We start from the raw sequence: 144,179 nt of genomic DNA on the forward strand, positions 1-144,179 counted from the left end.
GGAGGACTGTATAGCTCCATTTTCCAGACAGTCCTTGTTCACTCATATTGATTGTCCTGCATTCATCCAGTGAATCATCCCATTTAATCTCAATCATATCTAGATTGATCTACTTTCAGGTATATCAATTATCAGGGTAATAAACTTTATGGACAACTTACTTTCAAAAAAGAGGTCAGGAAAAAGAGACAGGATAATGCAGCATCTCCTCTTGCCCTCTGGAGTTTCTGGAGTCCTGATGAATTGTTGGGATTCGTGCTAGTTGAATTGGGACATTAATGGAAACTTCAGTGAAAGTGGGAGCCCCTTCTTCCCACTGATCCAAACCCTTCTGACTGCTGTGCCCTCCCTCTGGCCTTCCCTTAAAACCATACAAGTGTCTTGGCGTCCATTAGTTCCTCTTCAGGCTTCCCACTTCCTCTCCATCTCCTAGCTGCTACAACGATTGTTCCAGACTGCTTTTAAATTACGTTTGGGACTCTTCACTCAACAATTTCAATATATATTACAGTTGTCCTATAGGAAATTATTTGTCTTAATGATATGCTCTCCTGGTTACTTCTTCATTTCCTCTATTATTGTTTTATTTCTTCTGTCCTATCTCTTTCCCTTTCTTGGATTACATTTTTATTTTTGAGTAATATTTTCATATTTATTTTTGAGAAATTATGTGGGCAGCAAAATTTCCAGATTGTTTGCGTGTTCAAAATTATCTTCATTTTGCCCTCATACTTGAATGCTAATTTGGTTGGAAAAAGTTTCCAGATCTTTTTTCCTCGGAATATTTTGGCTATTCTTTTATGATGTCCTAGCTTCTCCACTTGCTAGGGAGAAGTCTGGTGCCAGGTTCATACACACATTTCTAAATTGTAACTTTATTTGGAGTGGGAGATTTTCCTTACATGATGGTTATTAAAACCTCTAGACAAACTATTTAGAAAATAACCTTTTATTTCAGAAGGGTGTTGCTTACATGGTTTTCTGTCCTCTTATCTTCTCACTATTAATATTTTCTTTATAAATATATTATCCCCTGTAATCAAATCAGATGACTAAATACTACGTGTACTAAGATATCCGAGATAAGAAGACTTGGTTCAAAGGTCATTTTTTTTTAATCGTCAGTACACTTATTTTAGTTACAACAAAGAAAATACAGATAGAATTGATGAAGCATTTTTAAATCAACAAAATCGTAGAATATACATCATAATACAGATTCATTGCTCTGAACTTAAAGAAATGTTTGTATGCAGGTCTTTTTTCCCCCCATCCTCCATTTCACCCATCCCCCGACTCATGTCCCCTCTGTAGCCATCAGTTTGTTCACCATAGTTAAGAGTCTGTTTCTTGGTTTGTCTCTTACCCTTTGCTTGTTTGTTTCTCAAATTGCATATATGAGTAAAATCAGATGGTATTTGTCTTTCTCCCACTTATTTCACTTAGCATAATACTCTCTAGCTATACCCATGTTACTGCAAATGGCAAGATTTCATTCTTTTTTATGGCTGAATAACATTCCATTGTATATAAACACCACCTCTTCTTTATCCATTCATCAGTTGATGGGCATTTGGGATGTTTCCGTAGTTTGGCAATTGTAGATAATGCTGCCATAAACATAGGAGTGCATGTGGCCTTTTTGAAGTAGTGTTTTTGTATTCTTTGGGTAAATACCCAGTAGTGTGAATCCTGAACTGTAGGGTAGTTCTATTTTTGTGTTTCTGAGGAATCTCCATACTGTTGTCCAGAGTGGCTGCCCCAGTTTTCTTCCCCACCAACAGTACAAGAGGGTTCCTTTTCTCTGCATCCTCATCAACACTTGTTGTTTCTTGTGTTTTTATCTTAGCCATTCTGACAGGTATGAAATGATATCTCATTGTGGTTTTGATTTGAATTTCTCTGATGGATGGTGTTGAACATCTTTTGATATGTCTGGTGCCCATCTGTTGTCCCCTTCTCTGGGGACATGGCTATTCATGTCTTCTGCCAATTTTTTACTTGGATCATCATTTTTTTAGGTATTGAAATGATTCAGTTCATTATATATTTTGGATACCAACTCTTTATCAGATATATCATTTGCAAATACCTTCTCCCACTCAATAGGTTGCCTTTTAGTTTTGTTGTTTCCTTTGCTCTGCAGAAGCTTTCTATTTTGATGTAGTCCCAATAGTTTATTTTTGCTTTTGTTTTGCCTCAGACATATCTAGAAAAATGTTGCTATAGCATATGTCAGACAGATTATTGCCTGTGCTCTCTTCAAGGATTTTTATGGTTTCAGGTCTCACATTTAGGTCTTTAATACATTTTAAGCTTATTTTTGTGTATAGTGTAGGAAAGTGTCCAGTTTCATTCTTTTACATGTGGCTTTCCGGTTTTCCCAACACCATTTATTGAAGAGACTGTCTTTGTTCCATTGTATATTCATTCCTCCTTTGTCAAAGATTAGTTGACCACATAATTGTGGGTTTATTTCTGCATTTTCTGTTCTAGTCCATTGACCTATGTGGTTTTATTTTTATGCCAGTCCCACACTGTTTTAATTACTACCACTTTGTAATAAACTTGAAATCTGGGATTGTGACACATCCAGTTTTGTTTTTCTCTTTCAAGTTTGCTTTGTCTATTTAAGGTCTTTTGTGGTTACCTACAAATTTTAGGATTGTCTGTTATAGTTCTGTATTGGTATCTTGATAGGGATTGCACTAAATCTATAGATTGCTTTGGGTAATATGGATATTTTAACAATATTTTTTCTTCCATGAGCATGGAATGTCTTTCCATTTCTTTCTGTTGTCTTCAATTTCTTTCATAAATGTCATAGTTTTCAAAAACAGGTCTTTCACTTTTTTGGTTAAATGTATTCCTAGATATTTTATTGTTTTGGATGCATTTGTAAATGGGATAATTTTCTTAACTTCACTTTTTTCTGCTTCATTATTAGAGTATAGAAATGCAACAGATTTCTGTAGCTTCATTTTGTATCCTGTGACCTTACTGAATTCATTGATAAGTTCTAGTCGTTTTTTGTTGGTCTTTTTGGGTCTTCTCTACATAGTATCATGTCATCTGAAAATACAGAGTTTTACTACTTCCTTGTCAATTTGGTTGCCTTTTATTTCTTTATTTTTGTTGATTTGCTCTACCTAGGACTTCCAGTATGATGTTGAATTAAAATGGTGAGAGTGGACAATCTTTTCTTGTTCCTGACCTTAGGGGAAAGGCTCTTAAGTTTTTCTCCATTGAGTAGGATGTTGGCTGTTGGTTTTTCATGTAAAGGCCTTACATGCTGAGGTATGTTCACTCTAGACCTACTTTGCAGAGGATTTTAATCATGAATGGATGTTGTACTTTGTCACATGCTTTTTCTGCATCTATTGAAATGATCATATGATTTTTGTCCTTTCTCATGGTGATGTGGTTTATTATGTTGATGTTTTTGCAAATATTGAACCATCCTTGCATCCTGGGAATAAATCCTACTTGATCATATGCCCAATTTATAATGAATTGTTAGATTTGGTTTGCTAATATTTTGTTGAAGAGTTTTGCATCTATGTTTTTCAGAGGGATTGGCCTGTAGTTCTCCTTTATTGTAATGTCTTTATCTGGTTTTGGTATTAAGGTGATACTGGCTTCATAGACTGAATTTGGAAGTTTTCCTTCCTCTTGTATTTTTTGGAATAGTTTGAGAAGAATAAGTGTTAACTCTTTAAGTGTTTGGCAGACTCTCCTGTGAAGCCATCTGGTCCTGAACTTTTGGTTTCTGGTAGGTTTATTTTTTTATTATTATTTTTATCGCTGATTTAATTTCATTGCTGATAATTAATCTGTTAAAATTTTCTATTCCTGTCTCAGTTTTGGTAGGTTATGTTTAAATCATTTTAAACTCACATTAGCACAATGTGTATAAGAAACTGTTAATACAGATTAATAGAAAAATAATTATAATAGGAAAAAATGGGTAAAGGATATAAACAAGCAAATTTGCAATGATGGAACAGTGGTTATAAACACATTTCTAAAAATTAATAAAATTCATGTTAATTAAAATGAAATTCTATATTTTCTCCATCATGAAGACATTTATCAAAATGACAATATTAAGAAGTTATCAAATTATAAGGAGATGAGTAATGTCTATTCAACTAGTGGGAGAATAAATTGATACAGTTGTTTTGGAGAACTTGACTATTTTTATAAAAGTTGTATGTGCTATTTGGCCCACCTAGAAAAACACCTGCTTATGTATATAGGTAGATATGAATTATGTTCTGCAGGATTTTTGTAATAATGAAAAAATTACAAACAACAAATGACAGTGACTTGAGAAATAGTTAAAATGTGCTCTATTAAACAATGGAGTTGTCATAGTGAAGGCAATAAACTCAATCTACATGAATCAACAAAAATTTCAAAAAATATGCTGATAAAAAGTTATAGAAATAAAGATAGCATATAAACTTATGTTTAAAAATGGTAAAAAACAATTTCATATTTTTATCTATGACAAAGTCTACTGGCAAATTCTTAATACCAACCCCCATTTAAAGAGTGTGAAAGTAGAAGCTTCCAGGCCCCTTGAAGAACTGGCATAGGATCCTTTCAACTACATGCTCTTGGTTAGAGCAAGTCTGAAGACCAGCCCAGGTTCAAGGGCACTTCATCTCTTAATGGGACAAGTGGCAAGCGTATGGGCAGAGCTGGTGGTTGTGGGATTGATGGCCACCATCTTTGTAAACCGAATACCATTTTCTTTCTCTTATTTCAGGCTATTAACATCCTCTAGCTTTTGGCTCCTTCACCAGCTCCTATATCAAAGCTTGCTTTTAAGGGAAGATTTTATAGAATTCTTTACTTTAATTGAGAATTTAAAACAGATACACCATTCTAACAGGACATTTATATTTTATATCTCTCTCTGATCGAGGCAAGAAATAATTTATCTCTTAGGGCAAGTTCAGGCATTAATAAGTGGGAGAAGTGTTTTTCAGAGTCTTGCTTTTGAGTCACACTTCATAGTTTTCTAAGTGCTTCAACTCTTCCACCCTTCTAAAAGCTGGCTGGGGATAAAAGCGTAATGTCACCCTGGAGGGACTTAGCTCTCAATTCACAGATGCTGCCCAGAGCTTGTCTTGGAGCCTCTGAAGAGGTGTTCATTGCCTGGAACAGAGGTGTCTTTAACCATATTTTTTCTGGGCCACAGTTAGTTATTGGCCATGTCAGATATCAAATGGAAGGAGGGGGACAAGAAGAAGCTATCCACTGAAAAATACCTGGTGAGGACATTGTAGCTGGATATGATGCAGGGCATGAATGTACCAGTAGTGAGCAAGATGGGCTGAGAATGCCCTTACAGAGCCTCTAGTCTGGTGGGTTGTATAGACAAAGAACCAACAAGTATAGTATGTGTTAAGTATGATAGAGGGAAGGTGCTACAGGAAGACTGCAGAAGGATCTAAAAAGTGGGGTGCTGCTACATTTTCAACAACTAGGTTTACCAATGAAACAAAACTAAACTGTAAGGAAACCCCCTGATTTGCAGTATTTGACAATTTTCCTGGTGTAGATTCCCTATTAATTTCATGCTACCGAAATGATCTCACCAAATGGAGTTATAAAGAGATGCATCCTGTGCAAGCCAGCCCAGGCCAACCATGGCATCACCACTGGTTCGAAGCAAGTCGCCAAAATACTGTCATAAAGCTCTGCTAAACAGTACTTCATTTCATAACAGGATTTAAATAGAAAATGAACCATGTGATGAACATACTTCACAGGTAAATTACTTGATGAAACAGCCCATTTTTTTTCAGTTTCCTGAACAGCAAGATTATTGCCCTCTTAGCAGTAGCAAGACCCTGTTAGTAATAGCTGGCCCTCAGTGGCTGGCCAAGATGTACACCTTTAGGTAAAGAGCTAAATGTAAAAATGGCAACTGGTTTTAGTTCTCCTTAAATTGCTGTGTTTGCGTAAGTTGAAAGAAATGCTGATTACCCATCTGGGAACAGAAGTTTGGGCTGCAGATCAGGCCAGGTTTAGATAATGTCTTACCTAGTAAAACTTGGTGCTTTTCCAAAATTTTAAGTTCCAAAGCTGGCAGTGATAAAACAAATATGTCCATCACTTTCTGGAGAACAGACAAATTTTCCTTTCAGAAGAGAATACCAAGGACTGGACCATAAAGAAATCATTCTTGAGTAGCTTGTTCACAAATGACCCTGATAAAATGCTCTATGACCCAGTGTCAACGGAGCCTGAGCCATGAACAGGGAAGAATTGGGTTTCTGTCCTGTTCCTGGAACCTCCCAGGGCTGGTGGAAAAACTTGAGCTTAGGAACTCTTAAACTGAATGTCAAACTAAGTGTAAAGATTGCTTTGTAGGAGCCTTATTGCTGGCGCTACACATTGCCTGAGTCAGGCTGGGGACTTAGAGACCAGGAAGGACAAGTGCAATGTGGAGGCCATTTTACTATCACCCTGTCATTCCTGGAGCCTCAATTTCCCTTTGGCAAAACAGATAGATACATTTTCTTATGAGTCTTGAAGCTAAGCAATTTGACTAAAATTAACACTGATTTGGAATAATTCAGTTTGCAGTGAGTTCATGTTTTCTTTGGTCATCTTTTGTAACCCCGCCTTTGGTCTGGCCTGGCCCATCTAAACCACATGCATGCATGCATATGCACACACAAATTCTAGAATTCAAGTGTCACACAGTGATGGAAACTATAACATTTTGTACTATTATAAACAGAAACTCTTAAGGAAAAAAAAAAAAAGGAACCCATATGCTATACACCAAAGTATGTGAATAAGGTTATTTTATTTGTTTTTTACAAAAAATATATTTTATTAAATTTAAGAGTGCCTACATTTTTAAGATGCACCATTGTATCATGTATGACTAGAAGAGGAAAACTGCCAATTGAGACCCAATGTTTTTTTAAATTTTCATCAGTCTTGCCAAAAGTTTCACAATTTGGAGTTTTCCAAGGAACTAGCTTTTTGTTTCCCTGATTTTTCTCTATTGTTTTCCTGTTTCCGGCTTCACTGATACATGCTCTTACCTTTACTAACTTCTTTCTGCTCCCTTTTGCTTTATTTTGCCTTTTTCTACTTTTTTACTGTAGGAACTTAAATTATTGATTTGAGACCTTTCTTCATTTTCTTTTTTTTTTTAATTTATTTTCAGCGTAACAGTATTCATTGTTTTTGCACCACACCCAGTGCTCTATGCAATCTGTGCCCTCTCCAATACCCACCACCTGGTTCCCCCAACCTCCCACCCCCGCCCCTTCAAAACTAATGTAATTTTCGAGGGCTACAAATTTCTCTCAGCACCACTTTAGACACACATTATATTCTGATGTGTTATTTTTTCATGTTTATTCAGTTCTACACACTCAATTTTCCTTTAATACTTTTGCTTTGACCCACAGATTGTGTAGAAGTGTATTCTTCAATTTCCATACCTTTCTGCTATTGGTTTCTAGTTGATTCCATTATGGTCAACAAACATCTTCCCTATGATTTCAATTATCTCTAACTGAGGATCATGCCACCCAAGACATGATCTATTTTGGTAAGTGTTCCCTGCATGCTTGAAAAACAAAACAAAACAAAACAAAACAAAACAAAACAAAACAAAACAAAACAAAACAAAACAAAAACTCTACTGTGTTCTTCCAGGTGGAACATTCTATATATTTCAGTTAGAACCTTTTGGTTGAGTGTATTGCTCAGATGTTCTGTATCTTTGCTGATTTTCTAATAGTTCTATCAGGTTCTGAGAGATGGGTGTAGAAGTCTACAACTGTAATTATTGATTCATCTTTCTCCGCTTGATTTTTCCTTCAAAAGATAAAAGGCATGGAGAAGGTAATGTCTTTTGAGGCTCTGCTATTCTGTGTGTGTGCAAATTTAGAATTAGTATGTTTTCCTGCTGGATCACCCCTGTCAGGTACCTAATAAAAGGATCAAAGAACACCTTAATGTCTCCAATATTTTCTTTTCTCTGAAGTCTACTTTATCCAATGCGAATATAGCTATGCCCACTTTTCAATTTTTTTTTTTGCATGTATATCTTTTATACCCTTTTACTTCTAACCTACCTGTGTCAATGAATTTGAAGTGAGTTTCTTATTCAGGATACAGTTAGGTCATGATTTTTATTTATTCTTTTAATTTTTTTATTGGTATACTTATACCATTTACATTTGATGTAATTATTGATGTTATTGCTTAAGTTTGCCATTTTATGATTGCTTCTTTGTTTTTTCTTGTTCTCATTCCTCTGTTTCTCTTGACTTCCAGTGGGTTAAAATTTTTCGAGAAATTCACCTTTAGTTATGGTGTTTCTCAGTGTATCTCTTTGTATAGTTTTTGTAGCAGTTGCTCTGGGTACTGTAAGATACAAATATGACTTACATAGTCTACTGGTATCAACATTTTACCACCCAGAGAAAACTGGGAAAACCTCAGTTCTAGAAGTCCCTTTTACCTTCTTCACTTAAAAAAAAATCATTGCCTTGAATATTAGGTGATGATAATTTCTGTTTCAATCAGAAAATGTTATTTATGAAGTTCAGGAAGAAAAAGGTTGTCTATTGTGTGTACCCATATTTCTGGACTTTCCTTTGTTCTCTCCTGATTTTCTAACAGTTGAATCTTTTTGTTTTTTGGTTTTTTTTCTTTATCATTTTCTGTCTGAAGAATGTTCTTTAGAGCATCTTTACAGGTAGGCCTGCAACCATTCACTTAGTTTTCCTTTCTCTGAGAATGTTATTTCCCCTTTATTCCTGAAAGATAGTTTTGCCGGATATAGAGTTTACTGTTGGAACTTTTCTTCCAGCACTTGAAAAATGTTGTGCTGGTTCTTTGTGATCTCCATGTGTTTTGGTAAGCAAAGCTTAGACATCCAAATGAGTGTTCCGTATAGGTAATGTGTTTCTCACAGGATGCTTTCAAGATTTTTTATCTTGTTCTCAGAAATTTTGAAGATTATTTGTGCGGATTTCTTTAGGTTTTGTTTTTGAGAACTCACTGAGTTTTTTAAATGTGTAGCTTGGTATCTCTCACCAAATTTTGAAGTTCTCTGCCATTATTTCTTTAAATTGTCTTTTAGCTTTAATCCATCTCTTTTCCTTCTGAGACTCTCATAATACAAATGTTGACTTTGTTTTTGTCACACAGGTGCATAGCCCAGTTCTGTTCTATTCTTTTCTTTTTTTGTCCCCCCCCTAATTTCTTTCCTTTTTTTTTTTTTTTGGTTCAAATTAGATGAATTCTATTGATACTTACTCAGGGATGCTGATTCTAATTCTCCATCTCCATTCTCCTGAGCACATCCAATGAGTTTTTCTTTAAATTTCTGTTATTATATTTTTCAGTTTATAATTTCCAGTTGGTTCTCTTCTTATAAACTTCTGTTTCTTTGCTGGGATGTTCTATTTTTTTCATATGGTTCAACAGAATTTATAATATATAATCAATAATTGATTATTGAAGCATTTTTAGGATGGCTCCTTTAAAATTCTTGCTAGGTAATCTGAACATCTGATTCATCCCAGTGTTCATATCAGGTGATTATCTTATTCAAATGGTCATTTTCTTTGTTTTTGGTATGGTGGATGTGTTTCAAGTGCATATCAGACATTCCATTAAAATATCTCATTGTAGCAAGCAGTCACTCTGTTTAGATTTGGCACACAGATCTTGGACTACTTTGGGGTTATAGTACTCATCAGCTTAATTTTAAGGATCTTTGTTGTTTTCCTTGGTTTTTATGATTTTTCTGGGGCTTGCACTGATCCCTGCTCAAGCTGCCTGTAAGATTTATTTATTCTTTTAAGTTTTATTCTTTATTTATTTTTCTTTATAATAATTTATTCTTTAAAGTTACTAAGTGTGTGGTAATTTGTTATAGCAGCAAAAGGAATCTAATACAGAGTAAGTGGGAGGTGTATGCATGTATGTGTCTGTATGTGTGGAGTGGGAAGTCATGGGAGAAATTGTGTTTTGTGTGTGCTGCTCTCTTTCTCTGTCTTTTTGTCTTACAACTTCAGTGTGTCCTTTGGGATTCAACTTAATGGGCATCTGCTGCCAGAAATCTGACTACTCTCTTTCCCCAAACTTGATTTGGGCATTCATTCTCCTTAGAGGTTCCATAGAATCCTGGGTATATGGCAGGCCATTTACCATTTTATATTATAAATATTTGTATACATGTGCCCCCTCTCTATACTGTAAGCTCCTTAAAGACAAGGACTACTCTGTATTCTCATGCCTAGGATGGTATTTGATGCATGGTTTTCACTGCATGCTTGTCCTTTAAATTATTCAGCCTGAGTGGCAGGGAGGAGTATTCCCCAGAAGCAATTGACCTAATCTAACTCACTTCTAAGACCAAGCTGCAGAAATCATTGCTGCAAGGTATGCTTCTTCTTTTTTTTCAAAAGTTGTTTATATTTATTTAATGCTAAGAACACAGATATCCGAAAAAAGAGACAGACAATAAGAAAATTTCTTCTCAACAGGATTTTGATCATTAAAAACTAGTTGTTAAAATCTCTAAAACTGAAGATGACACATATCTCGAAAAACACAAAATGTATTTTTCTCTCTTACCTGAATTAGCCTGACACCCCCTAAATGCTCTCTGTAAGAGATACCAATACTCAAGTCGTGCAAAGAAACTGCACCCGCAGTGTTTCAACCATAAAAGCAATACCTGGTTTATATATGATGAAAATAAGATAAAGGCATGTAGAATAATGAGATCTCTGATGATCCCTGACTTATGACTATCAAGCATTTGTACTAGAGTTACAACTATGCTATAAGGGCTTTCTGAATTCCAATGATTTCAAGCTAAATCATCTTAGGAATTGTATCACACAGAAATTATACCAAGAGAAATGAAGAAAAAGACCTGAAGCTCAGTAAAATTAAGTGGCTTGCTCAAACCATGTATCTGACATCCTGGTCTATTGGCTATGCTACACCATTCTTTTTTAAGTCCTTTGCATGCCCCATCTCTGGAGATGTGCTGCCCCATCCTTTCAATGTCTGCTCTAGTCATTAATGACTGTTTCCTAATTGTGAATTGTACTCTCATCCAATTCTGCCTTTAGACTCAGCTGAAAATCTAAAAATGGGTAGAAATTGGCAGCATATCTTAGTTTTTCCAGAAAATATAAATTGAGAGAAAAAGGTCTACTCTTTTTATAGTTAAAAAAGGAATATATAATCTCTGTAGAAAATTTAGAAAATAACAGAAATATTGGAGGATGAAGATTGACATCACAATCTTACTACCTATGACATTTATTTTTATCATTATGTTTATTTCCTTTTTTCCTGTTTCTATTTTTCTATTCCATGCATTTTTAATATGTAAAACTGGTATAATAAAGCATTTATTCTTTTTTTTCCACTTTAATATTATGCCATAATTTTTCATTTTATTGGTGATTGTTCAAAAACTTTTTTTTAAAGATTTTTATTTATTTGTCAGAGAGAGCACAAAAGCAGGGGAAGCAGCAGGCAGAGGGAGAAGCAGTCTCCCCGCTGAGCTGGGAGCCTGACAGGGGCCTCAATCCCAGGACCCCAGGATCATGACCTGAGCTGAAGGCAGACGCACAACACACTGAGCCACACAGACATTCCCCATTCAAAAACATTTTTAATGACTAGGCCTATTTCAGCCTATGAAGGTCCTAGAATTTATTCAATCATTCCAGTTTTGGACTTTTGGAATGCTTCAAAAATGTACCTCATTATATGGTGATAGAATACTTTAGTAGACAGAAGTGAATTCACTTATCTGATTTCTTCCTAAGAACAGATTCTTAGAAAAGTTAGTGGATCAAAAGCCATGAACATTGTATTTCCTACTTTCCTGTTGCTACAACAAATTGTTATCAATTTAGCAGCTTAAAACAGCACTCCCTTATGACTCCACAGATCTGGAGGTCAGAAGTCTGGAGTCAGAGGTCTAAGTACTCTCCTTAAGGTGTCTCAAGCTTTAGATCGAAATGTTGGTGCCCTGGGCTCCTAGCTGGAGGCCCAGGAAGAGAACCATTTTCTTGGCTCATTAAAGTTGTTGGCAAAACTCCTTTCCTTCTGTTTCCACGTGGTCTCTTCTGTCTTTAAGCCAGCATTGGCAGTTTGAGTCCCTCTAATGCTTTGACTCCTTCTGACTTCAGGTGAAGAAAATTCTCTGATTTTAAGGGCTCATTTGATTAGATCTTGCGGGGGGGGGGGGCAGTTCCACCTAATACAAACATCCTTCGGGATCTTTAAGTGTTGCCAGCATGCTTTCCGGGGAAGCTGAGCCAAGATTTCTGCCACCAGTGCTGAATAAGTGTTCAGCTCCACACACTCACCAGCACAACGGATTAACTTTTCTTCTTTTAGTAATACATCAGACAAAACAATTGTACTTGTGTTTCTACTTGCATCTTTGACACCTAGTGAGATCAAACAATTTATTTATTTTTCTTCAGTGATTTCCTATCCATTGACCATCTTCTATTAGATTCTTAGTAGTTGCCTTATTGGTTTTTACCTCTTCATACATTAAGGATATCTTGGTCTGTATTTTATAGGAGGTGATGTTTTGTTAATTGCTCTTTAATGCACTGCTATATAATCCCATCGTTGGCCTTCTTATTTCCTTTACTGTGTCTTACTTCCTCAGGCAGCTGTCATGTCATTCTTCCTAAAATGCTGTTGCTTATGTATTGCCTTTCTTATTGCATTTCTCCACTTGGCTGTGTGGTATGAAGAAAAGCTCTAAACTGACTTTTTTTTTTTTCCCCAGTTTCTTCAATACGGTTTATTGAATAATTAGTACCCAATATTTTCTTGGGAAAAGATGGTCACAAGAGTACATGCAAATCTGCTTCACACATGGATGAAAACAGAGTCAAAAGCAAATGATACAACTTCCAAGCTGGTGAATTAGAGCCACATGAAGAGATTTCTTCCGTGTCATCTGTGTGTGCCTGTAACAAGAGCTGAGGAAACTAATGATGTTGATTACAAGTGGCCACAAAGGATTTTTGAGGTCCTGGGCCTATCTAAGTGGTAGTGGGTCTCCTAACCAAGAGACAGAGTGACTTAGCAAAAGTTATTTTTAGACAATTACCTGTAACATATAAAATAAGAACTCTATTTGCATATATTCAATAAAGCTCACTACCAGGCAAGGAAACCTACTACCTACTCCCCACCCCAAGAAAGAGAAAAAGAAGACTTATTCTCTGCATTTGAAAATCTAAACATTAATAATAACACGATCCTAATTAATTTTATCTCAGTAAGACAGAAATTGCAGAGCTGCAGGCTACAAAGACACAGCCCCAGAAAGACAGAATTAAGACACCTTTTGGCAAATGAATAGGCATGTCATAGACTGAGAAAATATATTTGCCATCTCACAAAGGATGTGTGTCCAGAATATATAAAGAACTGACACATCCACAATAAAAAGACAAACAACCTCTTAATTCTTAAAATGGGTGAAAGATTGGAACAGACTCTTCACAAAAGGAAACCTGAATGGCCATGAAACACATGGAAAATTTCCAGCACTAGTCACCAGGGAAACAGAAATGAAAATCACAAAAAAGGAACCATTTCCCACCCACTGTAAAGGCTATGAAGTACAATGCCTGGTGTTGGCAAAGCTGTGAAACACCTGGAGCCCGTATATCTTCTTGGTGAAAATGAAAATGGTAGAAAGGCTTTGGAGAACTATTTGGAACTTTCTTAGAAAGTCAAGCACACAACTTAGCACACAGGTCCTGTGAGTCCCACCACCTGTTGGTTTCGACCCAATCCCCTCATGTTGCTTTCCTTCTTCCATGTCTTCCATGTCTTTATTTGACTACTTTCATATTTCTTCTATTCTTTTTCCATCACAAATGAATTCTCTCTAATTAACCATAAAGAGCCACATTTTCCCACATCCATGCTATAGGTAGGTATGTGATGACCTAAATGAAAGTGATTGAGGATTAGTTGTGTATTTTGCCAGAAGAAGATGGTGACTATTTTTCTTCGACAGCTATAAAGGTTAGTTACATGTCAAGAGTACAATGAAAATGGAACATATGCCAGTTGACAAAAGACCATATGTCTTAAGTCTTTTTAAAGACTTAAAATGATTTTCATATACAAATAATTTAAAGCCTTCAACAACAGAAAATCAAATCATGGTCATTTGAAAAGTTCATTTATTATACCAATATACACTTTCTGTAATAAAAAAAAAAGCCTCCCAATACATTGAACCATCTTATAAATGAAATAAGAAAATAAAATTTTCATCTGTTCATAAATGGGGTTAAATTATCCAGTACAATATAGCATATGTAAGTCTGCCCTGCAGTCTGTGTAAGTTCTAATCTTGAAAATGGCCATGAGAAGAAAAATGGTACTTCATTATTTGGCACTCTAGTATTGCTCTTGAATATCTGTGTAATTGCAGAGGTTGATATTTTCAAGTTAGTCATATAAAAGGTGTAAAGCATTCAAAATATATATAGATTTTATACTTTCCCAATTTTTTTGAATTAATCTTTGATATTTACATTTAAATACAATCAGATTAAAACTTCTTTTTTTTAACACTCAGAAGGTATCTTTTCCCACTTTCCATTTTGATACACTCTTTAGGTGAACATAAATGGAAACCAATCTTAAAGATTCTATTTGGCAAGTATTCTCCAATAATAATGACATAAAAATTATGATAGTTTTTAGTAATGTTCAATTTCCATAACAAAGTGCACCTTTTGACAGTATTATGCCTCTAGAAATGATACATAAAACAAATGTGTATTTTCTTAAGGCACATTCCAAAGCAACTATTGAAATATGATTTAATATTATACTGCTATGATACTTGTATTTCATACTTGGCTTTACTAAAATACAAAAATATACAATAAATGTTCTTGCTACTGACTTGGGGGGAAAAAAGGGTGGCAAACTCCAGAAATTCTAGGCAGTGAGTGTTAGTTTTTAAATCCATTTCATGTAAGTGTGTTGCAGAAGTGAGCAAGAATAATAGTTTGCATTTCTCTGTAGTGTTAGCACTCCTATTTTTATGGAGAGCCATTTAACATTGTGTTAAATGACAAATGAATGTCAGCAGACTCCTGTGCAAGCCAAAATGAACTAAATCCTATTTTAGACATGCTCAGTTAAAAGAACAACCTTAGCACTGATAATTACTTGCAAACAAGGAACTTATTTTCTTGTGAATGATTGTGTTATTATTGTAAACATTGGCGAGCATTCCTGAACTATGTATAACTTAGGTTTCAAATTTAAAATCCCCAATAGACAGATACGTACAAATGGATTTTTTGAGCCCATCAACTTAATTCCCTGCCCTCACCCTCAATAGTATAAACATTTTGACTGTGAAGAGAGAAAACTACACATGTAAAAAATAAAAATCAAATGTACCATACATTAAAATTCTGATGACTACAGAATAAGATTATATACATAAACATATAGCAATCACAGTTTCCTGCACTGAATGTTTATCAAATAAAAATGTATCAAACAATACTGGGTAATGTAGGGCCACATGAATCGTGGTCTATCTAAAACTTCTGGATGACAATGGAAGACGAGAGGGAGAGCATTGTTCAATGACAAGCATGACAAGAGGACTAGGAATAGTATTGAAAAACAAATGCTTCCAGATCAGGCAGTTTAGCAATAAGAATTATTTTTGTTGTTGCTCTATCATTTAAATAAAGCCCCTCTCTCTGTTTAATTAGATGTTTTAACGTTTATAAAAAAAAAATATCAAACGAAGAAGGCACTCATTCAATGTCACAAACAGAATGGGCAAAACATTCCTTTACTGTTGACAATAAGGTGTTCTAGCCTGGTGTCTCATCATTCATGTATGTACCTTACTGGGACAGGTCCTAAGACATGCAGGCATATCTCGGACATTGCAGGTTTGGTTCCAGACCACTGCAAATATTACAAGAAAGCAAGTCAAATGGATTTTTTTTTTTTTTTTGGTTTCCCAGTACCTACAAAAGTTATGTTTACATTATAGTCTATGAAGTGTGCAAACCTATTCTGTCTAAAAAAAAGCACATACCTTAATTAAAATATTTTATTGCTAAAAAATGCTAACCATATCTGAGCTTTCAGCAAGTCTTAATCACTGATCACAGATCACCATCACAAACATAATAATGAAAAAGTTTGAAATACTGTGAGAATTACCAAAATGTGACACAGAGACACACAGGGAGCAGATGCCGTTGGGAAAATGATGCTCCATGCAAGGTTGCTGCAAACCAATTTGTTAAAAAAAAAAAAAAAAAGAACAACAATCCTCCCCAAAAAACAAACAACCCCCCCCCAAAACCCTCAGTATCTGAACACAATAAAGTCAAGCAGAATAAAACAAGGTATGTCTGTGTTTAGTAAGAGGTTTTAACATTTACCAAAAATCTATTGGATGAAGAAGTTACGAATTCAATGTCACGAACAAAATGGGCAAGATATTCCTTACTGTTGAGAGTAACGTGTTGTAGCCTGCTGTCTGATCATTCATGTACTTTACAGGGACAGTTATAAGACCTGCCTTCTGCCTCTGTTATTCAGTAAACCCAGAATATTGGGTGTTGGATTGCAGAAAGGCATTAAACAGTTAGATAGCTTTGCCTCCTGGGCATTTCTGTTTGATGTTCCAAAAATACAAGTATTTGGTAATTTGGGGGGGGAGGGGAAGGGTATTATCTGAGGACCATTACCTGCAGCTACCCTTACTCTGCTTGCATAACAGCAAAAATACATCCTCTTACACTGCTCTAGGAGAACATGGGTAGCAACATGCACCACAGGTTTTAAACACATAAACAGCCATTCTTGACAAAAATGATGTTTTTTCTCTTCCTCAGGTGCCTGGTGATGTTACTCTAGACATCTTTGGAATCTTCCTGTTATTTCCTGTGAATAACATTCCAATCAACAGAACTCAATGTCTTTTGCAGCATAATTTGCAGCCATTTCCAATAGAAAAAGTATTTTTTTCCTTGGGTTAGTGATGCTTGGAATTTGGGGGATTGTAAATCCAGTCAATTATAATGAGTGCCATGCTTCCAATCATGAAGATGATTCCAAGCACAAGGAAAATTAAAGCCTGTCAATCAGAGAGAACTGGTTAGGACACACAGAAACCATCTTTAGCACAGCTTGCTCTTTGTACGTTGTTTATAACTAAGGCAGCAATCTGATTGCATATTGACTTGTCTCATCCTTATAGCTCAGTTGGCTGTGCCTAGCGGCTCAGTGAGTTTAGAACCTGAGTTGGGGAAAGAGGGTGAGCTTTAACCCAAATCCTCAAAACAGAGAAATGGTTGGTTTCCCAGTTCCAACTTGTTCCACTTGGTACATCGAAATGATAGAATAGCCTGTAATCATTAAAAATCAAGTGACAGAAAAAGATTTAATGACATTGGGGGTGCTCACAATACTTTAGGTGAAAAAGGGCAGGTCCTAGATGGGTGTATCATAGTATATAGGATAGGATTAAGTTTTATAAAACAAACAAATAAGAACAAAACCCTAAAACCCTAAAAAAATTTGAAAACAAATTTCATATTCCTTTAAAAAAAAAAACGCAAAGTATGTGTGGGCACACACATACACACACACACACGCTTGAAGAGGTCTTCTATATTACCATTTAAATCAATGTCTTCATTTTATATATAAGGAAGCAACAGTTAAAAATTTTTTTTCACTAGAAAGGATGTAGGAGACTCTTTCACTCGTTCTTACATCTGGTTAAACTCAGAATGGGTCACAAACAGGACAAGTAATCTGCCAAGTTCACACTGCCCTAAAAGTCCAAGGAAGATGGACTAAAGAGGGTAGGAATTCAGGGGTGAGCTGATGAGAGGAGTTTTTGATGCCAGACTGTCGTGAAGTCCCTGAACAGTCCTGAGGGTTGAATGACTCTTGGGCAAAATTCAGCGTAACTCACTAAGGGGCATTGGTTTTAAGCCTTACGTGAAAGACTTCATTAAATAGTCATTGATAATATTTAATTACTGGAAAAACAATTCTTTCTGGCATATGTTTCTATACCATCATTTTAGGAAAGAAATATGCTCTAGTTTAAAAAAATTATATCTTCTATCTTAAGAGGTTAACTGGAAAAGGAATGATTCTGTTCTGGATCTCTGTCTACACCAAGGTACTATGGAGGGGGAAACAAAGCAACATCTTTTCTTTTGGCCTCACAAACCTAACAGATATGACTGAAATGTTTAAATTATTTTCTAACACCGCCAGGGAGCCCATTTTCTTCCCACATAATTTCCCATAGATAGTGCTGCAGTCTTGGTGGTGGAATTGGTACACATGCATGTCTGTGGGAAAACCCCATGAGTGTTCAACAGGTAGGAAGGACTCAGCACAAGATACTTAATATGAAGGGAAAAGATCTGGAAGCATCTCAGTACCAGAAATTCACCCCCCCTCCCCCGTTCTCTCCACTAGTGTTCCAGCCCATCTGATTTTTGGTTCTCCTTCATCCGTTTTTTGGAATTATGTCTTTTCTGCTTTAAGTAGTGGAAGAGCAACTTAAAAATGGGGGAAATTGAAAGCCTTACTTACCCCAACCTTTTGCGGTGACCTAAGGGGTTCTTTCTTGACAAGTTTAAGATAAAACACTGCTGGAAGGATGAAGATCAGCATAGTGGCAGAAGAAGCCCCTGGGGATAGAGGCACAGGACAGGTCAATGTCTTAATCGCCAAGGCAGAGACCCAAGGTCATGCACTTCAAAGAAACCAGCTCTACCCCCACCCTAATCTTAGCATTAAAGGTACCATCAACTTGTCTTGGTTGCTTATTCAAAGATCTGTTTATCAAGAAAATTTTAAATATACCTCACCTCACAGTTGCATCCTAAGTGCACATAATATACAATTAACAATAAAAGGCTGCCTGTTAAAATTCAAAGGAAATTGATAATGCAAACACATACTAAGAAAGCTAAGCTCATCACATACCCTTCCTATCTACTTCTAACTCTTCAAGTTGTTTACACCTAATTTTTAAAAAATCTTATATTGTCTTTAAAATTTGAATCATCCCTCGAATCAGGAGATGAAAACTAAATTAATAGGCTACCCAGTTAAGAGAATATGCTTTGAAAGGCCAGCTTCCTCTACTTCCGGAGACCGCTGGCAAAGCTTCCTTACTGTCTGATGCAGCTTTAAGACCTACATCCAAAGCCTGGATCTACTGCAAGTCACAGGTATTCCCCAATTTTGAAAGTTCACGTTACGCCCCTTTGGTTTTAAGGAAGACCTACATTAGTACCCATTTTTGCTAATGGAAAGAAACCTGAAGAGGATTTTTGGCTTTCTGAAAAAAAGGCAAAAAATGAAAATAGCATTCAGACTTTGTTGTGCAGCGAGCATAAAGAGAGGCACTGTACCCTGAGCAGTGAGAGTGGCATCGCCAGGTTCCTTCCCTGGGAGCTACCCTCCATCTCGACATTAAGCTGCCTTAGCTTTTGAACTATGTCTGAATATCTGTGTTTTCTCTCAATTTATTTTCTGCATTTGTTACCAATAGGTCTCCTCCGGTATCAGAAAAGCCCAAGAAGGTGATTTTGGGGGTGGAAGGGTGGTCTGGGATGCTCAAAAAATTTTCCATATAAACGAATAGTAATTGCTTCTTTGCTTTACACCTTTTAGGCTCACAAAAGGCTTCCTAGGAACATTCAACTTTTGGATGGGGGGGAGGGTAGAGAAGCTTTATATGACTTGACTTTTATGGGGCTCCATTTCCTCCTCTCTCAGATAAGGCAGCTGGATTAGATGGCCTCTAAAGTTTTTTTCTCATCCTATGAATAACTTCGAGTCACCTGAGAGGAAGGGAAGGTGACCAGCTGGAGACTGGCTGGGCTAATAGGCATCCCATAAGCCTAAGATGGGACCAGAGATCCTTGACTCCCATCCACCAGCTCCCTGTCTGCTCTTTAAGGAGTTATCAACTTGAGTTGATGAAATAAAAGCTTTTCTCAAACTTACCTATGAATCCAAAGATGTATTTTATTGTTGGTACAAGGATCACCAAAACATTATTCAGTGCAAGAAGCATGGCTGCAATCAAGAAATGTCTTATCCAACTGAAGGGTCTTTTGGGAAATAAGAGTGTGGTCACTGATGTACGAATCTGCAAAAAGAAAGTCCAAAGTTGATTTTCATCTACAATTTCAAATATGTTTGTCCCTCTAAAGCATCTTCTGTGTTTTTTCTTTTTCTCCCTAAAATGATCCCGATGCTGATTTATCTTTCAAAATTTCATTATTGTGGTAAAATATACATATTTACCATCTTACCCATTTTTAAGTGTACAGGTCGGTTATTAAGTCCATTGATACTATTGTGCAACTTTGATGCTGACATTTGTTTGAGAGAGTGTTTTCCTTGTGCTCACTTCCTCAGCTTTCAGACTTTTTTCTTAAAAATCTCAGAAAGATGGGGCACCTGGGTGGCTCAGTTGTTTAAGCAGCTGCTTTCATCTCAGGTCATGATCTTGGAGTCCTGGGATCAAGTCCTACATCAGATGCCCTGCTCAACAGGGAATCTGCTTCTCCCTCTGACCTCTCCCCTCTCATGCTCTCTCTCTCTCAAATAAATAAATAAAATCTTTTTAAAAAATCTCGAGAAAGAGATAAAATAACAAGTAAGGCATAGAATTTAGGGACACGGTAAAAACCTTTTCGATTTCTAAATGCATCTGTTAGACTGGATTAAGTATTAAGCACAGGCACTGAATTGATTTATATACTGCTCGTCAATAGAATTTTTACAAATCTTTTTAATTTGGCATTGTATTTAACACTTTTGCCACACAATGTTTTTAAAAATATGATACTCTTTGTATTTGCTCCTCTCTCATTTTTCCCTTCTGCCTCCCGCCTTCCCAATTATAGATTATAAATGCAAGGCAAAGAATAGGGCCTAATAATTTTAACATTCTTCAAAGTTTATAGTTTGGTGTCTTGCACACAGCAGGCACTCAATACACGTTGAATTAAACTGAATGGAACAAATCCCTTCTCTCCCTTCAGGAGCCTTGACTGACTTCAGCCCTATTTCGGAGGCTACAGTAAGTAGGTGAGGGGTCAAGAGAGACTCCATTTGCAGCAGCCTTTCAAGTTACTGTGCTGTAACCCCGGATAAAAAGATCCTTTTGGCTAGAGGGAATGCCCTGCATGTTTGAACAGCTCAACAAAGTAGAAAATACTCATCGCTGGAATCTTTTAGAGGACACTTTTTACTTAGGGGAATTACTCTATTGGCTTTTCAATAAGTGAGCACGTCAGTGAAGCTAGGACTTCACATTTTTAGAAATGCTGGGGTTGATTTTTCACTTAAAATGTTACTTCTGAAGTCTCTTGCTGGTGGAGAGATGGGATCTCATTTGAGAGAGAAAATGTAAAATGCATTTAGAAACACATGCATGCACGACAAAAACTTCCAGCCGAATGGCTTGTAGTGTCTAATGGGACATTCCTTTCATACCACTGCACCAAAAATTAAAGCCATCTGTTTAGGTTTCAAAAGCAATTTCATTTCCAGAATGGCAGACCAGATAGTCTCTGGAAACGGTTTAAGAGTGACTTTGTAAAAGATTTTAAAAATTGGATTAGTGAAAATTATGAAACTTGCTCTGAAAAGTAGGCTGAAGAAAGCAAATGGTTTGAGAACATTTTCCCCAGCTGCCCATAAATTCTACATTATGATCCACAATTTGTGCTTATTCAGTCTTGTCCAAACTGGTTTCATTAGGCTTAAAAATGAGCTTTCTATGGTATAGCCACATGGCTTCAGGACTTATTTGTCTCAGAATGCTAAACATACAGAATGAACAAGTAGCATGCAGGTTATTTTCAGGCAGAGGTCATACATATGTGCTTTTTTTGTCTTTTGTTAAAATAATACTATTTACTTAAGAGGCTGAGTTAGAGGTAAACCTATAGGTTACAGGTAAACCTATAGGTACAGGGTCCCTGACTGTAAATTCGGTTTCCTACTGTCTCTTGGCTCCCGGGAAGACTAGGGTGGGGACTGGTAATGTAAGAGTACAGAAGTCTTACAGGAATCATGGTTGGAACAAGGGGAAAGCTGGCTTCTCACGGCAAAGAAAGAAGAAAATCCCCAACAGAACTGAAGGTATTTGGAGCTGCCAGTGCATTCCTAGAAGGATAAGAGGGCACACTGGGTGGTCGCAGGTTGCATCTGGTGGGGGGGGTGAGGTGGGGTGGAAAAGAATAGAAGGAAACTTGCTGGTCCTTCTATGTTAAAATGCAGCCTTGAGAGGTGAGCCTGGATCAATGCGTCCTCCACAGTCTGTTTACCTACGGTCAGGAGCCTCAGGAGCAAGGGGGGCTGGCCTCTTACCCACAGTGCAATGCCTGTTGTTCCACTTATCTAAGCGTCTTTTCTCTACTGACACAAACTGATAAGAACCTGGAAATGTGGGTCAGGTGCCAGGGTGGAGGGAGGAGGGAAGTCCCTAGCAACGGCCATGGCCTCTGACCCAGAATGATTCTAGAAAGGTCCTTGGAAGCTCTAGGAAAAAAAAAAAAAATCTGTTATTTCCAGAGAGCATATTTGGAATAGGGAGTGTGTGAGGGGGTGCCATATTCCAATCTGGGGACCCACTGAGAGGCAGAGTAGAAAGTGGAAACCTGTATTAGGTCTGAACTCTCAAAAAAAAAATCAAGACTATTGTTTAGAAGTGAATCACAGTTTCACTTTTAAGACTGCTTGGGATAAGGGTGTTGGAAATATCTGTGGATCATGACTCTATTCCAGTTCACAGCAATAGTCGCCATATTTCTATGCCTATCTCTAACAGGGGTTCTGAAGGCAGCAACTGTGAAAAGAAAGATTTTACTATCATAAAATAGAATAGAAGTAGCTAGAGAATCTGAAATATGATCTTTTTTTTTTTAAGGTGTGGCAAATGGAATGTGAGTCTGTGTTCCTGATAAACTCATTAGGATTATCTGGTTTTCTGTTTTTCATGGTGATGTGTGAACTTGAGAACATAAAGGGAAGTATAAGCTGAATATGATGTTCATAGTCTTTGTGAAGGAGGTGCAGCCCCATAATGGACAGCCCTGCCCATAACACCACCACCCCAACATGAGAAGCAGAAAGGTTGGGACACTAGTGAAAAAGCAATTCACTTCATTTATTCATTTGTTTGATAATCATTTTTGCACTCAATATGTGTCTTCGATTAAGAAGGAAAAAACTGACCTAACTGGAGAAAACTAAGATAATAAATGGAATAATCTAAGGAAAATCCATCCAAACACCCAAGTACATAAACACCCCGTTGTCTCTTCTTGGGCTCCGAAGAAAAAGAGCCCACTTGTCATTTGTTGAAAGAAGTAAAATATAAAATTGTTCCTAAAATTGAGAGATTTTAATCCTAATAGACTAGGTTTTGTTTGTTTTTATGATTTGTATGTGGGTATATCAAAGCAAAGTAAATAAATTTCTTATTGGTCAAGAGTTTCATAATTTGAAGAAACCCTCAGGAGAACACTGCCACACATAACTACATTTGACATGTTGAAAGTCGTGGCTGTAAATCACAAGGAACAAATACACCACCAACTTCTTGCACTTTAGGGGGAAAGTGTCTGAGAGTAGCCTTGTGGGTTTAACTGGGACAAGGAGGCTGGCTTTCTTTCTTTCTTTCTTTTTTTTTTTTTTGCCCTCCATGTTCACTTTTATGCCCTCCATCATATCCATGGAGGCTTAGATCATTTAGCCCATATCCTCACCCAAATGAAGTTTATGGCAAATGTCAACAAGTGGAACAGCCTCTGCTTTTGCCGGAAAAGGAAGTTTATATGAAAAGGCAAGATTCCTTTGGAGACCATTTTTCTTGGCAACCACTGCTGAGCTCCTGAGCCAGTCACTGTGCACATCCCTAACCTCCAGGACTTGTAACCCAGGGGAGAAGGTGGGCACTTACACAGATGATCTCAGTGTAACATTGGAAGGTCAAAGACAGAATTATGAGGGCACCTGGGTGGCTCAGTGGGTTAAGCCTCTGCCTTCTGCTCAGGTCATGATCTCAGGGTCCTGGGATCGAGTCCCGCATTGGGCTCTCTGCTAGGCGGGGGCCTGCTTCCTCCTCTCTCTCTCTCTCTCTCTGCCTGCCTCTCTGCCTACTTGTGATCATTCTCTGTCAAATAAATAAAATCTTAAAAAAAAAAGACAGAATTATGTGCAAAGCATTTCATAAATGTTTATGTTGGGTTAAAATTCTTACTTAAGGATAACAGTTATTTTTTGAAAAATTGGTTCTCATAGTCCGTTTTGATCCTAAGGGCCATCTCATGGGAGATGTTTCCCACCTACTACTGTACCTGATAGTCAGACTTATACCAGTGCCTTATCTGTCATGAGAGAAAGAACTTTTATGGAGAGATCTAGATTTCAAATGTTGAGGTGAAATGACCATCAGTATATGAAAGGCTGATTTCCACTTCCCATTATCTCGACTCTAGCCATCAGTGTCCTGATGGGAGCACTGCATTGGTCAACTGTGACTGACTAGCTTCATGAGCATGGCCAAGTCCATTAATCTCCTGAGACCACAACATGAAAGTGCTATATTTAGGGCACTTACAGAAGCACATAACAGATTTCTTTTATACATTACTTTGATTCAATAATGATGGGAGTGCCTACTGAGTGCCAAAACTTAGTCAGTGATATCTTTACACACAAAAAGAAGGTCTTTCAACATTATTTCCTCAGTCACTGTTTGCTTAGAAATTTTACCCTATGGTATACTTTCTGTCTACAGCTGTCTTCTGCTTTGTTCTCCTGATGGAGCTGATTTTAGGCTAAAGCTGTATGCATGTCATTGGAAATACTTTCAGACACATGAGAGGCGAGATATTATTTAAGAGTAAAATATTAGCCCTCCTGGCAATAAGGATCCGATTTCATGCACTCATGAAAAAGGAATGTGTCAAAAAATATTTCAGCACACAGGCTGCATTTAAAGTGACCACAGTGTCATTAGAGGAGTAGTTCTCATATGCTGGGCCCTACATGGAACATTCTGTACAGGATGGCGATGGTTACTAGGTCGCTTATTTTTCCCCCTAAAATGAATGAGTAAATTCAGTGTTTATGAAAGGAGAAGAGTTGGCAGGAGAATGCAGACCCATGTTTATCCATAGGTGGTGGTTTTAACTCATGCAGCCCAAATCTCTTCAACCAGCCCTGCCCTGTGATCTCACAACAAGTGACGCCAAAGGCAAATGCCAAGAAGAGGTAATTCCAGCAGGAGTCTCACAGAGGACGCGGATCAGTTTGGGGGGTTGTAGAAAAGATGTATGATCGGTAATATAATTATTTTTCAAGAAATTTATTTCTAGCATGTAATTTACTTAAGAGGATTCCCCTTCTCATTGGTCTTCAAGAATCAAATGAAGGAGACTTTTGAATGTTACTGCAGCAGAACCCACTGGGGGAGGCGGGGAATTAAATACCATCAGAACTGGTGAAAATGCAATGAATTGAAAAGTAATGTGGTTTTGGCTTTCAACTTTCATAAGTTCTACAAACTCCTACTCATTTCTACTAACCCATAAGATCGAAACTCAGATCTGTTTTTTGAATTTGAAACTAACAATAAATTTTGACCTCAACAAAGCTGGAAAATAAATAAAGAAATACACTTGGTGATCCCCTCCCAGTATTTTATAAGTGCTTAACGTCTAAATATTTGTTGTATTTACATATTAAATTGTCCATTTTAAATGGTTCCAAAGTGCTGTATAAAAATGACGTCTTCAGGCATTGCAATTGATGAAATCCACATCAAATCAGAACATATGTACTAATCTAGGAGGTTCAGCAGGATTCTTCCACCAAAGTTTCATGTACTTACTGGGAACAGAACAATAGGCACCGTTAGTGTCACCGCCACAAGGACTGCCAGGCGTACCATGAGGAGAGGGGTGTCGAATGTGTATACTTTGCTATAAGCGTGTAGTAATTCGTCTTCAACTTCTCCTACAAAGAGGAAGAAGAGAATGGGTTTGCTTGGTGCTGTCAATACCAACAGTAACATTTTGCAAAGGGAACACAGTATAATGTATAAAAACAAAAACCAAACCCAGGTACGGGAATCTAGACCCCTCTGTTTTAATCATATCTCTGAGCTTATTAGTTGTGTGACCTTTCTTCAATGAACAAGGGAACCCTGAAGTTTATAAAACAGAAGCTAGAATCCAGTTATGAAGGGTGCCTCTCTAGCTCATTTGCTTCATAATAAGTCTATCTCTACTGCATAGAAACCTCGCAAAAGAGGTGACAAGCTGAGGTGCTCCGTTGAAGGGGATGAAAGAGCCAAGCCCCACCAGCCTGTCCCTCACATCCTGCCACCGCCTCCACTCCTACCTGCCCATTAGCTTTGATGCAGCTTCTCTGAACCTAGTATGGAAACCTTATGACAAATGAACTCTAACTTTTTTTTTAAGTTTAACAGTTATGACACGGATACACTGACTTCTGGGGATGTTTCAAGCTTTTGCTTGTCTTATGAAACTCTAGAGTCAGTATAAGGAACATGCAAGGATGAATTAGCATGATTTTTACTGGGTCTTCTAATTAATATTGATCTAAGATTAAGATGTCACCCACCAAGAAAATGTATTCTTTCAGAATTCCAGATACAAATGACGTGGAGATGTTTATAGAATCATATGTATTTTGATTTTTTTTTTTCTCCTTACTCCCGTCCAAAGCAGACAGAGGGGGGTAAAAATAGATTCCCTGGTATTAATCTGATTTTTTTAATTCACAATCTAACAAAGAGCTCATGTCCAATCCAAAGTGAGTGCTTGGTTAATAGTGGAATATTAGTCAAATGGAATTAAAAAAAAACAAGTAAATGGTACCCCCTCCCCAGTCTTTTCCTCCACAATTTGTCTTGCAATCAATTTGATTTACTGAATCAGAAAAAAGAAAACTAAACTAAAAAGTTAAAGAGATTTATGTAAAAAATAGGTTTATGTTGCTAACACTGATTCATGACAATAGGCCAATGTTAGAATCCCTGAAATATGTCTATAGGGCTTTTGTGTCCATTAAGATGCCATAGAGAAATAGTTTTTAGACATAATCTAAAGTGTCCATAGTTGCTTTTCTTTGTTTCTGGTAGTACATTTCCAGATTGCTGGGAATTGTCATGTCTTCTTTTCTTGGGAAACCGTTCACTATAACAGAAGAGAATGAGATGAGCCAGAAAACTTGCCAAACGCTCCAAGCCTCCAGATTCCACTTGCCTGGTAAACAAAAAGCAGATTCCAACTCCAGGACTTTGTACTTTTCCTACCACTTGTTGGGTAGTTAGTTATTCTACCAAGAGAGTTTTCCAATATACAATTGGACTCACCATCATTGTTTCTAGCTTGAGATGGCCTAGGGAGTCAAGTCAAAGAAATACAATCTATCCCTTAGGGAAAATAATTTAAATATGAAGGCTGGTTTTCATAAAATATGCATGAATTCACAAGTGGTTGTATCCTGTTAACTAGGCTGGTTCAGGTCCCATTTTCTTAGGTCAAATGACAAGACTCACATAGCCGGTTAAATGATTATGTGTACTAGAGATCATGCCGCTTAGAGAAGGCGGTTAAAAGAATTACACCTACCCAGGTTAAAGATCAGCCCAACTAGGATTTGCACAAAGAGAATGACTTTGACAGGGTGACCTACCATAGAAGGTTAGGTAACCAAAGAGGGCAGCAAGCAGGTACATGACAAGCATCCCCGTGATGGAAATATTTGACACTGTTTGCATCTTCCTCCGGGACCGACTGAAAAGGAAACACCAAGCTTTGTGGGTTTTGTTTTGTTTTTTAACTTGTGAAAGTATCTCTTTTCATAATTAAAACTTTTAAAAAATAGTGAAAGACTGTATGCTTGTGTTGCTTTTATAAAACCACATTTCTAGTGCAAGAAACCTAGCTTGTTTGGATTTGTCTTTGAGAGCTGAGGATTTGTCTCCATTTTACTCATTGTTTGTTTGTTTGTTTCTTTCTTTCTATCTTTCAGGTATTTATTTGGGAGAGAGAGAGAGAAAGAGAAAACACGAGCAGGGCGGGCGGAGAAAGAGAGGGAGGGAAAGAATCTCCAGCCGACACCCCGCCGAGGGTAGAGCCCGATGCAGGGCTCCATCTCACGACCCTGAGATCATGACCTTGAGGACCTTATAAAAAACCTTTGAACATATGAGCACATTTTCAAAAAAAATTAGCATGCTAACATGAGGGCTGCCTTACTCTTTAAGTTCGCTGTAGATGGGCAGGACCTCGGGGTGGCACACAAAAGCAAATGCTAGAATAGGAATCGCGTAGGCTGTCTGAAAAATAAAGATAACAATGCCGGTGTAGCCTTCCAACACAGAGGATGATCCCAAACCATCTCCCCTCATGAAACAGAGATTCGGCTGTAATATTAGGCTCATCACTCACCCGGGAGTTGAATACAAAGTATTTGGGTTGGCACTTGTCATCACTGTGTGCTTCATACTCTACTCCACTGCCATGAAGAGAACCCTTGGCCTGGTTCTCATCTAGCCCTGCAGGATTCTGGTGGGTATAATCCATCATGAAGTTCACCCCACTACTCTCGGAGTTGTTAGGCAGCATTACCACGTGCACTGGAAGTGTATTGTTGAATGTCAGGTTTCCAACATTGTGATCCAGAACAGGCAGAGGGCAGGGTATTTGAAATTTCTTGTAAATCACCTAGGCCCAGGCATTAAAAGAAAAAAAAAAATCAGACTTTTGAGGAAAATAATGAAACAAAATCCATATATGTGGCTTATGGGGTAGAGGTGAGGGGTCTCTGCTGAGGACTCCTTTTAGACTAATGGACAATGGAGACTCCCTCCAGCCTCTGCGCTAAGGAAAGAGTTGGAACAATGGTTGCTCCTGAGAGTCAACAGGACCGTATTTTGCATGAATCCATCCTAAGCGTCATTAATATTCTTCTGTGAGGAAGGTGATCATTGCCTTACTACATTTCTTCTCTCTTAGTTCTTCAAACTAATATAAAAATGAGTTATCAAAAATTCTCCTCTCCTCCTTTGTTTTCTTAGGGAAATGCTGTATACAACTTGGCATCCATGATATTATAAAAAGAAAAAAAAATCTCCCTTTTGGTGCAGAGTGGGGGCACTGGGGAGAAGGATTTCTTCTTTAATTCCACTGAGCTTGCCCTCTTTTCATGGGTGGAATGTGCAGCAGAAAATGGCAGGTTGATGTAGATGTGGATAATTCTATAGCCTACTCATTTCTCTTAAGGGACTCTTCACTTCTTCCTTCACCTTTCTAAATGGTCAGTTGTCACATTACTGCTTGAAGGATTCCTTTTGTCCAAATATACATCCTGTGTGCTTTGAACATACTACCAGCCATGGCCTTGGCATTCTGACTCAACTATTTTTAAACTCATGACTGTCCCTTTCCTAATTCCAATTTAGAATACAAGAAAATGGCTTGTGATGCAAGAAGCATTTCATGCTAGTGAAGTGCTTGAGAAAAATGAGGACACTAATTTAGGTACTAGGTGTCTCATGCTCACTGACCTACAGGGATCATGTCAATAAATCACTTACCACACTGACAAAAAACACCATGCAGGTAAGAGAAAATCCACTGGTATAACCAAGGTAACCTAAAAGTTAGCAGAGAAATTCTGGAAGGTGAATATGGTATCTACAATTGGATTACCTATTAGAATATGAAATGAAAATAAAAACTGAAAATGACTTTACCTAAATTTTTAAGAAGAGAAAGTGGAAGAATGATTCCAAGAGACACAAATATGACGAGGTAGTTGCCATTGAGGTACCATTCTCTGAAAGAGAAAGAGCGGCAAGGATATTAGGATGCACCTGGGTGGCTCAATTTGTTAAACGTGCAACACTTGACTCATGATCTCCACATTGTGAGATCGAACCCCGCTTCAGGCTCCATGCTGACCGTGAGCCTGCTTAAGATTCTCTCTCCCTCATCTCTCCCCATCTCTCTAAAAGAAAAAAAAAAAAGAAAAAGAAAAAAGGAAAGAAGGAAGAATCAGGATCAGAATAGACCAAGTAGAATGAGTCAACAGATGTTACAGAGAGAACATAAGACATAAGACATACCCAGTATTTTCTTCAAGTCCCATGAATGCTCTGATTACTTCAGGTAGTTCATATTTAATGATAAAGAGGTAGCTTGACATCGCTAAAATGGAAAACGTGACAGCTTAGTGGTGTACATAGCACTAAAGTCATAGGCAAGTTGTGAGAAGTCCCGGCATTTGGGACATTCAGTCTTCTGGTAAGATGAGCACCTAATCCCCCAGACAGAAAGAAAAGCCACCCAGTGTGTTTTGTACAGCTTCCAAGTTCTTTTCCAAAATAGATATTTGGCCCTCTGACTCTTGCACATGGACCTTTGCTAACAGTATCAATGGTGATTCTGTTTTTAATCCAGCTCTGAGGTTTTCAGTGACATTGCTCTTTCAAAGTTTCCCCCTAATTAGCTGTAAGTCATCATGGCCTATACGGAGTGCTTGTTTTAGTGTCCATCACTTGGGCAGGGGTCTGGGCCAGAGTAAAGAGGGAAGTTCCCAAGGGAGTGCTAGTCTAGTCCTCTGTAACCTCCCTGAGGGGCACCCACTCTTCAGAGCACAGATCATCTCAACTGGAGGCTGACTGGATTGACAAAGAATGTAAAAGATGATAGGTTCTCCCACCTTGGTCAACGGATTTGCTTTCTCTATATCTCAGTCTCCCTTTCCCTAATAAGAAATTAGAGTATGGCAAAAGTTCTTGAGCATCTACATAAGTGATAGGATATGTGATAAATGTGATGAATGATGTGTTATCAGGTACTCTTCTGAAAATCTGTCGGTATAATCTATAAACCCTCTCCCTGGAAAAATGCATATGTATACATACTCATAACATATAATGTTGCCTAAAGTTGTAGGGCTTGAGGCAATATCTCTTTCCCAAGTCCATCCATGCCATGAAATATAATGCTAATTTGACACAGAGTCCAGGAAGTAAAAATAAAATTCATTTTATTAATTTAAATTAAAAATAAGATCGATGAGTTTTGCATTGCAATGTCTAAGTGTATCATACACCTTTCTGGTGAATTTTTGCTCACAGACATGTGAAAGCAGATTTCTAAGTTGCAAATTGTACTATTAATAGTTTCAAAGGATTTCTTTAACCCCCAACAAAAGTAATAATGGTGATATTGATTTCCTACATTGGTCAGTCCTGCAGATTACTCCATTTGAGCAGCTGAAAAGCCATGTAAGACAACAAGGTGTAGGCTATTTTCATTCCACAGGTGAGGATATAAAGGTTTGAAAGCTTCCTTGACATGTCCAAGATCTCACAGATTGAGAACAACAGACCACAAGCAAAATATAAGATCCTGACTTCAGGCCAGTGTTTCTTCTCTATTGTGAAATGAAATGATTTTTACAATACCTGATGTGTCTTCTGTAAATACTATTTGGTTAATCTTTACAAAGACCTTGGCTAAAGCTAAATCTTACAGAGCGCAAACAGAGGAGATATTTCTGATTAACTGGCTCAGTGAGGTACCCTTCAATTTTAGAGCTGTTAATTGCTGACTTTCAGTGATGTCACCACTGTTAATGTGTTTGGTCTTTGAAAATTTAGAATGATCCAGACCTGTCTGGGTAATGTCAACATTATTCTGCTAATGTTGAAACATCTGTGGTAAATGTTAATTTTTCAGGGGATTGAGAAAATTAAACATTCTAAATGTGGAGTTGCTAAATACAGAAATACAAGTGATTTCCCTTAGGCTAATATAACTACTAATCACATAGAATAACCAAAGTGAGAGCATTTTCAGGAATGGTAGATGAAATTTTGTTTTATTCCCTTAAAGCCACACTTCCTCCATGGGTGTGCATCTTGACTGAGAGACCATTTTATCGTTTATGTCATTATTTAGAAGCATAATGGTAGCTACACTGTGAGCAAAAGACAGTGTTGTTGCCCCTTAGCTCACTGGGTTTAGGGCTAAATATGTGCTTGCCCAGTTATTTCAGTTATTCAAACAAGTAAACCAGATCAACTATGAGGTGATCTTATGAAATGCCTGACGTTTTAAGTCTTGAAAAGTCTGAAAATCTGAACCAAATGTAAAGCAATCTATTTGGTGGGGGATGGCTTGTGGCCCCAAAACAATCCAGGGAATTGCTGTCAAAATAGTCTCAATATACACAGATATGAAAAGAAATAAATACAAATCATTAAGAAATGCCTGGACTTTATTTAGCTGCTTACCAACCATACATTAGTAGGAGCAGGTTTAGTTGGATAAAACTTATTAAGAGAATTGCCTTATTCCAGAAATCTTAGATAACTCCAATGATTTTATTTAAGAAGGGTCACTTCCTTGCAAGATCTCTGTGCAAATTTATTTATTGCAGCAATTATTTGTCATAGTGAAAAATTGGAAACAATCCAACATCAATAAGGGATTCAGTAAGCCCATTATGGTACATTTGCGCAATGGAAAATTCAAAAGCCATTTAAAAGAATAATATGCAAATACATTCAAGGCAAATTGTCAAGTAAAAAAATGAAGCTTCAAATCAGTATTATAAGATGATTTAATTTTATCAGTAACAATATATTTATTAAATTTTGCATAAAGGAAAACCTTGGAGTAGTTATTTCTAAGAGTGAGTTATATAAACATTTCTTTATAATTAATATATTTATGTAATGTTTTAGTTTTTCATAATTAGCATATATTTGTCTTATAATCATAAAAATGTCCATTTAAAAAATATTCAGGAAGGCTCCAGAGACATCGAATCCGAGAACGAGGGAGGAAAGGGTGTACTGAACCCTTATTATGGGCCATATGTTATCTGATTTCACCCTCACAATGACCCTGTGAGATGAAATATTACTCTCATTTTCATAGATGGAAAAATTAGACAAGTAAAGTCACAGACAGTGACAAAAACAGACTCAAATTTAGGTGCACCAGACTCCCAAAGCCTATTCTCTACTCAAGTGCTTTAAAATATTTTAAAAAATCAGTGTCATGTCTGATACATACAAACAGGGCCAAGGGAATCCAGAGGGACTAATATGTACTAGTCTAGAGAAGCAATGGGTCATGGAGCAAACAGAAAGAAAATTTGTGTGTGTGGGGGGATTTGGGCTGGGGGACTCCAAGAGTAGGGGAACTGAATATGTTTGCTATGGTATGACAGGACATATAGAAGATAGCTAGCTAGATAGGTAGGTATGGGGGTGGTAGGAAAGTTATCCAAAAGGTAGGCAGAAGAAAGATGAAGACCCTTATGGTGGGCCAAGGAGTTTAAGTTTTATCCTGAAAATAACAAGGTCATGCTGAAGAATTTTATGCATGTGAGAAGCAAGACTAGATTTGCATCTGAGAAAGTGAACTTGGAAGATAAATCGGAGATAGGAGCAGGAGAAACTCAAGGTAGGAAACCCAGTTAGAAGGCTACTGCAAGAGTCTGAGCAGAAACAGTGACCACCTGAACTGTGATGGAGAGCTGGAAAGAGAGAACATCTCAAGGCAGGTAAAAAACCAGAATGGACAGGAGCTGGTATCTGATTGGATGTTCAGGGTTAAGGAGGGAGAGAGAGGTTATAGGATGACACCTATGATGTTCAGCTCAAGAAAATGGATGCTGCTGGTATTGTTCATTGATGAAAGAAAGAAGAAAAGAATAAAATGGCAGGTTTGGGGACTGGAGAGGAAGTGAGGAAGGAAACAGCACTGTGTGATGATAGATTCCAGGTCATCTAAGAGGACATAGGCAGTAGGACATAGAAATCAAGGGTCTGGATGCCTTCTGAGGGTCAAAGACTCCATAGGGCTGGTGAAGCTGATGGGCAAACATGTGACCTGGAACACTATTAAAAATACATATTCTTAGGTTCTACTTTGGTATTATAAGAATTTGTAGAACCAAGGAATTTGTGGATTTAATATAATGCTCTTGATGTCTACCTAGCCAGATTTTTCCTTTTGCACAACTTCTCGGGACACACTCTAATAGTCTGGCTCTGCGCAGGCTTCCTCGAGGACCCCTCATATTTGGCTATGCCTCTCAGATACTTAATTTTCAGGTTTATGAAATAGACTCAGTCATATGCATGAAATATCAACTGTTCTGGCAATGACAGAAATAAACACTAATGTTTTAATCTTGTAAATTTAAATGAAAGCCATAATAGCCTTTGAAATCAAGAAAGTTTTTACTTTCTATTTTACTTCTAGAATTCATTTAGTGGGATCCTATATAATATTTTCTTAGATATTATTTTTAATTAAAGAAGGACAGCAAATCTACTTAAGAATCCTTATTTTTAAAATTTCTGAATATAAAACAGTTGTTTTTCTGTATTTAAAGTGCTTGTTCATTGCTGTAAGAGTTTTCTGGTTTATTGAACATTCTTTAAAAGTTAAGTAGTAGCGAACATTATATGCCCTTACCTCCAATGTTCTGCATTGTAATGGAAACAAAAGCTCCGATTTTTCCAGGCCATCCAAATGCCTTTTCCCCTAGTTTTTCGTAAATTAAAGACCCTATAATAAAAAGTAAAAGAAACAAAAAACAACCTTTTGAAAGTATTGTTTTAATGACTAAACTATTTCTATAATTGTACACTAGAGTCTCAAAGGTGTACATAAACACACATAGAAATTATAAGCCCCAAATATGCAATCTTAGAAGCCAATACAAAACAAGTTAAATGTTCTGCAGACGAGAAGCAATGGCTTCATTCATCTTAGCTCTGTGCAGCGAGTCAGAACTGTTATTTCTGTCATCCATCAAGACTCCTTTTTCCTATTTGGCTTGAACCTGAGCCAGTTGCCTTTCACTTCTCTTAGCTGCCCCAAATTACTAAAAACATTGAGAAGCCATGTCATTGGGGTCAGAAGAAAATGAAATGTGAAATTGACTAAAATCCTCCTGTAGTTAGAGTGCAATAGACTGAATTAGCCTTCAACAAGGTTCAAAGTAGAACATCTTGGACTTGAGGGGTAGCTTACCTCCTTCCTTGGCGGTCTTTAATAAAAGGTGAACTGAGTAGAGTGATAATATTGCTACAGCAAGCAGCATGATTCTGGAAAGGGAGAGTAGACAGTAAATTTCTATAATAAATAAGACACACTCATGTTAGATATTATCATAAATTATCACACTGGTCCTTTCAGCCATTAACTTTCCAAAAGTATGTGGATTTGGGGGAAGCTAAGAAATTCTTTGGAAGTCACTCTATTTTATGTACTAAAACATAACACCAGAAGTTCTTCACTTTTTTTTTTTTTTTTTAGTGTTACCCACTAGTAGAATCTGGTTCATACTCAGACGCTTAATGTATAGGAGAATTAGCAAATACTCTACCTACATGTTCAGCTTATGAATATATGTCCATCGTATTTGTGTGCTATTCTCAGCAACATTTATAATTGAAGGGCTACTTGACAAGCTGGCTAACCTTTAATGTAAAATCTAGAAATACAAAAGCCAGAGCACACAGAGTCTAACCTGCATCACTACTGATCCTGCACATGAGACAATAAGATACTGTGTGAGCCAGAGGTCAAAGGTGCCTATATAAGAGAGCAAACAGAAAAAAGGAAGGATAGGGCTCAGAAAAATGTCTTTTTGTGTTGTGGTCAGAAAGAATCATTTCTGGATCAAACCCTCTACATGTCCACAGGCATGTATGAATTCCTTATGCATATAGTGATCATTGCTTCTCCAAAAACAAGAATTGGAAAGCAAAAACAAGAGCATAGATAAAAGCATCTATATAATAAATAAAGAAATAATACTAAAATTACCTGACATCATAAAAAAAAAAAAACCCAAACCAAAAAACCCCTTATTCTTTGTTTTACATGACCAGAACACATTAAACATTTTCCCCACAATTGATCTAATTCTTTAGTAATTCCTGATGAAGTCAATGTTGCAAAAGTACATTTGGCCATGAGTTACACATTTTTAAAACTACACTAGCTATCTTGTGCTCTTATTTTCCACAAAATACATTTATCAGAACTGTCTAATCAATGACTTACTTATGTAAGTTTCCATAGACCTGTGAACTCACCTAAGATGAGAGCTGGATTACAGAATTTTGTTTCCTGGAAAAATAATGAGCATTCCCTGTGTTCTAAAACCATACTTCCTTTGGCAGGGAATACTAAAAGTAAAACCAATGAAATCCTGTGTCACTTGCTGTCAATTAAGGGGGATAACCAAATTTAATCTGTGCTCCTTGGATATACACCTTCCAATATCCAACAATGTAATTGCTCTGGACAGTATAATCTGTTAAATGTTTAGGCCTGAAATGAGGGCCTCGGTTTTAAAAGTGGAATATCCTCCCATGAAAATCATCTTGTGGCCCTAGGCCTAAGGTCAGTGGAAGAGTCTCTTCTTTCTATTCCTCAGTCATCGATGATAACTGCCCAATTGTAATGGTATGTATAATGAATAAAGAGAAGGCAGTCTGTCTTAGAGATAGAGCCTATGACAAAAGTATACAATTGTGTGTATGAATACATCTCTAAGCCATTAAGAATCAGAGGATTAAAAAATGACTTTGTTTCAAAAGTGACATTGATATAAAAATCCATCCAGCTAAAAAATATTATACCCAAAACAGATCAGAGCAGTAACACAATATAAATATTTATAGTTCTGCCTGATCCTTAGCCCTCAAATAGCTGTGTGATTATCTAATCATAAGTGATGCTCAAAACATAAATGGCATATATTTATAACATAAGCATTGCATTCTTAGACAGCTATTTAACGCTCTAACATTGCATTAGGGATGGTGATCTGCATTCACACAGTTGCCTAATATTAGACTATATTCCTGTGAAGAATTCCATGGCTGCCAACTGTGTCTTAGAAAATACCAGGCTGTATGTAATGCACATGAACATCTGTGGCTATTTGTCACAGACAATGTGGTATCCATCACCCAGGTTGTGATGCCGCTGCCCTTAGGCAGCATTTGACCAAGTACCTAGGTTTAGGAATAAACTCGGGCCTGTCTATAAATATTTCTGTCCCAAGCACTGTACTAGTCTCGGGGATACAGACATGTGGTGAGTGAAAACAGACAGGGGCTCAATCCCCTGGAGATTATAGTCTAGCAAGGGAGAGAGATACTAACCAAATAAATCGAACAACTGCACTAAAGAATTAAAGTTGTGGGGTGTATATAATAAGTATTTGTCCCAGTCATGGAGGTCAACAATGGCATAACTTGGGTAAGGGTGAGCTGTGCTATGAGAAATCAACTAGATGAAGAAGAAAGGAAAAAGAATTCTAGGACCATGTGCAAAGGTCCTGTGGTGAGAGGGGAATATGGAACCTTCTGGGATGGAGAGAAAGCCAGTGTGCTCATTGTATCAGGCATCTAGGGGGTGTAGGATATGGGGCACAAGATGGGACCAGGGCATGCAGGACTCTGTAAGCCTGGTTTGGGATGGGATCTTTTCCCTCACAGTGTGATATAGTTGTATCTGCTTCTGGGAAAGTTCTTTTTACAGAGAATCACTTTGTAAAATTCTTCCTTTGAACTGGTAGGGCTGCTCCAGTACTTTGGGTGGTTGAGCACATATATTTTCTGTGAGGTGTTTAGGGGCAGCTGGTTGAACAAGCACCATGATTAGTCTGCTCTGATTAGTCCTCAGGTTGTTGTTTTATCTAGAAGCCAGAGAATATGTTAATACTTTCTCAGATCATTCCTGTTCACAAAGATCAAACCTGAGATCGTTAATTAAAAAAACACTAGGCATACATGGGCTTTGAACCAGATATACTTACATAAAAAGTATAATCCCCGTGTTGGCCATGGCATAGGACAGGCCCAAGATTCCACTGCCCATGATGGCATTACTCAGGTTGAATGAAGACATTCCAAAGGAGGTGGTTCCAGGATGCTTCAAGAAAAAAGCATGTATTTTAAGCAAATATTTGCCAAAGGATGAACCCTTTTCAAATTATTTTTATTCTCACATTATCTTTACTGGAGGAGCTTATGGTTTAAAAATGAAGAGTAAGATAAAAATCACAGTGAATAAAAGCTTTTGCTTCCATAAAAGCACATAATTTTCAAAGGAATGCTTGGTTTCAGCAGGGGTCTTGGGGAAAAAAATAGAAAATACCGGTTGGGTATCGTAAAGAAGGGAAAGCATGTCTGATTGCAGATTACATTTGGGTTAGAATGATTTCTCCAAAAAACAAATGAATTTCATAAATGATTTATGTAGCCATATGGTGAACAGGAAAAACAAGTCCTTATTCCAGTAAGGGCCTGAATAAACAGAGAATGTGCTGATCAAGGCTTGGAAAATTTCAGTCACATTGTTTTCCGACAGAGATCTAGGTAGATCAGGCACCGTCAAGTCCTGTTTACTGCCCCAAAGCAGAGATTCACTTACATGTTCATCATCATAATTGGCCAGCTTCTTTTCTCCTAAAAATCCATTCGTCAGGAATTTCTGACTTTCAGCATCTTCATTAGTAAATTGACTGGATGCACATAAAAAAAGAAAATGAAGGAAAAACATCTAAGTAAATGCTCTGAATTATAGTTATGTTTCCGGTGATCTAAGTCACTGAATCTGGGAGGAAAAACAAAGCACTTAAAAAAATTTTTTTTTCTTTGCAGAAAGGAGCTGGGCTTCTTTCCTGAATAGAATTGGGAAGGAGAGAAGTTATGAAGGAAGAAAATAATTTTTTAAAACACATTTTTTCTTCCCACATGAACTGTGAAAAAAAAAAAAAAAGAATAGTTACAGCTAATTTTGTTTTCATTTTGAGCCCTCCCAAAGAGAAAGTACAGAGCAGTGACTGTGTTTTCTCCACTACTACCACACCAAAATCAGATGATTATATTAATTCAATAAATATTAAGCGCCTAGGTACAGGATCCTCATCTCATCGAATGTTCAAATATCTCTACGAGAGGAACTTTCATGTCCCTGCTCTACAGAAGAGGTGACCCTGCCTCAGAAAATGGAAATAACATGCCCACACCCACCAAGCTCCAAGTCTAGGGTCTTCCATGGCACCTTGCAGTCCCAGGCAGGATTCCATAACTAGTGTTTTCCTCTTTTCTTGGCTCCACCTGTGTAGTCACATATTCCTTGCTAGAATGTAGTTCACTGTTAGCTCTGTGTTGTGTTTGGTTGTTTTTGTGTGTGAGTGCACAGTTTTTCATGACTCTGAAGATATACTTGGAAGGAAGCAGGGCTTTCCACCGTCACCATTTACAAAAACTGTGATTGTGGTCTACCTGGGCAGAGGCTGGTCTCCACATACAGCTGTCCTGTACAGATCCTGGGATTATTTGCCAGGGATTTGAGGAGACAAATCTAGTCCAACCATATGTCCAAAAGGCTTGACTAGTAATTATAGGAGATTTGTACAAATTACCCTTTATAACAGAAGCTAATCCTGAAAATATCTTGTGAGAAAGAGAGATAACAGGGTTACTTTGGGAGAGTAAAGGAGAAGAATGTCAAGTACAGGTAGAACCAGCAGACACCGTTACTAAGTTTGATGTGCATTTCTAGATATCCACTGGCTGTAAATTAGGAACATCTCCCAGCATTCTCCTCTGTCTCTTAGGAAGCATAATGTCTGTTGGTGTTTTTTTCCCATCCCTGCATGAACCCCCTTACTCCCTGTTCCCTTTTTGTGCTTTATTCTAATAGTCTGTAGTTAATAGACTTGTTATGTGGAGATTGGTACATAATGTTCGTATTTGGAAACAGACAATATAAGATGAAATGGAGCCTAAAACAGGCCTAAGGGTTAGAAAGCAAAAGTGTCACCTGGATTTAAACTCTGGAATGCCAACATTCTATTTTTTTTTTTTTTTTTTTTACCTCAGTCAATAAATTAGAATCCTTTAGTCCGTGAGTAGTTTTTAAAATTTAAAGTGTGGAAGTAAATAGATTTTTCTTTCTCGAGGCATTCACATGTTTTTATTTTGGCATGAGATGAATTACAATCATAAAACATGACAAGATTGGGTAAAATATATGAGAAATGTTTTGAATGTCTTAAATGTTTTGATACCGAATCCAGCATGTTTGAGAACATAAGTATAATGATTCCAAATAAATGAATTATGTTCAATTTCCCAACAATTTACATTGAAGGGATCAATCCCAACCAAATATAAGCAAAACCCATCTTTTTAAAGTGATTATAAAATTGCAAATTGATGACCTGGGTCTGAGTCAGGAGTTAAAAGCTAAGTCACTGTAAGTAGTCCAGAGCACATTGTACGAAGCTTAACAAAAGCATTCCCATCTTTCCACTGTGGCTTTTAGAGGACCAAAACTGAGTGGCTCTTATAGGACTGTTCTCAGGATGATGCCCCCTCTGCTCAGTCACCTTTGCAGGGTTCATATCTCTGGGCCTCCTTCGGAACAAGAGACCCCAGAGTTGGTCCATTGGCAAGTAGGTTCTGCATTTTTCACTGAAGCTCACGAGAAGATAAATATCTTCTTGCAACTCAGGCAACCACTCTGCAGATCCCAAAGCCCTGAGTTCTGCCACCCTGTAACTTCTCAAGAGTGGCTCAACCGAGAAAATGCCACGAGTTACTTCTCCATCATCTCTCTAGTCCATCGGCTTACAAACCAACTGTATGGCTCCATGGAGGAAGAACAGGGCTTCCTCCTGATGGTCTTTCCTGAATGTTGTGAAATGAAATGAGATGTCCTTGTTTGAGGGTCATATTCTCTACTTCAGGCCTTGAGCTGGTCAAACAATTCCTTTTAAATATCTGAAGTCATGCATCTTTTGTGTTATATGCCATTTTGTGAGAAATGAATTTCCTTTATCAAATGGCTGTTGTGCACCTACTATGTTCCAGGCAGTATGTTATGTGCTGGGTCCACCGAAGCCAGTAGACTGTTGTTGTGGAATGATGGAGAGAGGGCACACAAGGGAGGCTGTGGTCACTTCCAGCTGAGGGAAGGCTCTATAGGAGTTCCACTTTTGAACTATATCTTGGAGGATGAACGGTATCAACAGACAAAGGGGAAGGTGGGTGGGTGACACAAAAAGATGGCATTCCCGACAGATGGAGCAGGATGAGTGAAGGTGCAGGAAGCTGGGAGTGGCCCAACAAGGCTTTCCTACAAAAAGGGAGCAGAGCAAGAGATGGACAGGAGAGCCAGGTCAGGGATAGGTCATGAAGAGCCTTACATGCCAAGCAATGTAGGGCCCAATCTTTGTCTTATAGCTAATGGGGAGTCTTTACTAAGGGATGGAACCCAAGTCACTTTGCAATTGTAAAAGATTACTTTTGCAGGGATGTGAAGAGAAGTTGAAGGTGAGCAAAATGTAAAAGAGGGAGACAAAAGAGAAGTTTTATAGGTGACAGAGGATGCGATCCTAGAGTTAGATGGCAGCAGAATGGGTACAGAGAAGAGCGTGGATTTGAGATAGAACCAACCAGATATAATCAAACACACTGGATGTGTGGTTGGGGGAAGGGATGATTTGAGATTGATAGTCAGGGTCTACTGACTGAGATGTATAGGACAGTGGCGACTTTTACCATAATGATAATTACTGGAGGAGGAGGAGATTTTGAAAAGAAATATAGGAGTTCAAAATTAGACCTCACAAGTCTGACTTTATAAATGAGGCAATTCAGACACACAAGGCACCCTGCAGAGATATGTGGTAGACAGTTGGGTAGAGTGACCTGAAATGAAGTTGAGAAGTCTATCAGGCTGAAGACATGGTGCACACTCAGTGAGTGGAACCGTGGAGAGTTGTCAATGAACTTGGTCACAGGTCCATTTTAGGGACCAAAGACTCCCTACAGAATTCTGGAGATGCCGCAACACTGAGGAGGCAGTCAAAGGAAGAGGACAATAGTCCAAAAGGTGAAAGGAGTGATAGGTTAAGATAACTTCAAATGTTCTATATTAGTGGGGACAAGAATACTATAACCTCAATTCTAAATTAGTCACATACAGTCTAAAACAGAGTGACATATAGTAATGATATAATAATGAACTTCAGGATCAGAGAGTTGATGTGTGAACATCAATGTCATGGTCATCTTGCAATTAGGTAATGCATTCAGTTCCTCCTGACAAAAATCTTGTTTTGCACATCTGTAAACCTGACATTTTTCCATGGGACCTGGTCATTTTTTAATCCCATACCTGCTCATTGCTGCCTTGTCTAAATTTCCCATCCCGGTGTAGCTATCTTGAGCACTTTCTCCACTGATGCTCTCGTCCTCCGGCTCAGTGTTGACATTTCTCAGCTCCATGGGGTCCATTTGAGCTGCCAGCGTCTCTTGTCCACACACCAGCTCCTTCAGTGTAAACAGTACACTGCACCTTCAGCCTCAGGCTCCTCCACTTTAGGTTGGTGTTCAGAACACTCTTATCTGCAAGCAGAACATGATATAAATCATGATTTTCTTTAAATTAGATAAATGACTATGAATCACCTACATTGTGTAGGATCTCTATAGAAACATAGAAAGAAAGTATACTCCTGAAAATGTCCTATGAATTTATGTCTGGCAAATTTCCTTTACTGAATATAAAAACAGAAAATCAAAGAAGGAAAGTCATTGAATAAATTGGTACATCAGCGGATGTTTACAGAGAGCCTGTGTAGGTGAACATGGCAGATGCTTTGCTAGTCACTATGGGAAGAAAAAACAGTAAGAGCTGGCATCCAACTTCAAGAAGCTTTCCTGTTTGCAAGCCAACTGCTTAAAAGAAAAGAAGACAAAAGTAAATTGTTGACAAAGACCTGACAAGGCAGACTCTAAAAGTGTCTCTACTAGCAGTAAGATAAGAAAATTACTGCTTGAATTTGCTAATTGGGTATGAGAGAATTCCCATCCCCAGAATGCCTGATAACATGCAACACAGGGTAAGAACACTAAGGGAGCTGCTTTCCAGGCACTTGGATCAGGAAGCCAACGCTAAGAACGTACCAAAAGGAAGTATAGGTTTATCTCTGAATAAGTATCTGTCACCATCCATATAAAATTAAAATGCATTTTAACAGCAAAGAGACTCAGCTTTTAGGTTCTGTTCTGCCTTTAATTCATTGGATCCCAGCACAAGTTAACTTTTTTTTTTTTAATTAAGATTTTATTTATTTATTTTCGCAAGAGAGAGAGAGAGCATGCACTGAGAGTGAAGGAGAAAGCGCACAAGTAGGGGGAGGGACAAAGGGAGGGGCAGATTCCCCGCTGAGCGAGGAGCCCACCTCTGCAATCTGGCACCTGGGCAGCACATCTGTAACAGGCAGCTCACACTTGCCTGCCAAGTTCACAACCCCTAAGTACAAAAGCCACAGAACATACATGGGAACTCAGGGTGAGCATCAGAGAGAGTGAGAAAGAAGATTCATACCGGAGTAACTGGAGCTAGCAAAGCAATCTAAAAGGGACTTTAACACTATATAATAAAAACTAATAGAAAGATTCAAAATAAGAAATAACATCCACAAAATAAGAACATTGTAGAAGATGATCAGGCTGGTTTGAAAAAGAGCCAAAAAAGGAATTCTAACAAAAAAAATATAGTCATCGAAATAAAGAGAACTCAGCTGAAGGGAGAGTCAAGAAACTGAAACATAGATCCATGGAAATCACTCAAATTATATCATAAATAGGTTAAAAAGACAAATATGAAGTTGAGGGACATGGTAGGGGAAGCAAGAATAAGAAATCTAATATACCCCACTTAACTTCCTATTATGAGAAAAGTATGAGGTCAGGGAAAAGCAAAATAGAAAGACATAATGACAGAAAACTGTCCAGAACCAATAAAAAGATAGTAGCTCCCAGGATCTTTTTTTAAAAAGCACATAGTATTACAAGCAGAAGGAATAAAAATGAATATACTCATTAATATGATAAAGCTAAAGAGAAAATATATAATAGCCCACAGAGGGGATAGAAGATAAGCATATGGTTAGAGAAAAAATAGAAACTTATATTAAATGAGTAAAGAAGTTTCTCCTATCCATCACACAGACCAGCTTCCCCTAAGAGGAGGAACTCTGAATGATCATTTCTATTTTAGTTCCTTATTTAAAGTTAGTTATTCTAAATTTAAATTATTCACTAAAACCTCTCTGACATGGTTTATCAATTCTAGACTTGTACATATGACAGATGAGGAAATTAGCACACTTCCTTCTATCTGTCCTTCTCACAACTCCTGATTGTTTTAATGAAAGACTTAAACAATGTTGAGTTTCATGAATACTTTCCTACTATTCTATAAAACAATGAAATCTCTCACGATTTTCTGTAGGTTGTTTCTGAACACTAAAAGCCCACAATCAGCATTGACAACATTATGATTGTGTGAATGGAATGTTCCAAAGAGCCAAGGGATAATAAATGATAATAAATACATAATAAATGACCTAGAAGTCCTCTGTTAGTAAAACTTTGCAAGTGAATGTCCCATCCTTTCACTTTCTGAATGGTTTCCTTCTCCATCCTCTGGGTCTCACTCAGCTGCCAGTGTCTTCTGAACGCCATTCCATCTTCTTTCTTCCATTCATTTTGCATTGTGCTGAAATCCACCTCAAATAACTCTTTTCACACAATGTGTCCATGTGTGTAAACAAAATTTCTGTGTTGTTTCATGTTGGATAAAAGCTTTACTTTGCCCTTAAACTTTGTTTGATGAAGTACTGAGTAGAGTAGAAAAACACAGTTTACTTTGTTTTTTAAGTTTTTATTTAAACTCCAGTGAGATAACATACAGTATAACATTACTTTCAGGCATATAATATAGTGATTCAGCACTTCCATAGATCACCCATAGGTCTTCAGGACAATTGTTCTCCTTCAGCCCCATCCCCTATTTCCCCCAGGCTCCCATCCATAACCACCAGTTTGTTCTCTATAGTTGAGAGTCTGTTTCTTGGTTTGCCTCTCGCTCTTTTTATCCCATTTTTCTTGTTTTCTTTTTTAAATCTGACAATGAATGAAATCATATGATATGTGTCTTTCTTGGACTGACTTATCTCATTTAGCAGAATACTCTTGTAGCTCCATCCATGTCGCTGCAAATGGCAAGATTTCCTTCTTTTTTATGGCAGAATACTATTCCATTGGATAACACTGTTTACTTTTAAGCTGTATCTATTTTATTTTTCACCCTGTCCACTAATTTTACACAATCATGTTTTTAATTTGTAATAGTTTGGTCTTCATCTTCTTCTTTTTGCATCCTACCTTTTTTGTTTGTTTCATGATGGCAGTGTTTTCTCAAATCTTTCTAAGGACATTGACTGGAAGTTTTCAGAAGCTCTTTTTGTTCTGTAAATTATGTCTTTTTTCTGGGATTAATTCTGTTTGTTCATCTTGGTCCTTCTCTCGCTTTCAGGTTTTCCATAAATTCTTAGTGATCCTAAATTGTCTGTTCATCTTTATGAATGAAGAGTATTGGGGTTCACTGAGACAGGTAGTATTCGGGGTTTCTCTTCAATCTTACAGCCCCATTTCATTAATGGGTTGTTCTCCTGTAGGTCCCAGAAGTGGCTTCTCTGTAAGTGTCTATGTGTGGAGCATCCTGGAGAATGCCACCCCTGGATGCAGCAGGTGCTCTTGGACAGGTTTCTTTCTGTCTTTTTTTTTTTTTTTAAGATTTTATTTATGTATTTGGCAGAGAGAGAGAGACAGCGGGAGGCGAAATACAAGTAGGGCGAGTGGGAAAGGGAGAAGCAGGCTTCCTGTTGAGCAGGGAGCCCGATGTTGGGCTCGATCCCAGAACCCTGAGCCGTAAGCAGATGCTTAAGAAATGAGCCACCCAGGTGCCCCTTGGACAGGTTTCTATGGGAGCAAAAATGCTGTCACGTATTTTCTTCTTGGGTGGAGCTTCCATTCCTGCTTATAACCCCTCTTTGTCTGCTGTGGAGGCCCAAGTGCCTTTTGTAAAGTTGGGCATTCTTTTTAAAATATGTATATTTTAAAGATTTTGTTTATTTATTTGAGAGAGAGAAAGAAAGACAGCACAAGTTGGGGGCGGGGGAGCAAAGGAAGAGGGAGAAGCAGACTCCATGCTGAATGGGGAGCCCAATGTGGGGCTGGTCTCAGAACACCAAAATCAAGACCTGAGCTGAAGTCAGATGATTAACTGACTGAGCCACACAGCACACCCCCAAAAAAATCTTCTTTCAATAATCAGAATTTAATTGCTGTCTTTATCTGCATATAAACACACATAGTATTTTATATACATATCTATAATTTTTTTAAAAGAGGACTTTACAATTCTCAAAACTCACAAAAAAAATCTAAGCAACGTAGGTACCCTTCCCAAATAAGGAAAGTGAGACCTAATCTCATGGCATTTATAGAATGGTATAAAACATTACATTCTCTTTTGACTATGACATGACATAGCCCATGAAATATGAAACAGTGATTTAAGGTCTTGGCCCCAAATCCTAATTTTAGCCCTGGGCAAGGGCATCTTCTCATAAAAGCTGGAACACATTTTCATAGCTTATATCTTTAGCTCTGAAGATTCTATTATTGACCTATTTTAAGGAAACAACAGCTAAAACAAAATTGAAAAAGAATTAAAACATTATGAGCAACTAGACATTTTGCACCTTTTGCCTGCAGCATAAAGTACATACCTTGAAACATTCAGACCATATCATAATTTTAAAATTTATTAACATGGTTATACTTCAGGGTGGAAGTATTTTACAGATGGCATTTATTCATTCAACAAATATTGAAAATGGACTATGAGCCAGAAACTATGAAAGAGAAAGCATGATTAAGACAGAATCCCATGGGTCACCAGGTGGCTCAGTCGGTTCAACATCTCACTCTTGGTTTCAGCTCAGGTCATGATCTCCGGATCGTAGGACTAAGCCCCAGGTCGGGCTCTGTTCTCAGCATAGAGTTTGCTTGAGATTCTCTCCCTCCCTCTCCCTCTGGCCCCACCTCCTGCTCGTACACTCTCTGATAAATAAATAATAAATAAATAAATAAAATTTTTTAAAAAAGAAAAGAGGCAAAATCCCTGCACCAGATGAACTGTTAGGTTAAAAAAAAAAAAAACAGATTTTAAACAAACTATTCTATTATAACATAATTTACAGTTTTACTTACTTTTTCTCTCTAAATAACTACTTAATGAACAATCAATGAATCTTTGCATAGGTAGGTTAGGAAGAATGATGTTGGCATACACCTCGATTGAAAAAATTTATTATGTGTAATATGTGATACGTGATATGTAACATTATGAGAGAATAAAATTTTCATAGGCAGAGATTCTTCTACTGCTCTCCATCTCAGTAGGCAACACTTCATTAACCCAATTGCTCATGGGAGGAGTCTGGCTATAGATATTGACACCTCTCATTCTCGATCCTGAATCTCCCTACCCACATCCAATCTGTCATCAAGTCCTATCAATCTTTCTTTCAATGTTTAAAAATAATTCATTCACTGCTCTCTCCATGACCAATGTTATTCCAAAGGACTATCGGCTAAAGGCCCTGAAATGATTTTTTTCATCACTTTGTAGAACAAAGTCCAAGTTCCTAGTATATTCTAAGGTTCTATCTGTCTCTACATACTTTAAACCCCACACACAGCTCTTTGGGCCCATGTTGAACCACACCTCCCCTAATTCACTGGATACCCTGAGCTGTTTTCATTTCTCCTTGCCACCTCGGGACATTGTAACAGGCTGTTCTCTCTGCCTGGAAGGTTCTTCTCCACATTCTTAAGCCCAAGTGTCTCCCAAAGTAAAAACAAAACAAAACAAAACAAAAACCAAAACAGATGAATGGATCAAGAAGATGTGGTATATATACACAATGGAATACTATGCAGCCATCAAAAGAAATGAAATCTTGCCATTTGCGACAACATGGATGGAACTAGAGCGTATCATGCTTAGCGAAATAAGTCAAGCAGAGAAAGACAACTATCATATGATCTCCCTGATATGAGGAAGTGGTGATGCAACATGGGGGCTTAAGTGGGTAGGAGAAGAATAAATGAAACAAGATGGGATTGGGAGGGAGACAAACCATAAGTGAATCTTAATCTCACAAAACAAACTGAGGGTTGCTGGGGGGAGGGGGTTTGGGAGAAGGGGGTGGGATTATGGACACTGGGGAGGGTATGTGCTTTGGTGAGTGCTGTGAAGTGTGTAAACCTGGTGATTCACAGACCTGTACCCCTGGGAATAAAAACATATGTTTATAAAAAATAAAAAATTAAAAAAAAAAAAACCAAAACAAAACAAAACAAAAAAAAACCTAAAAATCTTTAAGTGCCAAATGGTCAGAAAGGCCCCCTACCAAACTAGATCCCCCATTATATGCTCTGGTACCATATTCTCCTCTCCTTCACATCCTTTTCGCACTTTGCATTTCTGTTTTAAATTATGTGATTATTTGATAAATACAAGTGTCTTCTACTAGGCAGAGAGCTTCATGAAGGTGGGAAGAGTGCTGGGTTTGTAGATCCTATATGTTCCCGGCACAGTGGCATAATGCTTGGTGTCATATTCTACTAAGACCATTGCATCTCTATATGGTCTCCTTTATAGATACAAGAATGCATTCTTGTTATACCTTAAAAAGTTAATATTTCAAAATGAAATGGAAGTGTTTCCTTCTGGCTACCAGAAGAAAGAACAAAGAATGTTCCATAAAGAATGTTCCACATTCTTGCTGCACAAAGAATGTTCAAAATTATTCTAAAAGAAAAAGCAAATTTGATCCGACAGAATTTTCTGTAGTCTAGCTTTTCAATGAAGTGAAGTTTCTGTGTGATACAAAGACTTCTTCAGTGCTCTGGTCATCTGCACTGTTGCTTCAATTTACTTATTCAATGAAAATAAAAAATCAGAACTTGAAACAGAGGTATTTAGAATACTCTTACTGTCAGAAGGCTTTGTTTCTTCATATTTATTGAGAGCTATCTAAACGTCCTAAATTGTAGCCAAATTCGTTATTAAAAATTGTGTCTTGTTCTTTGAATAGGTACCCAAGAAACATAGCATGGGAGATTCTCAGCAAAGAAGACGTCTATTTTACTTAGGTAGTTCAGCTTCAAAGAAAGACCTCAAATCTGGAAAACAAAGCTGTCCTTGAGTCAAGAGGCAAAAGTTATGACCTTCCCTAGTGACTGCAAACATTTATTTTACCTGATAAGCGAATGTGAAGAGGAAGCTGACATTGGCAGGGCATTTCCCACCATCTCAGTCTGTCTCGTTGTTAATGCCTACCTATTTCTGATGAATCTACTCTGAAATCTAGCCTTAGTTAGCAGATTGCCTCCCATGTCATTTACCTTCTGGTTGAGCAAGTGGGAAGTAGCCGGTCATACAACTTCTAAAAGCTAAATGATCTTTGCATCCAAGGAACTGACTTAAATCCACATTCTAAATGTACCTTAGGTAAATGAATACAGCTTTAACGATGAAGTCAATCTATTATCACCTTTATATTAAATTCTTTTGAACAATTTCCCCAACAATGCCATTCTAGTTGAATATTGAGTCAGATGTCTTGTTAGTTTGTGGCATGATTTTTCACAGAAATTAGCTTCCAGAAATGTCCATAAAAAGCATTCAATATCATTCAGTCTGAGATACAGCTTAGAAAAGAAACAGCTAATGACAGCAAAACTGTATTTACTTGACTACTTCCTATTGCTGGGGCTCCTCTTCTAGCATTTCCAGTCCTTTCCTCTACTCAGACATAGCTTAGAAATAATACGTAGGGAGAACCAGAAGAGTTAAAAGAAATAACCCTATGTTGAGAACTTTTCCTTTTGCTAAGAATATTAAATGCTTGCTAATATAAAAGTTCCAGCAGCCATTGGATGAGGTATAAAGGTATAAAGGCTAAAAGATAATAAAATATAATATAAAGGCTAAAATAAAATATAAGCAAAATAATATTTCTAGCTCTGGTTTTAGAAAGCAACCTAGATTCTCTAGTCATCTTAAACAATAAGAAATATCTTAAATTTGTGCATAAATTTCAGTTCCTATCTTCCCAATCAGTAGTTTCTAGAAATTCAGAAATATATATACCATGTATGATATTATCATAGTGAACTCTTCATGCTTCATGTATTAAAGCATGGCATTTAAGAACCTGAATTGTGGATGCAGTAAATTCTAAAATGTCTACATTCTGTATAATAGATATGGGGCCACCTCTAGAGGTACTTTTTTTTTTTTAATAAATCATTTTATTTTCTCTAAAGTAACTCATGTATTAAAAATAAGAACTTTAGTAACCTACAAAGCATCCAGTATAACAGTTATAGAAAACTCGAAAGTTTAGTCCATAAAACTATACTTCTCAGTGCTTGAATATTGCTGACATACTTCTTAAGAGTAGGAAAATGAAGATGTTCAAGAAAACCCTAAAGCATTACCTAAATATAAATCTGACGAACTGGAGGATCTTGGCCTGTAGACTATACAGTAGTCTTTTCTAGAAAACACACCTACATTTCTTTAGTGTGTCAAAAATCAAACTTTCAGCCAACTGTCCATGACTGTGAAATATATCCTCTGTCTAAATATTTTTTTCACTGAGTCAGGAAGGACTCTTTGCTATCAGCTGGGCATTTAGTTAAACCATAACTATACGCTCTGTAAGATACCCAAAACATGGGGATACTCAAATCCACCAAGAATTCTCCTCCATCTAATTGATAAATTTGAGGAGTACAGCTCTATTTTTAGATAACTGATTTTAACCCTTCCAAATCTAAAGCTATGTTTTTATTCTCTTCAATTTCCTGGTTTCTTCTGGTAAGTTTACTCTAAAAATACTCCTCCATTAAAAGGGACATATAAGATAAAAAGGCAAGTCACAACTCTTTTTTCTTTTTCATTTGATAATGGTGCAGCCCAATCTCTTAGCCATTCATATCTGCTGTAGTCATGGGATATTCCTCCTTTGGTTAGTTTTTGTGGGTGTTTTTGTTTTCAAGATTAAAAAATTCTTTAAGGTTGTAGTATTGAGAATGTACTTCCAAAACCTTCCATATTTTTTAAGACAAATTATGTCCACTCTTTATTCAATAATTAACCAGGAGATGTAAATAACTAAATACTTATTATCTACCATTTTTTTTTGCTATATTTCCCTTTTCTATTATCCACTGTCCTAATTTTATGCCCAAACCTAAAATTATCTGCAAAAGAAAGCTGCAATTAAGACCTAGGTAAATAATTTCAATGTCTGACATTATACTGAAGTTACCTTTTTTTAAAATGAGAAAAAATGCAAATATTTAACCTGTAAAAAATAAATACTCTACACCATAAAAAGAAGAAAGAAGCATCATTTTAACTCTGTAACTATTCATGTAAAAAGAGCTTTACCTTAATTATTTATCCAGTCCTGTGCAATCTTTCTGGAATTGTTTGGAATGGCAGACCCCTGTAACAGTGTAGACTTATATGAACCTTTGGGGATCTAGACAATGATTTAAAGACCAGTGGGCGTGAATGAGACAAGCCAATCACACCACCACCACCTTGCCCCAACACCTCCCTCTGTCCAACTTGCGTCAGCTCTTCAAAAAACAAAAAAAGAGAAGCTAACTCAGTTTACTGTTGTACATGTGGATTAAACATCGGTTACACCAATTTCTATTTGTTTTTAGAATTTTGGCTTTTATACAGCAAAATACTCCACTTACTGAAAGTTTAATCTTGATTGGTATCATTCTGTATCAAGATGTTACAGGTTGGTTGATAAAACTTTTAAAAAATTAACATTTCTAGATTTATGAACCGAAGGCAAAGTATAATAATACAGTAACAATGATTGTTAGGGAGTCAAATTGTTTAATGAAATTATAATAAGAATACATAGAAAATATTAATTATAGAGGAGAAGAGTTATTTTTCTTTGAATTGCTGGCTTATTCAGAGGAGATTTTATAGGATGACAGACACAAATGGCACCAACCCCTCAAGGCACTGCAAGACTGAACATCGTCGGTTCTGTCCGCCACTCTTACCATTCCCAAGGCGCGGTGCTGAGTAAGCAAAACGCTGTTTGGAGTTTTTAAAGAATTTCTTAACGAACATTTCGTACTTTTCAAAGAAATCTACGTGGCTTTCCAACATCAGAGAAGGAGTTAAAATGTATTGGCATATAATTTATTCTGTTACCAAAATGCATCCGTTGCACTTACCAAAGTGAGGTGAGAAAAAGATTAAAAATCAATCCAGAATTAAGGGTCCTCTGCCTTTTAAATATTTATGACATGAGGGAACAATCTGATGACCAATCAGAAGAAATGCTGGATTACAACAGGTGAGTCAACTCCTAATTTCCATAAAAACGCAAGTAAACATTGTTCTTTGAGTAAGAAATTCTTAAGCTGAGGCAAGGCATTAAATATTAAGTAAATTGTCCAGTTACCCATTTCTTATTTTCTTTTCAAATGTGCCCATTTGGGCTATTAACTTATATATGGTATATTTGCTTATATAACTTGTTCTTTATTTTTCAAAATTACTCTGTAGATTTGTCTTTTATTGGATGAAAACTATTATGGTCTAAGAAAAATTTTAACAAATATATTAATCTTAATTTCAGAAAAATTTAAAAAGTTCCTTTTCAAATTACTTCCATCATTTAACTGTGATCTGTCCAACTTAAGATTTCCCTTTTTTTGCAAAGTTAACAGATGAAATGAGCAAAAACCTGCACTGATTCTTAGAAGATTAAATACCTCTCTTCTAGTAAAATTCCATTTCATAGTGGATCAACTGAAAAAAAAAAAGGATTCAAATATGTGAATTTCATACTATGATATCTTCATATAAAAAAGGATAGAGATAAATGTCTAAGTACCTCAAGTTTTACCTCTCTTAAAATTTCAAGTTTAGGTTTCATTTATAATTCAGATCCTCTTCAAGTATACTAAATTATAGTATAAGATTAAAATAAAGAGCACACTTAAAAGACTTCTATGAAGTATCTTGTATTTCCTTTGAACCTATTCTAATTGCAAAACTCTTATCACAAACTTTCCTAATTTTCCCTTAAAAATCAAATATATACCTTGAAAATTAATTTGACAAAAGTAGCTGAATTAAAATAGCTTAGGAACTTTGTTGTCTATTTTTATCCCTCGATTTTTGTTATGTTTAGCTATGTTAATTAATGAAAAAATGTGTAGTATGGTCTTGACAGAACTCATTTTAAGTTTCCATTCATAAGGAAAATACATATTTAACACTATCATTTAATGTTCTGCATGTTTCTTAAATTCATACATGATGTATTTTCATATACACTTGATAATATGTCTATGCTCTTTTGATTTTTAAAGCATGGCAAATGCAACATATTCATTTAGTCTCTGATTTGGTTCCAGGACCACTGTAGAAAGAAGTGATGAGCTAGAATATGTCCCAACTTACAAACAAGAATAAAATGAAAAATATGTAGGTAGTGAATATTGAAGCCAGTCTGAATAGGGAGATGACAAACACTCTAACTGATCCTCCATATGAGGAATTCATATAAGCACCACCAGGAACAGATTCATGGGTTGGAGGGCAGGGAAAGGAGGCCCAGAGGGTAAGATATGTCCACATAAAAGGATACCTGACTTCCCAGACTATAACACAGTTAACATCAGCAGATTTGTACAATATTCTCGAGACTCCAGAAGATGAAGAGTCCCCTGGGGCAGAGGCCATCCAAGAAGGCATGAGGGTACCCACGGACCTTTGGGGGGGCACTTAAAAGTTCACATGAGATCCCAATAGGTAGAGAGAAAAGGGAAAGTCCTCCTGGGTGAACATTGTAGATAGGCTAAAGCACATTCTGGCAAGAGTGAGAACCAGTCTGGTTGTAGCAGAGACTTTAAGAAGGAAAAGTAGAATAGAATGGAATAGTCCAGACTGTAAAAGCCATTAAGTCTACAAAGCACAGAATTTTAGTGATACGGATCTCTTGAAATCTTCTGGAAAAAAAAAATCATAAAGTCAGCAGGGAAGGAAGGCAAGCAGGGAGGAAGATGGGATGGAGATAGAGATAGAGACACGGAGGGCAATGAGGAGGCTGAATTATAGTTTGGTTTGGGTGATTTCTGTTATTCTCAGGCAAATGAAAAGGCAGATGGAAAGGATTTAAATTGAGGTCAGTGGTAGTTTGACTCTTTTGGTACTGTTTCCATTTATCACTTTCACTGGTTCACAATACAGGCCATGAATTTTATGTGACTATTCTATGAAAAACAAGAAACTTGCAATAAGACCTTCATTTTACTTCAGGTACTGAAAAAGACTATATAGTGATACTCCTCCACTTCAGCATCCTTTCCATCCATCTGTGGTTATCATTTTCAAACAGTGCAGAGAAGGTCTTAAAAGAGTGTATATCCCAATATGTTATCTTTGGGAAGTACCAAACTGTTGGCTTGAAATAAATCCAGATCATACCTGTGCACTGAATTAACATTTTTCTTGCTCATCTTTAAAATCCTTGATCATCTTGTTTAAAATTTCTACCTTTCATGATGTCTTCAAAGAGAAAGTTCCAGCTGGATCAAGGCAAAATGAGTCAACAATTAAAAAAAAAAAAAATGCCTTAGCCAGACCATCATGGCATTTTGCAACGACACTGGGAAAGATAACCTCTTGTACTCATCAGGACTGCACCCAAATTTCTAACACTAGTCATGAGACAAAATAGTACTTGGTAATAGGATATGGTTATACCAAACTGGAAAATGACGGGTTGAAACCGTAATGACTAAGAAACCAAATTACCTAATTTTTAATAATTTTGTATTGTGTCTGTAGCTGCATTACTTCCTTTTCTTTGCTTTTACTTCAATTTCTCTTTAAGTCCCCTACCTTTTCTTCTCTTTCTCTTTAACTTTTTTATACTACATTCTTTTTCTGATGCCTTGTTTTTCAGGAAGAGTTACTTTTAAACAAATTATTTGAGAGAGAGTGAGTGAGAGAGAGAGAGCACGTGCTCATGCATGCTGAATTGGGGGCGGGGGAGGAGAGGGATAGAGAAAATCTCAAGCAGACTCCCTGTCTGGCATGGAGCCCATTGCGGAGCTTGATCTCAGGACCCTGAGATCATGACCTGAGCTGAAATCAGGAGTTGGATCCTTAACTGACTGAACCACACAGGTGCCCCAAGAAAAGTTACATTTCAGCATTTTCAGCCTTTAGCTTCATAAACTCAAAATCTAATCAAGTAGATCAAGTCCCAAGACCCTATGTCTGTCATCCTACAGTCAATATTAGTGCTTCCAAATACAGACACATCAATCCAACTATTTCTTATCATATTGTAGTAAAATGTCTATCTGATCTACTAAGCCATTCCCCAAAATGAAAGGTACTAGCACAACTGCAGTTAGAAACAAGATCTTGATTACTTCTTTTTGACATAGGATTTACCCTCTGGATTTTAATTTTCAGGCTTATAGTGCTGAAGAGAATTTGTGATCTTTTTTGATGTCATGCTTTCACACTCCAAAATCTTTAGTTTATCTCTTTTAATATGGATAGATGCAAGAAAGGAAAAAAAAAATCCATTCTGAAATGGTACAGAAATCTTCCTAAACTATTCCAATAGCAGAATTTTGTGTTCTCCTGAAGGTGAATTGAGTACTTCTATCCCTGTGCTATTGTAGTCTTTGTTTCATTTGTAGAAGAATGAAAGCTTACGTATTGCTATTGGTATCTCTTTTCATGGTTATGTAATTGTTAACCTTAATTTACAGAATAAAAAATACAGAATAAAAGAAGACAAAACTGAATATTACTCTGAAGAGCCAAATGTCAAAGTAACTGTAGACAGAAGTAAAGATTAATACTTTCTAATTCTCTATCAGAACAGCCTCTCAGATATCCGTGGAATCTTAGGCCACCTCCATTTTTTTTGAGGCTCCGAATGTATTTAAAAATCAACTTAAATCCACTACAAGGTTACTAAAGTGTAGTACATTGTCAACGTGGCTATTTAGCAAATTAACACTTAAATGCACACACAATCCAAATGACTTTCAATGGCCTCATTTGAAGATACCTTCAAAAAAGTCTACATTCAGGACACTCTAAAAAACGAGGCTCCAAAGGGCTTCCCAGCCCAGGCCCCTGGGAGAGGCCTGACTTTTCTGCTCTAAAAACCTCCCTGGTCAAGAAAAAATGTAATGACCCCTTAATTTGAGGAATTGCTTAGTTGATGGCATGCCCCTCTCTTCAACCCAGCCGAAAACACCTTCACAGTTTACAGTGGTGCATTCTGGAAATGTTTGAATTGTCAACTACTATGTTGCAAAATTAGCAAACAAGTTTGGTGCAGATTGACAAACTAACTGACTTTGCTACAGAGCTAAATAGAAAATTCCTTTTAGCCTCAACTGACAGAAAGGAAAACAAAAGTTAGAAGACAGCTCATGTCATCGATATCATGTTCTCTGCCATTTGCCTTTGAAGCAACTCAAATTCTTGTCCAGTTTTAGGTCTTGATTCCTCATTGATATGATGCAGAGAAAAAAATGTATCAGAAGTTCATTCCAGGCCTCTGCTTAAGCATATCTATTAGATAAAGAATAATAACAAGGTCTATGAGGCTTATAGCTGATTACAACTTAAATAATACAACGAAATTCTAAATGTTAAATTAGAGCTTCTAAAAGTTGGTTCTAAAGAATGATTCCTACCCTTTGCAATGACCGCTTGAGTCAACAGAACTGGGAAGGAAGGAGATGTGTAACTATAGTGATAACAACACACCCAGATAAATCACCTTCTTAATCTCTTTGTACGGAATGCAGTATTAACACAATGGTAGTTGGGGGGATTGCCTTTCTAATGAATAGCAAGGGATGATTTAAAGCTTACATTCTTTGGGGGCCATGGCATGTTAATTTCCATTGCTCTTTTTCATAGACCCATCAATCCCTTTCCTATAAAAATGAATTCTCTAGCAGAGCAAATTCTATACATTTTGATTTTGTAATTTCATCAGTGATTGGAGATTGTAACACTGGTGCCCTCTTGCTTGCATTGGGACTCCCAACTGTATCTCGAGCTGTGACTCAGACAATTCTTAATGTACCTGCTCTTAGGGAACACAGAGGATTTCCTAAGTCAGGGCTGTGCAGTAAATGAAAGGCATAGGTTTCTGCCAGGAATGTTCATTTCTCTGGCTGGACTGTAAGCAACTCTAGGGCAGGGCTGCACTAGTCAGAGCTCTTCATGGGCCACCTGCAGACAGATGTACCATCCTTTGCTACAGGGGTTAGCAATGCCCAGTGCAGTAAGACGACCTGAGCTTTTTGTACTTTATAGTTTGCTTAAGTGAGGATCCTGGAGGGCTGGGTGTCAAGTTAGTAGCATCAATCTTTCCTTAAATATTGACTCCATTAAAGTAAATGTCTTGACCTTACTTAGCCGGACAGCAGCAGATAAGAGATAATGGGTCTGGCGGTATAGGAGGTTTGGGGATAGATTCGAGGATTCTAGACAGCCAATTTAGATTCGTTGTAAACAGTCTCTTTTGCTTGTTTCCCTTGATTAATTTTAGCCTCTGCTTGGGTTATAATGGGTACTGTATAAATGTTGAATTAATGAAAATCTCTATTAAGGACACTGGTTGGATCTATGCATCCAAAACCTTTCTTTGGAACTTACATATGAAGTTTTAACAAGCAACATTGTAATAATTATTTCAACTGACCAATCCTGCAGTAGGTACTTCCTTCTTCTGCTCAGAGCCAATGGCGAGATGGTAGAATGATTGGTCATACTATACACATTAGCTCCTTATAACGAGCTGCCTGCTCAGAATATAAAGCAGAATTACCAGTCATGTGCTCAAAGAATATTCAAGGAATAATAAAGGCACAGGGAAATTATAAAAGTTCTAAAAGCAAGATACAAAATCTACTAGTAATACGATCCCTATGTTTTAAAAATTATGGACATGTAATATATACTAACATATGCAGAGGGAAAATGCCTGAAAGTATATCTATCAAAATATGAATAAGCAGTTATTTCTTGATTGTGGAAATGTGGATAATCTTTTTTTTCCCTCACCTATGTTTGCAGCTAACCTTTAAAAATTATAGATTACTTTCCCTATGAGAGAAACAGTAAACATTTATTAAAAACAAAAGCAACAAAAACAAAGAGTTCCTCTCCTAGGTTTTGCAACAACTGTTAATCAATCCTGGATATTAGCCACTAGCCAAATGTCTATTTTTAATGAGAATAGTTTGGGTGCTTGACCAGCAACAATCAACTCTCTTAAAAAATCATTGATTCTGAATAGGCACTTATGAGTTATTTAGAGCCCCAACAAAATTATACATGTCCAGTTTGTTCTGAAAGGAAGGATTGGTTTTTCCCCCCACCAGCAGAAGGTACACAAATAGATCTCAAAATGTTGTCAAGAAAAATGGACATAGATATTTTTTTCATAATGCTGTGAGATAGTCCATTTCTGTTATAGTTTGTATGTTTAAACATTGGCTCTGAGACAGGTCCAGGGATATGTACCAGGTTCATGTGCCACAAACACTCTTGTAAACACAACTCGAGTTCAAACTGGCTAAATAGTTATTTCTTCCTGGGGAGCTCCTTTGGCCACTGCCTGGATCACAAAACTTAGAAAGATAAGCAGTAGGGAGCTGCACTTCTACGGTAGTCAGAGAAATACCAAAATGGCAATCCGGGAGAGACCTGTTAAACATAATAATTGATATGCTGACATCAAATCCCACTTCTGCATGTTTCAGTTTAATTAATTCTCATCACAATTTTCACCAAAGTTAAAAGGTGAACAACAGAGAATGCATTGTCTCTAGTCTTTTTTTTTTCTTTCTTTTTCCTGTTATGTCTACAGCCATACCACCCTGAACGCACCCGATCTCGATCTCTTCTGATCTCTTTCCCGTTATCAGTAAGTCAATCAAGCAGTCAATCAGCAGTCAACACTGAACATCTCTTATATGCCCAGAAGGATGCTCATCTCTGTTTCCATGTCTTTAGGCTTTCCTTTCACTTTTGAGAACAATGGACTCTGTTTTTTGTTTTTTGTTTTGTTTTGTTTTTCTGATTGACTATGAGCCTTAGAATAACTGGTACTTTACAGTTGACTTGATACACTTCAGAGTTCTGCTGGTATCTACGTATCTATGATGTGTTATAAGGATTACGCACGTATGCATTCTATGTTACACAGATGAGAGGGAGGTCTGTATACCTGTATTTAGTCTACACTTGTATCTGTTAGGAACCACAGCACTTTCTTTTTTCCTATTCAGAGAAGTCCAGCCTTTATCCTGTGGTTCATAGGCTGTGTTCTGTAAGTGCATTGTTTGCTCACTGCCATTCCAAACTCTTATCAAATACAGGCTTGCCCTATGAAATGGAGACCACATTCACTCTGGACTCCAAACTCATGGATTCTAATCTGATTCTCATTCTGCTGCTTGTCAGCTGAGAACCTTTAGACAAGTTTTAGTTGATCTTTCCTTCTTCGTACTGCTTCCGACAAACTGTACCGACACAATTGTCTACACATCTGCCCTTTTGGACTTTGAAGTCCTTGGGAGCAGACACTGTGCCTTATTCAGCACAGCACAAGGTCAGAGAATATAGGTTGTAGGGCTTGAATGCTTAGACTTAAATCCGATTCCCATCATTCATCAGCTGTCCAACTCAGGAGCGAGCTATTTGCCATTTCTGTGTGTCAAGCTTCTCATCAATAAAGAGGAGGTAATAACTGGTAATAACTATAGGTTATTAACTGGAGGTAATAACTGTAAGGTTATTCCAATAACCTTACACTGCTGTTCTGAGGAATAATGAAATTAATATTTGTAGACAATTTAGAAGAGGCACATAGTAAGTGTTATGTAAGCATCTGCATATTTAAAGATTGTCTCTAACTTCAAAACCTAGCATGGCACCTACTTAATAGATCTTCATTGAGTAAGTCATGTAAATATTCTGGAACTCAATTTTCTCTTTAAAACTGGTCTAACAAAAGTCATTATACCAGCTAACTATGAGCTGTCACTGAGATAATGGATGTTTAATCATTATAAATGTAAAAGGTACATGTGGGGTTTTTCTTTGTTTTGTTTTGATTTTTGTTTTGTTTTGGTTTGGGTTTTTTTTGCTGTTCATTTATAAGAGTGATTTGATATTAGCAAAACTGATCGTGAAATAGTTTCAGCACAGTTGCTTTGGAAGCGTCCTGTCACTGTTTAATCAGACCGTTATTCCATTTGTTAAACTATTGATTAGCACTGTAGAAAAACTAGAAAACGGCAGGTTTTGACCCTGACCCATGGAATCTCAGAAAACAAGCTCGTAAGAAGACATGATTTGCAATGTGTTTGTTTAACATTAACCAACTTGTGAAGTTGATCAGCACCATGGTACACATCCCTGGACCTGTCCTCAGACCCAGTGTTCAAACGTGTAAATATACTTGTAGATTTCAGGGGGGCTGGGGGGTTGGTTTGGCTTTGCTTTGGTTTATTTTTTCTTTTTGGTGAGACTGACAAAACGTCAAGACTCAAAGATATATCAAGAACACATTTTCCAAATGCCAAAAAGCAAGTGACTTGCATGTTGCTTACACTCTAGGATTTGAGATTGTTGGGCATTTTAGTACTCCTTCTCAGGCTGGCCAGTCCCAGTTCTGGTCTAATTGTCATCACTTAATTCAGTTCCAAGATGCTTTTCATCATTATCAATCTGTGGATGAATAAGAGGGCAACAGGAACGGATGACTGGCTCTCCAAGGCAGCTTCTTGAGCAAACAGAACCCCGTAACTTCCATCTTTATGTCTCTTACATACAAAGAAGTCTTACAAGCATGCCTAGATGCTACTTCTCATTAATTTGAGGTTAACCTGGATACGATTGTTTAGAATCTGAATTGAAGTTTAAAAGACTGTGCAGTCAAATCCTTGGTTAATTTCAGTTCAATTCATTCTTTGTGATATAGACATGAGGAAACATACATGCAGATGTTTTCCAACAGAACGCTTTTTAGAAATTAAAAAGAATTGATTAAAATCTTTAACATTCTTATAAAATATTTTTAAACTAGCTGAAAAACATGCCAGTTTTGTTTTTTTTTTAGCCATCGGGTGGAATGGGTATAAATGTGAGTAAGTGTACCGCTGATGAAAGCTAGGGTGATGTACGCTCTCGTATTTTATTTTCTTTCCACCTCTTCCCCTTTTAAAGAGTTGGTCTTCCAGTCGCTGACATACTAAGCTGATCTCATTGAATATGTTCACATGCACAAGTCCCTGTCGTCCTCCAAAACAGGGTAATACTGAAGCGTATTTATCAAACAAGTATAGACGTCTTTTGGCTTGGTACCTACCCAGACTACTAAGATTCATGGTCTCAACAACCCACTTTGAATTTTATAAGGCAAATGTAGTTAAAAAAAAAAATCAGTTCTGCTATTTGGTGGTAGAATAACCACAGCTAGTCTGCTGAATTTGTCATTGTCCAATGTATAGGCTGGTTTTCCTGGGGCAAAACCCAGGTTTTCCTGTACCAAAGCCGGATAAAGAAGAGAAACAATAGCAGCAAGAGCTACACTATGAAATAGGAGAGAGAATGAGGCCGCAGGGAGCTGCTGGAAGCCTCCCTAAGAGTTTACTTGGTGTGTTCTGGTCATGTTTTGGATCATAAGAAACATTATTTAAATATTTCTTAAATATCCAATACAGCTTATTTTTATTATACTAATACAAGGATTGAGAACTATGTGGCAAAAAGATGAAACGCATTTTCGAATGTCTTAGAGAAATCTCCTTATGATGACCTCAGTTAGCTAAATGATTCCAGCTGGAGTGAAAAACGGAGGGCTGTGTTTATTCTTTTTCCTGGGATTTCAGCAAATAAAAGCACTCAGTTTTTATTATAGACATCATCATAAATGTTTGGATATACCCAAATGATTCGTTTTTAGTATGCAGAAATAGATGAGATCACCTGGCTTTGTGGCATGTGAGTTTTCACCTAAAATGTTTAAGAAATGATTTTTTTTAAAGCATCCCATTAGCTCACCTAATCACAATTCGTTATCCTATGTTGTGGTCACTGAAATCAATTGAGAATTGACATAATTGATACATGAGAGTACATCTGTATTAACCAGATTTGGGCAGAAAATTATTTTTCAAGGGCCCTTCGTTGTTAGAGGGTCTATCTCATTCTCAATAGCTCTATGAGTCCTATGGAAATGGTCCTCACTTTATGTCATAAGTAGATGGGTAAATTAAGACCTCTTTTTATTTTATAGTTCCTTCCTTCCTTATTTTTGCACAGACCAGTAGCTTATTAAAGAAGGCATGTGTATTCTTTGTTTACTTTTGTGTAAGATAATGACATGTAAAGAGCTTAGAACAGGGCCTGGGATATAGTAAGAGCTAAGTAAATATTACTTATTGTTGTTGCTGGTTGTATATTTTTAAATCCATGAACCACATAAAATAGCCTAGGTTCTTAAAATTTTTATGAGAACCTACTCTTTTTTTTTTAAGATTTTATTTATTTATTTGAAAGAGAAAGAGAGAGCACAGAGGGAGAATGAGAAGGAGAAGCAAACCCCCCACTGAGCAGAGACCCCCCCCCACCCTCCACCCCCCCCCCCCCCCCCCCCCCCCCCCGCCGCCGCCGACCATGCAGGGCTTGATCCCAGGACCCTGAGATCGTGCCCTGGGCTAAAGGCAGATGACTAACTGACAGAGCCACCCAGGTGCTTCTATGAGAACCTACTCTTAAGCAGGACATTCTTTTTGAAGAATAACTATCATATACCAACAAAACCATAATTCAAAAATTTTAGTTGGTATTCTTGCCTGAAAACCAAATGGCAAGTTTAATTTCGAGGCCTATTGCGGCTTCCAAACTTCTATTATTTATAATATCCACAGATCTCCAGAAGAAATGTCTTTCCTTTTATTTCCTGTTTTAGGGCCCCTTGAAACATTCAGCCACTTGGGCATTAGCATTTGTTCTCTTGTGTGAACTTGTCACACAGTTCACTTTTCACATGTAGGACACTCTGAGAAAACAGGTATCTGTAAGAGAAATGGCTACAAAGTCTTGATGTCTCCAGTAGTAACGGGGTCTGCTGCAATGTCTGTTTATTCTGGTCTGGTCTTTAATAAAATATGCAGACTTGCCTTGACAACCACTGCAACACAAATCATAGATGTGCTTCTAAGATAAGGAGAAGTAATTTTTTATTAAAGGAACATTCAAAAATATGTTAGATGTACATAATAGTGACTCTGGCAGAGAAGACACAACCCTAGCAATGTGAAAATTGGGGTTAATGACTATCGTTTTATTAAAAACGTAATATGGAAATACGCCTTATTTTTATTTTGTCTGATATTTTCTATGTAAGTTTGGAGTTTATTTGTGAAAAGTGAACCCCAAAGAATTGAAAAAGAACCCCAAACACTCTATACCAATTTCTAAAGAGCAAATTTAAAACATTTCTTCCTTGGTTATTGTGAGAAGATTATTTATACTTTATATGTCAGAAGGATAAATGACTCAGGCTTCTGTGGCCTCAATTAGTGTATTTGGTGACCGAAATCCCATGGAATTTGCGGTCTGTCATACCTATTTCCTTACTTTCTCTATTCAAAAGTATACTGTCCCAATTTATTTTTCTCAATTAATTTTGGTAGAGAATAAAAGAACAATAAAAATGTACTCATATAGGCTATAGAATTGTTTTTCTAAATTGTTGGCAGAACTTAAAATGCTTATAAATCTACAAGCTCAGAAATATATACATATATAATAGTTTTACTGAAGGAATTACAAAGGGGCACCAAACAGTTTTTTTATTTTAATTCTGATTAATTTTTTTTTAAAGTAACTATGTAGGAAGTAACAGCTCAGAGGACCTGGGGGATCTGGGTATAGAATAACTTTTCACCAGTTGAGAGGATCAAATTCTTAAAGTCTATGACAGGAGAATTCCAGGTTGGGTAACTTAATAGCTTATGGAGCTTATGGAGAAAACATAGTTTATGGGGTTGGGGCCAGGCCTGTGTGAATCTGTAAAATATTTTTACCCTCATAAAAGTGAAAATATTACCAATGATGTTATTACATATTTTAAATTGGTAATAATAAAGACAATTAAATTTAGATTTTTCACTTTTTGCTGACTAAAATGTCTTTAGAATCTCTCCCAGAGTTCCAACAATTGCAAACTCGTACTCCTTTGTTGTACATAAATACACATCTATTGGGACACATTCTTAGTGTATGACCGTATTTCCATAAAATGTTTAATGCTTTTTTGAGCTTATGGATTAGAGGCATTGTCTCCTGCTTGCTATCTCCCAGTGTGGGCCCAGGAACAAGAGGAATGTAGATGCTTGAGATGGAGAAACTTCTGGAAGCCTTCATTAACCTACTAGGCCTAGATGAGTAGATGTTTCTCAAGCCTATTCCTCTGTCTCTCAAAGCAGGTGTTTCTAACCTGGGACATAAAAACTACATCCTAAGGCACAAACTGCTTGGATCTCCCTCCCCTTGAAGCAAGAACCCAACAGGATTGACCCTGAGCCCTAAGATCCCCCGAGGTGTTCCAAGCCTTCACACAAAAGCAGTTCTTCTGACTGTGCATCCATTTTTCTTTCCTTTCCATTTTCAGCCTCAGTTCTTATTCTTTTCCCCTCTATTATCCTCAAGTGGGCTGACGGGACTTTGTACGTACTGCTTGGTATTAAGTTCACATGAGTTTGGAAAAGATGTCATGAAGCAGCTCCATACGTGACTTTTGCAGGTGCATGGCTGATCACAGTTAAAAACTACCATTATGAATCATTTAATACGATGCTAATGAAACAACAAAATTATTAATGAAGGCTATATGTCCGTTAAAAAGCATTCCCTGGTTTATACGGCTAATGTAAGCATAAGTGTAAATTCCCTTATTTTTCAACAGTTGAACAAAACAAAGAGCGACTGGACTAAAGTTAAAAGCTGGAAGGTTGGGGCGCCTGGGTGGCTCAGTGGGTTAAGCCGCTGCCTTCGGCTCAGGTCATGATCTCAGGGTCCTGGGATCGAGTCCCGCATCCGGCTCTCTGCTCAGCAGGGAGCCTGCTTCCTTCTCTCTCTCTCTGCCTGCCTCTCAGTGTACTTGTAATTTCTCTCTGTCAAATAAATAAATAAAATCTTTTTAAAAAAAAAAAAAGCTGGAAGGTCTCTGAAAATGTCTGTGTTTGACTTTCATCTTGGGAGACAGGACCTGTACGTTCTTCTGGCATGGTAGCAGGGAGAGCTAGAAGTGTGATCTTCATAATTCTAGAATCTCTTTCTTACGGGTTAATCAAGTAATTTGTGTCCCTCCTCTTCTGGGAGTCTTTGGTCAGCAATTAGGAGAGTACAGGATCATGTCCATGATTTCTGCCATGCCAGCATCTTAAGAAGGGCAGCTCAGACAAATCACAAACCTAGGGAGCACCTCTCCCTGAGTCCTATTTTCAATCATTCCAAACCACGTCCCTCTTTTATTTAAATATATCTATATGGTGATTTTATTTTACTTTGAAGCTGACTTGGTTTTAGGCAAACCAGACTTAGGGAATAGGAAAAACGAATGTCTTGTTCCTTAGGCACGATTTTCTGATGATCTTTAGCAAAGGTGTTCCAACATCAGCCCTAAAATGAAATGTTTCATTATTTAGCTTAGGTGAAATACCATAATTCATTTCTATTTCTTATTATGGAAAATTTCATATGTATACAAATAAAGGTAGAATAATACAGTGTAACCTCACAGATGCATTATTTAGCTTGAGCAATTACCAACCATGGCCAGTCTTAAATCCACACCACCCCTCTCCCTCCCCCATTATTTTTAAAGTAAATCCCAAGTATATAATTTCCTACTAAATATATCTGTGTATGTCAGCAATCAAAAAGTACTAGTAGTCATGTGGCACAATTTTTAAAATCAAGACAACCTACTGATTACTGGTGATGTCTTTTTTTTTTTTTTAAAGATTTTATTTATTTGTGTGTGAGTGTAAGAGAGAGAGAATGTGTGCATGTGAGCACAAGCCGGGGGTGGGGGCAGAGGGAGAAGCAGACTCCCCCACTGAGCTGGGAGCCCAATGTGGGACTCCACCCCAGGACCCCAAGATCATGACCTGAGCCAAAAGCAGACGCTTAGCCGCTTAACCTTCTGAGCCACACAGGTACCCTATTGGGGATGTCTTGAGACAATTTAGAGAAAGCTGAGTAAGCACTTGGGGGAGGAGGCCGGTACACATTTTGAAACCTGACCAAAGGGCATTTCTGGTTGGCCAGGTTCTATTAGGAGGGAGTGTTAGGTAAGTCATGGGTATTAAAAAGAAGGATATTTGGGCAAAACTGAGCAAAAGGTAGGCTGGAAAATCCTCAAGGAAACAGGCAAAGAAATGACAAAGTATAACTGTTCTTTAAAAGAGAAGCAATTTTATAAGGGTTAGATTTTAAGAAGGCAGACTATTGAAGCTTGAGGATGACATTTTAAATCAACAAAATTGAGAATATGGGAAATTTTATAGGACAAGTGACTTGGTTTCCCCATCCAATAATTTGCAAGAATGAAAAAGAGAGATGAGGCTAGGTTGAACTTATGTCTCTTAAGTCTCTTTGATTCTGTATCAATCAATGAGTGTGTGAACCCCATTTGAGACAATCAGGCCTATGTGAACATGGCCTAGATATTCGATATTAAGAAAATGGTTCATTTAAGGTGTGATAATTTGATTTCTTTAAGACTTATCTTTGTGAGATAGATACTGAATCCTACATGGGTCAAATTATATGATGACTTGAATTTGCTTGGAAATAATGTAGTAATGGTTGTGGTAAGGGTAGCAAGGAGGAAAGGTATGCATAAGGATGAAATAGAACAGACAAGTATCAGTAGTTGTTGAAGTTTTGTGAAGACAGAGTGTTCTTGTTCTACACGCAACTTTGGAATACATTAGAAATGTTCCATATTAAGAAGGTTTAAGTTTCCTAGTTTAGAGCTTCTACATGTATTATTCTTTTTTTTAAAAAATATTTTATTTATTTATTTGACAGAGAGAGATTACAAGTAGGCAGAGAGGCAGGCAGAGAGAGAGGAGGAGGAAGCAGGCTCCCCGCTGAGCAGAGAGCCCGATGCGGGACTCGATCCCAGGACCCCGAGATCATGACCTGAGCGGAAGGCAGTGGCTTAACCCACTGAGCCACCCAGGCGCCCCTACATGTATTATTCTTGATATCTCTCCCAAAAGTCTGAAAGCAGAAGGAAGATACTATAAAATTCTTCAACCAACCAGAAATTTCTATTACCTAGCATCTTTGTGTTTTGATAGATGAAGTTAACAATAGAGTAAGCCTAAGGCACACTAAAACATTAAATCATTTTCAATAAAATTTGAATTTTAAAATGGATCTTGCTGCATTCTTATTCTTTGAAAATTGTCCATCCATGGCAGGTATAATCTCCTCTTAACCAGAACACCATACTCTCTAATTATGTAACAGTTTTTCTCAATCCTTAGCTAGACAAATGAGACTTGTAAGCAGAATTTTTCTCTTCTGTGTCTGTGAAATTTATGAATATCCATGTGTGCATGTATCCCTCCATGATTTTTGGAGAACATCTTAGAGGTTGGGGTTATTATTCTGGAATACTTATACACAGAGAGGTCCACTCACTTAACAAAGAGTAATTACTGAATGTAGGGCCCCAGGAATAGTATAAAATCAGAATCTATATGTGACTATCTGCCCCACCCAACCCAAATCCGATCTACTTTGCAATTTATTTAAAGAACTGTTGTTCTGTTTGTAATCACATACTGTGGTCTAAACACATCATTTTTAGATCTGTACTTTAAAACACAAAAAGGGTTTGTTTAGACATCAGTGTAAGCAAGAGAGCACTAATGCTTCTGCCTTTGATTGGAATGAAGCTATGCTTCAGTGAAATACCAACCAATTTGTAGGGAAGTATCAGAAAACCTACTAATTTGGTATTATGCAGATCAAACCACCAGTTAATTTATTGAACTTTTCACTTTCCTAAGGCTATAGATTGGATCTGTAATAGCTTCACGGACAGATGACTCGTCATGAAACTATTTTAATGACTCTCTGAAGCCAATATCTAGGATGTGTTCCCTTCTTCACAGAAATTAATTCATCATTTGATTACTGTTTATCAAAAATAAAATATGTGCCAAGCCACACATAGTTTTGTTAGATCTAAGGAGGAAAGAATCTTTCTGCTTCAATCTGTCTGCGTCCCATCTTCGTGGGTGGGATTAGAGATTGTCTCCTGTGTAGATAGGCATAGAGGGACCCTGTCCCTTCTGATGACCGCAGTTATGGTTAAGAGACACAGAGAAGCCCAATCAAGTTTTCTAGTCTAAAACCTCCACTCTGACCATAAGTCTGTTAATTTTTAAGTCTGAAGTCTCATTTTTTTAATGTTCTCATTATTAATAATCATATATGTGACAGCCAGCCCTATGCTAAGCCCATCACATATACTAAATTAGTAACACCCTCACCTTTGGGTAAGTAGTATTATTATCCCCATTTTACAAGTGAGGCTTGTAACTCCTCTGATGCTCAAGAGGATTGAGTAATTTGCTCAAAGAGGAAACCTGATAAATAAGTGAGTAAGCCAGGATGTACAGCCACACATCTAACTGCAGAGCCCAGCTCCCTAACAGCTTTCCATCACCACTGGGTACCTACTTTTTGATGGACACTATTCATAACAGGATACTGTCTTCAAGACATGGAACTGAGCAGGAGAGCTCAGTGTGGGAGCTGGGGCAAACAGAACAGGTATCATGGAAGAAGAATAGTATGACTCCAGCGAGAGAGGAAGGTGATTCCAGGCAAGAGAAATGGGATGAGAAGTTTGGCCCCAGTTTTACCCAAACAACTAGAGTCTACTTTAGCTCACATGGGATGTCTTTGTAGAGTCTGGCTAAGATTCACCTTGACTGCCAGGTTGAGGAGTTTGAACTTTCTGGAATTCTGGTGTAAAGAGTAATGTAAAACATTATATATGGTGTCATTCTTCAAAGGGTGGATACTGCTATAGTATTACAAAGTTGTTTGAAAGGAATTGTATAGCTGGTTGGTTTTTGTCTACAGTGATATAGTACATGAAGCATTTCTATTTTTTCTTTCAGAGAAATTCTATTTTTTTTTGTTTTTAAAGAAAAAGTTTAAGAAACAAATAGCACCCCCCCCCCACACACACACACACCACCACCACCACCAGTTACCCCTTCAATCAAAAAACAAAGCCTGTAATATTGGGAACCATAGCCTGTGTCTGCATTTCATATCACACCTTGGAATGGCTGTCGTTATTAGTTAAATAAGTAAATAGCATAATATAAGAGAGGTAAACAAAATTCAGCATACCTTTTGGTCAGTCTCCTGACTTAGGTGGAAGTGTTCACTTCCTAAAGATTGCAGAGCCACGTTCCCTGCCTGTCCCAAGCTGTGGGACCTTAGGGGCCACATACCAGAGATACAATCCACAAGAACAGCCTGCAAAGCTATGTGAGGTGTCTAACATTTACACAAAAATAAAATAAATTACACAAACAGTACAAAGATTCTCTTCCATTTGGAAAGACTCGGGAAAGCAGATTTGCCTATAAAAAGAGTTATAAATGATTAGAGTTATGACAGCTCCATATGTGTTTCATCTTTGGAACCAGCATCCCCTCCCTACCCTCCATCTACCGGCGAAGTCTGGAATAAGGACTATTTTTCTAGTAACAGAAATCATTAAAACGGCGACTCAGCGCAATGCCTTCAGCTCAACTTGGATCTAGTCAGGGCTCTAGACTGAAAATTCTGTTATTTTGTGAATTGATACTATGTATCCAAAAGCCCAAAGAGTGAAAATCTAAAAACATAAAGGGGTATTTATACTTTCCAATGGCATCGGCCATTTGTTCTCTCCTTCGTGTGGGGAGGACAGAGTCAGGCAAGAGCTCTCCCACAGGTAGGTACTGGCTGAAGGGAGGCATTGAGCCAAACTCTTCTAGGTACTGTTCAGAAGTGTGGCATTTCCCTTAGTGAGCTACAGCCTTTGGAGAGTCCAGGTTCCCCTTGCTTGTGGGTGTTCGGGTGAAAAGTCTAAAACGTGACTTAAGTGAACTCTGGGAGATGCTCCTCCCACCGGTGGGTGGCGCCCGTGACCAGAATAGAACATTGACAGTCTCAGGACCCTTGATGGTTTCCCCTGCGGGGGGGGGGGGGGGGGGGCTAAAGATGTTATTTTTACTCTGGTGACCCCTTGTCAAACTGGAGAGCCACTCATGGTCATTTCCAACCGGGGCCCTGAGTTATCAGCTATGTGACTGAGCACAGACTGGCAGGGATTCCTACTGCAGAAGCATTTTTAAAATTAGCTTCAGGAAATCTGAATGGTCCTAACTAAAGATAAAAACCACAGAATAGATTATCCTATTGGTGTGGAAATCTTAAAAAGTGCCAGGTTTTCTATCTTAACGGTCTAACTACATACTTTGCTCTGCCACCTTCCTTTTCTCCTTTCCACTACTCCAGTGGTGTCTGTTTTGAATTAAAATGTAGTTTATTCCTCCTTTTGCCCTATCACACACAAATATCATTTTGAAGTCAAAAACATCCAAATTTTGTCCTCACACTTTTACCGAGTACCCTTAGCACCTGACTGAAGATCTAGACAAAGATATCAATTGAGAAAAAAGCCTCACCACTAAATATGGCGACACAACTGGAATAATATGCAGCAATAAAAAGGACCCAACTATTGATACAACAACTTGAACGGATCTCAAGAATGTTACGCCCAATGGGGGGGAAGAAATCAACCTCAAAAAGATCATAGATAATATGATTTTGTTACCTAACATTCACAAAACAATTAAAATATAGGGACAGAAAATACCTCATTGACCAGGGAAGGGAGAAGAAGGCGAGTTTGCTTGTAGAGGATTTGCACAAGGGAGAACTTCCGGGTGATGGAAATTCTGTATCTCGGTCATGGTGGCGGCTGCACAAATCTGTGCATGTGAAAAAATGACGTGGAAGCCAGGCATCCATTTTGAGCACATATGTTGCACCAACATCAATTTCCTAGTTTTGATCTTATATGAAAATTACGTTGGATGTAACCATTGGAGGAAACTGGGTCAAACGTATATGGGGCCTCTCTGTGTGACCTTTACAACTTCCTGTGACTGTATAATTACTTCAAAATAAAACGTTTAAATATGTGTAAGTCCACCAAAGCATGGATCCCTCTGTACAGCAAGTATAATTAAATATAGCATAGTGACACATGCCAAAAAAGTGTCTGAAATTTTTTTTAAGTGTGCTCTTTCTAGAAAATTGCTTCAGAAACCCAAAAGAAATAATATAGGGATGATATGTGTTCTCGGGTCTGTAATAAAACCACCCCGTGTATGCAGTGCCTTGAACCATCTGATTGCTTTTCAAGCACTCACAAAGCCCGGGTGGAAACAAGAATGCTTTTAGTTAGTTCACTTTCACAGTCAAGATCAGTCCGATCATACAGTTTATAAAAACATTTTGCGTCTATGGACCACATTCCTTCCATCTGGAGAAAGTGCAGAAAATAAGACCACAGCATGAGTATAGCCCCACGTTGCAGGCAGGAAATCTTCCTTCACACGGAACGGGCTGCCCTCCCCCTTCCCTCCTTTCTCAGTTGCTCTCTACTTCTCTTTCCGGGTTCATCTCACTCACTCGCCTGGTTTCTCTAGCGCAGTCCCAGCGAAAGCAGGCAAGCTTGGGAACGGTGCCTGTCCCCCAGACGGCGGCTGCCCGTGGTCCTCCCTGGCGCGGCAACGCAGCTCCCGCTCCCGCCGCCGCCCGCACGCACCCAAGGACGGCGGGGCAGGATGCGTGTCCCTGGTGAGCCCCCAGCCACCGCTGGAGATGCTGCTGGAAGGTGCCCGTACTGACACTGCAAACACCCCGACGCCCGACCAGCTGTCGGCCAAAGTTGCCTCTTGGGGGATTACATCTTTTTTTTTTTTTCCTTTCTTTTCCTTCTTTAACATTTTTATAGTACTCCGAGTGTACCCAGGGTTATAAAATGACGCCAAAACAAAGAGCAAAGTCCTTGTCCTAGGAGTATGCAGTGTAAAAAGGCGCAAATGACGCAAGGCAAAATGACAGGACAAACACGGGGTGGGTGGGGAGGAAGTTACCCTGAAATGTAAGGTAGAATCAATAAGACTTTTAGTGGGCCCCAAAAATGGTAAAGCCAAGTCAGGACTGGGAACAATAGAAGTAAAGGGTTGCAGTACTACCCCTAGGAAGAGGGATATTTTGGAGGGCTTATTACACAGAGCCATCATGCTCATCTATAAGGTAGGTATTAGCAGTCCATCTAATTGGAAAACCAGGATTTCTTTTAACTGTTTAAAAAACACCCCAATGCTCACCATGTGCCATACATAATTTTATTTTACCTTCCTAAAAGCCTCATGAAGTAGGAAGTGTTTCCCTCATTTTATAGGTGAAGAGAAGGAAACAGGCTAAGACACTAGCTCTCTCTGCATCACTCAGGTAGGAAGTGGGAGAGCCAGAGTTGGAAGCAGCCAAGAGCCGAATCCAGGAAACCCCACTGTGTGATGGCACAGGCATTCCTTTCCACACACCCCACTTCCCCAGCCCGCGTGCTTAATTGTGTGCAGTAACACACACTGAATAAACAATTTAATTAAACAATATTTATATAGACTGTCAGCAGTGCATACATTCACTTTGCAGAGGCCTTTCATATTTCAGGGAAAACATGCTTCCCTGAAGAATAAGTACTATTGTAAAAAACACAAGAGGGTCATTCTCCTTCCTTCCTTCATTCAGCCAACACGGATGGGTAGCTGTTTGTGCCGGACGCCATGGGAGGCCCCACAGAGACAAGAATGACCAGAAGAGGCAAGGAGGAGAGAAAACAAGGGAATTGGAGATGATGTTCATTTTAATAATGGATGCACACTAGATTTATCAGGAGAAATAGGGGCAAATAGCCAACAGGAAATAAGGGAACATTTCAACCTTATTATTATACAGGGAATGACGTTATTCTGGGCTGGACTGTCCTGCGTATTCTTTATCCCTCTTTCCATTTCCTCTCTTCTGTTTCCTTCATTTTAGTTATGACAGAGGAAAACACACTGTCAAGGAACATCTAGTATAGACATTTGCTAACATTTCAAATACTTCTCTGGGTAGCAGAGTAATATCATTAAACAGTAATGTCTGTCCTACACTGAGTGCTCACTATGAATCAGGCATTCATTTAAACATTTTACATGTGTTAACTCATTTAATCCTCATAACAATCCCATGAGGTAGGTGCTATTATGATCTCATTTTGTAGCCAAAGAGATTGAGGCTCAAAAAGATTAATATACTTGCCTAAGGATATAATGCTAAAAAGTGGAGGATTTAATGTATTAACTGAAATTAGGTTTTGGATTATTTGTGGATTTCATTTACCCTTTGAATTCCCTTCCAAATAACAGTTTGACTGCGAGTATTTTTTAAGCGTGGAAATGGTGCAGAGACATGCAGTCCTCTGAGCCAGGGAGGAGAGGTTGTTATGAAAGATCCCTAAAGAAACAAGAGACCCTGGGAGTTGTGTTTTCCAAGTCTGCTATCAAAAGCCAGAATCTTAACTGGCATAAACATCTACTTTGGAGCTAGGAGGTTGCCATCATTACTGTCACTCCATGCCCTATCTCATGTTATTTTTTTTTAACCACATTTTTCCTTCCAGACTCTTATGTACCACACTAAAAAAAATCAAGCCACTAAAAACTAAAATAAGGAGAGAAATCCTCCCCAGTTAGCCCTCCCCAATGAGAAAAACACACAAAAGCATTTGTTTGGAAATATTTTTTTGTTATTGTGTAGGTTGTACCTTAGTTAAAATAGACTACCCCTTTGAGAGCCAGAAAAGTAATTTGATTTTCTCACAAGGAGGACAACAAAGTCAAGTCTTTCCATTTGAGCGCAGTGTTTAAAACATTAAAAGGAGTCTAAAACACTATAGTTCGGTATTATAGGAGCATAATATAATGATAAAATAATAAAATGTGTTGCTGATTCCCGTATTCAGTCGTTTTGTCCCTTGTTAACACAGTTAGCTTCTGAAATTTCAAGGGCAGGCAGAACTTTGGGACCCTTGCGGAGAGGATGAGCTAGGACATCACAGACCACACCTTCCTCCCAGCCTCCTCCCTCCTAAGTTCCCAGAGTGGCTTCCACTTTCTCCTTTCTCCCTTCAGAAGGCCAGTCTCTGTTGGGAATTCTCTCCTACTTCCTTTTATTTCTGCTTCATTACCTAGTCTTGAAATGTTCTCTGACCCCTTTCCTGAGCCAGCTTCAGTGGTGGCATGCTCAAGCCTGAATTCTTCCTGGCTCTCAACAGGCTGTTAGTATGCCTGTTTGCTTGCTTATTCTTTCCTTCCCCTAGACTAATTCATTTCTTCAACAACCATTTCTTGGGCACCTAGTATTTGCCCAGGACTGCGGTAGGTGTTAGGGAAACAGGAATAAAAAGAGACTCCCTAGCGGGGTTCCTGGAAGATAATGATAGTCAGTGATTGTTTGTGGAATGAATGAATGGAATTAGGTCATTACAAAAATAGTAGAAGGAAGACCAGGGGAAGATTAGCAGTCACACGAAAGACATTTGGCAATTCCATCTCTCCCATCGTGCACATCCTTCCCTGTTGGGTAACATCGTCGTAAGCCCCTTTCCTCCTTAAGTTTTTGTTTTCCTTGTTGACTTTCTTTCTGCCAGCTTTATTGGAAGCAGGAACTCTGGCATAGAAGGGACTTAGTTCTGATGCAAGCACTGTCATTTACTACTGGGTGATCCTTGGCTCTTTCCTCAATTTCCATGGGCTCCAATTTCCTCCAGTGTAAAATAGAATAGAGATAGCAAACATCTATAACATGGAGGTTTGTGTGAAGATTAAATGGGAGTCACATTTGGAAAGGGCTTAGCTAAAAATCTGGCTTTTAGAAAGTTCTTTCCTTTCTCTTTTCTTTCCCCTACTTCCAACCCTTACCCTTCCTACAGGATGTCATCAAGGCAGTGGTGGCTTGTAAGATGGCTTGGTGATACATGAAGCATATTATTTAAAAAACTAAATTATTTTGATGAATATCAAAAACTATCTAAGTGGCCATAGATCCCATTAATTTTTTTTTTAATAGAAATCATTGCTTTGGATATGTAAAAATAAAAAAAAAAAACAAAGTAAGGCTTAAGTTTTTAAAAAAATAGTTAGAAAATATTAGTAAGTCAGTACAAAGGTGAGGAGGAAAGATAGAGGAATCAACTCCTGAAAAACACTGAGGAAATAAACAATGACAATGACACGAAAGCAGAAAAACATTTAACACAGAAGTCCAAAGCTGTTGTAATTATTATGCTTGGCCTCAGCATTTGATAAACTGAGAGGTAACCATTTACCGTACTATGCATTTCTCAAATGTCACTTATTGAAAAAAACTAGTTCTGGAGCCGCAAGGATTCAGTCTACAGCTGTATGATCCTGTCTTGGCTTTCTTAGTATTGGATTAGTCTGTAAAGGGCCAAATGGTCAGCTTTGGGTCCCTAAAAGTCACCTTTCAGTTCTGCTCCTATAAAGTACACAGTGAAAGAGAATTGTTCATTTGGATTTAAGAATAATGAATGAATAATGAATGACCCCATAGGACTTCCAAAGAGGTTCTGTGTTGTCCAGACTGTGTATGTCTCCGTCCTGCTCTATAAATGAATATAATAATAGAGTCTATAGCATAAGGCTGTTAATGAAGATTTAACATAAAAGAAATACGGTAATTGATATATATGTGTGAGCCACTGTGCTCATTCACCTAGAACAGACTAGCCTCCTTGAGTGCCTAGTAATGCATACTCAGCCAGAAGAGCTCATCCAGCCCAGCGGCCTTGAGAATGATCTACCCCCTTACACCAATCTCTCTGCTTCTTAAAGTTTTGTGATAGAATCAGCCCAGTGAGAGCTTTCAGTCTCTGAACACATGGCATTGGAGAGTCCACCTGCTCTCCCTCAGTTTCTCTGTCCTCACCAGCTCCACCCACACCATGGACTTTCTGTAGATTCATTTATTAGCATCCGAGAAGCTGTGTTACACACGTGCGTGCACACATTCCAGGTGAGAGTCCCCCAATCTCCATACTCTTTTTTTTTTTTAAGATTTTATTTATTTATTTGACAGAGATCACAAGTAGGCAGAGAGGCAGGCGGAGAGAGAGAGAGAGAGAGAGAGGAGGAAGCAGGCTCCTCGCTGAGCAAAGAGCCCTATGCGGGGCTCCATCCCAGGACCCTGAGATCATGACCTGAGCTGAAGGCAGAGGTTTTAACCCACTGAGCCATCCAGGCGCCCGTACTCTTGAAGGACAGTTTGCAGTGGGGCTCATGTCCCAAACCCCACCTCTCCCCAAAGTTAAGGTCTATAAAAGGCTATAACCAAACAAACCCAAACCAGAGCCCTGGCCACCAGGCCCTGGAAATCCTGATCTAGGTGTCTCAAGTTCTTTTCATAACGTAAGACAATTCGGTCAAAACGACTCGGTCTGTGCTGCCTGGAAGCAAGTAAATATGAACATAACAATCCAGGAAATTGGGAGATGGACCCTCTAGGCTCCCTCCCTCCCCGAAGGGTGAGACAGCTGGGCCACTCAGAAGTGCATAACAAAGAAAGCTGGGCTAGAAGTTGGGGGCGGAAGGGGCAAAGGCGGTGGAGGGGCCGACGGAAAAGGTGTAGGTAGGACCTGCGCTCAGAGGGGGTCCGCTTACACCTCCAGGACCGCAGCTACCGCTCCGTCTTTTTTCTCAGGATCTAAGATGCTCCGGAGACCGGTAGAGACGCAGTTTTGTACTGAGAAATTGACATCAAGATCCTCCTGTTCGGCCAGGCCCAGGTATCTAAACACTTGTGCTTAGAACTGTGGATCCGGATCTCCCGGTCCTCACCAAGCCTCTCAAGGTCCTACCTACTGCCCCCTCACTGCCCGGTACACACACTGGCACACCACTGACCAAGCCTCCCAGGTTGGGCTTCCCAGTTTAATTCATCCTTTTCCTTTAACCAAGTCGAAAGGCGGGAGCGCATCTCCTGGGCTGTCGGCCCAGGCAGGGCACTCCCCCACTCTCCCTGCTGGATCACTAACGGGAGCTGAGAGCCCGCGGGGCGTACTCCACACCCCGGCGCCACCGCCCCAACCCTGGCACCTCCACCCCTGCCCGTGGCCAGGGTGCAGCGCCCACCCGTGCCACGGGCAGCGAGGAGCCACTCCCTGAGCGGCTCCCAGGGCCGGGCCCGCTGGTGCCCACGCTCACCTCTCTCCCCTCTCCGGACTCCCACGGGCTCCCACCTCCCCTCCAACCCCCCAAGGGGCTCCCTACGTCCAGGCTCCCTTCTTTCTTCACTTCTTTCATTCATTCTCTTATTTCCATTTCCCTCAGACTCTCACGCACTCCCGCTCTAGCCTCTTACCCCTCCTTGCCTTCTTCCCTCCTCCTTGGGCTTCTCTCCTCTCTCTGATGTCCCCTCTCCGTCCCCTCGTCTCCAATGGCCTTTCCCTCTCCGCGTTTCTGCACTTCCCCTGCCTTCTCTCCAGCGCGCTCCAGGCTTTCCAGTCCCACGGCGCTGGACGCCTCCCTTGGAACTTCGGACTCAGGGTTCCCACCACCCCCCCCCCCCCGCCACGGCCCCCAGACCCAGCGCAGCTTTCGCCTTCCTCCTCTGTTGAAGGAGACTCTCTGGGGACTCCCAGGCCCGCAGCCCCCCACCCAGGGAACCGTGCTGGCCGGGCCCAGGCAGCCCAGCTGTCAGGGACAGCGGGTCTATTTTAGGTCCAGCACCCAATGTCCCCGCCCTAAGGACATGGGCCCGCAACTTGGGTAGCACTTTCCTATCCAGATCCCAAGCTGACTCGAGCTAGGTTGGTGGCCCCGCCAGGGCTGTGGAAGGCGGTCCCAGGACACCTAACTGGAAATCCAAGTGCCTAGGGAATCTGGGACCGGGGACAGGGGTAGCTGAGTAGCGCTCCCGGGAATGGGCTACCTTGGCACAGCCACCTCTCCTGCAAAGAGAGTCAGTCCCCTTAACCCTGTATGCCCTGGCTTCCTTAATTTCTAGTCAACCCGGTCATTAGTCTGCAATAACCCACCCAAAGCGCGATCCTTTGTGAAATCACAAGAAGAATTATGGTCAATCAACAAATAAATTATAAAAAGCTGCAATACCTAACCTAAGCCCCAGACGGTTGAGAGACCAGACTGCACACGTGTGCGTGTCCCTGTGCGCACACGCACACAGGAGCGCACAAACTCCAGTCCGAGCTGGGAGCCAGCCACAAGTTTGCACACTGACAAGTCTCTAAGCCTGGCAGAAAATAGAAAAGTTTCACTCACCTGTGCCGCCTTCTACCTCTGCGACTGAGATCCAGGGAAAGTATCGGAAAAGGGTGGATTGAGAGACCCTCCTTTCTTTTCTTTTCGCCTTTCCGAAGAGTGGAAATTTCCATCATGTGATAGGGGGCAGCATCCTCAGTGTCGCATTTCCTGCGGACCCTCCCTTCCAGCCCAGCCACCAATCGTTGGGCGGCAACCTGAGATGTAAACAAAAGCATCCTCCCAGGTGGGCTGAGTTGTCCAGCTGTCCCGCCACAGCCAAGCCTGGGAGCCGCCAGCCCCTGATCCCTCTTTTCTGGGTCCCCGACAACAGAGAGGATCTTGGTGTGAGTTGAGGTTTTCGTTGTTTGGTTGGTTATTGGTTCTATAATTAAGTCTCTTCATGTCAATGTGGTCTTTGTTGAATCTGCCCTATATGCGGGAATAGGTGTTGATCTTCACTTCTAAGTCAGTAAAAAAGTCTTTCTGGTAGGTGATTCTAAACTGCCTCCAGGTTTAGGGTTATCAAACACTAACTTGATATCAAGGAGGAAAAGAAATTGAGGAAGGGGTACAAATGAAAAACACAGTTAAAGTCACTTTATGATCAGTGAAGTTGGGGATAAGTTGGTAGCATTTAACCATGAGTGGGGATCTTTGGCAATGTTTTTTTCTGAGACTTCAATTTAAACATTATTCCCAGTACATATGGAGAAAGAATTAGGATACAATAAATAGCTCTGTAATTTTTTATTCTGTTTATTAAAAGCTTTAACCTACCACTTTAAGGAAAACTGTTTATATTAAAACTATTTTCTGATTTAAGCAAAATTCTTGTTTCAAAAAGGCCTGTGTAACAAATATGTTCACAACTCTCTGTTTATTTTAATACTCATTTGTCATTTTTTGGGGAAAAAATATTCTCCAAAGGAGAACTGATGCCACAGTTCAGGAATTGCTTTCTGAACTCTGGCTTGTCCAGTATCACTGTATTCAGAAGGGTAAGTCTCACTGCTTGATCATTCCATGAAAGCCTAGAACCATCTTCTCTTACTTAGAGTTCCCATTGACTAAAACATCAACCTCACCTTAGCACATCAAAAAATAGAATGATAAGAATTACCCAGATAATGTATGATGATCAAGAACACTCAAGAAACAACATTAATATACACATTCGCATATGTACATATATACACATCAAACTGTACTAAAACTTCCAACAATGCAAATTCAACAGAAGGATGATGCAATAAATACCTTCACTGGGGTTTCCATTTTGGAGCCTAAATATGAATAAAAATCAGTATTTAAATAGTACTTGTTTGGGGGCATCTGTGTGGCTCAGTCAGTTGAGTGGCTGGCCCTTGCTTTCAGCTCAGGTCTTGGGATGAGCCCGACCTAGGGCTCTAGGCTCAACGGGGCATCTCCTTGAAGATTCTCTCTCTCCCTCTCTCTCTGCCCCTCCCTCTGCTTGTACACCTGTGCTCTCACACTCTCTTTCTATAAAATACATAAATCCTTAAAAACATAAAAAATAAAAAATACCTGTTTTATGAAAGCAGATTACTCCCTCCTGACCAATTACTGTATACCTGCATAGTTTGTCATAACAAGAAGTTTCCATTCCGAGAAATTAGAATACATCAGAATGATTTTCAAGTCCCTTTAAACTTGCTGAAACTAGATTATTTTTGTGCTCACACTTCCCATTGATTCTTATTTAATGAACATAAGTATATTTTACAAAGCTACTGAAATGTCAAAATTAGTAGGATTGAGAGACAATTAGTGAGAGATCAAGACAGATGTGTATTCCTCTCTGCCTAACCTAACATTTATTAAAGACAAAACTCAGGTTTCTAAAATGAAAAGCTATTTCAGAAAAAAACAAATGAAGATGACTTCATGCAATTCAAGACAGATACTAGTTAACTGTGCAACTGCTCAACTCTTTAATGAACTGTTCAATCAGTTCTTGGCATCTATATCCTAGTACAGAAAAGATTAAAAAATAGTGTTTCTTTGCCTAATTTGCTGGAGCCCAGTGGGTTAGTCATCTATATAAACTGTTGCTATCAGGTGTGTGTTGAGCTAAAATGAGACGCATTCATCTGTGAATCAGTGAAGTGGCGGACAAAGTTCAAGTGTATCATCTTTTGCAGCTACTGTCCATTAGAGTTAAAGAAGAGCTCAAAGCCACGTCTCCATGGTATGAGGCAACTGACAGCCCTTTATTTTCCCTGCTACAGCCCAAACCTGAGCTGCTGACAGCTCTGATGAATCTACCCAATCTTCAAAGATCTGCTTAAACCAGTCTTTGAGATGATGAGAAGAAGCCCTAACCAGCAACATGAATACATCTCCAGGACCACAGTGTAAAACACATTTGATTTACCATCAGATCATTCAGTGGCTCCGGAGGTGTTAGCTTAAGTCTGAATCTCAGAGCTACCACTCTCGAGCTATGTGACCTTGGCCCAATCACTAAGTTCTTTGTGACTCATTTTCTCCTTCTGAAAAATGGAGCGCATTTCTTAATATATTGTTTTCCTGACTGAAGTTATTTTCAGATGGCCTAAAAACTTACCTAGTGATGGAGGAAAATGAAATGTTTGCAATTGAGAAAAAAGTTTACAGAGCAGATAGCATTTACTACCATCTTGACAAAGCTGGCTTGATCGAAGCTGTCTGCTCTAAAATTGTATTAACACATTATCACATATATTAACACAAAATTATATGAGCACATAAAAGCTCTCTTTTCTAAAAGCACATTAACCTAGGAATGGTTATTAGTTTTGTCATGAATACTTTTCTTTTTAAGAAAAGTCTATATGGAAAAATATTCCCTCCAAATAGTCTTTTGAACCAAAGCTAATACTTGAAAACAGAGCTCTGTGTTCCAGGAAGTTTGGAAAACATTGTGTCGAAAGTTCTTATGGGATTCCTCAGAAGTTTTAATCAATCTCCCTAAGGAGCATGAAGTATTTCTCCACGACTGTGAGCCCATTTTGGAGGAACATCTCCTAGGGCTGATGATCCAGAGTATACCCATTACCAGATTTTAGCATAAATGAATGTCTGATGAAGGAATTAGAACAGAATTATTATTTAAGGCCACAAGACAGTGCTATCAAATTCCTTGGTTTACGGACTATTGTTGAGAAGTTTGATGGCAGTGATTTTAGTAGACTTCATATAAATATTTTTCTTTGATAGTAAACTTTTAACAAGGATTATTTTTCCAACTAATAATTATTAAAATTGGTTAAAATGCTTTAGGCTATAAAATACCTGAACATGTATTAGGGCACCGGATACTAAAATAAGCTAGCCGTAATATTACTCTTCTCCCTATTTAATGAGAAAGGAAACAAAGGTTCAGGGAGGTTAGGTGGTTTATCCAAAGACACAGAACTAATAATTGGCAGACTGGAGCATGAACCATTGGCTTCAAGTTCAGTATCTCCCACAGCTCACCTTCCTTTTCTTGTGAGCATTTTCTCTTTTAAGACTGGTAAGTGTTTTCCTGCCTATAATGTAGCCAACACTGAATAGCCTGCTTAGCCATAAAATTATGATTTTTAAAGTAATTACTATCAAAGCAATTATCTATCATAATTGCATGAATTCTAATGTCAGTATAATGACTTTATTTTCTATGAATTTGAGCTTGATTTATGTGAGAAACTGAGTAATACCAGGAATTGTATTTATGGTTGAATTTTAGTGTTATGTTCTCTAAATGGGCTGCAATTTCTTACTGGTACTAGGAAAAAGATAGCTGAATAGATCACTCACCATCTCAGTTTCACACATGACAAAACAACTAGCAACCAGTTCTCAAAACAAAATATCAGATTAGATCTAGGCTCTCAGGAGAGCCTCATTTCCAATATTGGGATGCCAGGGGCTAAGCTCTGGGGTCCCCTCCAGGGGGTGAAAAGGGAGAGCAGAGCCCACATGTCGCACATGGATACATCAGAGAGGAAAATGTGCCCTGTGTGGTCAGCATTCAACACCAGCCCCAAGGACGTTAGCTCCCGTCTCTCTGGTCTGGAAATGGCATTACATGCAGTCACCTGAACAGTCATAGTCACCAAACACAACACCTTCCTTTTCCAACTCGACACTCGTGGCACGAATCAACTATAGCCATCTATACAAACCATCTTCTTCTTTTTTTTTTTTAATTAATTTTTTATTTTTTATAAACATATATTTTTATCCCCAGGGGTACAGGTCTGTGAATCTGTGTAAACCTGGTGATTTACAACCCATCTTCTAAACTGCTCACTTCCCCCTGGCTTCCCAACACCATGGTCTTCCATGCCTTTATGCCTTTGAGTGTATTCTGTCCACTTTCTGGAAGCCCTTGCCACTGACTCTGCCTGTCAACTTCACCTTTTGCTCATCTTTCTAGTGTCAGCTCACATATCACCACTTAAGTGAATGAAACCCTTCCCGACTCCAGTTATCTTTTTTCTTGGTAGGCTGGGGACGTGGGGTGGAGGTGGAGAGTTCAATGAAGTCTGGAAAAAGAGAACCAGCATGTTTTGGACACGGAATTTAGTACTTAACAAGCACCCTGGGAGATGGATATTTTTACCCTTGCTTTTCAGAGGAGATAATAGGGACCGAGTTCTGTGGCTTGTAAGAGGTGGGAATTGAATTAGGACTCAGGTGGATGGGATTGCAAACTCTTCTCATTCCGTCCCATGATTAAACTGGGCTCAAGAAATAGATCATAATACATTGTTTGGCCCCCCTTAGACTCTGGGTCCCTCAACAGCCAGTCTCTGTTATTCTGATCTGTGTTCCCAGCATTTGCCATAGCATCTGACACTAGGAACTCAGTACCCATAGCCAATGACTGAGTGAGTGAATGAAGAAAGCTCTATGGGGACGCCTGGGTGGCTCAGTTGGTTAAGCAGCTGCCTTCGGCTCAGGTCATGATCCTGGCGTCCTGGGATCGAGTCCCGCATCGGGATCCTTGCTCCGCAGGGAGCCTGCTTCACCCTCTGACTCTGCCTTCCACTCTGTCTGCCTGTGCTCACTCTCGCTCGCTCTCTCTCCGACAAATAAATAAATAAAATCTTAAAAAAAAAAGAAAGCTCTATGATTTGCGTGCTGTAACAAACACTTTCTATTCCTGAGTTATTAAATGAAATGATCTGTGATTTATCCCTAAGGATAATCTGTATCTTCTATTTATTTTTTCGTAAGTCATGAGGCACCATGATTAGGTGTCCAGCTGTAGTTTTGGTGCCCAGAGAGACAGTGATGAAATCTGCCAGGCCACCAGCTACTCTGACGTGCTTTGCACAACTGGTGTTTGAACAGGGACTGACATTGATTTGACATTGCCAGGTAGCACAATAGCATGGCGGCTTTCGGAAAATGATATCAAGGTAGTCTAAAAGCAAATTTTACCCCATGTGACATTCCTCCTAGAGTTAAAAACTAATTCATGTCAGTCTTAACTTCATATTTTCTTTATCAGGAAAAATCAAATGAAAAGACTTATCAGCCAAAACCAGACATGTTTAAGGAGAATTACCACATTGAATACATCTATAGGTACAAATATATGTACAAAAATTTATGTACGAACTCCAAATGTATAGGAGACAGAAAATGAGAAATGAAACACTTGGTTTCAAATTTCTAGAACCAGATGCCCTACATTTGAACTCCAGCTCTGAATTCACTTACCAGCTAATAACTACTTAGTAGTTACATAATAATTAGGCAAATGATCGGCCTCTCTATACTTCAGTTTCCTCATCCGTTATTTGGGGATAATTGTTGTACCTATTCACAGAATTGGGTTTTTTGTTTTTATTGATTGATTGATTGATTTGTCAGAGAGAGACACAGTAAGAGTGGGAACATAAACAGAGGGAGTGGGAGAGGATGAAGCAGGCTCCCCTCTGAGCAGGGAGCCTGATGCAGGGCTCGATCCCAGGACTCTGGGATCATGACCTGACCTGAAGGCAGACACTTAAGGACTGAGCCACCTAGGTGCCCCTCACAGAGTTGTTTTAAAAACTTTAATTAAGTCACTTGCACCACATACCCTTTTCAAATAGAAAATGTTGGGATGCCTGGGTGGCTCAGTTGTGTAGGTGGCTGCCTTTGGCTCAGATCATGATCCCAGTGTCTTGGGATCGAGTCTCACATCAGGCTCCTTGCCCAGTGGGGAGTCTGCTTCTCCCTCTGCCTGCTGCTCCCCCTGCTTGTGCTCTCTCTCTGACCAATAAATAAATCTTTAACACACACACACACACACACACACACACACACAAAATGGAAAATGCTGGTAATAGTCACATCATTTGTTGGTGAAAAATTCTTATAACCACCCCAGAACTTTATTCAGGTCCCCTGGGCCTGTTTCCTCATCCTTAGTACAAGAGACAGACTGTTTGACCCTTGCATCCTGTGTGATCTACACTCTACAAATGAATAGCTTCTGAGTATTCTTTATTCCCTTGCCATCACCACAAAACTCCAGTTTATTATTTGCCTTCTGAATAGATGGAGGACAGGAAACAATTATTAATCTACTTCTTAATTTTCGTAAGACTCAATCTAAAATAGAACAAAACAAAACTTGCTAAGTTCCATGAAAGCATTTAACTTCTAGTCTTCAAATTTAGGAGAGGTGGTGTGAAAGAAGACAGAAATATGTGCTCACTTCTACGTTGGGCTCTAGCCTCCAGCGGTCCCAAGGGTAGAGCATTACTTCATTCTTTCTCCTTGTTTGCATGGTTTCTCTTGAGACTGTGAGTTCTGTTGCTGTTTTGTCAAGACATATTTGCTGAACAAATAAAAGAATGTATGGGCACATCAATGATGTTTCTCTGTTTTTCAAGAAGTTAAAAAGTTGAGTAATAAAAAATGGACTTTTTACCAAACAAAAACATTTCAGATTAAAATACTACTGTGAAGATGACTTTGGCACTTATTGGTCTTAAAATTATAACTGGTGTTACTGGGGGAGATATTCCTAACCTATATGGGACCTTGGAGAAGTTGAGTCTAACTGAGATCATCTTCTGTGTCATTCCAGCCACTGACCAGGGTGGAGTCTGCCTTCTGTTCTTCCCAGAGTGGAAGCATTCTTCCAGCCCCTTCTTTGATGAGGGTCTCAGCAAAGTAGGAGGTCTGGGCCCTTCTCTTCTGTAGCATTCCCACCCAGTCAGTCCTCAACTGCCCACAAACACAGGACTATGTAGATGTGTTAAATTCTGAAGAGTGAGGCACATCTCAGAAGGGTATTCCAAAGTGAGAGTTTGAAGGTTGAAAACGGGACTAATTTGAGTGTACAAAGGATGGCTCTGACAGAAAGCCTCTTGAACCCTGCCTTCACTTGAGACATTCCTTCCCTCTGGACTCTGCTTACCCACAGCTAGCCTCTCCATTCAAATCTGGTGACCCCATCTCCTCCCTCAGAAAACCCAGTCCTGTCCATAGCTACTCACCTTCTGACTTAATTGACACTTAGTGGGTGCCCCTCAGTGTTAGGTGCTAGGGACAGATCTATGAGCAAAACAGACATGATCCCTGTCCTTGTGGAGTTTATAATGTGGCAAGAGAAAATATTTTCATCAAAGTGTGAAAAAAATGACAAATAAATAGAAAATGACAAAGACTGTAATGAAGGAACGATCCAGTGGGTCCAGGGAAAGACTTCCTTGAGACCATGACTCAAGAATCAGCATGAGGATAGTTTTGTTTCTTAAGACAGTCATGACTTTGGCATATTCATGTGCCCATGGGCAGCCCATGCCAGCATTTGAGCTGTTGCTCCTGAGATAGGAGAGGCGCAGATCCATTTCAGGTCACAAGAAGGACTCCTCTCCAGGGGCGGACAAGCTCCTATGTCGAAAATGAGGTAATTGTGGGATTCTGATTCTAGTTCTGTCTCCCTGCCAGTAAGAGCCATAAGCTGACTGGTCTGTTTCTAGGTCCCCTGTGAATCAGCACATCTCGCAGAACATGCTTTACCCACCTAGAGATAACCAGAGTTACTTAATCTTTTGCTTGATTCTTTAAGAATCATAGAGCTTCTCATCCCACCTGAATACTGTGCTTTCAATTCATTTTCTGTACTGCTTTAGACGAACCACATTGCAATGGGAATCATTGTGTATTAGTTGTCAAGGCTGTTCCCTTTGCTGTCTGGAAGGAATGATCCAGCCTGATGGAATCTTTTTCATTCTGGATCGTCTGGTGATGATTGAGGTGGGAGAGGGAAGCATCTGTTAGTTCAACTTGCCATCGAGAGCTCAAGAGCAAAAAAATGTTAAAAAAATAAAAAAATAAAAAATTTCTGGTTCTTTTAAAAAGCCTGACTGTAAACTGAAGGGCTATCTGAGTGAGTCAGTAAGGAATTAGCCCAAAAAATGGGGCATGGGGTACCTCCATTTAGAGAAAGCTATGGTCCATGATCCAGAGGTTCCTTTAAACCTTGAACAAACAAAAATGGTAAAATCAGTTTGGAAGTGAAATTTACAGTCAGTCCCTGCATTTTTTCTTAAACTTATGTTGACATATTGCAGCATGTAGTACGTTAGGAAAGACATGTTGCAATATTCTGCAATATTTAATGTGTAAAGGACAAAGTCACACCTCAATCCCATGTTCTAGGTTTTGTGGGGGTTTTTTTTGTTTGTTTGTTTGTTTTATTTTGTTTTGTTTTTTACTCCGTAATCCCCACCACCTATTTAACCTATCCTCCCGCCCACCTCCACTTTGGTAACCATCAGTTTATTCTCTATAATTAAGAGTCTGTTTCTTGATTTGTCTTTCCTTCTCTTATTTTTTCCCTTTGTTTATTTGTTTTGTTTCTTTAATTCCACATATTAGTGAAATCATAGGGTATTTTCTTTCTCTGACTTATTTTGCTTAGGATCGTCCTCTCTCTCTCTACCCATATTATTGAAAATGGCAAGATTTCATTCTTTTTTTATGGAAGACTAATATTCAATGACATACACATGTACACAAACATACACACCCCACTTCTTCAGCCATTCATCAACCAATGGCCACCTGGACTGCTTCCATATCTTGGCTGTTGTAAACAATGCTGTGATAAACAGAGGAGTACATGTATCTCTTCGAACAAATGTTCTTGTATTCATTGGGTAAATGCCCAAGGGTGTTAGGTCATAGGGTAACTCTATTTTCAAGTTTTTGAGGAACCTCCATACTGTTTTCCGGAGTAGCTGCATCAGTTTACATTCCCACCAACAGTGTAAGAGGGTCTCTCTTTCTCCGCATCCATGCCATCATTTGTAACTTTATTTATATGAATCCTTTCTCTGTTTTTCTTGATTAACCTGGCTAGAAGTTTATCAATTTTATTGATTTTGTTTTTCAAAGAACCACCTCCTGGTTTCATTGACCTGTTCTATTGTTTTTTTTTCTTTCTGTATCATTTATTTCTGCTCTAATCTTCATCATTTCTAATCTTCATCATTTCTTTCCTTCTGCTGGTTTTACATTTTTGTTTGCTGTTCTTTTTCTAGCTCCTATAGGTGCAAGGTTAGGTTGTTTATTTGAGATTTTTCTTGCTTTTTGAGGGAGGCCTGTATGGCTGTGAGCCTCCCTCTTAGAACCACTTTTACTGCATCCCAGAGGTTTGAGGCCATTGTGTTTTCATTTTCACTTGTTTCCATGTGTATTTTTTATTTCTTCTTTTATTTCCTGGTTGACCCATTCATTGTTTCATAGCTTGTTATTTAACCTCCATGTATTTATGGTCTTTCCAGATTTTCTCTTGTGATTGACTTCTAGATGCATAAGAGTTTTGTGTTTTTCAGTGTAACCAGTTTTTATACTAGCAATTTAACTTATAACATAGGGGGAGAATCCTACCAAAGGTGACTGCGTAGGTAAGTCTGTCATCATGATTATGACATTTGGTTTCCACCTATAATTTCCAAATAGCCTCTTCAAACCAAATCTGCTTATAGGCCTGCTCTTATTTAAATATCAGCACCTGAATGTGTAAGGCAAGTAGGCCTTTAGGAACTCCCTTTAGGAACCCAAACCTACAGAGTTGCCTTCTCAGCTTGCTTGCAAAGCAGGCCCTGGAGAGAGCTGTTAGGGCAGCCTAAGAGGTATCCTGAAATGGGAGAGGCATCACCCTTTCTGGAACTGGCCTTGGCTCTGAAAATGAATGTTTGGCATCTGTCTAATATATCTTCCACTTTCTCTGGCCCCATGAAAGGTGGCGTGTGTCCGTGGCAGGGGATGGGGGTGCAGAATTGGAAGGGACAGTGCCCTCCCTTTCTCATCCTTCTCCATATCAAAGCCTGCTCAGAAGCAAGGCCTGATAAACTCCCCGGCTTTGAGATGTGAGGGTTTAAAGTACTATCTTCTATGTATTAAGCAACAATTTACTGAATATTTTTATGTTAGATAATGTCTAAGATACAAGAGAGACAAATTAGACATTCTCAGTTTTTTTTAAATGTGCAATCTAGTGGAGGGGGTCATACATGCAAGAGTAATTATTGAAAACAGAGTCCTTGTCGGCACTGGGTGGTGACCGGTGCAGAGGAGGTCATCCAGAGGAATATGAAGTAAGCAGCCTCGTGGTTCCGGTTGGGACATGGTAGGACCATATCTCTGTACCTTCCCCAAAGCAGCAAGGTAGTGTTTAATGTTAATTATTTTCTCTGGCACTTGAAGCAGGCTTCTTCCTTAATGATGTTTACTATTAACAGAATAATAAAACAATCTTTAGGCCAAAGGGCCTAGACCCTCTACATTGAAATTTCAGATACCCAGAAGGAAGGTGCTCTGTCCCTATAGTCCCAGATCACTGACAGGCCTATGTGGAGGTTTACACCAGATTGATGCAGAGCAGAGGGTAAAATAGAAACTCTCAGACTGCATTCTGGAGAAGCTGATTCAGTAATGTTGGCCTTTGCCTCTATAGAGTTTAACCACCTACCCCAGGTCATTTTCATGTATGGCCAAGTTTGAAAATTTCATGATGTCCTGAAACGCCTGAAATCATACCAGGTTGGGACATGTCTATTTGGAAGTCCAGCTCTCGCCCTTTCCTGGTGCCATAGCTCAGTGTCAAACAGTGACTTAGGTCCCAAACAGATGGGATTCATTGTGTTTCAGTGTCCATATGTGTTACATGGATGCTGCTTGCTCCAGAATCCTGGTCCATGAACTTCAGCAGGTTGGGCCTTGGGGCCAAATCAATAGTTTGCAAGCAGTGTCCCTGGATGGCTACTTGAATAAGAGTTCTCCAGGGTGCTTGTGGAAAATTCCCGAATCCTACCCCAGGCCTGTTGAATCAGAATCTCAGGAATGAGCAGGAATCTAATTTTAACAAGTTTAGTCCATATTCAAAGTATTCCTCAAGTGGTTCTTGCTCCTATTGAGAACATCTTGACGAGGTTCACTGACTGAGGAGACAGATGAGGGCAGTGTCGGAAGGTGACAGGTCCAGGTGGCCAAATATAGTACCTACAGGGTCTGGTGACAACTCACCATAATGGAGGGGAGTGTGGTATCTGCACAAGGGGAGTGGCTGAGGAGGAAATTCTAGGGGGTGTTATGGGGAGGGTGGAGGGAGACCCTGATGTAGGAGATTCAGGAAATACTTTTGTCATGGATTCTATCAGCAGAAAGACCCTAGTTACAGCACTGGGAATTGGGGGCAGGACACCAGTCCTCCAAGGAGACCGGGGTCCGAGGCGGATTCCCAAAGAAGAATTAAGATGGGAGGCAAAATGTAGTAATTTGCTGTGAACTCTGGGTATAGCAGTGACTCGAGGTGGAGTCTCTGAATATGAGATTCCTCCAAACTGAGTTGAATGGGCTTCTGCAGGTAGAAGTCAAAGGGCCACCATGAGTGAAGAGAGGTATAAGGCTGAAGAAGGCAGCACCTGACAGCCTGGCATTGCTGGGAAGGCTGAGATGCAGAGGAGGATGACCACAGCACCCTAACAGCTGGAAGAAAGCCATGTCTCTGAACTCTAGAGACCCATCTTTTCATGGTACAAGAAAATGATTATAAGAAAACTGAACCCTGAGTAGTTGTAAAAAAACCCCATTTGGGGGCACCTGCATGGCTCAGTCTGTGGAGCATCTGCCTCCAGCTTAGGTCATGATCCTGGAGTTCCGGGGTTGAGGCCCGCATCAGGCTCTCCCTGCTCAGCGGGCAGCCTGCTTCTCCCTCTGTCAGTCCCCCTGCTTGTGCTCTTTCTTTCTCTCCAAGAAATAAATAAAATCTTAAAAAAAAAAAAAGAAAACCATCATTTCTAGTTTCACTTATGAAAAGCAGCTGCTTTATATAACCAATAAGATTGGGCCAGTTTATACAGCCAGTAAATGGGGAAAACTTTTGCCCATTTTAATAACAAAAAGGAATTTAAAAAAGAATGCAAAGAACTGTGCATAACTAAGTACACAAGTAGACGTTAGTTAAAACTATGCCATTTTGGAGGTGTTTTTTTTTTTAATTATTTTATCAGTAGTTAGTGTTATGGGAATTGGAATAAATAACAATTTTTTTAAATGTGTAATTAAAGGGGTGGCTCAGTGGGTTAAGCATCTGCGTTCGGCTCAGGTCATGATCTCAGGGTCCTGGGATCAAGCCCCGTATCGGGCTCTCTGCTCAGCTGGGGGCCCGTTTCCCCCTCTCTCTCTGCCTGCCTCTCTGCCTACCTGTGATCTCTCTCTCTGTCAAATAAATAAATAAAATCTTAAAAATAAATAAATAAATAAATAAATGTGTGATTGAGCAAAAGAATAGTCATCCATTTTCTCTTTCTACACGTCTATGTATAAAGGCATTAGACAGAACTTTAGCATCTTAAAGTTATGTTTTTTCACTCATAGATATTTATTGTCTATTTATCCTAAGATGCAATGTTGTCTGTACCAACATATAAGCCTAAATTTAATAGAGGTTAAATAGTACTATATTATATACATTGTATAATATATAATATAATATATGGTATTATATTATCATATATAATATATATTAACATTTGTTACATGCTGTGTTATATTATTTACGTAATATATTACATGTACATGTGTGTGCATGTACACACTTATACATATATATTACATGTTATGTGTATATGTACACATATATAATATATACATAGATACACAATCTCCTATCAAAATAACGGAAGGAGCTAGTTCCTGTCCTTTCAAAGTGCCCCAGTTATTTCCAAGTATGTCCAAAGGTGACACCTCACACATTTCCACAGACCAATCACTATGGTCTTCCATAGTCAACACGCTGTTCTTCCTTTCCTCCTCTGGCACCCATTCCACCACAGCTGTCCAAGGAGCCACCTGGAAAAGCTCAGAGTATTTCCTAGCCCACACTCACAGTGTGGTCTCCGGAATTCCTGTGCACCCATTAGTGCCTGGAGGGGCTGGGACAGTGGTGGAAAGAATGTACTTCTCTGTTCCTTGGGCCATGGGCAGGAAGAAGAACCCATCAGTCGCAGCATCTGCCTCCTCCTCTAGCTCAGTCTCCAGCCTTCCAGTTATAAAAGTCTTCCCCACACATGGTACTGGCAGGAAATGACTAAAGGGGGCGGAGTGGGGGGTCAGGTTTGGTGAGAAGGAACTGAGACCTGGCAGCTTCTAGAGTGATAGCTGAACCCACGCTTGGGAGAAAATAATTATACCCTGTTTTTAATAAGCTTTCAGACAACTACCAAGGAGTATTGCCTTTCGTTCCTATGGTCTTTAGGCAAAAATTGTTTGTAGGCTAGTGTTGTTTTTCCTCTACATGAGATAGGAGAAGGGGTAAGAATATTGGAAGTACTTATAATGCTAGTATTTTGTTAACTTAATTTGTCCTTCTGGAAAATCTGTTTTTACTGCTATGGGAAACATACAAAGATCCAATACTAAAATTTCATTTAAAGTCCTAGGGAATGTGGCTTTCCATTCCTGCATATTACAACCTCACATATAAGTATAGTAACTAGTACTCACACTGACAAAGGAATTGGGACCCATGTGCAGCTATGATCTGTTTCAAGTTGAGAGAGAAAGGCCTTCACTTTAGGAAGCTGAGGCCCCCCAGGTCCTTTCTGGGAGAGTGAGCTGCCCTCCCTTCCTCTCTGGGACCCCAGTGTTAGAGCCTGGGTCAGGGGTGCCTTGGGGGTAAGACTGAGGAGGGAGGATAGAAAGAGCTGTTTCTACTTTCCTGGCCTCAGGCTGGGTGTCTTTGAGGTCTCCTTAGCTTCCTAGTACCTGAGATCCCTGGAAAAGAGTGGTACAAATATAACCCTGTCTGACATTGAAAACAGAGCACTCTTTAGGCTCTCCTGACAAACACACCGGAATCCCATGGTTTGCTGGATTTCTCCCATTTCTCTCTCCTCTTATGCAGCCTCTGACAAGAAATTTAGAGATCAGCTCTTTCAGTAACATCTCTACCCAAGAGCCTGGACCCCTTTGGGGTGAATGATGCCTCAAAACCCTGAGATAGAATTTCCAAGCCATCGCTTCAAATTACTGCATAACTGTGTTCATGGAAGTAGTAATGATGATGCTAGTACATGTGTGGAAAAGGAAGAAAAGGAAGAATCTGGGCAACTCAACTCAATGAGGTAATTCCCTTGGTTGCTTTTCTTTTTGCAAAGGGAAAAGTTGAAGTTTTTTATTCATTTGATGACCATTTCTTCAACACTTCTCTTCTCTCTCTACTATTACACAGTACAAATATGAGGAAAGAGCTCACAATTTCATGGGGGTGACAGAAATGGGTTTTCAAGATGGTAGTGGAGGGACGGAGGCATGCTAAGCATAAGGTGCCCACCCAGAGCCAGACAAGGAACTTGGCACCTGGAGGCAGAGGGAATGAGAAGAGGTGCTCTAACCTGATGCCTTAACGTTGGTTTCTCAGTGCCACAGACCTGGTGGCTTGTTAACAACAGAGATCTATTTCTGTGACTGATAGTCTGAGATCAAGGTGCCAGCGTGGTGGGGTTCTGGGGAGATCTCCCTTCTGGCTGCAGACTGCTAATTTCTTGTGTCATCTCTTATGGCAGAAAGAGAGTTGGTGAACCCTCTGGCGTCCCTTTTATAATAGCATTTATCCCATTTATGAGGTCTCCACTATTATGACCTCATCGCCTCCCAGATATAATTATCTTCACATTGTGGGCTAGGACTTCAACAGATGAATTTTGGGGAGATACATGCAGTCTATAACACCTGAATCTCAAAGAATCGTGAAGGATGGGGACTCGGGGCAGCATGGTCTTGCTGACAGATGAAAGTGGGACATGGAATCCAGAGGAAATACTCCCATTAGACCAGAGTTTTACAAAACAAATATTTCTCTGCAAAAACATAGAGTTTGGGTTTCAATTTGGAGGAATACTTTTACCCTACTTCTTGAGGGGCACTTACCAAATATGTCTTCATTGGACAGATTTATTTAAAATGGTTCAGGTGTAATTAGTTGGTTTCTTAGTGATTTGGCAGTGGAACTGTTTCTGAGAAAACCTGGTTGCTACAATTAGTGATTGCCAAGTTAGAGTGTGAAAGATAATATGGTGACAGAAAAGAGACTTGGGGGATGCCTGGATGGTTCAGTTGGTTAGTGTCTGACTCTTTGTTTTGACTCAGGTCATGGTCTTAGTGTCTTGAGATAGAGCCCCACATCAGGCTCTATGCTTCGCATGGAGCCTGCTTGGGATTCTCTCTCCCTCTGCCCATCGCCTTTCATGGTCTCTCTCTCTCTCAAAATAAAATAGAATAAAATATTAAAAAAAAAGAGAGAGGGAGAGAGAAAGAGACTTGGTTCTGCTGATGAATAATGTGAATGAACACCTGCAGAAAACAAGTTTTCTAGTTTGTAAATGCAACTTAATCAGGTGTATTAATGAGACTGTCTCTGAATAGCACCATGTCCTTTCCCAAAGTGCTTTTCCTATACATTCTTTCATCAAATCTGCTGATTTTACTGAATAGCTTCCTGAAACAAGATCTTGTATATATTTACGGTTGTTTATTGGCTGTTTACTAGGAGCTGGGCACCAGGACAAGCACTTCCCATGCTGTTCAGCTTGCTGATGCTGCCCTATGAGGTAAGAGCTTGACTGTCCCATACTACAGAGCTCACATGGCAGATGCCACCAGAACTCATCACTGCCTCTCTCATCTCATGACTATGTCTTCGATATTATCATTTTAATATTATGTATTAAATTAATATTACATTAATATTAATATTAATATTATGAATCCAACTATCTTTTAAAAAATATTTGTATTTATTTATTTGACAGAGATCACAAGCAGGCAGACATTTTGCAAGCAGAGAGAGAGGAAGGGAAGCAGGCTCTTGGCTGAGCAAAGAGCCCAATGCAGGGCTTGATCCCAGGACTCCAGGATCATGACCCAAGCCAAAGGGAGAGGCTTTAACCCACTGAGCCACCCAGGCGCCCCCCAACTATCTTTAAATACTTTCTATACCTACTCTTCCTTCATTGGTTGGTAGATCAGATACAACTTACTTAGTTTAGGAAGAATCTTCCAGTTCAGCATCTTACCAGATTCTGATAAACATGGGATTCTTAGAATTGTGAGCAACTGTCTACCAGAGTGGCTTTGGGGAGTCCCCCTGGGCTTGCACCCTGGTACGACTGGTCACTCCCTGAGTGAGCCATTGTACTACTCTGTGCTGCCCTTAGCAAAACTGGGGGAGTAATGCTATACTTCATGAGACTGTGTGAGGCTGGACAGACAATACAGAAAATGGAATAAAATAGTGCCGCATGTAATAAATACTCAGTAAACACCAGATTTTAATATTATTGTTCTTAGGGCTGTCATTGATTCCATTACTTTCTCACATTTGCATTTGCAACTAACACTCTTAATTTCATTTATTTATTTATTTTTTAGATTTTATTTATTTGACAGACAGAAATCATAAGTAGGCAGAGAGGCAGGCAGAGAGAGAGAGGAAGCAGGCTTCCCGCCGAGCAGAGAGCCCGATGCGAGGCTCGATCCCAGGACCCTGAGATCATGACCCTCATGACCTGAGCTGAAGGCAGAGGCTTAACCCACTGAGCCACCCAGGCGCCCCGCAACTAACACTCTAAACTGTTCTCTCTTACCTGTATTTATGTGAGATAGGTTTAGGTAATATATTAATATTATATATATTATTTAATCATAGGAGAAGAACTTGCTCTCTTGCCCACCATCTGCAGGCCCCAGCTTGCATGGGTTTTCCTCTTTGAAACCCCTGCTGACCCACACTCCCATGGGAGCCACCACTAAGGTTTGCGACATACGTCTTCAGTATCGCTCATGGCACTCATTACAGCGAGTTGCTTACATATCTAGCTCCCTAATAATAACTCTGGACTTGTTAGGATCAGGGAGCATGCCTTATTTATCCTTTTGACCTCAGTCCATTGCAGACTTTGAATTATATTCCGTTAATGAGCAGACAACTGAATTAAGATTTTATTTATTTATTTGAATTAACAAACCTAAAAGGATGATATTATTCATTTTAAAATAAAGTCTGCACATCAGAGCAGGAAGAGGCTTAGGAATAACTAAGTCCATTCTCTCTATTCCCATTGTCCCTTCCTTTAGAGGTGAAGAAGCAGAGGTACAAAGGGGCAAGACTTGCCTAATGTCACACTGACAGTTAAGTCGCCAGAGTAAGCCCGTGGAAGTGTGTGGCCCTTGACAGACAATCAGAAATAGCTGTCAAACAAGAAAACAAAATCCAAATCCTAGGTCTTTTTTTTTTTTTAACTGTTTTGTCCCTTTTTATCATGATTAATTGTTTCAGTGAAGCTGCTTTTAGCTACAATTAACAGAAAATGCAACTCAGTTTGGCTTAAATAATAAAGGTCCCCCCCTCCCTGGCTCCCGTGATTCAAAAATCTAGAGGGGAGGGTCAATTTTAGGGCTGGTGTAATATAGCAACTTAGTGATATTGTGGTTTTCTTTCTGTGTCGCCATGTTCCCTCTTGCAGTATAAGCCTTATACTAAAGCTGCCTCCTTTTTTTTTAAATTTAATTTTATTTTATCAGTGTTCCAAGATTCATTGTTTATGCCCATACCCAGTGCTCCATGCAATACGTGCCTTCCTTAATACCCACTAGATTCACCCAATACCCCACCCTACTCCCCTCCCAAACCCTCAGTTTGTTTCTCAGAGTCCAGTCTCTCATGGTTGTCCCCCTCTCCGATTTGCCCCAATTTACTTTTCCTTTCCTTCTCCTAATGTCCTACATGTTATTCCTTATGCTCCACGAGTAAGTGAAACCATATGAAAATTGACTTTCTCTGGTTGACTTATTTCACTCAGCATAATCTCCTCCAGTCCCGTCCATGTTGATACAAAAGTTGGATATTCATCCTTTCTGATAAAGGCATAATACTCCATTGTCTATATGGACCATATCTTCTTTATCCATTCATCCATTGAAGGGCATCTTGGCTCTTTCCACAGTTTGGTGATTATAGTCATTGCTGCCATGAACATTGGGGTACAGATGGCCCTTATTTTCACTACATCTGTACATCTGTATCTTTGGGATAAATATCCAGTAGTGCAATTGCAGGGTCATAGGGTAGCTCTATTTTTAATTTCTTAAAGAATCTCCACACTGTTTTCCAAAGTGGCTGCACCAACTTGCATTCCCACCAACAGTGTAAGAGGGTTCCCCTTTCTCCACATCCCTCCAACACTTGTTGTTTCTTGTCTTGTTAATTTTGGATATTCTAACAGGTGTAAGGTGGTATCTCAATGAGATTTTGATTTGAATTTCCTGGATGGCTAACAATGATGGACATTTTTTCATGTGTCTATTAGCCATTTGTATGTCTTCTTTGGAGAAGTATCTGTTCATTTTTTTTTTTGCCCATTTTTTAACATGATTATCTGTTTTTTGGGTGTTGAGTTTGAGGGATTCTTTATAGATCTTAGATATCAGCCCTTTGTCTGTAGTGTCATTTGTGAATATCTTCTCCCATTCCATGGGTTGTTTCTTTGTTTTGTTGACTGTTTCCTTTGCAGTGCAGAAGATTTTGATTTTGATGAAGTCCCCAAAGTCCATTTTTGCTTTTGTTTCCTTTGCCTTTGGAGAAATATCTTGAAAGAAGTTGCTGTGGTAGATGTCGAAGAGGTTGCTGCCTATGTTCTCCTCTAGGATTTTGATAGATTTCTTGCCTCATTTTGAGGTCTTTTGTCAATTTCAAGTTTATCTTTGTGTATGGAGTAAGAGAATGGTTGAGTTTCATTCTTCTACACATAGCTGTCCAATTTTCCCAACACCATTTATTGAAGGTACTGTCTTTTTTCCACTGTATATTTTTTCCTGCTTTGTCGAAGATTATTTGACCATAGATTTGTGGGTCCATTATCTGGGCTCTCTACCCTGTTCCACTGGTCTATATGTCTGTTTTTGTGCCAGTACCATGCTCTCTTGGTGATCACAGTTTTGCAGTAAAGCTTGAAATCAGGCAACCGTGAAGCCCCCAGTTTTGTTTTTCTTTTTCAACATTCCCTTAGCAATTCGGGGGCTTTTCTGGTTCCAAACAAATTTTAGGATTGTTTGTTCCAGCACTTTGAAAAATGCCAGTGGAATTTTGATTGGGTTGGCATTGAAAGTGTAGATTGCTCTAGGCAGTATAGACATTATAACAATGTTTATCCTTCCAATCCATGAGCATGGAATGGTTTTCCACCTTTTTGTGTCTTCTTCAATTTCTTTCATGAGTGTTCTGTAGTTCCTCCAGTATAGATCCTTTACCTTTTTTGGTTAGGTTTATTCCGAGGTATCTTATGGTTCTTGGTGCTATAGTAAATGGAATCAATTTTCTAATTTCCCTTTCTATATTTTCATTGTTAATATAAAAGAAAGTGACTGATTTCTGTACCTTGATTTTGTATCCTGCCACATTACTGAATTGCTGTATGAGTTCTAGTAATTTGGGGGTGGAGTCTTTTGGGTTTTCCATATAAGGTATCATGTCATCTGCAAAGAGAGAGAGTTTGACTTCTTCTTTGCCAATTTGAATACCTTTTATTTCTTTTTGTTGTCTTATTGCTGTTGGTAGGACTTCTAGTACTATGTTGAACAACAGTGGCGAGAGTGAGCATCCTTGACATGTTCCTGAGCACAGAGGGAAGGCTATCAACTTTTCTCCATTGAGAATGATATTTGCTTTTGGTTTTTCATAGATAGATTTTATGAAGCTGAAGAATGTTCCCTCTACCCCTATACTTTGAAGAGGTTTAATCAGGAACAGATGCTGTATTTTGTCAAATGCTTTTTCTACATCAATTGAGAGGAACACGTGGTTCTTCTCTCTTCTCTTATTGATTTGTTCTATCACATTGATTGATTTGCAAATGTTTTAACCACCCTTGCCTCACAAAGATAAACCTTACCTGGTCATGGTGGATAATCTTTTTAATGTACTGTGGGATCCTATTAGCTAGGATCTTGTTGAGAATCTTGGCATCCATGTTCATCAGGGATATTGGTCTGCAGTTTTCCTTTTTGATGGGTCTTTACCTGGTTTGGGGATCAGGGTAATGTTGGATTCATAAAAGAGTCTAAAAGTTTTCCTTCTGTTTCTATTTTTTGAAACAGCTTCAGAATAGGTATTATTTCTTCTTTGACTGTTTGGTAGAATTCTTCAGGGAATCTGTCAGGTCCGGGCTCTTGTTTTTTGGGGAGGTTTTTATTCACAGCTTCAATCTCATTACTAGATATTGGTCCAGTCAGGTTGTCAATTTCTTCTTGTTTCAGTCTTGGAAGGCTGCCTTCTTCTTAAGGATGGCTGCCAACTACTCTTGGGGCTACGTGCATGACACCCCCATCCAGAAAAGAGAGAAAGTGAGGGACTGGTTGTTTATGGGGGTGGGGATTAAGGATGCGGTGGGCGGAGGTGTGAGTCACTGCTAATGGGTACGAGATGTCTTTGGGGGGTGAGGAAAACGTTCTTGAGTTGATTGTGGTAATTGGTGTAAGTGTATGAATATACTTAAAACCATTTAATTGTACACTTGAAGTGAATTGCATAATATGTGAATTATATCTCAATAAAGCTGTTATATTGTTATAAGTGAGAAAAACAGTACTCTACCTGATAGCTCATTCTCTGCCTATACCCAAGAAGTTTTGCATGACCTTGATTGAATTGAAGCTTGCTTTATCCCAAGTTATGTGTAATCTTCAGAACAACATGAATGTGGACACGGGTGAGATGTGTGGCTCTGCTGTGCATGAAGTCTGAAGGTCATTAGAAGAAGACAGGAAGAGAAGAGGACATAGACATTGGGGACACTTTACCTGTAGGGGAATTCTTCTTTTTTTTTTTTTCTTTTTAAGATTTTATTTATTTATTTGACAGACAGAGATCACAAATAGGCAGAGAGAGAGAGAGAGAGAGAGAGAGGAGGAAGCAGGCTCCCTGCTGAGCAGAGAGCCCCATGCGGGGCTTGATTCAGGACCTGAGCTGAAGGCAGAGACTTTAACCCACTGAGCCACCCTGGCGCCCCCTACCTGTAGGGGAATTCTAATGGAACTCAAGCATCAATTTTCCCCTCTTCCTTTGGATTACCTCCTTCTAGCATTTGGGAGGAAGTGGTGCAGTTACCTTTATGTCCATTTCTTTTTATTTATTTACTTTTAAGATTTTATTTATCTACTCAAAGGGAGAGAAATAGAGATTGGGCATGGGAGGGGAGGTGCAGAGAGAAAGAGAATCCCAAGCAGACTCCCTGCAGAGCCTGGAGCCAGACCTGGGGCTCAACTCCACAACTCTGACATGATGATCAGAGCCAAAATCAAGAGCCAGATGCTCAACTTACTGAGCCACCCAGGCACCCTGGACGTATATAGATTTCTAAGCAGTCTACTCGAACTGCTCATGTTCCACTCTGCTCCTCAGCTCTCAGTAGCAGGCCACTACCTACTTTACTGCTCTTTACAGCCCCGAATTCAAGGATTCTAGTCACTCTAAAAGAAATGTTGCCAACCTCATAGGGAGTTTGCAGAGATGTGTTAGTTTGCTGGGGCTGTTGTAACAAATTATCTCAAACTGGGCAGTTTAAAACAACAGAAATTTTTCTTCCCAGTTCAGGAGCCTGGAGGTCTGACATCAAGGTTTTGGCAGGGTTGGTTCCTTCTGGAATTAATTCCACACCTCTCTCCTAGCTTCTGACAACCACAGGCAGTCCTTAATGCTCCTGCTAATGGGTCTCTTTAATCTCTGGCTCTGTCTTCACATGGTTTATTCTCTTCATCTCTAGGCTTTCTTCCTTTCTGTATTTTATAAAGGACATAACTAGTCACTGGATTTAGGGCACACCCTATCCAGGATAATCTAATCTAGAGATCTTTGCCTGAATTACATCTGCAAAGGCTTATTCCAAATGAGATCACATTCTAAAGTCCCAGGTGGGGCGTGAGTTATTGGAGGACACTATTCAACCCACTACAAAAAGTGAAGCAATCCTTGCACTTGAAGCCTATCCTTTTATCCCCTCTATAATGTCATCATACACAGTTATGTGGGTTCATCAGATTTTGATGAAATTTGTCAAGAATAAAAAGGAACTATTAGCCTATAAGGGGAAGCATCTATAACCTCACCATGATAAAAGACCAAAGATTCCTCAAGAAATGAAAACTTTCATAGCCATCATGCCATGAGTAACAGACCTTCTACCTCAGGCCCATGAACCATGCAGGAGGAATCCCTTCTTTAAGCCTTCACAGTACAGCTGTCCCTTCAGTACTCCAGGGATTGCCCTCATCCTAGAGCCCTTCCCTTTCCCCAGCATGTAGTCCAAGGGACTGGTCATCATTAACCATTTCCTTAAGTCTGAGTTACTTACTAATAGAGGAACACCATAGGGATGAGTCAAACAGGATGGTCCAAGATGGGGTTGGCAGCCCTGCAGTTTGGTAGGAAAATCAGGGCTGGATATAGCACTCCATACAGCATCCTTGTGAGCTACAGCTATGGCCTTTTCTTTTTCTAATTATCTCCACATCTCTCCAGCCTAGCTTCTCAAAACTATAAAGTTTGTATTCTTCTAGGTACTGTGAGAAAAGGTCCATCGTTGAGCCATATATCCCTTAATATAAGGGCCAGAGTAAGTTTTTAGAGGTCATATGCTTCAACAATCCTCCTCTTGGGGGTAGTGAAGAGGAAGAGACAGTGGTGGTTGTGGTAGTTGGTGGTACTGGGGAGGCAGACGGTGGTTTCATTGTCCTGTTATACTACCAAAGTCATTGCCAATTAGACATCACTTGTAGATCACTAGTCTTGTTTCAGACGTAGCTTGCTTCCAAATTTTAAGTATGCTATGTGTAGAAGGCTCACAAAAGTACCATCTATTCATTAAACCAGGCGAATGACTTTTATGTGCAGCCAAAACAAATAAAATTGGCCAATTTCTTGCTTCTCATTATCTTGAAATATAAATAGAGCCAAGATTTTATTTGTTATGGTCTCCATAATGTTGGAAATTCCTGAAAATGTATCAATAGAATCTTTCAGGGCACATCTTCTTAGGCTGGGCCAAAATCTTTCATATTGGGGCCAAATGACTCCTTGGCCATATCTCTAATCTTTTTTTTTTTTTTTTTTTTCCCTTAACTGCTTCTGGTATTTAATTTTCTGGCCTGAATTTTCATTGACTTAGTCTCTATTTCCTGGAACATTTTATTGTTACTACTTGTTTAATTATGAAATATTTCACTCAAACAGAATCTACAAAGACATATAAAAAGCACCTATGTATTCCCCCCTAGACTTAAACAAATGTTGTTACCTTGCATGCTTTGGAATTTTTAAAAAATATAAGTAAAACATTACAGATTCATTTGGGGCCAGAGAGGTGCAGGGTTCTTTGTTTTGTTTTTTAATCTTCTTATTGATGTTAATATTTCAAAATTTATCTAAGAGAAATTTTATCTTAAGAAGTTGCTAAATTTCTTCAGAACATGTTTTTCTTTTAAATGATCAGAAAGTGAGTCCTTTCAATGATGGCTTTCTGGATGTCTCTATCCAAGGCTTCCTCTCACTCTCCAGTTCTTCCCGACTTGTCTCATTCATGCCTATGGCTTGATTACAACTCCACTGATGACTTCTTAGTTTCTATCTTCAACCCACGTCTCTCTTTGAAATTCTAGACTGGTATAGCCAAAACCCACCTTGTTGTGCCAGAGACCCTTCCATCTTAACATAACCCGCCAAACCCATGATTTCCTCCAACTGCTTTTTCTGTCTTTGCAAATGGTGCCATCACTCGTGTAGTTAGTCCTCTCCAACTCCCGAGACTACAGCACTTCTTTAAATCTATCTGCATGTCCTACTAATTCTACCTCCTCAAATAGATATTAAACTCTTCAACTCCGTCTTCCCCCGTGACCACACTAGTCCAAGGCAATAGCCTCCTGACTCTTCCCTATCCTTCCTGAGACCCTCTGGCAGATTTTCCACACAGCAGTAGATTTTTCAGAACACAAATCTGGTAAGACCCCTCATCCTACTGGACTCTGAGTCTTAATATAAAAAAGAGCACGGTCAGCATAGTCTGGCCCAGGCTACCTCTTGGACCCTTCTGTTACCCTCACTGCATGCCCTGACTGCTAGGTTTTGAAAGCAATATGCCTCTTCTTCTACCCAGAGCCTTTGCATGGCTGTTCTCTCCTTAGGAAGCACTCACCCATTTATGGGCTTCACTTCCATTCATCACTTAGATCTTAACTCACATGTTATTTCCTTAGGGAAGCTTCCTTGACCTCCCAATCTGGGTCAAGTTTCTTTACTATCAGTTTGTATTCAACTGTACTCTTTTTGTCCTGGGACTTTTCTTAGGTGTGAAAATATACTCTTTCATTTATTTGATTAAAATTGGTCTTCTCACCTCTCCCCATACCTTATGGATATATTGTAAGAACTGGAAAACATGAATAAATAAGTGAATCTCAAGCTACATGATTTATAGTCTTTCCTAGATCATGTGGAAACAAGTTGGGGGGGGGTAGTCTGGTAACAATGTTATAGCTTCCTGGGTTTCCATTGCTATGATCTCTCCCTCTCTGTTTCAAAAATAACATCAGGCCATAAGCTAATGATACCACTTGTGTAATAAGGTCAATGAGGGGAAAGCTCCTGGCATAAAATGAAACATGGGCTTTAGATTTATTTTTTCGTACCTTAGGGAAATGTAAAGAGCTGTGGAGCCAAATTCTTAGTGTACTTCTTAAGAACTCTTAGATGGCAGTCAGGAGGGACAACTGCTAGCCTCAGTTTCAGCTTCTAAAGTGACAATATAGGGCACCTGCCTGGCTCAGTGGGTTAAGCCTCTGCTTTCAGCTCAGATCAAGATCTCAGGGTCCTGGGATCGAGTCCCGCATCGGGCTTCCTGCTCGGTGGGGGGCCTGCTTCCCCCATCTCTCTCTGCCTGCCTCTCTGCCTACTTGTGATCTCTCTCTGTCAAATAAATAAATAAAACCTTTTTAAAAAAATAAAGTGACAATATGCTATCTTCTAAGTGAGTTGTAATAACTAAGGATTACACTTGCACAGCACCTATACTAAGGTAAGAGTCAGTAAATATTTGCAGCCTAAAGAAATAACTGAGGGGCACCTGGGTGGCTCAGGCAGTTAAACGTCTGCCTTTGGCTCAGGTCATGATCCCGGGGGCCTGGAATTGAGTCCCACATCCGGCTCTCTGCTCAGCAGGGTGCTTGCTTCTCCCTTTATCTCTGCCTGCTGTTCTGCCTACTTGCCCATTCTTGCTTTCTCTGGCAAATAAATAAATAAAATTAAAAAAAAAACCAAATGTATAAATTAGTGAATACCCAAATAACAAATGTTCCATGAATTATAACCATAATACTATTACAAAAAGATGGGAAAGCATGCTTTCTTATAAGGAAAAGGAAGCCGTGAGCAGGGTTTTGTGTCCACATATGGTGCCTGGGCAGCTTCGCTATGTTAACCGCTTGAGAATGGGCAGACACCTAGAGCTGGTTGCTTCCTGATACCCGAGGTCCACAGGCAGCAGTAGATAAAAGTGAGTGGAGACGTAGGGCCTCACCCCGGAATGGATGAGCCACAGACAGAGCGGCAGAGCCCTCAGAGGGGTGGGTATATCAGAGAGGCCAAATGAGGAGGCGGTGGTCACAGCTCCAAAGAGTCAGCTCAGAGGGAAACAAGACCGTGTAATCTGGATTTAATGACAGCAATATGGAGGCCGAGGATGACTTTGGCAGAGACGGTTTTCAGGGAAGTGGTGGGACAGAAGGCAGAGTCAACCGAGCCAGTCCGCAAGTAAGGGGCGGGGAACACAGACACGGAGCTTGGGTTGGTTCTTTCAAGAAATGCATCTGAGGGGGCGCCTGGGTGGCTCAGCAGGTTAAAGCCTCTGCCTTAGGCTCAGGTCATGATCCCAGGGTCTTGGGATCGAGCGCCGCATAGGGCTCTCTGCTCGGCAGGGAGCCTGCTTCCTCCTCTCTCTCTGCCTGTCTCTCTGCCTACTTGTGATCTCTCTCTGTCAAATAAATAAATAAAATCTTTAAAAAAAAAAAAAAAAAAGAAATGCGTCTGAAATTGGCAGAAGAGAGCCTGGGTGGGGGTACGTTGAAGAGGAGACAGGGTTGAGAGAGAGGCTTTTTGTTTGTTTTTAGGTGAAGAGGGTTAGCATATTTATAGTCTGAGAAAGGAATTGGAATTAGTGTACAGGGGAGAGAGAGGATAATTAATAGGTTGAAGTTCCAAAGAGGGATCAGAGTGCCAGTCCAGCCCTCATCAGCCCCCTGGAACACCCCAAAATTAAAAAAAAAAATGCATTCTTGTTATCCCTTCTTGATTCATCGATATGGCGCTGGACCCTCTCGCTTGGTCTGGGCTTGCATGTGCATTCTTGACCTCCTGCTGGATTCCCCTGACCTTTTACTTTGCCTCTTATTTCCTTTAGCCTGCTCTTACCCTTAAGGTCTGATGACGGATTTAGCTTATCGGGCACGCAGCCACTGTTCCCCTTGGCGACACTATTGCTTTCAACCTCAGCTGTTGCAACTCTTGGCCACCTTGAGCAGAGGCCCTGCCAAGCGCCCCCTCCCAGACTCGTCCACGTGGAGGGGAAGTGCTTCCAGAAGGAGCTCGCAGCAAGAGGATGAAATCTGGGTGCAGGGGGAAGGTGAGCTTGGAGGCCAACAAGGAGGTGAGGAAGGGAGCCAGTGGAATTTCCACGCAGAGGGCGACTTGGACAATTCAATTCCCTTCCATCCGATTCTGTACTATTCTGAATTTTTTTTTCCCCATGACAATATATTCTGTTAAAAACAAAACTTTTGTGTTTTAAAACAAAAACTGATCAAGGAGGGAAAGGAAGTGGGTTCCTGCCCTCATGCAACAGATACTTCCGGAACCCCGGGGAGACCATGTGCTGGTACGTGTAGGGGACACCGGTGAACAGGTTCCATCCCCGATCTCAGGGAGCTTTCCGTGCCGCAGGAGAGATGCACAGACATTAAACAAATCATTACACACTTCTTTATGTCAGTGCAGAAGTTGGGACTCTGGGAGAGTTCTCCTCTCCCTGAAAGGTAGGAGGCAAGGTCATTTGCTCAGAAAGGGGCTAGAGCTGGGTACGTACAGGGCTTGAAAGCCAGGGTGAAGATTAGGAAGAAGGTTGCAGGAAAGGGGGGAACACGTAAACAAAAACAGAGCTACGCATACTTCTTGCTTGAAGGTCTCCAAACCCAGGTGCCCCGAGCTTGACTTTTGAGCTGGTCATGCATGTCACGTATTCGCTTTAAGCAAATCCCTTTTCTTTAGACTCTGTTAATCACCATTCTCCTTTTAACTCTGCCAGCAAGGATCTCCTTTGGCAAACTATCTTCAATCCACAGTACTTGTACTGGTAATAGCCAATCGTGTCTTCAGGACTGTTAAGTGACAGGATAGATCTTTAAATTAAAAGCAATACAACTGTGTCCTTATTAGGTTCTTAATTAGAGTTTAATGTGCTTCTCTGTAGAGTCCCTCAGCCCTCCTCCCCTAGGCTTTGGCAAGCTCAGAACCATCGCCTTCCCAGGGCTTTGGCACCATAGCCCTGGTTCAGTTTTAAGAGTGTTTTACCAACAAAGTGACTCACGTTTTATCTAGCATATTTAAACAGTAACACCTTTGTCATTGTCTTGTAAATTATGTGCCTTGGAACCTTTTTCTTAATCTTACATATACATTTCTTAATATCATTCACTATTTTATGAGCATATATTTTTCAAATATTGGAAAAGAGAATTTAAAAAAAAAAAAGAGAGAGAAGCATCTCCTAACATTTTTCTCTTGCAGAAAGCAGTGCTTTATTTCATTGATCCATAGGTTTATGGATCTCCAAATTTTTTTTTTAAGTTTTTATTTATTTGTCAGAGAAAGAGAGAGCCATGCACAGGCAGTGTGGGGTGGGGGGCAGCAGACAGAGGGAGAAGCAGACTCCCTGCCAAGCAGGGAGCAGATGCGGAACTCCATCCCAGGACTCTGGGACCATGATCTGAGCTGAAGGCAGACGCTTACCTGACTGAGCCACCCAGGCAACCCTCCAAATACATTTAGAGTTTGCTATTGTGTGCTGTACTAAAATCAGGGTCTTCAGATGTTAAAGAATAACAAAACAAGGGGTTGTGACAAAGAGAAGTCTTTCACTAATATTTTCTAAATAACAGATTCGTTTATTTTATGCACATCTTGCCTAAATCCCTCCATGCATTTTATTTGTTTTTACAGGAGGTATCTATCTGGGGCAGCTAAATCTGTTATGAGGTGTGAAGAAAGAGACAAGGAGAGACAAGATTTGTTGCTGAATTAAAAAAAAAAAATCTGCCTATGTTTCACATAAGAGGCAAATAATAAATGTTTACTAAATTGACTTAAATGGACCTGGGATCAAGGACATGTTGGCTTATAGTTGAAATGCTCCTTGCTGTGGTATGCAGTTGAATCAACAGTACTGAGATCCAGAGCCCCCTACTGTATTGAGGCACCATGGCCCCCTGTGTTTTAGAATGCCATGTTGAAGTCCAAATAAAGGAAACAGTACCAAGTAAGTGCTAACCCAATTCCTGCGTCCGGAGAAGTCCTCACCTTGGAGTCTGGTTGGGCGGCTCAGACATTGCTTATCCTTAAAGCAGAAATAAATCAGCGACTGACTTTTTTCACCTCCTCTGGAGCAAGGGCTGAAAGCAACTTGGGAGTCTCCCACCCGGGGACCAGAGAGACTTGGACACGGTCCAGTGCAGTGGACAGAGCCTTTGCCTGCCTGATCACCCCCAGTCTGCACTGCTCAAGGAGGTGGCAGTGATGGCTTCTTTAGACCAGCCCTCTGGTGGAATGGGGGCATTTTCTAGGTCTGTCACCCTACCCTGACATCTCCACCCAAAGCCTCAGCGAGCTTGTGAGGGGCCTGTCTGTGCAGAAGAAAAAGCTGCCCCCTCCTGGCAGGGGTGGGTCTCTGCCAGTATAGGGCCCTTCTGCTCGGGCCCTTTCAGGGGGTCCCGGAGCTATCCGTGCTCCTTTTCCTAAATTTCTGTTCTGTCAAAAGCCACCCAAATTTGCCTTGTGGCTGACAACAACAAACCCCTGCTGATATAATAAGGCTACCACACTTGTCCAGTTATTTTCAGAGGCCTTTCATAGTATTTTGTGTCTCTAAAATAGAATTCTTTTATTAAGACATATATTATCTGGCGTTACCCCAGGACCTGTTCTATCCCCCTAAAATAACAGAACTAGCCAATGTTTCTACTTAGTTAGCCCTGGTCTACTAACCCAGAGTAAATCATTAGCTTAGACCTTTAAATGTTCATATTCAACAATATAAAGGGCTCAACTGCCAATATCTACATGAGATATTTTAAAAGTTGAGTTTATCTCACCCTGGGAAGGAGGAAAAGGAAAAGACTAGTGTTATCAGCTTGGACCTGGGGGACCCTTAAAGTACACATGGCACAAACCCATTCCTGGAAAGAATAATCTGGGTCACTGCTGACCCCACTCCCTCTGCCACTGAGAGACCCCAGCTTCACTCTTGCTGTGCATCTTTTCCAAACATCCTCTGGTCACAGTGCCTACCATCGCCAGTGAAGGCACACAAGCCTCCCGCTATTGTCAGTGAGCTTACTTCCAGAACACAGTCAAGTCCTACTAAATCATGGTCGTCCCCTCCTCCTTTACACCTCCTATCTGAATTTCTGTGCATCCCATGAAACATAGGTAGGCATCTCTGGTCACCTACCATCCACTGAGGGCTCCTTCCCGTGTTGCTGTTTTCTCTGTCCTATCTGTTAAACCAAACCCTGAGCTTCTCCCCACCCTCCTACCCAACCCCTGTGATCTCTGGAATTCCTGCCCCATAATCATTCATCTTCCCTACCTTCGACTTCTTTCCTGGACATTGGCTCTGCTTCCTTGACATCACTGAAATAATCCCCCTGGTGACATTAGACCCCCTGGAGACTTCACCTGAAGGCTGTTTTTGTGCTTGCCATTGTCCTTTCTGTATTCACAGAAAGTGTTATGGACAAGTGTTGCCATAGTTACCCAAAACATGTCTCTCCTTGAGTGCTCCTCTCACCTTCCCAAAGACCTTGAGCTACTAATGATCACAACTCCTTTTATGCAGATCCTTCTGGAGAGGAAACTCTAGCCTCTCCCCTCTTATTGATGTGTCATCGATACCGTCTCCCAGGGTGTGGTTTGTCATTTCATTCTTTGCAGTGTTTTTTGATGAACACAAACTCTTAACTTCAATGTGATTAAATCCATCAATCATTTACAGTTAATGAGCCTTATAGAATATTTAAAACATCATTTTTATTTACAATTTATAGTTTACCTTTATTTACTTAAGACTAACATTCATAATTTATGACCTTAAAGCCCTAAAGATAGTCTATGATATTATCTTCATAATGTTTGATAATTTTTGACTTTCTTATTTAGATATTTGGTCTACCTGATTATTTTTTATTTCTGGTGTGAGAAAGGCATTCGACTTTGTTTTTGTCTGAAAGGAGGGTCAACTTCCCAGGATGATTTATTGAAAAAAAAAATCATAATTTCCCTACTGACCTGCAGTACTATATTGTTAAGGCATCTATTTGCGAAGACTACATTTTTCTCTGCCTGTACCAACAACTTATCTTAATTACTTTAGCTTGGTAGTACTTTATGTAAGCAATGTCTACTTGTCAACTCACCTATTTTTTTCCTTCAAAAGTGTCTTATTCTTGACTTTTTGCATTATGCAAAATTTATAATCAGTTTATTAATTTTCAAAAAAGAAAAACCTGTTGGGTATATGACTACTTTTTCACTGAATCAACTTAGAGACAGTCAATCTTTTTTAAATATTGTTTTCCAATCAATAAACATGGCCTATCTTCCCGTTTACTTGGGCCTCCTTAAACATCATTTAGTAAAGTTTTATACATTTACCCAGAAAGTTTTTGCCTCTGTTATCATTTTTATTACTACATACTTTTTTTCTATTATTTTAAAATCAGATGTTTAATTTTATTTTTCAACTACTGCTGGTCTGTGAAATGCATGCCAACATTTATTTGATTTTATTTCCAGCAATTTGCTAAATAAATTCTCTTGTTATTTCTACTAATTTTCTGAAGCATCTTTTGCAGTGTTTCTGCACAAAACCACATCATTTGCAAGTAATTTCAATTTTGTTTCTTCCTTTCTAAGCTTTGCAGTTTTACTTTCTTCTCCTTGTCTTCTTCCACATAGGCATGCTAAATTGAAAGAATTGTGTGTTGTTATAAGCAGATGTGTTACACAAATTCCACTTTTGTAAGCATTTATTTGCAATAGTTCATTGTTATTAAGTGGAGAGGTAAACATATAATGATAAATGTTCAACAAAACTTTTTAATGTCATGTTAATGAAAACTTCTAAGATGTTACAGATGTTACAATGCTATCTCATCTTGATGCCATTATGTAAACTTCACAGAACTATCAAATTGTGCCTCATTAAAAATGCCATTTGAAGATTTTTCATTGGCAAATGTTGACTACCATGACATCTGATTACCTTGAACTAGCAAGCAAAACTTTGATGTTAGTAACATCATTTTTTACAATAGATTAGAGAGTAAGCATTTGCATTTGTATTGTTGCTTTAAAAAACAAAACAAAACGAAAGACACAGACTTCATCTTTCAACTATTAAGTCAAGCCCTGGCAATTTAGTTTCTGCAAAACAATTGTCTTTTGCAATAGTGTATTAATGTTCCAAATTTGAGATATATTTTTCTCCATGTTTAATTTGTAAATTTATTTGGTCTTATGTGGTATAAGAGCAATGATTTGTATAAGAGTGTTTATGTTTAGTTTTAGTACATATTTTAGTAACATTGTAATTAAAGTAGCTTAAATCAGTCCTGGTTGCCTGGTTGAAATGGTGTCTCATTTCATTACTTAACATTGGAGAAATTTTGTTCTAATGAGCTAGGAGACACTCCTTGGTCTCACTTTGGAGGACCCTAGCTTTGCTGGTCTTCCTAAATGTGTAAATCACCTACTTACATTGGGTAGATAAACCCGACTACATCTATTTCTCCACGGAGAAATAGTGAGGGCTCCTGAGTGCTCTTTTTAAAATGCAGATCTGATTTAGCCTTTGTCTACTTAGAAGTATTCAATAACTTTATTTTTAAGATGATGTTAGAAATTCTTTCTTTAGTTTTATTGAAATATAATTGTATAAATGTATAAGTGTATATACACTGTTAAGTGTAAATACACAGCATAATGACTTGACATACATATATTACAAAATTATTATTATCACAGTAAGTTAGCTAGTATCCAACTCAGTTACAAAAAGAATTTTCCCCTTGTGACGAGAACTTTGAGATCTACTCTCTTTCAAAATTCTTTTTTTTTTTTTTTTTTTTTTTTTTTTTTTTTTTTTTTTTATTTTTTTTTTTTCTTTTTTTTTTTTTTTTTTTTTTTTTTTTAATTATTTATTTATTTTTATTTCCAGCATAACAGTATTCATTATTTTTGCACCACACCCCGTGCTCCATGCAATCCGTGCCCTCTATAATACCCACCACCTGGTACCCCAACCTCCCACCCCCCGTCCCTTCAAAACCCTCAGATTGTTTTTCAGAGTCCATAGTCTCTCATGGTTCACCTCCCCTTCCAATTTCCCCCAACTCCCTTCTCCACTCTAAGTCCCCATGTCCTCCATGCTATTTGTTATGCTCCACAAATAAGTGAAACCATATGATAGTTGACTCTCTCTGCTTGACTTATTTCACTCAGCATAATCTCTTCCAGTCCCGTCCATGATGCTACAAAAGTTGGGTATTCATCCTTTCTGATGGAGGCGTAATACTCTATCCCCAGGGGTACAGGTCTGTGAATCACCAGGTTTACACACTTCACAGCACTCACCAAAGCACATACCCTCCCCAATGTCCATAATCCCACCCCCTTCTCCCAAACCCCCTCCCCCCAGCAACCCTCAGTTTGTTTTGTGAGATTAAAAGTCACTTATGGTTTGTCTCCCTCCCAATCCCATCTTGTTTCATTGATTCTTCTCCTACCCACTTAACAGCCTCTTCAATAAATGGTGCTGGGAAAATTGGACAGCCACATGCAGAAAAATGAAATTGGACCATTTCCTTACACCACACACAAAAATAGACTCAAAATGGATGAAGGACCTCAATGTGCGAAAGGAATCCATCAAAATCCTTGAGGAGAACACGGGCAGCAACCTCTTTGACCTCAACCGCAGCAACATCTTCCTAGGAACAACGCAAAAGGCAAGGGAAGCAAGGGCAAAAATGAACTATTGGGATTTCATCAAGATCAAAAGCTTTTGCACAGCAAAGGAAACAGTTAACAAAATCAAAAGACAACTGACAGAATGGGAGAAGATATTTGCAAACGACATATCAGATAAAGGACTAGTGTCCAGAATCTATAAAGAACTTAGCAAACTCAACACCCAAAGAACAAATAATCCAATCAAGAAATGGGCAGAGGACATGAACAGACATTTCTGCAAAGAAGACATCCAGATGGCCAACAGACACATGAAAAAGTGCTCCATATCACTCAGCATCAGGGAAATACAAATCAAAACCACAATGAGATATCACCTCACACCAGTCAGAATGGCTAAAATAAACAAGTCAGGAAATGACAGATGCTGGCGAGGATGCGGAGAAAGGGGAACCCTCCTACACTGTTGGTGGGAATGCAAGCTGGTGCAGCCACTCTGGAAAACAGCATGGAGGTTCCTCAAAATGTTGAAAATAGAACTGCCCTATGACCCAGCAATTGCACTATTGGGTATTTACCCTAAGGATACAAACGTAGTGATCCAAAGGGGCACATGCACCCGAATGTTTATAGCAGCAATGTCCACAATAGCCAAACTATGGAAAGAACCTAGATGTCCATCAACAGATGAATGGATCAAGAAGATGTGGTATATATACACAATGGAATACTATGCAGCCATCAAAAGAAATGAAATCTTGCCATTTGCGACAACATGGATGGAACTAGAGCGTATCATGCTTAGCGAAATAAGTCAAGCAGAGAAAGACAACTATCATATGATCTCCCTGATATGAGGAAGTGGTGATGCAACATGGGGGCTTAAGTGGGTAGGAGAAGAATCTCTTTCAAAATTCTTAACGTAACTCAGAAAACTCTGTATAATGTACTTCCTATCCACCTCTCTAAACTCACCTTTGCAAACTGCTCCATTCACAGTTAACTCGAAGTGGAAACCTCAGCCTTCCTCAGCCTTTGCTCAGACCAAACCCCAGAGTCACCCTTGGCTCTTCCCAATTATACAGCACATCAGCCACTCATTCAGGTTCTACTTTTAAAATATGTAGAAGTGGACCATTTCTTATCTCTCTCATACAGTTGTATGGTCCAGCCCACCAACCTGTAGTCACAATTCTACAATAACTTCCTGATTAGTGTCCATGCCTTTACCCCTCTGTTATTTTTCTGTTTCCGTAACAAATTATCACAAACTCAGCATTTTAAAACAACACTAATTATGAACTCGTGGTTCCACAGCAATCTAATAGGTTTGGCTGGTTTTCTCATCTGGGAACTACAAAGTCAACGGTGCCTGGAAGCTCTGGGGAGGAATCCACTTTCAAGCTCATTCAAGTTGTTGGCAGCATTCAGCTCCATGTGAGCTGAATGTAAGCTGCCCAGTGTTTCTGCTCAGAAACACATACAGGCTGAGGGTCTTTACAGCATGGTGGGTGTTACTCCAGTGGCTGAACTGGCCCTGGTTGAGCATGGGAGAAATACACACAGACTCAATGCACTGCTAGGGAGTGTTTTATATAAAAGGTGCTCTGTGTGTGTGTGTATCTTTGAACAAATAAATGTTGCATACATAGGCTGGTCATGCTCTTGCATGACCATTTAATATGAGGCCCTTGCCCTGCTAGACTGTAAGCTTCCAGAGGGCAGAGGTTGGGATTATGTTACTCTATCCTCAGCGCTAAATACAGTGCCTGGCACAGAGGAAGCACTCAGTGAGCACATGTGGAAGAAATACTTGAATAGCATCGGTTAATGTTACCTTCATAATCAAGATAAAAGCACTTAGGTCTCTAATACTTCTGAGTGGATTTAGGAGAAAAGATGTCTATCAGAAGTAAACTTCTGCTCCTGAAGCAATAGTCCTGGGGCGAATCAACCAGTGAGAAGCAGGTGCTGCTCCATTGGATAGATGTGGTCTGAGACTTGAACCCACAGCAAGTTGGGGCTGCTGGTATACCTAGCTCACTGGTAGGCTGATACTTTGAGACAGACCCATTCTTTGTGTCTTGTCCCTCTGGCAAGAAGGCAAGGATGGAGATCCAGTGGCAATCAAGCCTTGGTCTGACAGGGAAGTCTAATATCACATTCAGCCCAAACACGGCCACCCCAAGGGAGACTATGTAGACTCTCAAAATTTATTACTTTAGAACTTAGAGAGGAGGCCGCATGGGGGATGGGTTGGTCAGCCTTCCTGAATTTTCTTTATTGATCACTCTTCCCTTTGAGTAGGTCCTTCTTCCTTTTGTGAGGGCCTAGTATTGAGGGCTCAAGTCCATCTGAGAATGTGGGTGGGTTACAATGGCTCTCTATAAATCCACTCAACTAGCAGAGAAGATATCCAGATTAAATTGTGCAAAATAAAGACAGTTAACTCCTGCTGTTTGCAAAGATTTTTCTCTACTTCCAATATTATGGAAGCTAAAAGTAAGGGTTATACTAATCTATGGAACCTAGTCCATAATCCAGAAAATATTCAGTAAGCTAGTGATAAGCATGACTCATAAAAATCCTACCTCTTTAGCCAGGAACCCTAGCTCCACATTTTAAAAGTAGGCTTGTATTTGTTCAGTTCATACATTCAACAGGCACTTAAAATAATCATCATTCAACTTTTGTTAATGGTTCAAAAAAGAAAGTTGTATTGGATAACCCCCTATGGGTGTTCTGTGGGTTTCTTGAATTTCCCCAGTACATATCAAGGTCAAAGCCAAGTAGACGAAACCACTTGCGGTAAGAGCTAATGGTTTGCCATATGATTTCAGATGCGGTTTTCTGATCTATCTGGGCTCCGTTCCCTGGTCTCTGACAGGAGGCGAACATTTCTTCTTCAGGGTTTTGAGAAACAATCAACAAGCTCATTATAAAATACTTTGCCAAAATACCATGCCACACACAACTGCTCAATAATAAAGGCCGCTTTGTAACTTCAGAGTGTTTTGAAAGTTGATCAGAGATGACGAGGGTGATGTTCATTTTGGAGCTAATGTTTTGGTTAGATTTTGTTTTCTTTTCCCGAGGGGTGGTCCTGTGAGCAGCACTGTAGGTCGCGGGCGGGGGTCAGTGACTTAGGTCTGGCCACACGGGGTGGCAGGCATTTTGACAAGCCAAGGAAAGACAGCAGTGAATAAGTAGTTCTTGCCTTCAAGGAGCTTCACAAATGGGAAAGCAGAGAAAGATGCACAGTATGTCCTTGTGACAAGTGCTTTGAGAGCACAGATGCGAGTGTTGTGAAATAGAAGGAGAACCCTCAGAGAACAGCTAGAACCTGAGAGAATTAGCAAAGGGGAGAAGAAGATAGGAAAATATGGTCCCAGAGGAGGGAAGACTGAGAAAGCCAGAAATCTTAGAGGAACTAAAAGTAGCTCTCTGGCTGAAATGCAGAGAAGAGTGGCCTCACAGTGGGGTGGTGAGGACTTTCCTCCACATTAGAGTTTAAACTTTTTCCTAAGGGCAGGAGGTAACCATTAATAGGTATTAAACGGGAAAAACAGCAACAACAAAAATCAATGCAATTAGAAAATAGACAAAAGACACGCATCATCATTTTATTGGGGAGGATATACAGATAGCAAATAAGCACCCTGAAGAGGTTCAATATCATTAGCTATTAGGGACATGTGTATGAAAACTCTGGTGAGCTATTACTACATGCCTAACAGAGGAGTTAAAACTAAAGATAATGAGAACACCAAATGTTGGTGAGGATGCTGAGAAACTGCATCATTCACAATTTGCTGTGGGAATGTAATTGGTAGAACCACTCTGAAAAACAGTTTGGGAGTTCTTCATAAAACCAAACATGCAACTACATACCACCTAGCAACTATATTCTTAGGTACTTACCCCAAGAGAAATGAAAACTTATGCTTATACAAAAATCTTTACATGAATGTCCATAGCCACTTTATTGGTTATAGCCAAAAAACTGGAATCAATCTAAAATGTCCTTCCACAGGAATGATTACACAGACTGTGGTGCATACTTACTCTAGAAAACTACTCAGCCATAAAAAAAGAACTAACTATTGACACACAACAACTAAATGTGTTGAGTGAAAAAAAAAAACAATCCCAAAAAGCTACTTACTATATGATTTTGGTTCTCTAACATTTTTGAAATGACAAAAGTTTAAGAATGGAGACCAGATTGGAGGCTGCTGAGGGTGAGGGACAAGCCAGTTGTAGGCTGTGCTAAAGGGAAGCGGATGCAGTTAGAAAGGACAAACTGAGGGGTCTCTGTGGTGTTGGAACTTGTCTGAGATGGTTGATGTATGCATCAACAGACACAAGTAATAAAACTGTATGGAGTTAAGAAATAAGTCAATCAGAGAAAGACAATTATCATATGATCTCTCTGATATGAGGAATTTAAGAGGCAGGGCAAGGGGGTTGTGGGGGAAGGGAGGGAAAAATGAAACAAGATGGGATTGGGAGGGAGACAAACCGTAAGAGACTCTTAATCTCAGGAAGCAAACTGAGGGTTGCTGGAGGGTTGGGGAGAGGGACAGGGTGGCGGGGTGATGGACCCTGGGAAGGGTATGTGCTATGGTGAGTGCCGTGAATTGTGTAAGACTGATGATTCACAGACCTGTACCCCTGGGGCAAATAATACATTGTATGTTAATAAAAAATGTTTTTAATTAGAAAACTGTATGGAGCTTAATAGGCACATGTGTGTCCATTCACTAACCACACACTACTACAAGTAAAATGCTGAAATATGAATAAAATAGGTACATCAGAGCAATGTTGAAATCCTGGTTGTGACACTATCCTATAGTTTTGCAAAATGTTACTATTAAGGGAGCTGGACAAAGTGTACAAAATATCTTCCCATATGATTTCTTACTACTGCCTGAGAATCTACAGTGATCACAATTAAAAAATTCAATTAAAAAAAAAGTCACTCAGACTGCCTTGTAGAGAATGGATTTGAAGCAGAAGCTGTCCCACTTCAGTGTCTGGGGCGGCTTATCAAACAGATTACTGGGCTTTACCCCCAGAATTTCTGAGACAGGCAGTCTGGGGTGGGGCCTCAGAATCTGCATTCCTCCCAAGTTCCCAGGTGGTACTCAGACTTCCAGTGGGGAAACTGTACTTTGAGAACCACTGAAGTAGAGGATCACTGTGGCTTTCCCCCACTTAAGGGGAGAAACAGAGTTTGGCTTTTCCTCAGTGTTGCTTTTTACCAAGAGTTGAGTCTCATCATGGGCTTCTGGATAGAAGGCTAAGTCTTTGTGTTCTAGGGCAGCTGTGAACTCCCTGGTTAGGGCAGTAGTGCTTAAAGGATTGCCCCTTGAGCATCACCTAGGAACTTCCTAGAACTGCGAAGTTTGGGGCCTCCCCCTGGATTTAGTCACTAGGAAGTCCCAGGGTGGGACCCAGCCACCTGTGCTTTAACAAGCCTAGCAGATGGTTCTGACATGTGCCAAAGTTTGAGGACCCCAGGATTAGAGAGAGGCAAGAAGAGAGGATGCTGGGACGCTATTTAGGCCCTTTTGAGTTAATATTAACAGATATGAAGGGCTTTCCGGATGTATCTAATTCCAAAACAAGATGTGGCACAGGAAAAATCAAGGTGTGGTCTCCATAGGGTTGTGATTATTGGCTTCTCTAGTCTCTTACGAGTAGACACAAAAGGCAACAATAACTTACTGCCTTCACAGCCAATACTGGCCTAATTAACCAATTTAGGGATCATAAAGCCCACAGAAAGAATAAGCCTAAGATTGACGCTAAGTGGCAATTAGTGGTATTAGGCAGTGCCCATTATATGCTCATAAACATATCAACATGTTGATCTTAAAAGGGAATACAACCAGACAGTGTTCATCAGCTGCCAGGCTTTCAAGAGCCTCTTATTTACTGCAAGTCACAGGATCAATAGCCCCTTGAACAATTACATTTCAGGTTGGTTAATTCCACCAACCCCAAACTTAATCTTTCAGCTACCTATTGCAAACCTACTCCAGTTTTTCCATAATGTGCCAGGAGGTTTCTGGAAGTAAAGAGCAGTATCTGATTTCTCAGTCCTCTTCTATTCCTAGCTGTGATTTTAGATGTGGCTGACTGTCAACAGTCAGAGACCCGTTAAGTCCCTGGGGACCACAGTTCAGGGTGCATGTGTGAGCCAGTGGGTTTATTACTGACTCTGTGCAAATGAGTCATCGCTGCTCTATTTGTGGAACGGGGCAAAGATCGCTGGGTCATCGTCAATGCCTGACTTGGCTCAACAGCTATCTAAGTGGGTATTAATTTGGAATAGGTTTACTCACTTATTGCTCTGCTTGCAAATTAACGAGTGGTAGTCTAAAACCTGTAACGCTTTTTTAGTACATTGTTAGAAGAAAACTGACAGTTCTCAAAAATGCTCCTTTGTTGAGAACTTCCCCACAGTCTTCTCAAATTTCTCACTAACATCTGACTTCCTGAAGAGATAATATGGTGTAGAGGAAAGAACCCGAGTGTTGAAATAAAACAGATTCATGTTTAAACAGCAGAACTGTCACTTCATAGCTGTTTGGCCGAGGGCTTAAGTACTCTAAGCCTCAAGTTTCATCCATAACATGGGCTCAAATGCCTGTCTTGTGTGATTGATTTGAGAAAAAACAAATGACAATGTACAGAGCATGGCATGCATTTGACACAATGTTAATTTCTCCTAGTGCTGGGGAGAATCCCTTGGTCTTGGTGTGAGTCTCTCCCCCATAAACTTAATAATCTATGGAAAAAATTCCAATGACTGTATGACAGGTCCACTTTTCTTTTCCTTGGTTTCTTTTCTCCACTGTTTCAGTCGGCTTCAAGTCAGTCCTGAGGTTCAGTAAGTTCTAGTTCATTTGCCAAGTATCCTGTCACTCCTTTTATGGTCTGAAAGTGATATTCATATCTGGAAGGCATCCAAGACATAATGATACTCCAGCTCATGTTTGTCAGACAGGACTGCAAAAAGCATACTATAAAATATTAAAAGGAACAGAATTGTTTTCTTATACCCTCAAAAGAGCTGAACGAAAAAAAAACAACTGAATGTTTTCACCAGGATGACCCAAATCATACTACGATACAGGATTCTAACAAAATGATGTAGTAGGATACAAGTTGTTAATATTCAGCTCCACAGATAATAGTAAACTCACTCTGTGTGGGTGCATCAGGCCTTTGGGAATTCTGAAAATAAGTTTTCCTTTAGCATAAATATTTAAAATATTTGGGGGAGTAGAAACCAATAGACATAGAATCTAGCTGAAAATCAGTTTGGTTAGATAACATAATATTGTGTAACAGTTAATGCAAATGCCTTTGGACTGGGTGTGTATTCTCCAGCTAGCTACAGTCCCTAACCCCTTGCTGTCCCATGCCCACTAGCCCAGTTGCTTCACATATTACAGGGCTTACCACGTCCCCGAGGCATTAAGTTTGCAGACCCCAGTCCCAATCACTTAGATCAAATAACTTGGTTCTTGTTCAGGCAGCTGGATTCCAACAGCAGGACCCTCAGCAGCACATCAGAGCTGCTTTTGGGTAAAGTTTTGCCTCAGAGATAGTCACAGTTTCCTATAGTTATTAATCTTCAAGTAACTTGACTCTATTGTCTTTTGTTCCTTCAGAATTTCCAACAATCTTGTAAAGAATCTCTGTATTAAATGTGATCTACATTAGTGTTTAAAGCAGCTAGTGTTTTTTTTGTTGTTGTTGTTTTTGTTCCACTGTTTGGACTCTGACCAATGTGGAGCCAGATTGAACACAATTACAAAGGAAACCCAAGCTCAGTATGTGGACTTACCTGTATTCATAAACATAAAAAGGTAATCAATAGTCACCAAGCACTTAAAGAAAATCAACACCATGAAAGAGAAAAAACAAGAGGAACAGAAGAAAGACTAACCCTAGAGACGAGGAGATGGCTTGGTGGACAGACAAGAACTTACACCTTAAAAAACAATTTATACTAGAACTAAAAACTTTTAGGTGGAGGGAGAATGGGTGATGGGGTTGAAGGCGGGCACCTGTTGTGATGAGCACTGGGTGTTGTATGCAGGTATTGAATCACTATATCATACACCTGAAACAATATGACACTGTAAGTTAACTACCTGGAATTTAAACAAAAACTTTAAAAAAGTAAGTTTTTGCCACCTAAAATGAGAACAGGCTGCTATGAAAATGGAGCAGTCAGGAAATGGGAAAGATATTATTGCAATTAAAAATACAATTGCTTGGATGAAAAAAAAATGGTCTGAATAATGCATTGGATGCCTAGAAGAGTTGATGATACAGAAGGTAAATTCAAGGAACTCTTAGCATATATGAACAGAAAGCCAATGAAGTGGGAAATAGTGGTAGTCCCTAATATGTGCCCAACTGTTCTAAGAGCTTTAATTGTTACATATTTAATTTTCATAACAACTCTCTGAGCTGAGAACTATTATGATTTACAGAGAAGTTAAGTAACATGCCCAAAGTCACACAGCTACTAGGGCAACAGAGCTGAAAGTGGAACCCAGGGACTCTGACCCAGAGACCTTGCTCTTCAACAAATATTCCCTGTTGCTTATTTAAAACATAGAAGAGATGTTTAACAACATGGAAAACATATTTGTGAAGTCCAATAACCACCTAATTAGAATTCCAAAAGGAGCAAACAGGATGAATAAGAGGAAGGAAATAATTAAGAAACAAGAATAGAAAATATACTGAGCTGAAGAAAGACTTGAAAGACCCTAGTTAGAGTCGAGAATAATAACTTAAAAATTAACGTATTGAGGTGCTTACTTGTGAAATTTTAGAACTACAGGACAAAGAGAAAACTTAAAATCCTTCAAAGAAAAAAAAATCACTAGCTACAGAATACTTATATCATGTTAACATCGGATATTTTATATATAATAATGGAATGATGGCTTGTAAATTATGAAGTTTTGGATTTAGACTTCTGCACCCAAACAAATAGTAATGAGGTGGGCAGGCAAAATAAAGATGTTGTTGGACATACAAGAATGAAGAAAGTCTAGCATTCATTGCTATTCAAACAGACAAACCAAGAAAATATAAAGTGTGTCTTAGTTGGTTTGGGCTGCTGTCACAGAATTCCATAGGCTGGGTGGGTTATAAACAACAAACATTCACTTCTTACACCTCTGTAGACTGAGAAGTCCAAGATCAAGGTGCTGGCAGATTCAGTGTCGGGTGAGAGCAGACTTCCTGGTTCTTAGCAGCTTCTTCCACCATCCTCATGTGGCAGAAGATGTAAGAGGGCTCTCTGAGGTCCCTTTATAAAGGCACTAATCCCATGCAAGTGGGTTACACCCTCATGGCCAAGTCACCTCCGAAAAGCCCCAACTCCAAATATCATCACACTGGGGATTAGGTTTCAACATATGAATTTGGGAAGGACATAAACATTCAATTTACAACAAAGTGGTTTGAAGAAACAAAAGGACTTGATATAAATGAAACATCAGCAGTTGACTATGAATGCAGAAATGAAAGACTCAAAAACAAAATTAAAAATGAACTCATTGGCCCAGAGCTTGTGAAAGATTCTCTTTATGAAAATATAAATGACAGTAATATATTTCACTTCTCTGTAACACCAAGCTCAGTATCTCGTTCCACCAGCAAAATGTTTATGTAGCCCCAGTGTAAGTAACGTAAATGACATTTCAAATTATTATTTGAGATTTTCAAATGTGATGTTCATGTAATTTTGGAATACCTAATGAATAATGAAGAAAACCAGTAAGTGTCACTAGTTCTGAGGAGATTTAAGCCAAAACAAACAAACAAAAAAAAACCAAGAATAAAACAGATAGTAATTGTTAAGGAGAACTTGACTGAGATCAAACAACTCTCCCCCACTTTGGGGAGGAAAACACTTTGCTTCTACTGTTTTGTTTTTTTTTTTCCTTCAGAATAATGGGAACATATCCTTTCCCAATCATGTCTCAACTATTCTTGAAAGGACAAACAACAACATCTTTCAGAAATCCTAGAGAAATTTCTACATAGCAGTCTGAGACATAGGCAATGGGCTAAGATCAACTTAACAATTTAGAGGTGCTGTATCTGAAGTTATCTGAAACTATCTCAGCAAACTAACCACTTTTAGAAGTTAAATCACAAACACCTCCTACTTTGCATTTTCAATTTCCACAGTTTACTAACAGATTAAATTAAGGTGTAGGAAAATACGATGAGTAAAACCATATAAATTTATAACCACATAGTACTATAATGTTTTTTGTCTATTTCTCTTTTGCTTCCTCAACTTCAAATACTTCATTTACAACTATCATGGTGTCTCTGTCACCTCATACAAGAAAAATTAATATATACAAATAGTTCTGGTGGTATGAATCCTAATATCTTGGGATTTTCACAATATGACAAAACCAAAGCTCATCTCAAAAAAAGTCATTTCCTCTCATATATTTCAATAGGCTTAAAAAGAGTCATAATTTTGAAACAGCAAGGTAACATACTAATATGTCCTGTTAGAAATTTGATTATCTCTTATAACCACCAAAATGGACTGAATTTATTTATCCAGTTTGAGTCATATTGGTGAACAATGACACTTTGTCTTCTGGAGTTAGTGGGAGAAAGGATGTGGGAAGATTGATTTAAGAGTACATTTAACTTGCTTTGAAGTCAGATTTGTTTGAACTAGGAGTAAATTCTTATGCCTCATCAGTCTATGTTGACTCACCTATGAGTAAAATAGAGCTTAGCTTTGGAGCTATAGTTGAGAAATTAATGTACTTCATCTACCTCCCCCAAGTCTGGATGTAAAAATTGATCAAAATCAGTGTCAAACTTTGACAAAATCACTTTGATCAAAATCACTTTGATTAAAATCAAAGTGAAACTTTGATCAGTGTCCTATGACTGCTCATTAACCCTTCCATTTGTTTAAAAAACATTTATTGAGACTTCCCTATGTACGGAACACTGTACTAGTCTCTGAGGACTTACTGGGGAAACAGACAAGTTGCCTGTCATCAAGGGAGGTGAAGTTTGTCAATGAAATGACATCTAATATGGACGATAGACTCTAATTTAGAAAGATTATTCTCTGTCTCTCTAACTGTAAATTCACATTTACAAAATCAGATACTCCTACTGAAATTAGCTCTATTCTGATTTAAATGAAATTCTTTCGAAAGCTGTGCACAGTCCAAACTGAAGAGAAACTTCCTTTTAAACACGACATTGTTATCACATTGTTATCTTCCTTTGCTCCTGGACACCATTAGAATAATAAATGACCAAAACAAGAAAGGGAGATGAGTCATAAGCAAAGTCTTTCAATAGATTTTTCAGATGATGCCATTACAAAGAGGCATAGTGAGTGACTTAGAGTGGAATAAGCTGAAATTCACATGCCCACTGAAAGGCCCACTGATGAGGAATCAGTCAATTTGCTCCACTGAAACTCATAAAAAGTCTCAAGACTTGAAGGCACCAGGGTGTTGATATAGCAAAAGGTTAAAATCCAGGTAATAAGCTGGCAATCTGCATTTGAAATGGTTAAACACAGGCAGATCTTCTCCTCTAACTCACACTGGACAGGTGTCAACCTTCTGCTACCCACCATCCATCACCTCTTCCCAAGTGAACATAGGCTAATTTTTTTTTTTTTGTAGAAATTATGCAAGAGGTGTTCTAGACCTGAAAGCAGCACGTGCAACTGGGGAAAGTAGTGGGTCAGAGTGACACATCTTTGAATGCTATCTTTTTAGGGAACTCCAGGAAAAGGCCAGGTCATGGCCCAGTAACCCTAGAGGAAAGCCTTCCATCAATTAGCTCCTCCCATTTACAGCAGTTCCAGTTAGTCTTTGAGTGTTTCACTCTTAAATATGGATAAACAAGTCTTTTCAGCAAATGGTGTTGGGACAATTGAATGCTCACATGCAAGAGAATGAAATTGGGCTTCTTCTAAACACCATATACAAAAAATAACTCAAGATGCATCATAGACTTAAATAGAGGACTAAAACTGTCAAACTCTTAGAAGAAAATACAGGACTAAATCTTTGTGACCATGGGTTAGACAAAGCCTTCTGAGATAAGACAGCAAAAGCACAAGCCACAAAAGAAAAAAAAAATAGATACATTGGACTTCATTAAAATTAAATACTTTTGTGCCTCAAGAAAATGCAAAGATAAACCACAGAATGGGAGAAAACTTGCAAGTCATATATCTGAGAAGGGACTTGCATCTGGGATACATAAAAAATAATTTTACAACTCAACATTTAAAAAGGCAAATTACCATTAAAAATGGTCAAAGAATCTGAAGATACGTTTCTTCAAAGATAATATACACATGGCCAATAAGCACATGAACAGTTACATAATATCATCAGCTACTAGAGAAATGCAAATCAAAACCATGAGCTACCACTATATACCCACAAGGATGCCTATAATCAATAGGACAGGTAACAACTATTGAGGAGGATGTAGGGAAACTGAAACCCATATATGTACATTGCAGGTAGGAATGTAAAATAGTACAGGACTTTGGAAATGTTTCGGACAGTTTCATAAAAAGTTACATTTAGAGGGGTACCTGAGTGGCTCAGTCAGTTGTGTCGGCTCTTGATTTCAGCTGAGGTCGTGGTCTCAGGGTAGTAAGATCAAGCCCCAAGTTGGGCTCTACACTCAGCACAGAGTCTGCTTGAGACTCTCTCTCCCCCTCTCCTTGCTGCTCCCTCTGCTTACATGTTCTCTATCAGAATAAATAAATAAATAAAATCTTAAAAGTTACACTTAGAGTTATCATATGATCCAATAGTTCCACTCCTAGACATAAATGGAAGAGAAATGAAAACGTATATCCACATAAAAACTTGTACATGAATGTTCACACCAGGCTTATTCATAATAGTCAAAAAGCGGAAACAGCGTAAATGTCCCCAAATGGATGAATGGATAAACAAAATATGGTATATCCATACAATGGAATATTATGTGGCAATTAAAAATAATATACTATACCTATTACAACATGGTTGAATCTTGAAAACATTGTAAGTGAAGGAGATCAGTCATAAAAGATATTTTATGATTACATTTATATGAAATGGCCAGAATGGACAAATATACAGAAATGGGGAATAAATGAGTGTTTTCCCAGAGCTAGGTTAGAAGAAGCAAGGGAGAGAAGATTGATTGAGGGGAAATAGGAAACGACTACTAATGGGTGTGGGGTTTCTTTTTGGGGTGATAAAAATGTTCTCAAGTTTAATGTGGTGATGGATGCAAAACTCTGTAAAAATAGTGCAAACCATTGCTGTGTTAGCTTTAAATGGGAGAATTGGGTGGTGTGTAAAGTACTTTTCAGTAAGGCTGTTACAATAATGTGAATGGGGCAGCTACAAGTTATCAAACATCCATGGAAAGCCTCCAATGAGAGACACTAATGAAAAAAAACAAAAAATGAACTTGGAGGGAAAAGATACAATGTAAGAGGAAAAAGAAAAGGTAAAATAAAATATTTTTATTAGTGTCCTCAGAGAGATAAGGGAAAATGCTGCATCCCATTTTTTTCAAGATTTTATTTATTTATTTTAGAGAGAGAGAGAAAGTGAATGAGTTGGGGAAGGAGCAGAGGGAGAGGGAGAGAGAATCTCAAGCAGACTTCCTGCTGAGCACACAGCCTGACATGGGGCTTGATCCCAAGACCCTGAGATCATGACCAGAGCCGAAATCAGGAGTCAGATGCTCAACTGATTGAGCCACCCAGGAACTTACATCCCATTCTCTTCATAGCAGACCAAACTGCTACCGGGGAAATAAAGAAAGAGCCCCTGAAAATACAAATATGATTACAACCAAATCAAACAGACACAAGCTGTCAGAACTATCCCATAAAGTAAGACAAAAGATAAAGAGGTGTAACCCAATAGAGATAAGATAACTAAATTGGAGAGCAACTCAGCAATATCAACAATAAGTTTTCTAGAAAAAATGAGCAGAGGATATGGATAGCAAGAAAAATTCCTATGGCTAAAGGACATGAGCTTCCAGAATTAAACAAAAACAAAAACAACCAAAAAAACAAAACAAAACATGGTTCCAGGGTGGCTCAGTAGGTTAAGCCTCTCCCTTCAGCTCAGGTCATGATCCCAGGGTCCTGGGATGGAGCCCTGCATTGGGCTTCCTGCTCGGCAGGGAGTCTGATTCTCCCTCTGCCTGCCACTCTCCTTACTGTGCTCTCTCTCTGACAAATAAATAAGTAAAACCTTTTAAAAAACAAAACTTCACTGAACACTCTGAAAAATGGATTTTTAAAAAATTTATCTCAAGACATCTTGAAATTTAACGACTCCAGAATATATACTTTATTTTAGATACATATATTTTTATATACATGTACACATATGTGTGTGTGTGTGTGTGTGTAATTCTTAGAGAAGGTTTAAATACCCTGAACATATACAGGAATCAATGTCTTCAAAATCTGAGGGGGAGAAAAAGACTTCAGGTCAAAAGTTCTATACTCAGCCCAACTACCAATCAAGTATGACAGCAAGACACTTTCATATACGCTCAGATTAAGAAAAATCACCACCCATGCACCCCTCCTGGGGAATGTACTAGAGAATATGCTTTGGAAAATGAAGACATAAACCAAGAAGAAAGAAGTCATGTGACCCAGGAACCCGGGGCCCAGTACAGGAACACAGCAAAGGGAAGGACTGACGGGAGAGCTCCACTCAGGACTAGAAAGTAATTCGTGTTGGGACACCTGGGTGGCTTAGTCAGTTGGGCGTCTGCCTTCAGCTTGTGTTGTGATCTCCAGGTCCTGGGTCTACCTCCCATTGGGCTCTCTACTCAGATGCAAATCTGCTTCTCCTTCTGTCTCTTTGCCCTGGCTTGTGCGCTCTCTCTCTCTCTCTCTCTCTTTCACTCTCTCACTCACAAATAAATGAATTTTTAAAAAAAGAAAGAAAGTAATTCCTGTCCACTGGAGCAGAAGGGAAGAAGACTCAGGGATAGAAACCTGGGGGTGGGGGAGGAATGAAGTCAATGAATAGCTGATGTAGGCATTAATTCGTTAAATATTGTACAGATCTCGTGGAGCAGTTGGATAGATACACGAGCAGTTACAGGAAAAGGAAAGAAAACTAAAGAGCCGTTTGTACAAGGAAGAAAATATCAACACTGTTTGACTCAGCAGTGGTCAATGTTTACATAGCTCTGATGGTGTAATCATGAACTGATATGTAATTCTAGAAAGTGTGATACAGCTGTATGAGAAGTGGTAGAAGTGGCTAAGGGGGATGAGACCACCAAGACGTTTAAATAATTTCAACAGTGAATATTGGCCAAAGTTGAAAAAAATCAAAATAGAGAAGACACAGTTTTAAAATACAAAGAGAAAACCCAAAAGAAACAGTTAAATTGAAAGTTATTGAGGGGAGGGGCGCCTGGGTGGCTCAGTGAGTTAAGTCTCTGCCTTCTGCTCAGGGTCCTAGGATAGAGCCCCGCATCGGGCTCTCTGCTCGGCAGGGAGCCTGCTTCCTCCTCTCTCTCTCTGCCGGCCTCTCTGCCTGCTTGTCATCTGTCAAATAAATAAATAAAGTCTTAAAAAAAAAGTTATTGGGGAGGGGTGTGATGAAAAGAGGTGGGGTTACCAGCTGCTGATTTTGACTAGAAAAACTGCTTGATTTTTCAGACCATGTGCATGTATTAATTGGAATAAACTATTTTAAATCCATTTTTTTAAATGACAGCACTGAAAAACCAACGTGAAGTGTAGACACAGGCTGTCGGAAACTTGACAGGGTGGGGGAAAGACATGTTCTTTTCTTTCAAGGACCACCATCACACTGAAAGCCAAAGTGCCATAGCTAAATTTTCACTCTCGACCGTCTGGGAAACGCTCCTTACTCCCAGGATGTCTAGTTCTTTCACAGATTTCTTTAGCATCCAAGGACGGTCATTCTACCTTGCAAGAAAGACATCCCTCGAGAAATAAGCATTGCCCAGTGCTGACTCTTTGGCTATGTTTTATGACCAGGAATAGGTTTCCCATCAATAGCCAGTGCATTTAGAAGGAAGCCAAGGAAAAAGGACATTGTTCACGTGCTAATCTCAAAGCCTGGGGCTGCCAGGTAGAAAGGTGAGCAAGATTGAGTGAGAGTATCCTGGGGCTCTCCTGGGGAATCAAATCAGGGGCTGTGTTAAAGGCCTCAGGGGCTGGCCTCATTCATCTCCTCTGAAATTTGCAAGGCCCGAAAGCCACAGGGCAATAGACTTCTCTTTAAACCCAATCTTTGAGACCACCTTAGATTAACAACCATATTCTATCCTTTCAACCTCTGCCTTCATCCTAAATCCCAGAATATGGACAGAGTAAACAATCAACCCTGCTACACATAAGGAATTCTGTGGGACAAACCCTATCCAGCTTCACAGAGTATAGGCGTTCATACGGGCTAACGTGCCTGCCTGGTTCTGGCAAACCCAGTTGGCCAGTTCCACAGGTCTAGCATTTGAAGACTCTCAGTCCATTCTGCCTTGGCCAAATGGCCAGTTGTGGGGTTTTCTACAGCTCCAAGCTAGGAGGGGAGTTTTTCCTGACCCGTGGTCCCCTAGATGCCACACTCTTTGAAGACCCCTGTCTACCTATCTCTGTCAGGGTCCCATCTTATCATTCCTTAGGGCTTCCTACATTCTTAGTCTCATGCAATTATTAACCTCTTGTTATCAGGAGAGTGAGCTGCTCAATACTTTCTACTTTCTGGGGCTCCCAGTTTCCCTCTTTGAGATGAGTTGTTTACTCCTAATTGATAGATGTCCAAACTCTTATGTCCATAGAACCTAATAGCATGGCTCTGCCTATCATGGAAAGGGGCAGAATTATAACATTCATGTAATTTTCCAGCTAAGCAGAGCACAGGGATGTTAAGAAGGGGACTTGGTGGGGGTGGGGGCAGACCTGGGTGGCTCAGTCGGATAAGCATCTGCCTTCAGCTCAGGTCATGATCCTAAAGCCCTAAGATCGAGCCCCACATGGGGCTCCCTACTCTGCAGGGAGTCTGCTTCTTGCTCTCTCTCTGTCTGCCACTACCCTTCCTTGTGCTCTCTCAATCTCTGTCAAATAAATAAACAAAATATTTTTTAAAAGAATCAGACTTGGAGGATATAATGAAGGAATGGATTTTTAAAAACACATCTCCTTAGAATTGCAAATGTTCTGACACGAGTAGATGTGGTTCCCGGCATTCAACTCCAACAGATATTTTCTCGGTGAGTCCTTGTATATAGAGTTTGTGTCTTGTCTATCAAAGAAGGCCCCTAGCAGGAAGGAATTTATAAAATGTGGAAAGATCTCAAGAAGAGAGAGTAAAATGGTAGAAAAGGAGCTAAAGTGAGCTGTATAGGAGTGGTGCTAAGTGTTGTGGTGGTTTGAGGAGAGATAAAGTCTACCTCGTCGGAGGTGTGGAGTTGCCTTGGTCATTCACAGCTGCAGAAAGCTCTGCTGTGTGCTCACTAGGTGCTCTGCTAGGGGCACCAAGAGCCTAAAGGCAGTGGTGGCACAGGCATGAACAAGCGTTGGAAGGTCCCAGAACAGGAGCCGCTTCATTCTCCTGGGCGTGGGAGGAAGAGTGAGGTGCCAAGAAAAACTTTGTAGAGGATACTGGTTTTCGAACCAGACCTGGAAATGAGGCAGGATGCCGATGGGCGGCAATGCCAACACAGAGCCCCGCGGCTGCATGTGTAACTTGAGGCAACTCACGCAGCCTCTCTGTCTCTTGCTTTCTACTGTCTGTGCTCCCAGGATGAAAAGGAAACCTGGCGTGTGGGCCTCTGTGAGAATTAAATGCACTGTCCATGTGGACCGATTAGAACACCTGCCACGAAAGGAGTGCTCAGTAAATGTTGCCTGTTGTCATTATTGTCCTTATTCTGGGGAAGGAACGTCAGTGCTGACCAGCTTAGCGACTGGGGGACAGCCAGAACACTTCCAAAACCAGTTTCAGTAGGACGATTCAATATTTCTCAAAACTGTCGCTCAAAAATGGACTTTTTGCATGCAAGTGAGAACTCATTTCTTAGGTTTCTGATGCAGCAGTTCATGTTAGGTCTAACAAGCCTATTTTCACAACTACAGACAAGCTTTGAAGGACCTGCACAGAGGGAAACTTCGTGGAAGCTTCCATCAGTAAAGGTGCTCTGAGAGTCTGAGGGAGGCTTTGACCTCTGCTGTCCCCTCTGTCTCTTGGAATAGTGTCGCATGTGACAGAAATATTGTGTTTAGCATCTGAAGCTTTTTATTAAACATGGTTATTTCACTTTTTCCGTACATTGCACAAAATGTGGTGGCAAAATCTTGCACTTAACTCAAACTGGGAAGATCAATGCCTGTCCCCCACACCCCTAGCCCCAGTTCACCTTGTCATTCTGACAAGGCCTGATTGGCCTGTGGTTTTCTAATTCCAGGAATCCTAATGTTGAACCAGATTCCTGTCTTGTGTAACTCTGTTAGAGCCTATGCCTGGAAAGTGTTCTCTGAGCCTCTTTCCGAGGGTGTCTCCCTCTGCCTTTATTTCTCTGTCTCTGCCTCTCCGTGTCTCTTCCTGACTCCCTCTCCTTATCTTCCCCTACCACTCAATTAGCTCATTCTTTCCAAACAGTTCGAAAATTCTAGTTCTGCAATCACTGCATTTTAGGGCTGCCTGCTAAACACCTTTCTGCATTGCAACTCCTTTGGCCAGCTAAGTCCTGCAGGATTGCAGGCAAAAGGTTGCAGGGGGAAGGAACCCTGAGTTCCCTTCCCCTTGCTACCTTGCATGCCCTCTGTTTGGTACTGACACTCACCTTTCCATTCTTGCCTGCCGCTCCTCTCTTCCCCTATCTATCTCCTCTCTCAACGCAGAACAAATGGTTTCTTATGTATTGCACCTATGTACAATGTAGTTATAATGATGATATTAATAGTAAATTACTGTGAAATACCTTTTATTTCAGACCTTTTGATTCACAATAGGAAACACTTGCCATAGCATATTGAGAAGGATACAGAGACTCCCAGGAATGACATATTCCACATGCAAATGTCACTTAGCTATCCTATCCATTACGACTTTCCTGACAGCCACTTATAAATACTTGTAAATATGGTGAAGATCTCCTTGAATTTGCACTAGGGCTTTCAGCTGATATTTTCCCACTTGCCAGTTCTGAGCTAACACATATTAAAACTTTGTAAAGTTTCATTAATAAAATCAATGGTAACATAAAACAGATTTTAAAATAAACCAAGACTGGGGCACCTGGGTGACTCAGTGGGTTAAGCCTCTGCCTTCGGCTCAGGCCATGATCTCAGGGTCCTGGGATCGAGCCCCGCATCAGGCTCTCTGCTCAGCGGGGAGCCTGCCTCCCTTCCTCTCTCTCTGCCTGCCTCTCTGCCTACTTGTGATCTCTGTCTGTCAAATAAATAAATAAAATCTTAAAAATAAAATAAAATAAAATAAACCGAGACTTAGAAATATCAGGAAAAGTACAGGTTCTTATCTCTGACATGCACACATGATAACAAATTGGGCTTAAATGAAGGAAAATGAGAATAATTATGTTTAAAAGAGGAGAAACAGCTGAGCTAGAGATAGAAATTGTAAGCAGTATTAGCACATGGATGGGCGTTGGCACAATGACAATAGATTAAATCATTCTTTTTTCAAAAAATTTTTTCATGTAAATTCAATTAGGCAACGTATAGAACATCATTAGTTTCAGATGTAGTGTTTCGTAATTTATCAGTCGTGTGTAACACCCAATGAAATCATTCTGTTAAAGTGAGTCCAGAGTGAAGAGAGTAGAGATGGAACCCTACAGGGTATCCACTAGAAGGGAAGGAAAGCAGACCCTGCGGATGAGCCTGAGATGAAGCAGCAGAGAGAGGAGAGTGTCTGTACTCTAGGAGACAAAGGGGACAAGCCTGACCTCACTTTTATTCCTCTCCCAGCTTCCGATTACAGGAAGCTACCAAAAGAAGTAAATACCAAATAAATAATTAAAACTCCCAGTTGTACCGTAAGGACTAAAGAAGAAGAATTTCTGCTCTTTAAATGTCGATGAGGATGGATTGAGAGATGGAGTGGGCATAATTCCAAGTTGGCCCCTAAGATTCCTGCTTATAATGTACAGGCCCTATAATCCCCTCCCTGAGCGTGGCCAGGACCTGTGAGAAGGACGGATCTCACTTCTGTGATTAGGTTATGGTACATGGCAAAGGTAATTAAGATTTTTTTGTCATATAAAATATTTAAATATAATAACTAAGTCCATTTTCAATGAAGTCAATAAATGTCACATTGATTTAGACAAATGAACATAATTGTCATGGGGGGGAATCTCAAGATACAATATACAATAATCCTGAATCATAATGTGCCAAGGATACCAAGAAAAGCGATTCAATCAGTCTGGAATAAGGTGTAGACAGCTATATTGTTATAAAACTCCATACCTAGGTCTGCTGCAGATCCCCAATGAAAGTGATTGATCTAGAAGGGGCTACATTCAAGTTAAAGGAATAAGGTTATAGCCACGTAAAATTTGCAACAATAACTAGAATTACGACTGATAACACTGTGAGGTTGCCAAACATCCTCAGGTCATCAAGAGGAGCAACACTCAGACTGATAAATAACAGGAAAATGCAACACAACTATTTCTTAGAGTTTTGGGCAAAGTTATCCCTGGAAGTTGAAATATATTGTGAACAGTGAAGATACTGAAAAATCACTGTGGGTTTTCCATAAAGCATATAATGTCTCATAAATTTATATTAATAAAATTTTCCCTATTCAAAGTGAATATGGAAATGAGTGTCTCTCCTGATTAGACAACCTTTCCCATGCAACTCCCTAAACAGACCTAGTTATTTCCAGCACCTCTCGTTTTTATAAGCTGAAAGAACCAATATTTGTAATTTTTCAGAGGCCATCTGGGTGATTTCAAAGATAGTTTTAGGTAAAAATAGCTTGAGGATTTTTTTAATGTCTGGGATTAAATTTTTACAAGACAAAAATTTTTAAGAATATCAGTAAATTGGCAATGTGGTTAAGATAGTAATGGGTGACTTAGTAATAACACTTGATTGTCTATTTAATCATAGTGATATAACACATTTTTAAAAAATAAATATCAGAGGGTGGTTGGGTTACGGACATGTATGTGATATGGTGAGTGCTGTGAAGTGTGTAAGCCTGACAATTCACAGACCTGTACCCCTGGAGCAAATAATACATTATATGCTAATGAAAATAATTAATTAAAATTTTTAAAAGTATCAATGTTAGTATGATGGAAGAGGACCTTAGCTTTTCTAAAATGGAAAGTCAAGGACCTTTGTTCCTTGCCCCCCTTCTTCCCAAATAATCAAGTATTTGGGTAGGAGGAGACTGTGGGGAGGTTGGGTAGAGAGAGAGAAAAGCAAGGGCAGTTTGGAGTGGAGTAAGGAGTAAGGAAGACAGATGACAACAAGGCTTGTAGTCTGGGCAGCGACCCAGTGTCACTGGGGTGTGGAGCTGGGTGGGATTAACTACACGCAAAATTCTAAATGGAACTCCTGTGTCAGGTTGCTGGAGTAGGAGAACAAGGGTGGACTATGAAACTATGACATATGACACTATGGAGTCAAATATTTGAGGATCTGTATAGCTGGGGCCACATTAGAGCATTCCTATACCAGATCGGAGTTTATAGAGGTTGTGCTATGATGACTTAACATGTTGATATGAGAAATCATAATTCACGATACCCTGTACATTTTTTCCTTAGGACTGTTTAAATCTCTAAAAAAAATTTGTTCTGAGGTATACCACTTAAAAAATACAGTGTTTACTTCTATAGCAGTTTCTGAGGATTTGTCTATTTTTGTTTATCATTTATGCTCCCCTTCTGATTAAGTTAAATAAGTAATAAAAGTCAGAAAAATAATTCCTGCTTGAAGAGCACCCTAAAAGAAGAGAAGATAAATCTTTGGGGCACTAAAAACCTTTTCCAGAGTATCAGCTTGATAACTTTGGATAGAAAATGTGATTTTGGCTCTTAAGCTTGGCAAATCAGACTGCAACTATACACCGCCAAAATATTTTTTTTAATGAAAAAAACCCATCATTTGATGTTTCCACAGATTGGGATATTTGGCATTATGTATTTGTAACATCTGCACAGTTGATTGAATTCTTCATCTGGATGTTTTGGCATTCTGACACCAACAACTTTGAAATTCTTTCTTTTTCACCACTAAACACACACACACACACACACACACACACACATACACACACACACATACACACATGGTTCAGTGCCTCAAGTGTGAAAGACAAGTGGTATTGCCATTCGTTTCTCTTCCCACTAAAATCTTTTTCAGAAGCTAGGCACAGAGCAGATAAATTAATACATTTCCACATTTCTCTACATTAAAAAATGTCCATCCAAACTAGAGGGTGTTATGCTAAGCAAAATAAGTCAATCAGAGAAAGACAATTATCATATGATCTCACTCATATGTTGAATTTAAGAAACAAAACAGGATCATAGGGGAAGGGAGGGAAAAATAAAATGAGATGAAATCCGAGAGGGAGACAAACCATAAGAGACTGTTAACCATAGGAAACAAACTGAGGGTTGCTTGAGGGAATTGGGGTGGGCTGGTGGGGTAACTGGGTGATGGGCATTAAGGAAGGTATGTGATATAAGGAGCACTGGGTGTTATATGCAACTGATGGATCATTGGACTCTACTTCTGAAACTAATAATACACTATATGTTAATTAATTGAATTTAAATTTTAAAAAATCCATCCATCCCATTTTCTCCTTACCCTTCCTCTACCTTGTCACTTTAATCCTTTTAAAGAGTCTATCATTCTGGTGTTACAGACACAGGATATTGGAGGGTGGGGAGAGGAGAGAGTTGGTAAATACACGGAGCCAACAGATCATCCCAAATGGAACATATTTGTCTCTAATAGTATAAGAGTTGTTTATGACTATGGTGAAGAGTGTTACTAGCTTCAGTGGAGAATAGAATAGAATTTTCTAGAAGAGTTCTCAGGATCTCTTTCCTTTCTATTGCATGAACATGATTTTGAGCTTCAGATCTGTTCCAGGGCTCTTAGTCAGGTGGTGCTTAAACAATCAGCGTTTAGGGAGCACAGGCTGCAGGCTCCTCTTGGAGTTTATAATCTAGCTTGGAGTCAGCGTTTACAACAGGAAAGTGTGAACAATAAAAGGTTAAGGTCTGTGACAGATTGTATACTCTGTTCAAAGGTGATGAATAACAAGGGAGAGTTGGAATCTGGGGAAAGGAGTTTTGAGTTGGGGCAGGAAAGATGGCCAGGATGCAATTGTAGAGAAAGGGACTATTTTATAATGGAAGCAAAGAAATGGTTAACTTAGGAGCTTGACTGAAAAAGAGTGCTATGTGGTCAAGTTGTCTTGTAGGCAATTAGAACATTCCATCAGATACCATATGGCACATAGAACCATGTTAGATGATCAGCAAGACTCTGTGATGGTCACTCACCTCTCTCTGTCTTCTACCACATCCACCCTTAATAGGGAATTACTCAATAGTCCTTGAATTGAAGTGTGGCATGATGATAGAACTTTCAAAGAGTTATATACCATAATTAGGACCTAAAATTAACCATTTAAGTGACATTTTATGCTACTTTTTCAGGAAAGGATATTGTTATTTCAGATATAAAAACTACAAACATTGTGAATGTACCTCATCAATAAATAAATTATGGATATGATACTTCTTACACATTAACTGGGGATAAGGCACTGCTCTAAGTCTCCTGGGATTTCACCATGACCAAGGGAGGCAAGATCCCTGGAAGATCATTTGATCGTAGTAATGGCTTTGAAGACAACAAACACAGGTGATGGAAGAGTGACTGGGCAGGGGTAGGCTGATCATTAAGGAAGGGCGCTCTGAAGTTGAGACCTATGAGGAAAGTCCTGAATGAGAAGGAACAAGGCAAGAGAAGGTCAGAGCATTCAGTTAGAGGGAAGGGTGAGGCAAAGGCCTTAGGGAGGGGCCAGCTTAGCCTGCTGAAACCCATAACTTAGGAATCTTCTCTTTGGAATTAAATTCATTTTAATCTGGGCAAAGAGGAATCTGGTGGGAAAATTTCTTTTTCTTCTTTTTATCTTTTCTTTTAGACTATTTTCAAGAATAAAACTGAGTCCTCCCAAGACCCCATAGTAAAGGAATAAATTTATAACAGCAAAGGGAACAGAAAGACAAGCATTGGACAAAAGTTCCAACCTATATCTGGAAGACTGACAGAGGCTGGAAGGTCAGTGACACATTAACCAGGGGGAGAAAGGATGTGGAGGGGAGAGGCAGAAGCCAAGGAGAGTGGAGAGAATTGCACTGCTTGCTCGCAACACAGAGGCCTGCCTGGCACACAGCCACCCCTTCTTCTCTCCCTCCCTCCATGGAAGAAAACCTGGAAACAAAACTTAAAATGTGGCTTGGGGTCAACAGTAGGACCTTGAAATTCTGACTCAGAGGGACTCTAAGGAGATCAGCAGGTGTGGGCAAAAAGCATTTGAAAACGTTTTCTTGTGAAGAGGAAAGGGATAGGGCTAGAGCTGGGGGGAAAAAAAAGTGCAGTGGCTGGCAGGGTTTTTTTATGGTTATTGCTGGTGGTGGTGGTGGTTGTTTTTCAAACAGGATGGGCTTGAAGATGTTGCAACAGCAAGGGCTAATGGAAGGGATGTTCCTAACCAAAGTTCCTGTTTCCAGGTTTCCCCTCTCTTTGCTCTCCTATGGTTAATCTTGGTTAATTTTTCTAAAATTCAGCTCGAAGCACACTGCACTATCTCCTCCAGCTCCTCAGAGGTCCCCATATCTGCTGTGGTTATGCCATTCTTCGTTACCTTCTTGGTCTTTTAGATGTTCCCTTCACAGGTCTACACCCGAGAATGCCAGTGAACTTCAGGCTGCATTTCAAATGCATCCTTCTCTGCAAGCAAGCACTTGAACTTATTTCTTGTTTCACGGTCAGGCCATATAATAGATACTTAGTGAGCATTTGTTGATTCTTCCTCCCAAAAAGTTGTCACTTTTTTGGATGCCATTTCTCAAATGGTCATCCACATCCTCACTTCCCACTCACCACATTCTGACTGATGCACCCAAAGCACTCCTTGAAAAATCTGTGTGGAAGTTCTCCTATTTGCTCTTCCTCGCTAATCCAGAGAACACTTCTCAGTTCTTACCCTGTGTCAGATTTCAGCAGATTTAACTCTCTAGACCACAATTTTGCCTTGAGCATTCTTTTCTCTTGACTTAAATAACATTCCATTTTTCTGGCTTTCTTTAGATCTCTCTGCTTCTTTTCAGTTGACTTCTGGGGATTTTTTTTTCCCTGTCTTCCCTTCAGTACCACACTCAGTGGTCCAGCCTAGCTTTTCTTCTTCTCTCATTCTGTCTGCTCCCCTGGGTGGGCTCAACCACCTCAATGTCACCAAGCTCATCTTTCTCTCCAGCCCAGATATCTCTTCTCCATACTAGACCAACAAGAATAATTATCTCCCAGACACACTCCCTTGAACACTAAATCATGGTTTAAATGTAGTAGATCCCAAATCACAGTTTAGATATAGTATATCCCAAATTAACCTCATCACAGTTGCTCTATTCCTTTTCCACCTGCCCTCACCATCACAACCCATTTTATCCTCCACTCTTCCTTCTTTCAGTGAATTAAAATCCCAGCCATCTAGTTTCTTAAATCAGGTTTTGGCCTGGGCATCATCCCTGATGCTCAAAAGATGAGTCAATTTGTACACCTGGGAGAACAGTGGTACCCTTAACAGTGACTGGCACTTTCAGGGAAGTTTTGGTTATTTTGTTTGTTTCCTTGGAAAGAACAAGAAAAAATGATTTTAGTTGGATTAGATAAGTTAAATTGCAAGCCATTGGGATATCCAGGTAAAATGTTGATTGGACATTTGTAAATGTAGTTCCTGGAGTTAGGCAGGGATTTCAGAGTTAGAGCACCATTATTTGAGAGTTCTTGATCATTCTGAGGATATTCACTGAAAATGTGTGAGAAGATTAGATCATCATGGAAAAGAGTACATAGAAACAGGATAGATGGAAACAAGTTTAAAGAGCAGGTTGTAACTCTTTAAAAGTTGATAGGACCTTATAGATTATCTGGAATAATGTGTTTTTTTTGTTTGTTTGTTTGTTTTGTTTCATTTTTCACCTGAAGATTAGATGGAGAATAAAAGAGGAAGGGAGAAATTAAATCCTAAAGAAAAATCATCTACTTAGAAGGTCTTTGATGCCAAGTTAAAGTTCCAAAGCTCAGACTGAGAACAGATTCAGAGTGAGTTGACTCTATTAAGAGTTGGGAGCGGGGAGGAGTCAAGATGGCGGAGAAGTAGCAGGCTGAGACAACTTCAGCTAGCTGGAGATCAGCTAGATAGCTTATCTAAAGATTGCAAACACCTGAAAATCCATCAGCAGATCGAAGAGAAGAAGAACAGCAATTCTGGAAACAGAAAAACAACCACTTTCTGAAAGGTAGGACTGGCGGAGAAGTGAATCCAAAGCGAGGGGAAGATAGACCCCGGGGGGGAGGGGCCGGCTCCCGGCAAGCGGCGGAGCAACGGCGCACAAAATCAGGACTTTTAAAAGTCTGTTCCGCTGAGGGACATCGCTCCAGAGGCTAAACCGGAGCGAAGCCCACGCGGGGTCAGCGTGGCCTCAAGTCCCGCAGGGTCACAGAAGGATCGGGGGTGTCTGAGTGTCGCAGAGCTTGCGGGTATTGGAACGGAAAAGCCGGCTACAGAGACAGAGCCGACAGTAAGCTCACAGCTCGGTGTAACCTTGAACCGGTCGCAGGCTCAGTGAGCTCGGAGCGTGGCCGGAGGTCAGGCAGATGGGAGTAACTGGCGCTGTTCTCTGAGGGCACACTGAGGAGTGGGACCCTGGGCTCTCGGCTCCTCCGGGCCGGAGACCAGGAAGACGCCATTTGTATTCCTGTCCTCCAGAACTCTACGGAAAGCGCTCAGGGAACAAAAGCTCCTGAAAGCAAACCCGAGCGGATTACTCACCCCGGCCCCTGCTAAGGGCGGTGCAATTCCGCCTGGGGCAAAGACACTTGAGAATCACTACAACAGGCCCCTCCCCCAGAAGATCAACAGGAAACAAGATCCAGCCGATACCAAGTTCACCTACCAAGGAGTGCGGTTTCAATACTAAGGAGAGCAGCAGAATTCCAGAGGAGGAGAAAGCAAAGCACGGAACTCATGGCTTTTTCCCTGTGATTTATTTTAGTCTTGCAGTTAATTTAATTTTTTTCTTTTTCATTTTTTGTTTTTTTTCTGGGGTTGTTGCCACCCTTTTAGTATTTTACTTGCTCCTTCATATACTCTTATCTGGACAAAATGACAAGAAGGAAAAATTCAACACAAAAAAAAAGAACAAGAGGCAGTACCGAAGGCTAGGGACCTAATCAATACAGACATTGGTAATATGTCAGATCTAGAGTTCAGAATGACAATTCTCAAGGTTCTAGCCGGGCTCGAAAAAGGCATGGAAGATATTAGAGAAACCCTCTCGAGAGATATAAAAGCCCTTTCTGGAGAAATAAAGAACTAAAATCTAACCAAGTTGAAATCAAAAAACCTATTAATGAGGTGCAATAAAAAATGGAGGCTCTCACTGCTAGGATAAATGAGGCAGAAGAAAGAATTAGTGATATAGAAGACCAAATGACAGAGAATAAAGAAGCTGAGCAAAAGAAGGACAAACAGCTACTGGACCACGAGGGGAGAATTCGAGAGATAAGTGACAGCATAAGACGAAACAACATTAGAATAATTGGGATTCCAGAAGAAGAAGAAAGAGAGAGGGGAGCAGAAGGTATACTGGAGAGAATTATTGGGGAGAATTTCCCCAATATGGCAAAGGGAACGAGCATCAAAATTCAGGAGGTTCAGAGAACGCTCCTCAAAATCAATAAGAATAGGCCCACACCCTGTCACCTAATAGTAAAATTTACAAGTCTCAGTGACAAAGAGAAAATCCTGAAAGCAGCCCGGGAAAAGAAGTCTGTAACATACAATGGTAAAAATATTAGATTGGCAGCTGACTTATCCACAGAGACCTGGCAGGCCAGAAAGAGCTGGCATGATATTTTCGGAGCACTAAACGAGAAAAACATGCAGCCAAGAATACTATATCCAGCTAAGCTATCACTGAAAATAGAAGGAGAGATTAAAAGCTTCCAGGACAAACAAAAACTGAAAGAATTTGCAAACACCAAACCAGCTCTACAGGAAATCTTGAAAGGGGTCCTCTAAGCAAAGAGAGAGCCTACAAGTGGTAGATCAGAAAGGAACAGAGACCATATACAGTAACAGTCAACTTACAGGCAATACAATGGCACTAAATTCATATCTCTCAATAGTTACCCTGAATGTTAATGGGCTAAATGCCCCTGTCAAAAGACACAGGGTATCAGAATGGATAAAAAAACAAAACCCATCTATATGTTGCCTCCAAGAAACTCATTTTAAGCCCGAAGACACCTCCAGATTTAAAGTGAGGGGGTGGAAAAGAATTTACCAGGCTAATGGACATCAGAAGAAAGCAGGAGTGGCAATCCTTATATCAGATCAATTAGATTTTAAGCCAAAGACTATAATAAGAGATGAGGAAGGACACTATATCATACTCAAAGGGTCTGTCCAACAAGAAGATCTAACAATTTTAAATATCTATGCCCCCAACGTGGGAGCAGCCAACTATATAAACCAATTAATAACAAAATCAAAGAAACACATTGACAATAATACAATAATAGTAGGGGACTTTAACACTCCCCTCACTGAAATGGACAGATCATCCAAGCAAAAGATCAGCAAGGAAATAAAGGCCTTAAACGACACACTGGACCAGATGGACATCACAGATATATTCAGAATATTTCATCCCAAAGCAACAGAATACACATTCTTCTCTAGTGCACATGGAACATTCTCCAGAATAGATCACATCCTCGGTCCTAAATCAGGACTCAACCGGTATCAAAAGATTGGGATCATTCCCTGCATATTTTCAGACCACAATGCTCTAAAGCTAGAACTCAACCACAAAAGAAAGTTTGAAAAGAACCCAAATACATGGAGACTAAACAGCATCCTTCTAAAGAATGAATGGGTCAACCGGGAAATTAAAGAAGAATTGAAAAAAATCATGGAAACAAATGATAATGAAAATACAACGGTTCAAAATCTGTGGGACACAACAAAGGCAGTCCTGAGAGGAAAATGTAGAACGGTTCAAGCCTTTCTCAAGAAACAAGAAAGGTCTCAGGTACACAACCTAACCCTACACCTAAAGGAGCTGGAGAAAGAACAAGAAAGAAACCCTAAGCCCAGCAGGAGAAGAGAAATCATAAAGATCAGAGCAGAAATCAATGAAATAGAAACCAAAAAAAACAATAGAACAAATCAACGAAACTAGGAGCTGGTTCTTTGAAAGAATTAATAAAATTGATAAACCCCTGGCCCGACTTATCAAAAAGAAAAGAGAAAGGACCCAAATAAATAAAATCATGAACGAAAGAGGAGAGATCACAACTAACACCAAAGAAATACAAACTATTCTAAGAACATACTATGAGCAACTCTACGCCAATAAATTTGACAATCTGGAAGAAATGGATGCATTCCTAGAAACATATAAACTACCACAACTGAACCAGGAAGAAATAGATAGCCTGAACAGACCCATAACCAGTAAGGAGATTGAAACAGTCATTAAAAATCTCCAAACAAACAAAAGCCCAGGGCCAGACGGCTTCCCGGGGGAATTCTACCAAACATTTAAAGAAGAACTAATTCCTATTCTCCTGAAACTGTTCCAAAAAATAGAAATGGAAGGAAAACTTCCAAACTCATTTTATGAGGCCAGCATCACCTTGATCCCCAAACCAGACAAGGATCCCATCAAAAAAGAGAGCTATAGACCAATATCCTTGATGAACACAGATGTGAAAATACTCAACAAAATACTAGCCAATAGGATTCAACAGTACATTAAAAGGATTATTCACCACGACCAAGTGGGATTTATTCCAGGGCTGCAAGGTTGGTTCAACATCCGCAAATCAGTCAATGTGATACAACACATCAATAAAAGAAGAACAAGAACCATATGATACTCTCAATAGATGCTGAAAAAGCATTTGACAAAGTACAGCATCCCTTTCTGATCAAAACTCTTCAAAGTGTAGGGATAGAGGGCACATACCTCAATATCATCAAAGCCATCTATGAAAAACCCACCGCAAATATCATTCTCAATGGAGAAAAACTGAAAGCTTTTCCTGACCGCTAAGGTCAGGAACACAGCAGGGATGTCCATTATCACCACTGCTATTTAACATAGTACTAGAGGTCCTAGCCTCAGCAATCAGACAACAAAAGGAAATTAAAGGCATCCAAATCGGCAAAGAAGAAGTCAAATTATCACTCTTCGCAGATGATATGATACTATATGTGGAAAACCCAAAAGACTCCACTCCAAAACTGTTAGAACTTATACAGGAATTCAGTAAAGTGTCAGGATATAAAATCAATGCACAGAAATCAGTTGCATTTCTCTACACCAACAGCAAGACAGAAGAAAGAGAAATTAAGGAGTCAATCCCATTTACAATTGCACCCAAAACCATAAGATACCTAGGAATAAACCTAACCAAAGAGGCACAGAATCTATACTCAGAAAACTATAAAGTACTCATGAAAGAAATTGAGGAAGACACAAAGAAATGGAAAAATGTTCCATGCTCCTGGATTGGAAGAATAAATATTGTGAAAATGTCTATGCTACCTAAAGCAATCTACACATTTAATGCAATTCCTATCAAAGTACCATCCATCTTTTTCAAAGAAATGGAACAAATAATTCTAAAATTTATATGGAACCAGAAAAGACCTCGAATAGCCAAAGGGATATTGAAAAAGAAAGCCAACGTTGGTGGCATCACAATTCCGGACTTCAAGCTCTATTACAAAGCTGTCATCATCAAGACAACATGGTACTGGCACAAAAACAGAGACATATATCAATGGAACAGAATAGAGAGCCCAGAAATAGACCCTCAACTCTACAGTCAACTAATCTTCGACAAAGCAGGAAAGAATGTCCAATGGGAAAAAGACAGCCTCTTCAATAAATGGTGCTGGGAAAATTGGACAGCCACATGCAGAAAAATGAAATTGGACCATTTCCTTACACCACACACAAAAATAGACTCAAAATGGATGAAGGACCTCAATGTGCGAAAGGAATCCATCAAAATCCTTGAGGAGAACACAGGCAGCAACCTCTTTGACCTCAGCCGCAGCAACATCTTCCTAGGAACAACGCCAAAGGCAAGGGAAGCAAGGGCAAAAATGAACTATTGGGATTTCA

The 144,179-nt window shown here is 39.4% G+C and overlaps 1 protein-coding gene and 2 long non-coding RNA genes across 5 annotated transcripts; 1 reads left to right on the forward strand and 2 right to left on the reverse strand.

Moving 5' to 3' along the window:
• Window positions 1–14,228: 14,228 nt before the first annotated feature.
• SLC38A4 (solute carrier family 38 member 4) lies at window positions 14,229–78,887 on the reverse strand. 2 transcript variants are annotated; one of them, XM_032347977.1, is made up of 16 exons: window positions 78,785–78,887; window positions 42,396–42,625; window positions 38,637–38,727; window positions 38,020–38,135; window positions 35,217–35,290; window positions 34,656–34,748; window positions 30,278–30,359; window positions 29,906–29,988; window positions 29,747–29,805; window positions 28,599–28,874; window positions 28,407–28,486; window positions 27,841–27,941; window positions 26,009–26,133; window positions 20,101–20,245; window positions 18,676–18,773; window positions 14,229–17,194 (listed from the first exon to the last, which is right to left on the reverse strand). In XM_032347977.1, the coding sequence occupies exons 2-16, from the start codon at window positions 42,512–42,514 to the stop codon at window positions 17,093–17,095; spliced, it is 1,644 nt and encodes a 547-aa protein (XP_032203868.1). In that variant the 5' UTR covers window positions 42,515–42,625; window positions 78,785–78,887; the 3' UTR covers window positions 14,229–17,092. The 2 variants fall into 2 exon arrangements, with proteins under 2 accessions (XP_032203868.1, XP_032203867.1); XM_032347976.1 differs by lacking the exon at window positions 78,785–78,887 and adding an exon at window positions 51,606–51,699.
• A 200-nt stretch (window positions 78,888–79,087) lies between these two features.
• On the forward strand, window positions 79,088–111,251 carry LOC116593675. 2 transcript variants are annotated; one of them, XR_004286930.1, is made up of 5 exons: window positions 79,088–79,110; window positions 93,174–93,393; window positions 94,818–94,878; window positions 105,772–106,017; window positions 107,586–111,251. It is a non-coding gene; the product is annotated as an uncharacterized LOC116593675 (long non-coding RNA). The 2 variants fall into 2 exon arrangements; XR_004286931.1 differs by having other exon boundaries at window positions 105,772–105,993.
• LOC116593674 lies at window positions 85,113–93,846 on the reverse strand. Its single transcript, XR_004286929.1, has 3 exons — window positions 93,664–93,846; window positions 85,467–85,589; window positions 85,113–85,360 (listed from the first exon to the last, which is right to left on the reverse strand). It is a non-coding gene; the product is annotated as an uncharacterized LOC116593674 (long non-coding RNA).
• Window positions 111,252–144,179: the final 32,928 nt, after the last annotated feature.

The sequence above is a fragment of the Mustela erminea genome, chromosome 6 (genome assembly GCF_009829155.1).
Source record: "Mustela erminea isolate mMusErm1 chromosome 6, mMusErm1.Pri, whole genome shotgun sequence".
Classification (NCBI taxonomy): Eukaryota; Metazoa; Chordata; class Mammalia; order Carnivora; family Mustelidae; genus Mustela; species Mustela erminea.

What these genes read in the sequence shown, in the direction of transcription:
- SLC38A4 (XM_032347977.1), bottom strand. Translation starts at nt 42,514, where the DNA reads ATGGACCCCATGGAGCTGAGAAATGTCAACACTGAGCCGGAGGACGAG. An exon ending in ATACATCTTTGGATTCATAG is followed by an intron (nt 18,774 to 20,100) that starts GTAAGTTTGAGA and finishes CTCTATCCCCAG; the next exon opens with GGGCTTCTTCTGCCACTATG. An exon ending in GGTCACCGCAAAAGGTTGGG is followed by an intron (nt 17,195 to 18,675) that starts GTAAGTAAGGCT and finishes TCTGATTGACAG; the next exon opens with GCTTTAATTTTCCTTGTGCT.